Source organism: Argopecten irradians, chromosome 14 (assembly GCF_041381155.1).
Source record: "Argopecten irradians isolate NY chromosome 14, Ai_NY, whole genome shotgun sequence".
Classification (NCBI taxonomy): Eukaryota; Metazoa; Mollusca; class Bivalvia; order Pectinida; family Pectinidae; genus Argopecten; species Argopecten irradians.
In genome coordinates, this window is record NC_091147.1 from 25545149 (window position 1) to 25665466 (window position 120318).

At 35.2% G+C, this 120318-nt stretch overlaps 4 protein-coding genes and 1 pseudogene across 4 annotated transcripts; 4 read left to right on the top strand and 1 right to left on the bottom strand.

The window, feature by feature from the left end:
• Nucleotides 1-19398: 19398 nt before the first annotated feature.
• On the bottom strand, nt 19399-20324 carry LOC138307112 (uncharacterized; annotated as a pseudogene).
• An 18523-nt stretch (nt 20325-38847) lies between these two features.
• Nucleotides 38848-42791, top strand: LOC138307618 (acetylcholine receptor subunit alpha-like). The gene is made up of 2 exons (XM_069248424.1): nt 38848-38920; nt 39896-42791. Exon 2 carries the CDS (start codon nt 39942-39944, stop codon nt 41247-41249), a length of 1308 nt encoding a protein of 435 aa, XP_069104525.1. The 5' UTR covers nt 38848-38920; nt 39896-39941; the 3' UTR covers nt 41250-42791.
• A 5142-nt stretch (nt 42792-47933) lies between these two features.
• On the top strand, nt 47934-52900 carry LOC138307487 (neuronal acetylcholine receptor subunit alpha-10-like). The gene is made up of 2 exons (XM_069248263.1): nt 47934-48012; nt 50481-52900. The coding sequence occupies exon 2, from the start codon at nt 50511-50513 to the stop codon at nt 51732-51734; it is 1224 nt and encodes a 407-aa protein (XP_069104364.1). The 5' UTR covers nt 47934-48012; nt 50481-50510; the 3' UTR covers nt 51735-52900.
• Nucleotides 52901-67127: 14227 nt separating this feature from the next.
• Nucleotides 67128-84070, top strand: LOC138307911 (sodium- and chloride-dependent betaine transporter-like). Its single transcript, XM_069248839.1, has 13 exons — nt 67128-67320; nt 68975-69106; nt 69365-69659; nt 70623-70755; nt 71984-72118; nt 72479-72582; nt 74038-74162; nt 74474-74586; nt 76806-76937; nt 77523-77622; nt 79671-79771; nt 80239-80406; nt 82883-84070. Exons 1-13 carry the CDS (start codon nt 67128-67130, stop codon nt 83024-83026), a joined length of 1875 nt encoding a protein of 624 aa, XP_069104940.1. The 3' UTR covers nt 83027-84070.
• A 3611-nt stretch (nt 84071-87681) lies between these two features.
• Nucleotides 87682-114281, top strand: LOC138307418 (carbohydrate sulfotransferase 13-like). The gene is made up of 3 exons (XM_069248160.1): nt 87682-88295; nt 108925-109001; nt 109908-114281. Exons 1-3 carry the CDS (start codon nt 88196-88198, stop codon nt 111045-111047), a joined length of 1317 nt encoding a protein of 438 aa, XP_069104261.1. The 5' UTR covers nt 87682-88195; the 3' UTR covers nt 111048-114281.
• Nucleotides 114282-120318: the final 6037 nt, after the last annotated feature.

Genomic DNA, 120318 nt, shown 5'->3' on the forward strand with positions numbered 1-120318 from the left:
ATGAATCAAAATACATAAATGACATGACATCAAAATACACACGTAAACAGAAAATGAACTGATCTAGAGGTGGAAAGGGGAGGTGGTGGTTTTTGATGCAGAATTGCTCAAAAGTCTTAGTGACAATTTGTGGTGTGATTTTTTTCTGTTACATAAACAACTGAATGCGCATGCGCTGAACACGCATAATATCTAGACAAATTTTAAATAAGAGTTACTCGCCCTTGTTCATAATAATTAATTACTGAAGTTACTTAGTAAACAGACGCTAAAACCATTTATGTACATAAAATAAATAACATAAACTTTAGCTTCCCTGCTTTAGTAAAGATCATGGATGTGCTATGTGTGTATATGGGAATACACAACACAAAACAAACTCTATATTACTTGAATGTGAATTAAAGTTATTTGTTTTTTATAATATAATGACAGAAAATATAATTAGATAATCTTTACTCATATATAAAGACCTTGTGTAGTTGTTATCATATATGAAACACAAATAAAAAGCAAAATCCCTACTATTCAATGGTTGGGGGATCAATTAATGCCAAAATATAAAAAGCACACGGCCATGTCCCACAAATTCATCCGATATGGATTTTTTGTTTTGATCTTAAGATCAAGTCCAAGATCAATCAGACTTGGAAATGTTACCTTTAAGAGGACAACTCTCCTCCACATACGAGACTTACTCACATGATGACAGGCGCCTGCTGCCGAGTGTCGACAAGAAAACGGCCTGTTACCTGCATGTAAGCCTAGCTGGCTAAAATTAATTCAGTCTGTGTCTTTTCGTCAACCACTCTCCAGATCTAACCTTTGGATAGGGTCTCTTGGCACTTCATAGCCCTTTGTAGTGAGTCCCAGCACGAGTTCTGGTGTTTTCCGAGTCCAATCTAACCTGGATCAACAGCTGTGGGTAGGGCCACCCTGTCACATTCAGGCCCTCTGTAGTGCTCCCAGTACAGATCTTGTGTTGATGGCTAAAATTTGCCGTGCCATTCAACACCTGACTGTGACCATAAATCCTGTTAGGTCGCTGGCTGATGGCAGGGCCGGTGGTACTTGCATATTGTCGAAGCTTCGACTGTAGTAAGAGTTTTCTCTGCTTTGGGACCCTTCCGTCACTTTTTAGCTGGCGCTGAAGACATATCTAATCTAACGACGCTGAACAAATTAATGACATCATTGAAGAAACAATTTGTAAAAAAAAAAGAAATTAATTGCATTGTACATGTGCCATAATATAAATAAAACACAATTTAATTACCTAGAGATAAAAATAAATCCAATACATGATTGCACTAATTTTCTGCATTAAATTGAACCAATAGAACTATCACCAAAAGTAATATATTAAAAATATAAAGATCTTGTAAAACACACCATAGAATAACCACTATATTAGCTATACTGTATAATCTGATAGATGACACTAACACGGATTATAAGCAGAGAGATGATAAGTCTTAATCGACTGGATCACTATATTAATTATGGAGGATCAGGTTATTGTGTTATTTTTAGCTCACCTGGCCCGAAGGGCCAGTGAGCTTATATCATGGCGCGGCGGGCGTCCGTCCGTCCGTCCGGATCCGTCCGTCCGTCCGTCAACATTTCCTTTAAATCGCTACTAGTCATAGAGTTCTGCATGGATTGTAAACCAAATTTGGCCACAAAACATCCTTTTGGGAAGGGGAACAGACAGAACTTGTTTAAATTTTGGCTCTGGTCCCCCGGGGGCAGGAGGGGCGGGGCCCAATAGGGGAAATAGAGGTAAATCCTTTATATCGCTTCTTGTAATAGAGTTCTACATGAATTGTAACCAAATTCGGCCACAAACATCCTTGGGGGAAGGGGAATAGAACTTGTGTAAATTTTGACTCTGGTCCCCCCGGGGGCAGGAGGGGTGGGGCCCAATAGGGGAAATAGAGGTAAATCCTTTAAATCGCTACTACTAGTCATAAGAGTTCTGAATGGAATTTAACCAAATTTGGCCACAAACATCCTTGGGGGGAGGGGGAACAGAACCTTGTATAAATTTTGGCTCTGATCCCCCAGGGGCAGGAGGGGCGGGGTCCCCAATAGGGGAAATAGAGGTAAATCCTTTAAATCGCTACTAGTCATAGAGTTCTGAATGGAATGTAACCAATTTTTGGCCACAAACATCCTTTGGGGAAGGGGAACATAACTTGTATAAATTTTGGCTCTGGTCCCCGGGGGGGCAGGAGGGGCGGGGCCCAATAGGGGGGAAATAGAGGTAAAATCCTATAAATCACTTCTTGTCCTAGAGTTTTGCTTGGATTGTAACCAAATTTGGCCACAAACATCCTAGGGGGGAAGGGGAACAGAACTTGTATAAATTTTGACTCTGTCCCCCCGAGGGCAGGACGGGTGGGGCCCAATAGGGGAAATAGAGGTAAATCCTATAAATCACTTCTTGTCCTAGAGTTTTGCTTGGATTGTGACCAATTTTGGCCACAAACATCCTTTGGGGATGGGGGAACAGAACTTGTATAAATTTTGGCTCTGACCCCCTGGGGGCAGGAGGGGTGGGGCCCAATAGGGGATTTAGAGGTTAATATTAAAATTCCTTCAGAAAAGAAACAATGAACCTGTATTCAGAACATTACTTGGCATTACAAACCAGGTGAGCGATACAGGCCCTCTGGGCCTCTTGTTTAAAATACACACTTTAGGAGAGAAAATATCCTTTATACTATGCACAAAAAATACTTTGGCACAACCTTCAGAGTCTACGTTTGACAAATTTGGGTTACGTGGAGGAGCTGTTTTAGAGTTTTTGTAAGGATTTGCTGGGTTAGTATTTGCACGAACTTTCTCCTTGATGGTAGGACAGAAACCTGTAGAGTGCAGCGTAAGCGTCAAGCTCGTCCCTTCGGTCTGGGAAGGCCCTGCACATCGTGCGCTTGTATTTACCAAAGGGGGTAATGAACTCACCGAGTTTTTGTGATCACACGCGATGGGCACATGGTTTGCAAAAATATTGCAAAACAGGGTATTATCCCGGACCGACCAGTCTATGGGGATGTTGTTGCACCGGAGTTAAGCAGCAGCTCGCAACAAAAATAGTTTATGGTAATCATAAAATCCTGTCACGTAACAAGTGCCCATGTCAACAATGTTTCTTTCATACAGATCTAACTCAACACAACGGGAAGGGTGAGCCAAACACATAATGTGCTTGTAAACACCGAAGGCTAAGATGAACTCACTAAGAGTCAGATTGCGAGAAAGTCTTTGATCTGGTCTGTCAGAAGTCTGGCAGCTAGGGTCACTATTGCCGTTGTAGTAAGGAATCAGCAGAGCTGCCGAATTGACGTCCCTACCGGAAATTATTTGTTGTCTAAGACTGGGAGAAATAGTCTCAACTAAAGGCAAATGCTCCGAGGCATAGCCAAATCTAGTTCTTAAAAGTTGGGCCTCACCTTGACTAGGAGATTGTTCGGGTCGGTTTGCTGTAAGTTGCCGGTAAGCACTGTCCAAGGTGTAATCTCTAGTGTCAGTTGGAACGTCTTGGCTACTGACGGATACCTGTTGTTGACTTCGTAGTTGTTGTTGTTGAATTTGACTCTCGCTACTCGTAGAACACGTTGCAGCGGGTGAGTCGCGTGTCGTAGTACAACTGGGATTGTCTGTTGACACAGAGATCCTTTTTTTTTTCGAACCGTAAGTAACTGTCTTGTAGCGTTGCTACACTCTCCGCAAGACTGGAGACCAGTGCGGCGAGATGGTTCGTGGATTGCCCATGGGGGTTGCCATCTTGATTCCTCTCGTTGTTGTCAGGTGCATCATGGGATCGCGCACTAGTAGACCTTTGCACACGGCGCGTATCTCTCGCTTCCTGCACTTTGTTGACTGGAACCATTCTTCTATTGTTACTACGAAAAGCAATTCCCAATTTATTTAATTCATCTCGAAGAGGGGCGAGTGTCCAATTCTCTGACAGTTCTGGATCGTATGACACAGACCGTGTCAAATTTGTTCTACGTTTAGGTCCCATGATATGGCCTTCACCTCGAATAATAACAAGGTCCCGTTACAGCTGGTTAACACGATTATAAACAAAGTTCATGTTCCTTTAAGTGTAACTCTTCTCCACATACTCACATGATGAGGGGCCTGCTGTCAGTGTTGAAAGAAACGGCTGATCCTGCTGTAGCCTAGCTGGCTAAATTTTCAGTCTGTGTTTCCGACTCGACCCTCCTGATCACCTGGGGTAGGGCACTTTGCACTTCAGCCTTCTGTAGTGCGTCCAGCACAGTCTGTGTGATGGCTGAAATTGCCGCCGTCACAACGGAGTTGACCATAGCTTGCATGTCTGACTGTGGCTGGGCGGAGGTACTTGCAATTGTTGATGCTGATTGTTGAGTTTTTTCCGCTTGGACCCTCCGTCTCTTTTTTAGCCGGCTCTGAAGACATATCTAGTCTAACGACGCTGAACAAATTAATGGCATCTTGAAGAAACAATTGTAAAAAAAAAAAAAAAAAAAAATTAATTGCAGTGTACATGTGCCATAAATAAATAAACACGGCAATTACCTAGAGATAAAAATAAATCCAATACATGATGCTCTAATTTCTGCCTTAAATTGAACCAATTGAACTACACCAAGGTAATATATTAAAAATATAAAGACGTGTAAACACACCATAGAATAACCACTATATTAGCTATACTGTATAATCTGATAGATGACACTACACGGATATAAAAGAGAGATGATAAGTCTTATCGACTGGATCACTATATAATTATGGAGGATCAGGTATTGTGTTATCTTTTAAAATGCACACACTTTAGGAGAGAAAATATCCTTTATACTATGCACAAAAAATACTTTGGCACAACCTTTAGAGTCTACGTTTGACAAATTTGGGTTGCGTGGAGGAGCTGTTTTAGAGTTTTTGTGTAAGGATTTGCTGGGTTAGTATTTGCACGAACTTTCTCCTTGATGGTAGGACAGAAACCTGTAGAGTGCAGCGTAAGCGTCAAGCTCGTCCCTTCGGTCTGGGAAGGCCCTGCACATCATCGTGCGCTTGTATTTACCAAAGGCGGTAATGAACTCACCGATGGTAAGGTTCCTTCTGAGTCTGGATTCATCCTGGCTTTTTTTGAAATCAATATCAAAATAAAGGAATAGCAAAGAGGCTAGGTTAACATCCCTTACCTTCGATAATGTTCGTTTTTTATCTTCGGCGAAATCAGGTCCATGTTTCCTAACTCTTCCGGAGATACGCCAAAACTCTGTCTATGTCTCGTAGTCAGGCTTGTGTTAGTAGCATATGATCGTTGTTATGTCTCTCGGAAGTTCTGTGCACTTGGGGCCAGTGTATGTTTCTTTTGGATTGTAGTTCTTGCTTTGTTGCGATTAAAATCCCATCATGAACTGACTCACTATCCTGTTCATCAATGTTGACAACATGGGCCCGCCATATTTGATAGTTTACTTTCCGCCTTGAGTTGCCTGGGTAGTATTTCATACGCGGTTCTTCACTGGGCCTCTGGGGTCAGTTCACTTTCTCGAAGTAGGTCCCCATAGATTGTGTAAGGATGACTGGTTGTTTAGTATGTCTTGGCTTTGTTTGTACACTGCGGTGGGGGATGGCGTCGCGAGGCTCAAAGTCCGTATTAAGAGGCAGGATTCTCTGTAGCTTCGCTGCTAAAACATTATTACTTGTTAAGAAGATTGCGTAAATACGCACAGATATGAGGTGGTTGATTGCTCTCTAGTTTTGCACGTTGTCCTGGTACAAACGCTCACATAGTACTCCAAGGAGAACGATAGAAAGACGATACACGTTTTTACACCCTCAGTTCGTGCCTAAGTCTAGTAACACTCCTCAATTCAAAATAATTAGGGAGACATGTCTTAATTTCCTATCTCCCGAAGTTCTTTGTCTCTAAGACCGACGTCCCGCCATTACGAAACTCCCGAGTGTGAACTCTATCCAGAAGAACCTAAAGTCACCGCGACACACTGGTCAAAGTAAAATTTGACCAATAAATCCAGATTTAACTCGAGACAAAAAACAATAAATAATCGAAAGCAGATCTATCACACATGATATCCACGGATCAAACATCAGAGCCTTGACATAGGGACGACAATCCAGTAGTTGATATAGAAATTAACCTAAGATAATAGATATTTCTGATATAACCTAAGTTTCTACACCTTTAAGCACGTCTTTGTCAACACCGCAAATGTCGACGTTACCGCTGAGTATCGGTCATCACGTAAATTATTTGGTACAACCGCAGAAATGATCGTTTCTTGTTATGCCGAGACACTTTGTTCACACAACACACGGCACTCTTAGGTATATCCCATAACCACACAGTGTCTACGTAAAATCTAACAATATGATTCCTGATTGCGTTAGATTTATGCCCCAAACGTATCATAACAAGCGTGTAATGTACTGAAACTCTCGAGGCGGGCGGAAGAATTTACGATATGCTATGTTTAACAGGCCCCGACAGCAAACATAAAAACAATTCGAAAATTCCATCATGGGCGGGCCGCTTTTGTGACTCAGACTGGGACAGTGACGAAGAACGAATAATATTGAAAATATCTTCAATGAAAATAGTGACAGTTAAACTGAATTCAAAGGTTTTGGGCCCGAGTATATTGTTAGGAATGGAGCAGTTATTGCTCACATTGATGATGGATGATTTCTCGCCCAGAGGAATGACGACGAAGACAACTCGGACAAAGCGGGGGTGAGGGTTAGGATGAAATCATCCGGGGCCACCTTTTTTGTGTCCCGTTTTTTTACAAGGAATCAAAACTTATTATTAATATGGAAAATCAGGAACCTATAGATTTTTCCACTTATTTTCTAAATGACGATTTTTTTAAATTATTGTTGTCCAAACAGATTTATATGCTCGACCGCCAAAATATCGAAGGTCACGTCTCATAGGAAATCACTCGCGTATCTTCGTAGTGGAAACAGGTGTTCACTCGAGGAGAATGAAACAGTATTTTACTTGGGTCTTGTTTATAGCGATGGGATTGTCCATAAAAACCTATACTTACTGGGCAACCTGAGAACGTTTTTTTACTCCATTTTTTCGGAGGACAAAATGTCTTAAAGATCGTTTCCAAAATATTCTCTCTCAAACCTTACACCTGTGTGACAACGACACCTTATTCATACCTTTGTAAAAATATCGCCAGGGTATTAATTACACTGCTAATGACAAGGGACTCTGATTGAAATACATCTAACCTCCTGAATCAGTCCTTCAGAACAGGTAAACTCACACAAGAAATAGTGTGAAATAGTAATCACAAAGTCAGAATTTACAACATACTTAGTTTTTATTTCATAATATCAACGACAATGTTTTACCTGATCTCAACTGTAGAGCTATGATTTACCTGTTCACACCTGAAATATGAATCACATTAATCACCAACACTAATTAATTCTATTCCTTGCTGAAGAACAGGGAATAAAGAAATGATAGTTAGGTGATTTAACATTATAAATACTCCTACTTTATGGAATTTTGAAGAAAATGTATATTTATTTACCTGTAATTTTTACCTTGTAAATCCTTACCTGACAAATTTTTAGAGACAAATTTACCATCTATGTAAACCTAAACATCTACTGAACAAAATTTGTATATATGTCTATTATTGAAAATGGCATGGAAAAAATATTATTGAACATTAAATAAAGGTATTCATAATTTCTGTATTTCTTCAAATTACTTCATTATAAAATATAATGGAGATAATAGAATTTATATACAGCTCTTTCCTGTCTAGATACATTAATGAATTGTATACTGGACTATATGTTGCCTAGATAAGAAGGTATAATGATATAGCACAATCTCAATGTACTAAAATAGGATCACTTGTGCTTCAAAATTGCAGCACGAATGTTTTTGAAATATTTCTACTGTCCCTTCTCAGAAAAATGCACCCCATCAGCACACAAAGTGTCAAGACTTTCTTTCATTCCCCGAAGCTTCCAATAATCTATCACTTCCATGGATTTCATCTGGTCTTTCAAGAATATGTGACTGAGCGCACCTTGGGTACATACTCAGGAACAGGTACTGTTTTTGTATTGTCGCGAGGCAATAGCTGAAGCACAGTTATGTGTGCAATCTCAAAGGTATTACGACACATTGTTAAAAATGTCAATAGTTTAAGAATGGTTTCCTCTACAGCTGTTGTCGAGTCCAAATCATTTCCCCTTATATGCAATATCAGGTGTCTGGGTCGAAGTGTCTGTACTTCCTGCCAAATGCAAAAAAGGTGTTGTTGTTCGTCAACTCGTCCCCCGCTTATACCTAAAAAAATGTACTGGTGGACAATGCTCTATCTGGAAATGACGTACTCCTTAGGATATTGCCGACCATAATTGACTGAATATCACGGATATTGTCGGCTCGAAGTATACGTATTGTTTACACTGTGTTTGCCAGTTTATGGTCCAATATAGATACACCCATGGTCTAGGTCTCTATCATTATTTCCTCACAAGGATTTTACGATTCTAAAGCTGTATTTTAGTCTATTTAGCTATCGACAATGTCACAATAACATGGGACTTACATTTTGTCGATGATCTAACACACTTGGTCAGCTATAAGATCGCTTTTTGATGAAGAATTCCTCAAAGTTTTGTTATATATACAACTGAATGTGCATGCGCTGAACTCACATAATATCTGGACAAATTTTAAACAAGGAGTTACTCTCCTTGTCACATACATTTACACTAATAATTACTGAATATAAATTGATGACTAAACAGACGCAAAAAACATTTATTTACATAAAGAAGACTTTGTATCAGCCTGACACTAGATCAGACTAAGGTAAAGTGTAGAGCAAGGTAAGATATGCCCCGCCTTTCAGTCGCTGCGATAGCCAATGAGAGGCCCTGTTACTTATGGCGCTGGGTACCTCACAGCATCATCCACCTGCTGTGTGACCTACTGTCATCAGCGACACCCCTGTATTTTGTCAGTAATGTCTCTACTTTCCAGCTTGGGAGGAAATGGCAAGTTTTCTGGGCGTAAAGTCAACAATTTTGACTACCTTGGTTATTTTCAAACCCACCAATTCCGCTCTGTTTCAACGCCGTAATAATGGAACCCCTGATATTTTCTTTACAATTTCTGCTTGCTGATGTCATTCAAATGCACCCCATCAGTGCTGGAAACAAAATAATGTTGCCCCTTCTACGTTCTTTAGGTAATTATCTAATTGTCTATTCAGTTCCCCCTCACGCCTGTGATGAAATGTTCCAGTAAGTCTGGATTGTGCTCTTGTAGCACAGACGAAAAAATGCTAAATATATCAGTCCAGCGATTGATATCTTAAAATTTCCTCTAAGGAGGGGGTAGCTGAATAAAGCCCTCATAGTTTACTTTCAAGGCTTCATCAAGGGAGACCTCATTAATTGTAACGATATGTGAGGCCATATCGACAAATTTCCCTCTCGTATAAGTCTAACTCTTCTCGTCTTCCGGGGAAAGCCTGACACATAATGTGTTTGTATATTCCAAAAGCTTGTATAAAGTTGAGCGACCTATTCAACTGAGGGTCTGGTTTGCTTTCTTGTAATCCCTGAACATTATTACCCGTGAAATATGGTATTAACAACGCTGCAAGGTTCACATCTTTCCCCTCTACGATGTTTTTGCGTAAATTGGGGGAAATAACTTCCACAAATGGAAGAGATTCTGACGCGAAGCCACATTGTGTCCTGACATAGTGTCCTGATCAATTATCATTGTGATTTAAGTTAATTTCAGAACGACACAAACCTGCATTTGCTTCTTGATGCCCTGACATAGGCGATAGTAGATTGAATCTTGGCGAGTCGGTATCGCTAGCCATGGCGCTGTTAGGCGGAACTATCCCAGACTTGCGAGTTGCTTGATTGACACTGCCCGCCGCCGCTGATACCGAAATGGCTGTCGTCTTTCTAAGCTGTCCATTCGCTGCTGGATCGTTGCTATCTCCGTCCTCATAGCGCCCAAAGAATCTGAAGTCTGGAGCGATAATGTGTCAGCTAAGTTGGATATAGCTGCCAGGACGCTATCTTGTTGACTGTTGTTTTCTCGCACGGAGACTGATTCTCTTCTAGAGACGAACTCTCCACTTGTCTGTTAGGCTAACCGTAGTTTCTTTCCACATGGCAATTAATTGAGATTTCTTCACTGTGCCACTTAGTTACACCCAGCTTACTTAGCTCGTCCCATAATTTCTTGTTAGTCCGATTCTCGGGCAAGTTTAGCTCGTAAGGTCTAGCACAACTTGGCTGGCTAACACATTTTTGTTCCATGCTAGCTTTGTAAAAGAATTAGTCCTAAAAATTGCTTTTGTACATAGTAACACAGTTTGTAGAAACCAAAATTAAAATCCAGAGTGTGCGAATAATTAGCACGCTTAGTTGAAGGCTGTTATCAATCCAAAGTTAATAAAACTGGCAAGCATCTACGAAGGCCATGAGGGCTGATGACTGTCAAAGTTTGAAACTTGAAATTTTACCGTATTGCATTCTTCTGTTCAGGTCGGACGTAGTTAAAGTAAAACTTCAAAAGTTTGATGAGTGATTGTAATATTTGGTGAAGTATAAATAGAAACCAATATCGTCAAAAATAAACAGTGTACGTAATTTCAGCCTCCTCATCCCTAGCAAAAACAAATACTGTTCTTGGCGTCACCTACACGCTTGACCATTGGTCACTTAAGTCACATGGTTACTATTAATAGAGCTAATAATTACTGGTCAATGATGTCATCTATCAGTTATAGACTAAGCTTAATTATTATCCTCTTTTGCGGCAAAATTTAAACCACAGTATTTAACTAGAAACACCAAAACATGAAAATACACACATTTCTACTAAACACTAATACAACAATGTACAAAAAACAAACTAAGGTAAGACCCCTTCTTTGAGAAGATGGACGCCATCATGAATCAGACATGAGGATATTCCCATTTTCAAGCCCGTATGTCGGCAGAAAAAAACATTCAATAGAGTCAGCACACAATATCCTTATATTAATTAGCTATATATATAGTATCACCACATCCACAGCACTATTGTACTTGTCACGGGTACATGACAGGCCTATGCATGAATTGCGTTTGCAACTCAATGCCGGCCGCTGATGCTGGGGTATGACTAGAGTTGGTAGACGCTCGCTAGTTAGATTCACTACCGTACTAGTAGGCCTAGAGTTAATGTCATTATTACGGCTATTGACTCTCCTTTCGAGTCTAACATAACTGTCCTGCAGCTTAGTGACGCTGTCAGCTAAGCTGCTCATTTAAACTGAACAAATAACAGTTGACAGAAGTATATAAAAAATGAACTAAGTTTATTAACTACAACAACACAAATATTATAATCTACGAAAAACAATCCAATATAATAATTACAACGTTACATTTGGCGTAAGGGGTACTCAGCTACCATTTACCTATCCAAAAAATATATATCCTTCTCCACATACATATCGTGTCACAATATATTGAGGTAGATAATAATGAAAAATAAATTGGAGAAGGATATAGAATGATAATGTTTCTCACTTCCTCGAGAGAGTAAGCGGACTGCATAGAAGGTGTGTGTGTGCCTGTATCACAGTGCTAGGCTTGACTAGATGAGAAGGAGGATAGTGAAGAAACATAGGTAGGTACTTCACTTAGTCATTGGTTAGTTTTCTTCTTACAAGCGGACGTGCCATGATTGGCATTGTGGCAGATAGTGCACAATTTTCGCGAGAACATTTCCCACTATTGAAGTTATTGCACACACTTTCTGACCGTTAACCTTCATATTCTGACGACCATGACGGTCAACATCCTTCTTTCCTGAACCTGAATGGAGCTTATTTTGACCTTTGAATTTCTGTTGTGGATCTTAAAGTTCTCCAACTCCATATACTGGGCGGCTTTAGTAAGGTCACAGTCTTAGAACCTTTGTTCGTTGCCAGAGGATCAGCACCAGGTGTAAGGAGCAATGATAGATTTACGTCCTTACCTTGAATGATTTTCCTTTTCAGGTTCGGTGACACAATATCTATCTCAGCAATAGGTCATGATCGGCATGGTGGCAAATGGTTTCTTGAGACGAGCCAGACAGCCTCTCGCACGTTTCTGAATATCTAGGCAACGCCGGACGTTTATTAAAGGTTCCTAAACAGGATTTTGCAGTGTTAATGGAGATATAGCTAAGGTTCCTATCAAACATCTGCTGTAGAAATTCTAATGCAATATTTATAGATGGACAAAGCGGATCACTTTCCCGTTCACCACAAAATGACAACCATCTGCGGAGATGGATCCCATACTGTTTTCTGGAAGATTATCTCGGCAGTTGACTCTGGAATTCCTCTCTCTTTGACGTTATCCCGGACAATCTGCAGGCTGTCAGTCGAAGAGTCCTGATGGGATGCCTCTTGGTCGGGTTGTTGGCCAGATGTAAAATCGGATGTCGGTTGGGTAATAGTACTGGCATGTCCACCAATAGATGTAGCAATGTTTGGAACTATGGTTGTGTTGTCCTTAGCGGCGCCACCACAATCAGTTCTGTCTGTTCTGTTGTTGATGGCAGTGAGCAGCAAACTGTATGAAAAGTTGTTGCGATACAAAGGGGGCATGAGGCTCCATTTAATATTGAGTAAACTTTAAGTTAATCTTGCCGAAACTTGTTAGAATAATGGCAGAATAGTTAATTTTTTAACAAGTTTCGTCAGAATTAGCATATGTGCTTTTTTATTCAGTGTTAACCCTTAAAATTAGGACTTTTCCACAGAATTTCCGATTCGATCAGAAAAATTAAGTATTTCTGCCGTAAAATTAACTATTTTTCTGTCCGCTGTCGGCGCCGTGACGGCCAACTAACAAACCATCAGAGGCTATCAGTTACAAGTACCCACATTTGTTTACGTGCACGGCTATCTATTGCTACATATTCGGGGTCAAACTTTTCCGATGCGACGGTGAAATTAAGAGATTCGGCAATAGAATTTACTATTTCGTCGGTTATATTTATACTTTCTTCGCGAAGATTAACAGATTTCTCGCTGACGTTGGTAATATACCAGTGTATATAATTATATGTGAATGACAAAAACGATAATGAATACATGAATAATATTATATTTTTAATATTTATCATTTAGGATGGGGTGTGTTGCTTGGTGTCTTCGGCGGCATGCTTCAGTGATATAGCACTATAAAAAGGGCAACAGTTCCACTATACAAGAAGACACAACCCAAATATACCGCAGTCTCCCAAAACACGCACCTCGCACAACATACAAGCAACACACCGCATACATGGGAGGTCGTCCTTACATGACCATAGCTGTTAATAGGACATTAATTAATCAAAAAAACAAACAAAGCTCTTCAACAAACAAAATGTGAAATCTGTGATTTTGCATCTAATAAAAACTGAGTATACATTATGACTGACTGACCCGTTCAGCCATACCATAAATATCATTAGACATGTGTGTAATATAACACTATTGTATCGTACACGAGAGGAGGCAGATGACACTGCTGGTTTTGCATATCACGTTCTGTCTGATGTTATATGCTTTGTTCTTGATTGCTCATTTGCAATGTGTCTATGGATGCTGTGTATGGACACATCATCCACCGTTAATTGTTGCAGGTCTTGAATAAACCTGTTTGTATAGCAGGAGCAAGAGGAGGAAGTGTGATTTTGCATCTAATAAAAACTGAGTATACATTATCAATAACTGACCCGTTCAGCCATATCATAAATATCATTAGACATGTGTGTAATAACACTATTGTTTCGTACACGAGAGGAGGTAGATGACACTGCTGGATTTGCATATCACGTTCTGTCTGATGTTATATGCTTTGCTGTTGATTGCTCATTTCCAATGTGTCTATGGATGCTGTGTATGGACACATCATCCACCGTTAATTGTTGCAGGTCTTGAATAAACCTGTTTGTATAGCAGGAGCAAGAGGAGGAAGTGTTATTTTGCATCTAATAAAAACTGAGTATACATTATCACTAACTGACCCGTTCAGCCATATCATAAATATCATTAGACATGTGTGTACTATCACTATTGTTTCGTACACAAGAGGAGGTAGATGACACTGCTGGATTTGCATATCACGTTCTGTCTGATGTTATATGCTTTGCTGTTGATTGCTCATTCCAATGTGTCTATGGATGCTGTGTATGGACACATCATCCACCGTTAATTGTTGCAGGTCTTGAATAAACCTGTTTGTATAGCAGGAGCAAGAGGAGGAAGTGTTATTTTGCATCTAATAAAAACTGAGTATACATTATCACTAACTGACCCGTTCAGCCATATCATAAATATCATTAGACATGTGTGTAATATCACTATTGTTTCGTACACAAGAGGAGGTAGATGACACTGCTGGATTTGCATAACCCGTTCTGTCTGATGTTATATACTTTGCTGTTGATTGCTCATTCCAATGTGTCTATGGATGCTGTGTATGGACACATCATCCACCGTTAATTGTTGCAGGTCTTAAATAAACCTGTTTGTATAGCAGGAGCAAGAGGAGGAAGTGTGATTTTCCATGTAATAAAAACTGAGTATACATTATCACTAACTGACCCGTTCAGCCATATCATAAATATCATTAGACTTGTGTGTAATAATACTATTGTTTCGTACACGAGAGGAGGTAGATGACACTGCTGGATTTGCATAACCCGTTCTGTCTGATGTTATATGCTTTGCTGTTGATTGCTCATTCCAATGTGTCTATGGATGCTGTGTATGGACACATCATCCACCGTTAACTCTTTCACCACTATATAACTTTACATAGCAACTACCATTCAACACTAAGTAACTTTCAGTTAATTACTCATAATCAGTTAGTAATTATGTCATCATCATTACTTCATCATTTATTATCTGATTTTCACATGTTATACGCCAAAATTTAAATCATAATCTCAGATGATGTCAATAATGATGTCAACTTGGATGGTTACCTGTACTAAAATGCCCTACAGGTGTGATAAAGGTAAGTTACAGGTGATTTTTATACCTTTTTACTTATACAAGTTATAAATATATATTTATTAGCTTTTTCAACTTCAATTCATGTTTAAAATAAAACAAGACTATTTTCTTAGTTCAACTAATCGTTTTACCTTGTATTTTTTTCACAGGTATGAGGTAAATCTCGTTAACACAGACATACAAGGTCAGCTCAGGTGTGCATGAAAAACTCGTTAACATACCTGTGTATGAAATCACTGCCAAAAGTACTCTTTAGTGTGATAATTGTTGTAGCATATGCTATGAGCATTACAGCACGGGGGGACATCACATTTCTCACAAGCCATTGTTGTTTTGGATCGCTTGTATCGGTTGTCCTTTACTGTGCAACCAGGATGACTGAGCATGAAGTTTTGGTGTTTGCGGTTGCACACCACGCAAAGGCGATCTTTTCCTCCTGCGGCAGTTGGCAAGTGCCCATTACCATTGAGTCTTGCATCATTGTTCACAGATCTTGGCCTCTTTAAGCACTTTCTTGATGTATTTCTGAATTCTCCTATTAGACTATTTGCCAGCTCAAGTTTGAAGGACATAAAATCCCGTTTCCTGTGATTTGCAGGTTTCTGATTGATGATGTTGCCTTCAATAACATACACAGCACATTCCCTCAGTTTCACCTCAACTTTGCGGTACCAACGCATACATTTCTTTGATTTGTTGACACGAGTCATTTGATCGAGTCGGTCGACACCTCCCATGTATTTAGCATAAGCTGACTGGACAGGTGTGGACTTCAGCTGTGCTTCGGTACCGTCCTTGTTCTTTCTTCTTGTGACAAGCTCATCATCCTGTGGCTCATGGAATGTGGACAAATAATAAACAACTCTGTTATCTTTCCACCATGTAGCCAATAGTTCACCATTCATCAGCCAATCAGAGTCTCCCCTTTCAAATTTTTTTTCACAAGTTTTTTCGGATATCCTTTCCGGTTGATTCGGATTGTACCACACAGGTAAGTGTTCCTGTAACATGTAGCGATGTAATCTACTACAGTGAGTCGATACACTAGTACTGTAACACAATCGTGCAATCTTATGATAGAACGGCAGTAAGGGAGCTTTTTTGGCATATAGTCGACGATGTCTTTCACTGTATGTTGAAGACTTATCGTAGTCTGTTGCATGTTTTGCATTACGGAAATCAATGATTGAATGTTTATGTTTGTACTCTCAATGGGGCAGCCATGTTTGCGGCTGACGTCATCATTGTCTGTGGTCGCGTATTGATACTACTGGTAGTGTGAAATGCAGTACCGCTCTGGGTCATATCTACAGATGAATCCGCATTGGATTCATTCCAGTTCATTCCTGTCCTAATATAAAGGGCACACAGAATTGGAATGACCCCCTTTGCATGTTAGACAAAGATGGGAATAATGGCATGTAGGCAGACTGCACCCAAAGTGGCTGTTGAAATTGTTACATAATTCGTGACCTTCATGAAACACTTTAGGACAACCGTGTCCATCTACAGTAGGGTTATTGTTCACGCTCTTCTTAGCATTATTCTTTACTTTTCCACTCTGATGTTGCATTTCAAAAACATTGTTAGGACAGAACCCTGTGGTATGTTGCTGACTGTCACATAATTCACATGTACGTGGCCGTTGATTTGCAAATATATTGCAGAACAACACATTGTCTCTGATGAACCAGTCAATGGGCTTGTTGTTGTAACGGAGATGAGCCGCTCTAGGCGAAAATTGTCGGTGATATTCATTGAAACCAGCTAAAATATCTAGTGCCCATGGGTACGTAGAGCACATGACCTGCTTATAAACTCCAAAGGCCAAAATTAACTCGTTTAGCGTCAGATTTCTAGAAAGTCTAACATAAGGCTTATCATTGGTTTGGCCATGCGAATCGCTGTTTTCAACGAAATAGGGGATTAAAAGTGTGGCCAGGTTTACATCTCTGCCGGTTATAATTTGTTGTCTTAAAGCCGACGAAATAGTCTCAACTAAAGGAAGCGACTCGGACGCGTAACCAAACCGAGTACTTTTATGGATAGCGTTCTCACCTTGATTATTGTCGGTGGCTTCCAATCCCCTATACGCCGAATCTAATGTAAATTCTTGAGATGACACAGGTTGGGGAGGGGCACGGTTATTGTAGCAGTACTCGGCACATGTGTACTTGTTGGGCCACGCTTTGTTTGGTGTTTGCTACCAGCTGGTGCTGCATGACATTGGCTCTGCCGCTTAACCCGATTCTCAAGACGTAAGTAGCTGTCTTGTAAAGACACCACACTTTCCGATAGAGAAGTGACCATTGTGATGAGTGTTTCAACGCTGTTAGGTTGTTGTTGTTGTTGCTGTCACGGCACTTCCGCGCCACCATCTTGTCCCATTGCATTCTGGGATGCCGCAACTCTCCTGTGAGGCTCAAAGGGAGGAACGGACCCTGTTTCCGACTGTCTCGCTTCGTGTAACTTCCTTGCTAAAGCCATGCGTTTGTCTTGGAAAGTGATGTTTTTAGATCGCAACTCCTCTCGTAGACAGCTGATAGTCCAGTTTTCCAGGAGTTCAGGATCGTAAGGCACAGTAATTAAACAAAACAATTGCACAAAATATTAATAAAATAATTTGAAGCAGAAATTCATGTTGTATATAAACTATAATTTAATATAAATATCAAATTATCATGACATTAAAGCATTGATAAAACATTTAGCTGATTTTGTTGGTAGAGATTCTCAGTGTGCCACTGGATTTCTGGAATTACCCTGGTCTCTTATCTGTAGATGTAGGCCAGAATTAGTTTAAATAGAAAAATAACAAGAAAGAGGAATGGCACGCACCTTCATTAAAATTATTACACACTTGATTTTGATTTTGGGAAGGCAAAATCTGTCGGTTTCCATATCACCTCTCTTTGTCTCTTTACCTAGTGTAGATGTTTGCGACGAATAAAACTTGGTATAGCGTTGGCTGTTCTGTTTCTTTGCGTTGTTGTGGAAAGAAAAGTGATGAGTGAGATGTGAGACCACACAACTGGCATGTGTTCACTTTTGCGTTCTGACACACATACTTAAAAGACCTTGGTCCATTAGTTCCCATCTAAATTTTTGGTCGTTGTTGCGGAGGGCTGCGGCTGCTTTCATCGCAAACTGACAGTGGTAGTCATAAAATTTCGACAATACACATTACTGATTTGAACACTGTTCGCCTCGTATATGTCGAGCTCGTGTCGAAGCTCGAGGAATTTCTCACACATTATACATTTGAATTTCCCAAATGATGTGATAAAGTTCGAGATAGTTAGAGATTTGTTTAACCTCGGATCATCGGACTCTTTGTATAAGTTAATATTAAAATTCCGATGGGTGTTGTCCTGCTTGTCGGTGCCGTACTTGGGAATAAGTACCGCAGCTAAATTTACATATTTTCCTTCAAGAATTTTCTTTCTATTAGCGTCCAATACAACATCTATGTGAGGTATGCTTGCCGATGCTATTCGCTGGATTGATTGAGTACCCACCTGCGTTTGGGGAATTTGTTGATTCTTGTCGTCTTAGTGAGGCGTACGCTATCGACAGAGTATATTCAGGAGCAGGGTTGTTCCATCCTTCCTTGTTGTTTACCAAATTCAGCACTGTCTGCTGCAGCGATATCATGGTTTGCTATATCATGGTTTGCTGCATAGTATTCATAGTTGACAACATGCCTTTTACTACACATGGCGCCGCCATGTTTGATGTCGGTTGTTGGGTCACTTCCGCTGTTGGCGCGTTAGTTTCACATCTAGAACTGCTGGCTAATGCAGATGCAGTGCGTAATAATTCGGTGTAATTCTAATCTTCTTGTCTCTCTGGGTTATCACGATTTCCATGTGAATTATGAGATATATTATTCTCATTTGTTTGTTCATTAAAAAATAAAATTAATGTATATACTTCCCAAGAAAACACAGGCTGCTTCTGAAGCTGCTGGAACTGGACAAGTGACGCTATCAAGTTATTCTTGACCAATCAGATGACTGCCCCTATCACGTGACCGGTCACTCTATACACTGACCCAGGACCCCTCAAGGCCCTACCTATGTATATCTCATCTAAGGTTTCTTCTATATCATGCCTTAGCCTAATAAATTGACTATATATAGCTCTAAATCCCTCAACCGGATTACAGATAATATGTGAACTACACAAAATATAACGCCAAGATCTATTCACAGAATAAATTCCTAATATGTGTAAAATGAAGTATACAGTAGTTAAGATAATATTTTTCTATCTAAACCTGGCTTATCTACATAAGCCTCAATTTTTATGTCTTTTTCCATTCTGTATCTGAACTCAGGTGACCGTTAAGGCCCATGGGCCTCTTGTTTGAATTCCTGCACTGATGCATTCCATGTGAGGATGATTTACATGCTGTACATACATGTTTATTTCGTCAAATCTCAATTCCCTCATTGAAAACATTTTTTCTTTCTCCTTTGACTTAGAAAGTTTTTGATGGGCTGTGGCGTTATTAATCTTCTCACATTGTTGTGTCGAATGGGTGATGGAGTGACATAGGTCACACACTTTAGTCTTACATCCCGCTGTCACTGTAGATAGCACTGTCTGTTAGGCCCCAATTCAACTTAGTGTTGTTTACCCTGAGGGCTTCAGTTGCCTTAGCCGAGAACAACTTGTGATAATCATTGAATGCTTGTTCTCCGTAACAAGTATTGATGCAGATGATTAGACTCTCATACATATCTAATTCTTTTTGTCTTTATTTAAACACATCCGTGATTATCCTTCCATATTTGCCGAAAGCCAAGATGAATTCCGCAATGGTAAGTCTGTCTGATAAACTTGTCAACATTCCTGTGTTGATGGCATGCGCTATGGGTAGATGACGTTATTTTATACCCAGGAATAAGTAGTATTGATAGGTTGTTATCCCTCCCGCTAAATGTGTTTTCTTAGTGATGGCGCAACAATATCAAGATGGGCCATGAGATCTTGAGGTATGCCATTTGGGCCCATATGTTGATTAATAAAAGCATGTGACTCACCGGCAGATGTTGTTGCCCTGTTACTGTGTGTCACTCTCTCTATATGTTCGTAGGCACTTCATAAACTCCCATTATTTAGTTCTGATGTCGGGAGCACTTGATTGTTCTGCTGCAGGGCCATGGATTGTTGTATGAGTAACATTTGTTGTTGCATTCCCTGCATGATGTTTATCATGTCCGCCATGGAGTTGGTTGTTACTTAAAGTTATGGAAGCACTTCCTGTAGTTGCGCAGAATGACACAGAGTTGTTGCTCTGCGGAGAGAAAGTTTGAAATGGTCACTTCCTGAACATGAGCTAGGAGGTGGAGAATGAGAATTGGCGCTTTCATTCAATAATCCCTTCGTAGTAGTAGTAGGCATATCCGTCTGTACACTAGACAGTTCAGTCTGAATACTATTGTCATGATGACGCGACTAAGAGAGTTTATTTTTCCCGGAATTAATCACTTCAGATGCAGATGGTTCATTCTAAATAGTTTTGTTCACGTTTTCATGATAAATTAGGCGTAACACAGTTTTTGACTTGGAATTGCTGGTATTAATCCCTCTCTTGTGAAGTTCATCACGAAACTAGGCTATGGTTCAATTCTTGTCGTCATTTGCACCACTCTGATTATTCCACTGGAATTCCAGTGGAGTTACCAGTGGAATTTCCAGCGGAACAGTGGTTAAATTCGCTGGAATTCCACTGGAGTGGTGAATTCACTGGAATAGTGGTAAAATTCTCGAAATTTTCATTGGAATTTCCAATGGGATTTCCAGTGAAACAGTATTAAAATTCGCAGGAATCTGCATGGTCACTGGAAAAATAACCATTAATTTAAGTTTCATTGGAATTACTGGATTATTCTTGGGACAACGTTATTGACATCACTAGTAGAAATTCCATTTCTTCAACCAAATAGTACCACTCTGATTATTCTCTTGCAAGTCTGTGTTAAAAAAGAACACAAAGATATAATTAAATTTCTTCATTTTTTATATATCAACACTTCACACTTTAACTCTTATATACGCCCTTCTTTAATTTTCTGATCTTGTCGTTGATTTTTTTTAACAATGGTATGCCATTCCTCTTCAGCGTTACCAGTAGGTGGAAAATATGCAAAGATATGGGCTGAAAAATACAATATGAGGAAAACTAAACTGTTTTGAAACACTAACTGATGAAGAATTTTAATTTCACTTCTTTTTATCTCAAAGGACGGACAGTTCGCTGGTCTCGAGTAAGTTTTGACGAGTTTGTTTCGTTTCTCTTTCGGAACTTTGGCCCTGAAATTGACGGCTCTAGCAAGCGCGTCACTAATGTTTTCCCAACACTTGTCTTCTTTGGTGAAAAAGTCCAAGAGTTCATTAAATAGATCCGCGTTAACGCTGTCCTCGATGTTAGGAGAAGAATCATCCCCGGTAGATAGCGAACCATCGCTTATGAAATTGTCCAAAGCATCACCTTTCGTAATATCCAACTGTACCGATCTCAAATCAATCGAATTCTGTTCGTTTGTTATATTCTGGGCTTGTAGACCTAGTGCAAGACCGAGAGCATTGTACGTTGATAAGAAAGATTGTATGTCCACATCAGGCGGAAGTAAACCCGCATTGTTTGGAAACAGGCCCGCACTCGGCGCCTGCGTACTGGGTACGGAAGGCTGTGACGTCAGAGGCAGCGGTGAAGATGCCGAAAGTACAGGCTTAACATGGCAAATTCCTGCATCCTCCACTGTGGCAACGACGCACAAAACGTCTTGTCCATTGTTTTTATTGGGAGAAACTTCACCGGAGTCGTCGCAATCCCGAGAAAAGAAAGCCGCATTGGCGATGAAATTAGTCCGCACCCTAGATTTGGACGTTCTAGTCGACATTTCCCTTGGAAAGTATAAGTAGGCTCTGTCCATTGGACAGACTCTGACGCCATATTGTTCTCGCCCACTGGTGGCGGAAAGTAAACAAAAACACATGTGGCACAGGAAGCATCTAAAAAAAAGTCGCTAAATGTTGACCTGTTAGTCCTTGTCTAATCAGGTAAGGGTTTTGCCCTTGGCAAACCACAAATTAATAGAAAATAATGACGAAAACCTTAGAGTTACAAAAGAGTTGTCACTGAATCAAAGTGATGCGTATGTACTGAATCTTATGCGCATGCGCATGTCATCTCATGGGATCTATCAGCGTGGTTGATGTGAGAAAATTAGCATACGATCACGTGAAGGGTAAATGTTGCTATGTATTAACACACATGCACTTACGTTACTGTTGACTGTATGCACACAGTAGGGAAAACCCCTACTATATCTAAATATCTATACAAACTATTAAAAGTTAAAACAAAAGAGCACAAAAGAAAAACAATTAACACTAAAAGTACAAATTCATATTATGATACTTAGTTCTACCAAAACCATAATATATAAAGATGACGTATAAGTAATGCCCAACAATCTGGTTGTTTCTAAACAAAGTTTATTACAAATGTTAAACAACAATTATTACAAATTTCCCGTGCTTCATTATATTCTTTCTTTCTTCCTTTGGAATCAAGCTAGTGTAGCCGAACTTTTGTTGGTAGAGATTCTCAATGTGCCACTAGATTTCTGGAATTACCCTGGTCTCTGATCTGTAGGTCACAGAATACACAGGTTAATGGTCTTTGATTTGCAAAAATGTTACAGAAGAGGGTATTATCCCTAATGGATCAGTCTATTGGGGTGTTATTGAAGCGTAAATGGGCAACGACATTTACAGAAAATTGCTTATGATGTTCGTAATATTAAGAGAAATAATGGGTATCCATATCAACTATATCACGTTCGTAAAGATATAAATCGATATGTCGAGATGAGCAGTACAAATTAAATGCTTGTACACCCTGAACGCCAAAATATATTCACTGAGAGTGAGTGTTCTATTTAGTCTGACGTCTGGTTTCTTGGACCTGTGTGCACTAGGATCACTCTGGTAGCAGAAATAGGGTATTAGCAGCACTGCTAAATTTACATCTTAAACAAAAAAAACAACAATGTGTTGATGCAAAGACAGGGATACAGTTTCAACTAAAGGCATCAATTCTGCCGCAAATCCAAAACCAGTTCTTTTCAAAAATTGCTCACCTTCGGATTGACCGGTGTTTGAAGAGTGATTAAAATTTCAGTAGGCTGTTTCTAACGTGTACTCTGTCGGTGGCACAGGAAACGTTGGTTCTGTTAAAGGTTCTCTAACATTGTCTCTTGATATTTGTAACTTACTGTTGACCGCTACTGCTGGAGCACTGCTGCTGGTGCACTGCTCGCTTTGTTGGTAGACGTAGTCAGAGTACGCTCAGGTCGGGTTGTAAGATTCACTACTGTAGTAGTGTCGTCTTCATTCATCCAGTTAATGACTCGCCTTTTTAAGTCTTATGTAGCTGTCCTACAGTTTAGTAACACTGTCAGCTAGGCTGCTTACTAAATCTACTAAAGTTTTAGTGTGATTGTTGTCGGAGCCAGAAGTTTGCTGCATCAAAAAAATCATTAAGTCTGAGATAATATCTGATTCCAGAGACGTAGGCTCTACATCAGTAGACACAGCTTCATCCACATTGGACCTAAAATTGGCAGAATTGTTTCTGCTACTGCTTAGCGCTCAGCATACAGGGAGTGGGATGACTGGTTCGTCCGTTGACAGTATAATTTGACCTGATGGGGTTTGTTGTTTGGTGTCTTCGGCGGCATGCTTCAGTGATATAGCACTATCAAAAGGGCAACAGTCCCACTATACAAGAAGACACAACATGAATATACCGCAGTCTCCCAAAACATGCACCTCGCACAACATACACGCAACGCACCGCTTACATGGGAGGCCGTCCTTACATGACCATAGCTGTTAATAGGACGTTAATTAATCAATCAAACAAACCAAACAATCCTCACAGGGGCGAACGCTCAACTCAAGGCCAAAAGTGAGGCGGTGCCAAGGGAGGCATTAAGAAAGATATAGTCAGTTAGGAAGAAAAGAAAAGATAAGATCCTAAATTTATTCGCTTTTTAAGGTAATGCAATAGGGGCAGCAGGTACAATTCTAACACCCTACCTGCAGGTTATATTTTTTTCTTTTAAAATGTATTTTTATATTGCAATACGCATTGCTTTTTGGTATTTTTTTCACTACATAATTTGTTTGCTTTTTTTAGCTGTCCGTAAACGATCGGCGATTCCTTTTCCTATATCCTCCACGCACGTGGGCATATTCCTTTAAGAGGTCCCTCCCCTTTGTTGTTGATTGTAACCTAATCATTATGTCAGATTTGGTAATTTTCTTTTCTCCGGAAACACAATCCTGGAACTTCTTGAGAAAGTAGTCTGCATGTTCTGGTAAAAATAACCACCTTCCATGCTGGATCTGTAAAGGTGACGTCAACTTAATATCGCTGTCATATTTTGTGGATGTTTCCTCTAATCTAATGTGGGAAAAAAAATGGAAATGAAAGATTTATATTAGTACTTTTTGGATTATTGACTTTCTTGATTTGCCAAATTTTACCTTTTACCTATTTATTTGTATGGAAAAATAGCACAGTAAGCAACATCTTTAATACACATACCCAAATGTTAAGTTCTTTCTAATAAGCAATGACTATTTAGTTGTAGGGAAAATGAACACCGTAAAATAATGTTTCATATTTCAATTCACCATCTAGAGGTGCTGTGTTTTTTCCTGTTTACTTAATTTCTGTACTTGTTGATGGTTTCTTCCACAGTGCTGTTTTCGGTCTCTGAATGCTTTCGTCTACAGGTGTTGTTTTCTCTATAGGTAACTATTCACTGAACCCCTCTTGGTGTAGACGGTGTATTTGGATGAGGTAGATTCCTAATTAATAGGTCTAGTTCACTTTGCTTCTTTTCCAATTGCCGCTGTGTGTCTACAAATGAAATTTTATGCTTGCATAAAGTCTGTCGAATTCACAACTATTTTCTTCTACTATGGACTTTATACAGACACGGATACGATCTCTACTAAAGGCAACGAGTCTTACACAAACCCAAAATGTGTTCTTTTTAAAAAATGCTTGCCTTGGGCTTTACTGATGTTTGATTAGTTGAAACTACAATAAGCCGTTTCTAAAGTAAACTCCGACGGGAGCACAGGGAACACAGGTGTAATTGCCGGCGTAAGGCTGATATGTTCCCAACAGTGGTTTCTGTCTGATGATGTGTTCTATAGGTCATAGGTTATCATTGAGTATTTCTGCTAATCAATCAAATAATTATACACTTTAGACTAGTAATGAATAGCTTCTCATTCATCCGATACTTGTACTGGTATTGTTAACAATGTCAGTGTTCTTTGCCTGGCATCGGTGTTAACATCGTATATCTACGCCTTTTCCTAGTTTGTTGGTCAGGCATTACAATCGAATGTTATAGATTGTTTCAGGAAAACACTTCCACTAGCAATGTACGACGTAAAAAGTCACCAAACATCATGTAAAAATGAGCTATGAAGTATAGCAAAGTTCGTGCGTAACATGGTGATGAATCAATAAGGTATTAGTTGAGTAAAAATATGTTGAAATCATGGATGGACTCGGCTAGCTTCATCAACAAAAGTCAGCCTAAGAAAGGAAACAAGGCTAAGTAAACAAAGAATTAGGGAGTAAAGGGAGATAACTCTAACCTAACATAGACTCGGAGAAACTTTGAGTTTAAAAAACAATTTTGTAATCTTAAATTGTGCATATATATATGTACAATACACAAAACATAAATTTTAACGATGCACAATAATTTCAAAAGATGATTATCATAACGAATACCATAATTATAGAATCCTTAGAAAACTCAGCAACAATCATATGTAAATGCCAATAACAAATTCTTAAGCTTTTTCTTTAGACAGCCTGATCGGTCCAAAAAGAGGCATTGAATATAAATGGCAGAGTTTACTAAATTCCACACTAATAGTAACACCATTGTCACATGACTTACATTTAGGTTTACACGAGAGAGAGAAAGGAGTAAAAGATGAGTTTCATCAGATTTTTTTTCACTGGAATTCCAGTGAAAATTCATTGGAACTGTTTCTGTCTCTTGTCTCTCTTCAAGTTTGTCTCTTGTCTCTCTTCAAGTGATAATAACATTCCATCCTTTACAGTCTTTCTCGGCAGCTGCACTCTCCTGCTCCAATTCCTTCAATGGGTTTGTTGAAAACAGGCAAGATTGATTATGTCTCCAAAGCTCTTTATTCTTGAAAAATACTAAATTGTATTTGCATGGTAAATCAACATCATAGCTCTTTTGTGTTTCTTTCAATGGTCTTCTGGAGACTGATAGTACACCTTTACTTGTTTGGATAACCTCAGTATTGAGCTTGAAGACCCCTTTCTTCTCCATGCACTATTTGCAGATGTCTAGATATTTTTTTAAGTCATCATGTTTTGTCCTTCATCATGCGCCGTCTGCCGTGTGCTGTGCGTAAACTTTTTAGGTCACCTGAGACGAAGTCTTAAGTGACCTATTCTAATCGCCTTTTCTCCGTCGTATGTCCGTAAACAATTTACATTTTCGACTTCTTCTCCAAAACTGCTTAAGCAATTTCAATGAAATTTTGCACAAACCTTCTAAGGCATAAGGCCAATCAAAATTGAATTATGTGGTCCCCATCCTCCAGGGGGCTGTGGGAGGGGCCAAAAGGGGTAAAATTAGTAAAATTTCAAAAATCTCCTGGGGAGGGGTTAAGTTTACTATAGTTTATATTGGGAAAACACATTTTTGCGCATTATTTGGTCATTTGTTATAGGAAATGAGTCAAATGTTGTCAGAATTGTCAGTATGAGATGGCCATTTAATCCTTTTAACAAATTTTCTATGACTGACCCCCAGGGGCCTTCGGGCGGGGTCAAAAGGGGTCAAATAGGCTAAAACTTCAAAAATCTTCTTCTGAAATTCTGGAAAGGTAGAATCAAATACTTTTCATAAATAGAAAGGTCTTAAGGTCCTATACAAAAATTGTGAATTATATGACCCTGGGGTCTCACGTTTCCCCCTGGGGAGGGGGTCAAGTTTACTATAGTTTATATAGGGAAAACACATTTATGAGCATATTTTGCTCAATTTTTATTGGAAATGAGTCAAATTTGGTTAGAATTATTAGCCCAAGATAGCATTTTAATATCATATCCACATTGGTCCTGGCCGACCCCCTGGGGGCAGAGGGGCGGGGCCAAAAAAGGTCAAATAGGCTAAAACTTCAAAAATATTCTTTTAAAATTCTGGAAATGGTGTAATCAAATACACTTTATAGATGAAAAGGTCTTAAAGTTTGTTTATAGAAATTGTAAATTATATGGCCCTGGGGTCTCCTGTTTCCGCTTGGGGAGGGGGTCAAGTTTACTATAGTTTATATAGGAAAAAGACATTAATGAGCATTTTTTGCTCAATTTTCGTGGGAAATGAGTCAAACTTGGTTAGAATTATTAGCCTGAGATAGCATTTTAATATCATATCCACATTAGTCCTGGCCGACCCCCTGGGGGCAGAGGGGCGGGGTTAAAAAAGGGTCAAATAGGCTAAAACTTCAAAAATCTTCTAAAATTCTGGATATAGTAGAATCAAATAACTATAGATGGAAAGGTCTTAAGGTGTTTTATAAAAATTGTGAATTATATGACCTTGGGGTCTCACATTACCCCCTGGGGAGGGGTCGAGTTTCCTTTAGTTTATATAGGAAAAACATATTTGTGAACATTATTTGCCCAATTTTCGTAGGAAATTAGTCAAACTTGATTAGAATTATTAGCCGAAGATATAGCATTTTAACATCCATATCCGTCCTCGATGACTCCCTGGGGGACCAGAGGAGCAGGATCAAACAGGGTCAAAATGATTAAAATTTCAAAAAATACCTCTAAGTTCACAGGTCTGATGGAAGCAAATACTCTTCATAGTCTAAAGAGTCAAATTTATAAATCACTGACCAACTTCAAGGCCCAGCATATAGTGTATATATGTCTTTAATTTGTATCATTATTTGTTTCATTATATATTCTAACTCAGGTGACCGTTAAGGTTCATGGGCCTCTTGTTAAATTTGAACTTCTTCTCAAGTTCTACCAGTACGATTTGTCTGAAACTTGCATGAAATAATCCTGATATAATCCTTACAAAGTGCTGTTTTTGGGGTTGATCCAAAATATAAGATGGCCGTCATAGCCTCCATCTTGAAAACACCTTTAGAACTTCTCTTCTCAAGTTCTACCGGTGCGATTTGGCTGAAACTTGCTTGAAATGATCCTGACATGGCATGACAAAGTGTTGTTACATCTCTGGTTGATCCCAAATCGCAGATGGCTACCATGACACTATATCTAATTAATTTCCTATATGATTATAATTATTGCCAAGGTAATCAGATGCCTTGGACCTCTTGTTGTTCAATATGGCTAGCTAAAATAGCAGAACTTGGTATAAATCTTTTTTCTTTAGTTTTATGGTTGACATCCTTTCCTCTACCACATTACACCTTTTGTAATGGTATCTTTACCCTCTTAGGGACACCCATTCTCAGCACTTGGGACACGGTCCAAACGGAGTAAGGTCAAACATATCATTATTTGGACATCTTGAATGTATGATTTCTCCCATCGCTTTTTCCATACAACGTCTGTTGTGAAAGTCATCTCCCATTTTTCTCAATTTGCTGAAGTCTGTATCTCCCGCAAAACTTTTTGTAACTGCATCTTGGTTTCTGTGAGTGGTTAAATGTAAATTAATATGTAAAACGACTTTCACACAGAAATAAAATATAAAGGTATACCATTTTGATTCTTCAAAGTTTCCAACTGCTCCTCAAGACACTTAATCCTTGCTGCCATCATGGAACAGCTAAGATGCTTAATGGAAAAAAAAACATAATTCTTAGTTGCAAAGACATCTTTCAATGATTATTTTAAATATATTTCGTGTTGCAAATGTCATTATGTTTGACAGACAATTTATAACACATTGTTAACTTAATTTAATTGACTGTGCTTAGTTTAAAGATGCTAAGCCTGGTTAGTGATGCAATCTGGCAGAGAAAAAAGCAAAATTGTGTAAGTTAAGTTCTAGTTGAAAACCCACGGTACTACTCAAGGGTACTATCTTTACCTAGAAGAATGAGTTTTTTGTCAAAACGTGTGATGGAAAATTCACAACAAAAAATAGAATAACTCATGATTGCATGATTTCTTGATTAATTGAAAAAGTCTTCCATAGTCTGTGCACTTGGTGGTGCCTGAGGTAGAATGGCTGGAGCTAGGGATGACTGCAATGGTGTGATGACGTACCCTCCCCCTAGGTTGCTTCAGAACAACACTGGGATGCCCTTTGCTGTTTACCTGTAATTTAAATAACATGAAACTTTTATTCTCAGATGCAGCTTAATACCATTTAAGGTAAAGATTTTGTTAGGGTATGTCAAATAGTGTTCAGAGGAAATATCAATTATGATATATCTGATAAATGTTCTCCCCTTGGATGGAAAAAATGAATACAAAAAGTGCCAAGATATATATATAGATGTCTACAAAGAATTTGATTGTCAAATTTCAAGCCATATACCAGATAAGTGTTTGCATTTCCAATCAATCTCAATATCAAAAACACCTACTTCTTACAAATTGAAGTCATCAAAATCTTACCACAATTGACTTGTATCTTTTGCCTGTCTTCAAGACGAGGTCTTGCAGGCCTACCCTGGGAGGCTGTCCCTTAATTTCACCTCGCTGCCATTTTCATCTCGGTCTGCAGAGATCTCATCACCTCTCATCGTTGAGAGAAAATTGTCCTCACAGGTCATTACAGTTTTTCAAGTTCTCAATATGTTTTAATTATTCATCATTATCCTTATAAATGAAACCTAATGGGAGACTTCAACAAAACAAAAACATTAAATGAGTAAATAAAGTAAATAGTTGAATAAGTAAAAATAAATAAATAAATAAATAAATAAATAAATAAATAAATAAATAATTGCCATAGTTACTTAAGATATAAATATTTATTAATCCTATGTGGATTGACCATGGATTCATTCACAACACCTGTTTGTCTTTAGGTAACATATTTCTTGCTCTATACTTATACCCTGACAGTGTTCCAAATGATTTTTGGAGGGGTGGGTAATTGTATTCTCACTTTTGAAAAGGGGAGAGGTACAACTCTGACTTTAGTTCAAACTTTTTCCCTGACACATCTATGTTAACCTTTATATGGTTACACTATAAAGTAATCTATGACAAGCTACCAATAGTGCAATTATCTCTCTGTAACAAGAACACCGTAAATGCAGACTCTTGAGCATGACTACCTCTGTGAAAATTTCAAGAACAGTTCAAGGAACATTCCTGAACTGCTCTTGGATTTATTTTCAAGAGGAGTTCCTGAACTGTGCTTAATCAGTTCAAGAACTATTCAAGGAACATTCATGAACTGTACTTAATCAGTTCCAAGAACAATTCAAGAATAGTTCTTGAATATTAGTGAACTGAGTTTAATTAAACTATGATGAGGAATTTACTTTGAAAAAGCTAGTAGTCATAAACACATCATAAAATTTTGGCGCAATTTTATCAAACAACCTTTAAGGGAAAGATAACAGATTTTGTATAGTGACTCTGCCGAACACCAATGTTTGGGTTTCTATTTCACCAAATATATGTTTTCCCTCCCTCGTGTTATAATTTGTTAAAATGATTTTCAGATGACCGTTAAGGCCCATGGGCCTCTTGTTAGGATTATGGGCTCTATTAGATATCACTTTGTAAACATTAAGTTAACCTTTTTTGAGCTCTTCTGAATCATTTTGTTACAATGTGAATAATATTAAATTTCTTTGTTTCAGTGTGAGCTCTATATCTCTTGAATTACTAAATTTTTTACAATGTTCTTTTGAATGCCTTTGTTTAAGTGAGAGCTCTTGTGAATGTTACAATATAAGTTCCTTTGAATGTCTTTTTTACAGGTCTTAAATATGGTCTTTTGAATCACTCAATTAATTACAATGCAAGCTCTTTTGAATGACTGTTGATATAAGCTCTTTAGAATCACAAAATTTGTTACAATGTAAGCTCTTTTGAATGACTGTTGTAATGTAAACTATTTTAAATCACTAGATTTGTTACAATGTAAGCTCTTTTGAATGGCTGTTTCATTGAGAGCTCCTTTGAACAGCAGGTCTTTATAATCATTAATTTATTACCATGAAAGCTGTTTTGAATGACTGTTTCAATGAAAACTTTTGAGACAATTGTTGCATCATGTCGGCTGTTAGATTTGAAGGAACATTAACTCTGATAAGTTAAGTTAAGTCTCCATATAACACTAACATTTGATAAGAGAATATTTCTAACTATGTTAGCTCTGGCGCATCCTCAGTACTCCAGGGATAGCTATCAATGATTTTATATCCACAGCTGGAATATTATAGCAAAACTGAAGGCTCTGTGTGTGACAACCAGATCAGCAGGTAGTTTGGTCATTTGATGTACATCAAAAAAAATTGAATAATGGTACACTATGGCTTTGCAGTTGAGCATCAATCTTCTGTAAATCTTCAAAGAATGTCATTATAGGACTTATTGGTTAGTACTTTTCTCCTGAACTGTTTTCAGTTTTGCTTTATTAACTTAAACAATATTTATTCATATATTATATATTTACATAAAAAAAACAGGATATTTGGGAATGGGAAAACAAGCTTAAGCTTGTATAAATTTCGTATAAACAGTGATAGTAACCCCTAGAGTATTTAGAATGTCTCTGGTGAGTCCCTTAATTTGTTAATATGTAAACTCTGCTGAATCAATTTGTTAAAATTAGCATATTGCAGAGTTATCTCCCTTCCATGATGGTATTCTTTGTGACATCTTTATTTGTGAGTGAAAATCGTGTCATTTCTCTGAAAAATAGGATGTTTTGCTCACAACCACATGATGTCCCATTCAATACCTACTTGAAATGGCAGAAAACTCTGTAGTATGCAAACACAGAATAAGTGAAACCAGTACACCAACATTGTTAAGTTACTTTGTTCTGTTGAATAATTTGTAACAATGTTGTAGGTAAATTAATTCCATTATTTATGATTAATAGTTTCCAATGAGTTTTAAAATGCAGTGATCTACATGTATATGTGCAACTATGTAAGTTGAATTCTGTCATTTTGTTTGATTTCATGAATCATGTGTGATATATATTATTTATTGTTTGACACAAAGTCAAGTTTAATTTATTTGAAATGATAATTTATTTTTTGAATAAAATTTCAAAGATGAAGATATTTGAGTTTATTGTATGTAAATTGACATTTTAAAATAATGGAGAAGACAGCTGTAACAAGAGGGTCCAGAGGAATTATTGTTCCCACTACTGAATTATCTATGTACAGAAGGAATACCGTTATTACGAATCTCATGTACCTAACAAATTACTACTTAGGCCAAAAAAATATATGTCTTGTTTAGGGTTACCCGACCGACACTAAAAAAATTTCTCCATTTTTCTACGAAAAAAAAGTAGTCGGGATTTTGATCTCTGACTCCAGTTCCAGCCATTATTTCAGAGTGAAAGACACTTATTTAAAAAAAAAAAAAAAAAATCCCGACCTTCCAACTCTATTTTTTTGCCAATGTAACCCTAAACAGACATATATATTTCTTTTGGCCTTATAAGCATAGTTCATTATACACATTACAAACATCTTATGGGAACATAGACAAGGAATGAAAGTAGCTACATTATAATTATGAAATTGTTGTAGGCATGACTAGCGTGATCATCATAACTGTTCTGTACATGTAGGTCAAAGGAAGTAAAAATCTTTTCTCTGCCCTTGAAGCATCAGTTCACACTTGAAAACTACGCAAAAGTCCATTTAGTGACAAAAAAATCCAAAATGAACAATTGATGATCATGTTGTTTTCAAAACAGTCCCAAATTGTGGCAGGCATTACTACAGAATAGGTGAACCTACATCTGAACATACAACTGAACCTTACTTTAAACAAGTTTTCAGTGTATTATAAGAAATAGTGATGTGAAGTTTGAGAAAATTCCTTTAGTACTTCCTGAGAGACTTCAATTTTCAAAATCCTTAATGGCTGCCTGTCAGCCATATTATTGTTGTTGGATCAGTCTTAAAGTGCAATAAAGTGCAATTACTTAACTGGGCACAAAGAGGAACCAACAAATGAAATTCGAAAAAGATTCCTTTAGTGATTTCAGAGAAATAGTGATTACAAACTTCAATTGTCAAAATCCAAGATGACTGCCTTTCGGCCATCCTGCTGTCTGATCAATTCCAAATTTTGATATGACCAGCTAGGGTCCTTGGGAAATCTATTTAAGAAATTTTAGACTATCCTTTCAGTACATTATGAGAAACAGCGATAACAATCTTCAATTGTCAAAGTCCATGTCCGCCATCTTGTTGTAAAATCAATTCCAAAATGCAATATGCACACCTCGGCACCACGTGGAACCTACATATGAAATTTGAGACATGTCCCTTCAGTACATTGTGAGAAATAGCGATAATAAACTTCAATTATCAAAACCCCAAGTTGTTCAATCAGTTCAAAAGTGCAATGAAATGTTGGAGATATCCTTTCAGTACTTTCTGATCTGAGAAATAGCGACAATAATCTTCAATTGTCAAACTCAAAGATGTCTGCATGTCGGCCATCTTGTTCAATCCGTTCATAGTGCAATGTGCACAAGTCGATACGAAATGAGATTTACATATGAAATTTGCACAACCACATGTAGGCACCTAGTGGAATCTATATGCAATTTGAGAAGGGTATCTCTAGTACTTTCTGAGAAATGGCGATAACAAGAAATGGAAGGACGAACAGATATGAAATGAATATGATGATGGTGGGCAAAAATGCACTGACACCGCTTGCTGTTACAAGGGATGAGGAAGGGTTTCAGAAAGACAGGTAAGTTATCAAAGTCAGATCTGATCTATGATAGGGCATAAATGTATGCTTATGATTGGACGTTTTGTGTAGTGAAATCAAACTGAACTACTTTTTGTTCTTACCCTTGATACTTTTACCGGTGTGACATATCTCACCTTAGAATAAAGAGAAGCTACATAAAATAGTGCACGCTTTCATTTATTTGCATGACGTTGCGACTAACAGAATCTAGGAGAATCTCAACTTTAGTTGTGAAAAAGGCTTTTCCGAGTGTTTGACAACATAATAATCTTAAAAGTTTGTGTCTAATAATGATATGTCAGCAATGCATACAAGGATGATGCGACCTGAATGAATATTATCGTACCGTTGTTTTGATGTCATTACATTGTTGTCGTGATGTCGTGATGCTGTTTTCTGCGACGTCGTAGATCTTGTGTAGTACATTCAATTTGAGAGAAATAGCGACAATAAACTTCAATTATCAAAACCTCATGTTGTTCAATCGGTTCCAAAGTGCAATGAATGTTTTTGGAGATATCACTGCAGTACTTTCTGATGACTATGCAAGGCATACAAAGACTGCATGCAAGATCTGCAATCTATTTGTCATATTAATGCTAATAGCATTGTTTAAAATTGAACAAAATGGGGAAAGGATCAGGAAAAACTAAACGAAGTATAAATTTGAAATATTTTCGATGTCGTGGATGATAATGTTCGTGAAGATTTTTGACACACATGTACATGAACAACCAAAAAGGATATTTCGGTCAATGAAGGCATGCAATCAAAACTTTTGTTGTGTGGATGATATAATTAATTCTTATTTGTTTTCATAATAAATCCAACTCTCTGATTGGCAGATTCTTTTTCTTCATATACTATGAAGAAAAAATCCGAGAAGGGCGCGAAAATATGACGTATTCATGACGGAATATAGACGTCGATGTGCGTATTGGTTTAGAAAAATAATCCATTTGAAAATCAATAGAATCGTACACTAAACTTATTTTATGTTATCAAGTTGTGTGAAAAATTAATTATAAGCATTGATGTAACCCTTTTTAACTTCATAGAGGTATGAAATAAATTTTGTTTGCAAACTTTTGTTAGAATCTGCTACACGGACTACACAGTTTGCAAACAAAATTTCTTTATAAGGAGTAATTTGATTCTGCTGAAACGCATTGCCATCATAATGACGTCAACACTTTTAAGTTATTGGTACGTGAGGAGGACTTTACACAGGAACTATAAAAGGTTCCATACTTTGTAAAAGACGGTGGTTTGGGTCATCTAATGCCCAAGTTCTCAACAAATCAAATATTTTCTGTGTGAGTTTATCAACATTACAGAAGGTAATCACCAACACCAGATAATGTTGTCCAATTTCTCAATTATACATTAGAAATCTTCAATACAAGTGTTCAAAGGTTCTCAAAGTGCCCACATTTTGCAAAAATGTGAAAATCGTTACCAAAAATACCTAGATTTTTTCGATAATCAGTTTTTAATCAAAATATAAAAACTATATGTGTGCAGGCTATTCGAAGATGAAATCATGATGTTTTACGTTCCCCATTAAATAAGAAATAAAACATGGAAAGTGTAATATAATTTATTGGACACCCTTATTGTACGATATCAGTTTATTCTAATACGAATCTATATATTCTAACAACATACAATATTGTTTGTTCACTCTACATTTTGCATGTAATTGATGTTTAGTTGTTCATTTATATCATCATGTGTCCTTACTTTTAATTATATAAAAGTTTCACAGAATAATATAATGTGTTTTGATTGGTAAGTCCCCCATAAACGATAAACAATAGTTTAAGTTACATGGGTACACATTTTCTAAGCTGCTTACCACAATGTAATGGGGTAATTTCCAAATTATGCAAGAAATTAAATCACACATGACCCATGTGTATTTGTTACGTGTAGAGTTTAAAAGTCAATATATTTATCCCTGTATATCACAATGACCTTTTAAGGTATTGGGATAATTATAGCACGTGCATATGGGGGTGAATGAGAGATTAAAAAAGTGAAAAATAAGAACCATGAAATTAAATAACACATCACATGTAAGATAAAGGGATGAAGAGATTATGTGGTGGTGAAAAAATAGAACGCATGTGATTATCAGTTTGTTTTATCCAAAGCTTTAAAATGAATTCAAGGGAATTCTATGGATTAAGAGGCAGTGACAAACTAGAACGCATGATCGAGGTTATCAAATCTTTATTTGAAGCTTAAAAGTAAAATGAGAAAATTGCAGGAAATTCTCTTTTTATCTGAGTATCGTCTTCTTAATATTAATAATTACACTCTTATGCAATTACGTGTAGTTTCAGAATGTTGAAGTAATGTCAATGTAATTCATCAGTCCATTGGAGCAATGTGTATTGAACATATTGGCGTAACATTGAATCCACACAAAAACGAAATAGATATTGAACATATTGGCGCAATAATGAATCCACACAAACACGAAATAGATATTGAACATTTTGGCACAATATTGAATTCACACAAACACTAAATAGATATTGAACATATTGGTGCAATAATGAATCCACACAAACACGAAATAGATATTGAACATATTGGTGCAATATTGAATCCACACCAACATGAAATAGATATTTAACATATTGGTGCAATATTGAATCCACACAAACACGAAATAGGTGTTGAACATATTGGCGCAATATTGAATCCACAAAAACACGAAATAGACAATGAACATATTGGCGCGATATTGAATCCACAAAAATACCAAATAGATATTGAACATATTGGCGCAATATTGAATCCACACAAACACGAAATAGATATTGAATATATTGGCGCAATATTGAATCCACACAAACAAGATATTGATATTGAACATATTGACGCAATATTGCATCCACACACACATTAGATAGATATTGAACATATGGCGCAATATTGAATCCACACAAACATGAAATAGCAATTGAACATATTGGCGCAATATTTAATCCACACAAACACTAAATAGATATTGAACATATTGGCGCAATATTGCATCCACACACACATTAGATAGATATTGGGGCCGCGGTGGCCGAGTGGTTAAGATGTCCCGACATATTACCACAAGCCCTCCACCTCTGGGATGCGGGTTCGAATCCTATGTGGGGCAGTTGCCAGGTACTGACCGCTGGCCGGTGGTTTTTCTCCGGGTACTCCGGCTTTCCTCAACCAACAAACCTGGCACGTCCTTACATGACCCTGGCTGTTAATAGGACGTAAAACTAAACAAACCAAACCAAAAAAAATAGCAATTGAACATATTGGCGCAATATTGAATCCACACAAACACTAAATAGATATTGAACATATTGGCGCAATATTGAATCCACACAAACATGAAATAGATATTGAACATATTGGCGCAATATTGAATCCACACAAACATGAAATAGATATTGAACATATTGGCGCAATATTGAATCCACACAAACACGGAATAGAGATTGAACATATTGGCGTAATATTGAATCCACATAAATACGAAATAGATATTAAACATTTTGGCGCAGTATTGAATCCAAACAAACACGAAATAGATATTGAACATATCGCCGCCAAAATGGCATTGAGCATAAAAACGCGAAAATAGAATCGCCAATGATGTAATACATGTATCAATTAACCATTTCAAAGTTTTATCTGCAACTGTTTAGTTAAAGCTACAACGATTTGTTTAGACAGTTTGGAGCGATTTCGAATGGCTCTGTGGGCAAGAAAATCCATTGCCAAGTCATGGGGAAAACAAATGATGCCAGAAAATGGTGTAACGTTAGGATTCAAATACGTCGAGACAATATGGCTATCTCTGCTGATTTTTTGCAGCATATGTTGAAGGTGAAATTATCGAGAATATAAGTTGTTATAATTATATAATAAAAAGTTTTTAAAATAAGCGAGCCTTAAAATCTTCCTGGATTCGTTTCGTAAAATTGTATATGAAATGAACACTCGGACTGACACAAAAAGAGAAATATGATCAATCCTTTTAAAAAAATCTTTATTTGTCTCTTCATACCTTTAAAGTAAAAACCTAGCAATCTCGCATTCATTCTGTATTCATTTGGCAATAATTTGAGTATGAATGCCAATTGCGCTAGCCCCATGCTTAATTTGTTTAATTTGATGTGTTTCATTTTGCATTCAAACTATCTTAATTGAAAACGAAATGCAGTTCATTGCGTATATTCTCATTTGATGACAATTTCATAAAATACATCTCGAGAGAGTTTGCATCCATGATATGAATAGACAATTCTTTATCGTCAAGGATTGAGCAGTCTGTTCAACAACCTTCTACAATTACCACTGAAAACGACAAAAATGACTTCGCAATAATAATGTCGTCACAGTTCATGCGCTTAACAACGTCAACTGCATTTGGTAAGATTACATTATAGGATTGCAGTGAAAATGAAACTATACAAAAATGATATTAGTAATATATCATATTAACTTTCATATGTCTTTACACACTAGATTTCTTTTTGTGAATGAGTCCTTAAGTTAATTGCAAATTGCCATGACCTTCGTTCTACATTATCACCTCATAGAGTGGTCACTTTGGTCAATTGTATCGGTCTTAGCGTTATAAAACATGATTAATCCACAGGTAAGTGGACATTAAGGTTATGGTATAACTACGGATTAGCGAGTGTATAATGGACTAATGGACATTACAACGGATTAGCGAGTGTATAATGGACTAATGGACATTACAACTGGTAGGTTGCAAACCTGTCCGACCTTTTAAATGCCATTGGAAAAGGTAAGAAGACATTTTATTTTAATATTATGTATTTGATGAAAATAATAGATTTTTTTTAAAATATTTCAAACTATCGTAAGAGGTATTCGCTGTGTGTTACATAGTAATAATAATACTAAACCTATTTACCGAGGATGAGCATGTTTAGCCAGCGGCTAGCCTACCGCATGGTCCCTCTAGTTACTAAAACATATAATAAGGGGATAGTAAAAAGTACATGCATATCGAATAAAATAAACATAAAAAATGACAGTTATATCACAGTAGCTGTAGTTAAAAAATATTGCAGGATGCATAAATTTCATGCACAAATACTGATCAATTAAATGGCATTTGGCTAATATACATACATGCTAATATTAATAGCAAAAACAGAACAATTGACATAGTTATATGCTAACATAGCATGATCTAAAATTGCTATCACTACAATTTAGTAACATAATGTAATAAGTATTGAAGAATATTTGATTTTACTATATCATTTGAGTTTAAATATCAGAGGATTAAGACACATAGGAAATAGTTCGGTGAAGTTATTCAACAGTGATTGCTCTAGTACATGTACCCATGGTGTAACTCCTTATATCCATCGGGATCTTGTGCAATCTCTCAGACTTATATGACCTATGGCCCGTCTCGTCCTATCATACGGAGAGTTGTCTAGTGATGTCGTACAAACATTACTAATCGATGTATCGTTTCCGTATGTTTAATTCCTGATGAAAAATTCATGATTCCGAATGTTATCCATCCTGTAGACATATCTTATAAACATGTCTTATGTTGTAAAAATATCTCTTTTAGAAAAAACCATCAGACCAGGTCCTTGATGCTCGTATTCTAGACTTATATAAGTTGCAATAACTTTGATTTTGCCTGGTCCTTTTATCTTTTGCATTGACAATAAAATATGTTTAAACTAAATTCATATTCATGATAGGAGCGCATATTTAACATTATTTGTGTTCACAGGTACAACACAAGTGTTACATCATTGCCGAAATAAAGACAAAGAATAATGGAAACCTACCTGACATTCACGATCCTACTCGCCATTATTGGCGCGATGGTGTCACAGAAAACAGTTGAAGGTGCCACATGGGATGATGTAGTTAAACTACAAACGGACCTTTTCGCCAATTATTCGGCAAAGCACAGACCAGTCTCCAACCACTCAGATGTACTGAACGTAACTGCAAGTACATACCTTCTTAATATACTCAAACTTGATGATGTGGCGGGAGTTATTGATATCAGTTTTGTCCTTGACCTGCAGTGGATGGACACCAGTCTCACATGGACACCGAGTTCATACGGAGGTCTGACGTCACATGTAGTACGGCCCGTTAATGTGTGGTTTCTAAAGGCTTACATACTGAACACAGCAGAGGAACTTGAGCCTTTCACTGGTTCGGATTTCCCCGTATTTGTGAATTCAACCGGGAAGGTGTCGTGGCTGACTGGAAAGTTGGTGAAGTCTTCTTGCGATGTTGATATCACCCACTATCCTACGGACACACAGACTTGTTCCTTTATTATCTGTCCATGGGGATATCCTACCTCAGAGGTGTACCTGTCCGTTATTGCTAATACTATTGACCTAAAATATGCAAAGCCAAATGGCGAATGGGCTATCATTTCCACATCAATGCAACAACATACCGAGTATGAGCCGATCGTATCAGCAATTAAAATCGATTTAACAATACAGAGAAAGTCGACATATTTCGTGGTGTCATTGCTACTTCCAATAGTTATTCTTATTCTTCTCACCTCCACGGTGTTTCTTATTCCGATCTCCTCGGGTGAAAGGATGGGCTATGCCATTTCCATGCTGTTAGCCTTGGCGCTATATCTTAGCCTGATCACCGATAGTATTCCAAAGGTGTCGAAGCCTATGGCAGGAATCACCTACTTTGTCACGCTTTCACTTCTAGAAAGTTCCGGAGTTTTACTTATAACATTATATACACTACATATAGACCTGTATGAATCCATTGAAGCATTCCCGTCCTGGCTTATTGGCTTGCATAGATGCTATAAAACCTTCACATGCAAAAGGAAGTCGGACCATCAAACTACCAAGGTGGAAGAATATAAAACACAACGTGACTTAACAGTCGAAGAAACAGATATTGAGAAGAATTTTGATGATGCGAAAAATCTAGATACAAAACGCGATGACGATTCAAATGATAGTGATAATGAAGAAGAGATTACGCCATTGGAAGTGAAAACATTTTTCGATATGTTCTTGTTTATCGTTACAACTCTCGTAGGTTTCATATGTATTATCTTTTACTTCGGGGGCTACATCAAGTTATAAATACAGACACATGTTAGAAGTCAATTTTGTGTCCTACATCTAGGCTTAATTATAACCGGAACAAGGGCGTCAAGCCCCATCAGTCAACCAGTCAAGTCATATTTTCTACTCTTGACCTACGAAATAGAAACGTTGAATCATGACTGAGAAAAAAGAGTCACCGATGGATGCAATAGGTATATCGATATTTTATACCAGTCTGCAGTTTCATCACCGTTCTTTAACTTTAAAGATGTTCCACCACTGACAGCATAAATGATACTGACTATTTAAACAAAAATTGTGTTTAATCATATAAATGTATGTCTAATTAACATAAAAAATAATATAAAACAACTTCTTTTGTTCTTGATGGATGCAAAATCAGTACTTCATTCCATCTTATCGGGTAGTGGTAATGGTGTAAAATAAGTAAATTTTGTAACTAAAATTATTAATTTGTCTGCTCCTGTTTTTGAAAGAGAAAAAATACCATTCGTCAGTGGTGCAGCATCTTTCAAGATGTTCCACTGCCGACTAATGATCCTTACCTTAAAGGGGGCGGGGGTCGTAATGAAGTTAATGCTTTTTAAAAGAATTCCTTAAAGTTAAGGAACTTTGATGAAACCTGAGTCCAGGGCAAATTAGACGCAGGAAGCTGACTATTTATTCGAGCAAGGACAAGCGAATCAGGAAAATACAACTATTAATAGTGTTTTCTTAGATAAAGGTTATAATACGGAGTAAATCTCAAGATACAAAAGCAAAGGATAAACAGCAGTCTTTCTCCGCTTAAAGTGGTGGTTACTGATTCCAATCATTATTTTCTAGTGATAAATCTTGGTGATATATTGAGAAATCATGATAGAAATATTAAGGTTACATGTCGAACCTGTCACTAAATATGAATAAATGTACTTAAAATTCCAATCATGTTATAAAAAGTACCTAGGGCTAATATATCATATAATCGCAACCAATTTGTGATAATTATATTTTATATGCGTCTCGTACTAAGGACAACGTACATTACTTTGAAATGCTTCATAAATCATCCAAAATCGCTGACGACTTTTCATTGTTGTGATAAATCTATGGTATGTACAAGTGACCTTGTTTTGTTAAAACATTTTACCCCTGCACGGAGAAATTGTTACTTTAAATATTTCACTAATATAATCATATATAGTTACATTTCTATACCGTAGCATTTGATATGATCACTTCTGTACTTATAATTGTATGTCGGACTTAAAATGTATTTGTGAACTGCATGCATTTTGTTTTATTTCAATAAAATACTTTATTAATTTTGTGATTATGCGATACACTATGATAAACAATCATACAGTCGGTTATTTCGCGGGTTATAATTGGGTTGTGTGATATTTCGTTAACAGATTGACATATTTCAAATGACATCCAGCAGTGTAGCTATCACTACATTAAAAGATCGAAACACATCGAACCAAGAAAATCAGTTTCCGATGAAAATTGAATGTTGTTTTGTTTATTTCACATGTTACTTGATGGTATGAATAAATCAAACCCCAATATTCAAGAATACAAACTTTGAATTTGTACATTTACATATCCCACCATGAACGGCGTGTACTGTTGGGACTCTATGATTGCTGCCATCCTGGGATGGTAGCTTTTATAATCGGTCGCTTTGCCTGCCATGTTGTTGAGGTTTCATATGGTTATAAATAGTCTGTTAAATTTGATTGTCTGGCGAAAACGATTTACGTGTGTTGATTGGTTACTTGTTGTTGAAGATTTCATGTGTGTAAGGGGTACCAGTGGGGAAATTATTGCAAACAAATTATCATTTGATAAACCAAGAGAAGTCCGAATGTTTTTTCTGGTTGTCGGACATTATTCTCAGAAATCACACAAGGAGGCGCTACACGTACTGAATAGAAGTTCTCAATCGGATCCCCTCGGAGAAATTGACGGAAATTACTCCGAGATGTCGCAATTGTATTGATGTCGCGTGGAGCATCTATGTATAGCCTAACTAGTACTGATGGCTTGATGATCATGACCTTCTTGTAAAAACTGTCCGTACATGGGAGATGCTGAAACAAAGTTAGGCTTTACTTAGGGGATATTTCAATTTGTGCAATTGTATGCGCTTAAGTAAAGTACAGTTTTAACCGAAATGTTATGCTTGTCCTATGCGTATATGTAATACACCAACTTGTCCAAGTACATGTACATGTATATCAGTACAGTGTATATTAGACGGAAAATTTGTTGCTTTCACGTGAGGAAAAGGCCCACTGCACCTTCTGAACAACTTTATTAAAATAAACAAAACGTTCGTTTTCATAACGCAGGTCGTATTATGGTTCCCGACGTCGTCATAATTACAACGCTTTAGTTGACTATTTCTGCGCCAGACGGCAAAACTTCAACTTGTCTAGTGTTGTAACCTCATCTTTGGCCATATTCTGTTATAGATTAAAAAAATTGTTTCGGAAAGGTAGCCTAGTGGCCCTTTCATGAAGTTGATTATCTTTTACATTGAATTCGAAAGCATTTAAATTACCCATCTTCAAAAATGAATTGTCATAATAACTATGGCAAATAACTGTGAACAGAACAATGCGTCAAGCTTTCCTAGTATTGCTTTCTAATAAATAATGCTGTATGGTAGCCTTCTTAGCTTTTTGGGAAGCTAATACTTGTTTTTGTATTACTCCGAGATATGTGTATTTTCCCTGTCTTCCTCCGCGACAGACTTGCGGTCGATTTAGGATTGTGTATGTCTATTTTACGTATTTCATGCTACTGATCGATTATCGTTATCAAATGTTAATAAGGTTATTGCAAAGAAAAAATCTTGTAACTTCTATAAAGTTTTTTTTTTGTTGCATTGACGAACTAAATCTCATGATATTTTTGCGCAGTAAAAGTTATTAGGTTCGAGTACGAGGTTCCTCCATTGTTCTGTCACTGGGATTTGTGTCTTTTGTTTACTATGAAAATTCGGAACCCTTGGAGTATCGAAGATGCACTACAAAGTCAAAGAAGAGAACGATTTAATATAACATACCACTATTATACCACCCAACTTGTCGGAAAACACACACAAAGAAATAAACACAAAATATTCCTCGACTAGAGAATTAAAACTTTTGAGCCGTCATCTTTGTGAAGAATCATTTTTTACAACAAAGGGAAGAGTCACTCTTTAAACACATTTCTTTTCATGTTGTACACCATGCTATGCCTTTTATTCCTCAGTTCCTTAAAAAATACCAGAACGCGAAAACAAAAACAAAACAGAGGTATGACCTTGGTGTAAACCATATTGTTTTCGTGGATGATTAATTTCGTGCTTTGATATCTACGCCGATTTTTTTCTCGATTTAATAGGTTGATGTGGTTCTATTGTTTAGGCCTGTCTGTATATTAAAAAAACCCGGTGGCGATTGATTTTCCAGATTTCTAATCTTCGGCGAAAGACGCGAACATTAGAATATCGGTAGGTAGGGTAATTTTTTTTTCTTTTTATCTTTTTATTATTTTTTGTCAAGTTTACATGCAATAGCGAGCTGTTTACTAAACAGATATATGGCTCCTATTTACCAATAAAATGATTAAACATTAGTGTCTTTCACTCTTGACTCTTTATTTAACAATGAATAAATGGATATTTGACTAAGAAAGAAGTTATCAACAGCTCAGATTGGCCTAGAGTAAAACTTCATGTATTAATAAGAATATCTTTTCAGGTACAGAAAAAATTAGCGTCGGGGGTAAAAAAATTAGGGTCGGTCGGGTAACCTTAAACAGACATATTTTTGGCCTTATATACACGTTTGAGAGCATTATCCTATAACAATGTTGAAAATGGAAATCGCATTAACATAGAAAATAAGAGACATACATTTTTTCATAAACTTTGATATATGGCTTGTATTTTACTATGCTTAACCTTTCTGTGTTATTATTATAAGAAATATGGCATTTGAAAATAAAAATGTGTTGATAACATGCATGGACACAAAATAACCAAAAAATCCTTCCTTAGTAATTCACATATTAGTTAAAATGAAAATCACAGTTTAAAAATAATATCCCATATACATACTTACACTTGATATTGACCTATTGGACTTTATTGCTTTGGTTTAAACAATATTTTATTCAATTCAATAACGATACAGTACAATATATACATGTCATAAAAAGTTTGGATACAGAAACAAATACAATTTACTTATACTAATCCGTCTCCATATAATATTTATATAACTTATAAGCAATAGGATAGTCCTTATTATTTCTAAGAGTTATCAGTGCTTATTATAAAGTGCTTTGGTAGGAAAAGGGAAGGGTGCAGTGATTGCGTAAAGAAAAATGGTGTATACTTTTCAACCATACAAAACCAGAGATTTGTTTGGAAATCGGTCATAGTTTGATCATATGTAAAACTAGGACGGGTCATGAGTGTATAACCAATATACGAAAAAAGATTAAGATTGGTTTTCAGATAGACAGTAAAGTAGTAGTGATGGATACATGTGTATTTATTTCTACTTTAAATGGTTTGAGCGACTTATAACATTTTGAACCGTATCAAAAATATTTACATTGTACTGATCGGGCATATTAGGGTTACCATAAAGTAAAGTGTTAACATCATAGTCATGGGGTAGGTTTCTAAGCATAACATTCTTGTTTGTTCGTAATTTAGACAATGGAGAAGGAAATGTTCAGAAGTTTCGTCAGATTGGTTACACGAGCAGCGAGAACTAACTACAAGATTACGATGATATAGATGAGAGTTTATAGAACTGCAATGCATTCTAAGACGGGAGTGGTGAATCTGGGCATGCCTTGTTTTACAATAATAAAAGTAGAGAGGGACAGTTAGGGTATCAGTATTAAGGAAGCATTCAGACAGGTAATAGATGGATTGAATTTTATTATGTCCGGAAGCGAGTTCCATAGGTCCACAGAAGAAGGTAGTAAGGAGTCTTTGTAAAGGTTAGTGCGGCATGGAGGGTGATAGAAAGAATCGGCTCCCCTTGTGCTGTATGAGTAAATATTACGATGACGAGCTGGAAGCATGTTAGTTAGGTAAGGAGGGCACTGACCATGAACAATCTGATGAAATTAAATGATTTTGTGTTTTCGTCTTAAATTCATAAGTGTATCTAATCCAGATTATGTATATAAACGACCATGACTAGTGAGTTTGGTGGCACCGGTAATGATCCTAGCTGCTTCAAGTTGAATGTTTTCTCAAAAGATTACTTTGTCCCAACGTTATGTTATCCCAGACAATATCTCCATATTCTAGCAATGGTCTAATAAAAGAACAATATAAAATATGAAGAGATTTTCTATCAATCCTGAATTTGAGATTTCGGAGTAAATTTATTTTTTAGAAGTTTTACTAACAATATGTTGTAGATGGTCAGACCAAGTTCCGTAAGCTGAAAGGGTGATACCAAGATGTTTGTGATAAGTGACTTCTGTTAGTGTGATATTATTCAAAAATAGGGAGGGGTGAATCGGTTTGTTAATTGTTTATTACGGTCAATGTTACAGTTTTAGAAGGATTAAATTTTACAAGCCATGTATTAGACCAATCGTGAATTTTTCTAAGGTTATTATTTAGTGAATTTGCACTCGGATCAGGGGATTCCACTATAACAGACAATGATGTATCGTCCGCAAACACTCGTTCATGAAAATTAGGAATAGCAATGACCTAGAATGGATCCTTGAGAAACACCCGCTGTAATATAAGCTAAATGAGATTGGCTATCGTTAATTACTACACACTGACAATGATTAAGAAGATAATCAGAGAACCAAGATGCTCCACCGCTGACAAATGGTATTCTTTCACTATCAAAAACAGGAGCAGACGATTAAGTATTTTTCTTCAGTTACAAAAGTTTCTTACTTTACACCATTACAACCGTTGAAAAGCTTCTAATTTTACTTCAAGTTAAAAATATAAAAAATAATTACTTGCATTCCGAAAAACTTCCGTGGCACTTTATCCTTTATGGAATGAAGCACTGGTTGCGCATGCAACAAAAGCCAAATAAATTATTTGGTATTATTTTTCGTGTCAATCAGACTTACATATACACGATTAAACACCAATTATGCTCTGTCGGCTTCGGAGCATCTTTAACATTCTATTATTTTCAACCATCTTACTTTTAGATTACGAGGTTTGTATTTATTAAATGCACTATTTTACCAATCATAAAGTATAAATTTATATTTTCATTCGGGTACAAATTATTCACAAAATAACATTGTGTCTCCGAAACTATTATGTGATCAATTAGTTTTGAGGAAAACAATCTTGAGAACTGGTTCAATGACGCATTTTGAAGAGGGTATAGGGAATAAAATTATTCACTGTGTTTAATTATCGGCATGAATGGTATCAACATTTTTATTAATCTTTTTCCGTCTTCTTACACATGTAATTAGAAATTTCTCGAATCATTCACCGTACCATATTTTCAACCTCGTTATCCACGTGTGTGCCATGTGGAATAAAAATAATACCCTACCACGATAATGGGTTAAAAATCACGACCTAACAATCAATTAATGCCGTATTTGGTGACCTTAAGTTTAATCCCGTTTCATAACTCTCCCGTCAAGGCCAATGTGAAAGGGTATTATTTTACATAGTATTTAAATCTGCAGTCCTTTTATGTAAGAGGTTAGGTGTCGGTCGCCAAAGCTGGCTGTGATCAGTGTGTGGTAGCCATTTTGTTGTTTGAGGACAAACCAGGTAATAGATTTTTTTTTCATTTATTTCTTTATATTATAAATAATACAACCGCTGATTTTGCAGAATTTATTCAAGGAAAAATAACTTTCCCGATTTTTGCAGTATTTTAATATTTGTTGTGTATTTATATATGATTGTTTTATTACTGTACATCTGTGACAAATTTTTTTTTTAATTAAATGCATAAGAATTGCCAAGAACATATAACAGAATCCAAAATTAAGTTAAAAATAGTGAATTCCCGGTTTGAATGGAATTTGGGAAATGAACCCCCCTCCCGTGTAAGGGCATATTTGTGAATGTCCAGTTTGTTTGATTGAATAGTTAATCTTTTGAACATGAAAACATATGCACAACTGAAATTAATTGTATTAAGTAATGGTTAACCGTGTGTAGTAATGTGTATATTTTGGCCTTGATTATTTACAATGTTTATATATGGTGCCAATGTCGTTATTAAGATTAAGACGAACAATTTGAATATGAACATTTTATATCTCAACCACAAAAATATTCTTACACTTCAAAATTAATTTGTAAAACTTCTAAAAGCTGACTACTACAGGATTATAAAATAGTATGTTTATATCTGCTCATGCAATACCTAACTGGAAATTTCATGATAACAGGTATTGCATACATAGAAAAATACACCTATAAAGTCTACCAAAGCTATAAAGGAAAGTGATCATGTTAACCATTTGTTCTATGCTGTCATTACAAACTTTAATGCTCTTGTCCCCAACGAAACGCGTTTGCGGGGTATATTGTTTTGGAATCCGTCCGTCCGTCCGTCCGTTCGTACGTGATTCTTTTCCGGACTTCAACTTGAAAATCGTTTAACGCAGCTCCATGAAACTTTCTGAATATATTATCAGACAAGTCCTAGTTTTGCCTTTTGCTATGCGGACCTTCCTTTTTGGGAATGTTTTCCGTTACCATTGGAACTTAATCAAAATTACCAAATTACTGTTTCCTTTTGTTTCCGGACAATAACTCTAAACCCGTTTAACGCAGCTACACGAAACTTTGTGAATACATCAGACAAGTGACCTAGTTGTGCCTTTTGCTATGCAGACCTGAGAAGGTTTTCCGTTTCCATAAAAAAATTAGTCAAAAATAGAAAATTACTGTTTACTTTTGTTTCTGGGCTATAACTCCAAACCCATTTAACTCAATTCAATGAAACTTTCTGAATATATCAGACAAGTGCCCTAGTTGTGCCTGTTGCTATTGCGAACCTTCCATTTTGGGTTACCTTGGAAATCTAGTAGTCAAAAATAGCAAATTTCTGTTTCCTTTTGTTACCTGCTGTTATTGTTTCCAGTTTTACAATGCTCGCGTACATTTAAAGTTATACTTGAATAATTGTTACTTTGACCTTGATGTATCTGGGTTTTTATATCAACTTCGGGGTGCGGGAGATAATGCCATGCTTTGTGGCTCCTTGTTTTACAATGAGTTTATAGCTTGACATTGATGTGTAGTAATTCATGTGGATCGTGACGTAGTTAAGGCGTTTACGTCTGAAGGTCACATAGGCTGGGTGATGGGGATACATTATCTCTTATTTTCAACGGATTGCATCGTCTGTCAACTGAACGTTTTATGTTTTTCCATGTTTAAAGTAGATTCTTAAGCTAAGTTTGATTTACGATAGAACCTCAAGCAACACCTGCACAGAAAGCACGATTTTAGAATTGTGTCTGCTACCTTATTCCAAGAACTTTTTTCAATTGTTCGTTTAATTATGTTTGTACCCTTCTATTCGGCCTTTTCTATGAAAAACATAATGCATTGAATAGCTTAAAAATGCTCCACCGCTGACAACTGATATTTTTCTCTGTTAAATGCACGAGCAGAGGAATATATATTTTTCTTATTTGATTAACAAAAAAAAAAAACAAAAAAAAAAAAAAAAAATTGAAAAGTTTGGGCTTCTAACTTTACTTAAAGATACAAATATTAAAAATAATTAATTGAATCCCGAAAAAATTCCATGCCACTATGTCCTATATGTAAAGAAGTACTGATTGTGCTTGCACCCAAAGCAAAATAATTATCTTTTCTTATCATTTGTGTTAATTAGACATATATATATACTTGTACACGATTACACGTATTATTATTTAAATGATGAGATTATGCTCTGTCAGTGGTGGAGCAGCTTGAAATAAGTAGATTTATATAATAATATATTTATAATAAATATTTTTTCCGAAATCTTTCATACCGTATATGTAACATAAAATGTGAAGAAGCTTCCGGTTTTTTTGTGTGTTTTTTTTTTCTGTTGTACTATTTACATAAAAACAAAGACAATTGGTTTTATATAGTTTGTTTAGTCACTATGGTTCCGTCGGCGAACCACGGATATTCCAATACCAAAGCTCAAAACAGCCAAAGGCAGTTCGAATATTTTGTGCTGTACCGTAAGTCATTTTGTCATTCTTTCATTATATTTGCAGATTGCTGTGAAGAGCTTGGGAAGACTCAGCATGAAGATCCGCATACTATTTTTGGTCCTACCTTCGGTACTCCTTGTAGTTTGCCCATATCTTACTATTGGCGCTACGTTGGATGATATCAAGAACCTAGAGGCCCAACTATTTGCTAATTATTCCACAGTACCAAGACCTATTTATAACCAGAGTGAAACAATAAATGTCGGGTTGGAGGTTTTCTTGATGTCACTCATTCAGCTTGATGCTGTTTTAGGTTCTATAGATATAAGCATAGGAGCCACTATCAAATGGACTGATTTAAGACTTACGTGGGATCCCAGTTCGTATGGTGGTCTCTCAACCATGACTGTAGATCCGTCCACCATATGGACCCCCGGTGTCTTCATCCTATCCACTGCCGACGAGCTCGATACTATAACAGATTCAAAGTTTCACGCATACATTTCATCAGATGGCAATGTGACTTGGACGGTGGGTAAACTAGTTCTCTCGTCCTGTGAGGTAGATATGGCAAAGTTCCCAGTGGACACGCAGATCTGCACTATAGAACTAATGCCCTGGGGGTATTCAGCCCAAGAAGTTTCATTTTACGCTTTGTCTAGTACTATCAACTTGGCATATAGTAATCCAAACGGAGAATGGGATATCGATTCGACATCGGTGGCTGCTTTAGACACATACCAACCACACAACGCGGCGATGGCGGTCCAGTTGACTCTCAGTAGAAAATCAACCTATTTTATAATGTCGTTGATTTTGCCTATGAATATTCTGGGATTTCTGACTCCGTTTGTTTTCCTCTTGCCAATATCTGCCGGAAGGATATCTTATGCGCTAACGATGTTCCTGTCTTTGGCAGTATATATGACTATTATTTCAGATGACGTTCCTCCTGTGTCGGAACCAATGGCAGGGATAACCTATTATACTTTCATTGCTATGATTTGCAGCTCAGCTGCTGTACTGCTGACTATAGTAACCTTACGATCCGAAGCTAAAGAAGACTTGAACGATTTTCCTAAATTGTTGGTTAGAGTCGTTAAATGGCTAGCCACCAGATTCAACAGGAAAGGGCGAGGGGCACAGATTGAGGACGGAAGTGAAGGAAGCAAAAGTAAAAAACCTGATAAAAATGAGACAGACTTAAAAATTACCAGAGACACTGTCTTAAAGTACACAGACATTTTTCTTTTCATCTTTTCCTTGTTCATATTTTTCCTCGTTAACATTATTTTCATAGCAGTATATTTTAATTGATTGAGCACCGTCACTGAAATGGTTGTCAGATTATCATCATAGTCCTTAGATGATTAATCTACATCATCCTTTTGCTTATCACAGAATTATTTCCCTTAGGTAGGTATTGTTTATTATGTCGTTGGTTTGCGAGAGTAGCGTCATGTGTTTAAGAGAACTAAACGTAATTGTGCCTAACAAATTGATAACGTTACATCTGCATGGGAATATAACTTTGTAATATGTAAATGGTGTAAAAGGTAATACAGTACACCCTCGATAATCCGAAAACCGTCGATCCCAGTCTAAACCGTTCGGATTATGAAAATCCGAACCACCGATTTTTAATTTGTTCTTAGGTATGTAACGTTACGGTTATCCGTTCCCTGACATTTCCTCTGAGAGTTTTCCGGATTATCGCTGTCCGAATTATCGGGGTACCTACGTATCATGAAACTGTCAAAAATCAAAAGAAGTTATTTCTATTTATTATTATTTTTATTGAAATTTTATTGACCACCAAGACATGACGATACAGTAGTAGTTCCTGGATTTCTCATCCTTCTGTTATACATTGTATGTAATTCCTTTTACCTATTTCACTTGCTTATGAACAAGAAATATCCACAATTAATATTTTATTGTGAATAAATTAGGTGTTGAATGGCTTATATTCATGTTCAGTGCTACAATTTAAAAAATGTTTTTCATCAGATATTACATTGAAGATCATGTTCCTATTTCTGGAAACAAAACCGAAATTAAGACAAATACTAAGCCATGTCATTATATAATGTTAGTATTAGAGCACATGTTCTACTTATTTTGAGATATTGGGGTCAGGATGTAAATGGCACTAATTCACGTACCACGTGACACCCGATAACGTTTGTTCGGGACTCATATCTCTGGTGGTGATGAAAAGTAACTGTTTGTAATCTTCCCGCTGAAATGACTTTAGCGCGGGATATCGCCTTTTGACGTCATTCCATCACCAGCAAAAAAATAGTTCGGCACAACCGTTGTCGGTTATATCGTGGTACAGAAATTATTCCCATCGATTCGATAACTATCTTGCATATTAGATATAAGACTTATATAATATCTCTTTGTTTCGTTTTTATCCGTCAAATGGTTATCATGTTTTTGTTTGCATTCTTTCATAAAGGGAGATACGAATAGACGTATCATGTTTTGATGTGTGTTTTTAGCCCGCCATCTGATGATAGTAGGCTTTTCAAATCGCTTTTCGTCAATCCTTCCGTCCGTTAACATTTCTTGTTAGCGCTATTTCTTAAAAATGACCTGAAGGAATCTTTCTCAAGTTTCATATGTAGGTTTCCATAGGGCCTTAGTTGTACCACAGGTTTACGACGCGCAAAAAAAAAAAAAAAATACTAAAAATACTGAAAGGTTGTTTACTTAGCCCTGTATCCCATTTCCAGAAAATGGGGTAATTAATTTTAAAATGCTCTGAACACCACAAAAATCATCCGATCTGAATATTTTTTAGCTTACATTGAAGACACTTCCTTACTGGTCACTATGGTATATGATATGATGGGATTATGGGAATTTTATTTCATAAAGTCTGTCGACAAACTCTCTGATTGACTCCTAGGAGCGAGTGGACCAATCAGAGAGCTTGCACCGACCAGCGGCCAGTACCTGACAACTGCTCCACATGGGATTCGAACTAACATCCCAGAGGTGAAGGGCTTGTGGTAATATTCTGGGACAACTTAACCACTCGGCTATTGCGTCCACCATTTGTTATAAAGCTTCCCACATTTCAACAAATCACATTTATCAATTTATAGAACAAATCTCTTCACGTATATTAATAGGTTTACTTGAAATTACACGTATGTGTCTTAGCAAAACATCTTAAATCACGTATGTTCTGATGATCATTTACGTGCTCTATCTTTTATCTAACTATTCCAGTTTCGCATCAAATAAGACATTCGGAAAATCTATGAAAAGCATTTTTCATTCTATGCCCAAATATTAAAATTGCATCATTTGCATATTCATGAATATGAATGATTTCAGATGAATATTCATTCAGCTATTGAATTTATTGGCGCATTTGATATATATAGCATATAAATATTAGGCCGGGATCTAGGGGGGGTCTACGTGCACCCCCCCCCCCCCCCCCACAACTTAACGAACCAATGTTTTTCTGAAGCCTTATGACCCACTGATAACGAAATCGAGAGGTAATATTGTATAAACTGGGATGAACTTCCGGTTATGACGTCATCAAGATGGCCGCCATCTCGAATTTCACTAAAGATTGAAAAATAATCATAACATTGACATTTTTCAACCGAAGAAGACAGACAAATGAGGCATCAATATGACCACGATAGAACAACAAATACATATCAGGACCATAAAATCCAATATATGTAGTTATTTCTACGCAGGAAATGAAAAAATATGAAAAATTTGCTAAAAAATTACCATTTTTGAGCTTAAAATCCTATTTTTTCATTTCCTGCGTAGAAATAACTTCATATATTGGATAATATGGTCCTGATATGTATTTGTTGTTCTATTGTGGTCATTTTGATGCCTCATTTGTCTTCTTCGGTTGAAAAATGTCAATGTTATGACTATTTTTCAATCTTTAGTGAAATTCGAGATGGCGGCCATCTTGATGACGTCATAACCGGAAGTTCATCCCAGCTTATACAATGTTACCTCTCGATTTCGTTATCAGTGGGTCATAAGGCTTCAGAAAAACATTGGTTCGTTAAGTTGTGGGGGGGGGGGTGCACGTAGACCCCCCCCCCCCCCCCCCCCCCCCCCCCCCCCCCCCCCCCCCCCCCCCCCCCCTAGATCCCGGCCTATATATATATATCGAAGACTAGATGAAGATAGTATTTAAGGGGGCATCCTGAATACTTCAGGGATCACTATTACCGACATTATATCCACCCCTGGACTATCTCACTGTAAAACTTGAGACAGTTCTGAAGAAAACAACTGACCAATCACAGGCCTTCCTTTGAAGAGTACAGAGGCAGTAATGCAACACAGCCAATCACAGTGTAATGTCATACAAATCCTTTGATGTACATCAAATGACTAAATGACATGTCTTTTACTATGAGATAGTCAAGGGGTGGATATAATGTCAGTGATAGTAACCCCCGGAGTATTGAGGATGGGGCATGAGATATAGTGCATGGAACTTTTTACTCAACAAATGCTTCATCATGGTACGTTTGTTCGAAAACGTGTCGTATACGCTATGGACACCAGTAAACATAGTGGTTTTGCCATTTGGTGACAGAACTACGTACCAAACCCTGTGGAGTTACTAAACTGAAATGTATATTCTGTTGCATATTTGGCTAAATTGACAAACAACACAACAATCTACGATTCCACAGTAATACTTCAGGTTCGACCCGATGCATAGACACTTTTTATCAACTAAGTTATGTTCAAATAAAGAATATAATTTAAATGATTATACAGGCATACAAACTATCAGTATTTCAATCAACGTCTAAAACCTTAGAATCGTTCGAATGAAACATGAATAATTATCACATTAATTTAGTTTGATATATTCACATACATACAATGTACTAGTAATATTCCGCTGTTTTATGTACAAATAATGTTGTTCAGTCATCCTTGATAGTCATATCACCACCGTTTCCTTTCATTACACGCTTGAGTGATTTAGGGGTATTTGTAACCGATGTGTGAACGTGGCATGTTTAACAAAGCGTCTCTATCCAGGCTATCGTATAACGATTCTGAATCTGACAGATAGTACATCAGAACTTTCCGAAGGGAGGATAATTTCCTACATCTTATCAGATTTAACGTCCGCTTGTGCTTACTACGCCTACAAGATATTTGTAATTGACTTCAAAGGACACCAGCATGTAAGTATGACAAATGATCACGTTCTTTTTATTTCGGATGCAATCTCATACATAATATTTTGTGTTACATTCACTGTGACATTAAAGCTAGAATATATCAACAGTGAGAATGAGACGGTTTTTTAATATGGGACAAGGAAGTAATTCCAACCGTGTGGACAAAACAAAATTGTCAAATTTGCGATCTGCCCCTTTATCAAGACAAACAAAACAAACACGACTACATAATAGGATACGAACAGTAATGCGGGACAAAGTAGACAAATATTAAACTATACAACACAATGGAGCGCAATTTTCCCTTCGGCAGTGGCAGCCGAAGGCGGGATCTACAAAAATGTATCATATGAGCGATGGCTGGAAAGCGTGCCACGTGTGACGTCAAATGTGTGGCAAAATTTATATATATATAGTGCTCATTGGTATAGGATGCAAATTTAGTCGCCTATCTTCTCAGTGTGTTGACAAAGAAGCAAAGTCCCAAATTTAGTCGCCTCATGCTGGGTATCATATGTAAAGGATCAAAAACGCGTAGAACAGAACGGGAAAATGCTGGAAGTAGGGATAATTAATTGAAACGCAAGTGATCAATTGATGTCGATAAGTATATTTAACGTTCGTTAATGCTTTTGGGATAGCGGGTCTGTAGATAGGTAATTCAGAATCTCTCTCTTGATCGACGCTTGGTTTGTGTCCAGTAGGAACAGTGCTCAATTGCAATCACCTGCATGTCTTTCCAACTGTGGATGGGTAAGTTGAAATGTCTGGCAACCGTGTCCGTTGTCCGTCCGTCCGTCGTCCGTCCGTCCTTTAAATCGCTACTAGTCAAAGAGTTCTGCATGGAATGTGACCAAATTTGGCCAAAAACTTCCTTGGATGAAGGGGTACAGACTTCATATAAATTTTGGATCTGACCCCCCGAGAGCAGGAGAGGCGGGGCCCAATAGGGGAAATAAAGGTAAATCCTTTAAATCGCTACTTGTCACAGAGTTTTGCATGGAATGTAACCAGATAATGCTAGAAACATCTTTGGGGGAAGGGGAACAAAGTTTGTATAAATTTTGGCTCTGAATTCCCGCGGGCAGGAGGGGCGGGCCAAAAAGGGGAAATAAAAGAAATCATTTAAATCGCTATTTGTCATAGAGTTTTGTATTGAATGTAACCAAATTTGGCCAGAAACATCCTTGGGGGAAGGGGAACATAGTTTGTATAAATTTTGGCTCTTTCCCACGGGGGCAGGAAGGGCGGGGTCCAAATAGGGGAAATAGAGGTAAAATCTTTAAATCGCTACTGGTCATAAAGTTCTGCATGGAATGTAACCAAATTTGGCCAGAAAAAAAAAACTTGGGAAAAGTGGAACATAGTTTGTATAAGTTTTGGCTGTGACTCCCGGGGGCAGAAGGGCGGGGCCCAATAGGGGAAATAGGGTAAATCTTTTATAACTAGTTATAGAGTTTTGCATGGAATGTAACCAAGTTTGTCCAGAAATATCCTTTGGGGAAGGGCAACAAAGTTGGTATAAATTTTGGCTCTGACCCCCCGGGGGAAATAGGGCAAAAATCTTTAAATCACTGCTAGTCATAGAGTTCTGCATGGATTGTTAACAAACTGTGACCCCCCCGGGGCAGGAGGGGCGGGGCCCAACAGGGTAAATCTTTTATATCGCAACTAGTCATAGAGTTTTGCATGGAATGTAACGAAATTTTACCAGAAACTTCCTGTGGAAAAAAAATAACAAAAAGAATGGAGCCCAATAGGGATATTAGAGGGACAATTCCTTGAGAAAAAAAACCCAACTATTTAATGAATCTGTATATAGAACATTACTTAGCATTACAAACCAGATGAGCGATACAGGCCCTCTGGGCCTATTGTTGGGGTCTAGATTCATTTATATACATGTTTTAATTAGGTTCCTGCATAAGAAGTCTTTCCAAACATTCATAGGCTCATGATAACGATAGCAATAGAAACATTCCTCTTAGTATTTTTCTCAAGTTGGAAAGTATGATTTGTATAATAATATTGTTACACAAATAGTGAACATTTATGTGTGACGTTTTGATGACTAGTACGATGTGTACACATATTTTGCTGACTAGGACGATGTGTACAGAGGTTTTGATGACTAGTACGATGTGAACAGAAGTCTTGATGACTAGTACGATGTGTACACATATTTTGATGCCTAGTACGATGGGTACACAGGTGTTGATGACTAGTACGATGAGTACACAGGTTTTGATGACTATAGTACGATGTGTACACAAGTTTTGATGACTAGTACGATGTGTACACAGGTTTTGATGACTAGTACGATGTGCACACAGGTGTTGATGACAAGTGCGATGTGTATACAGATTTTGATGACTAGTACTATGTGTACACAGGTTTTGATGACTAGTTCGATTTGTACAGAGGTGTTGATGACTAGTACGAAGTGTACACAGGTGTTGATGACTAGTACGAAGTGTACACAGGTGTTGATGACTAGTTCGATGTGTACACAGGTTTTGATGACTAGTACGATGTGTACACAGGTTTTGATGACTATAGTACGATGTGTACACAAGTTTTGATGACTAGTACAATGTGTACACAGGTTTTGATGACTAGTACGATGTGCACACAGGTGTTGATGACAAGTGCGATGTGTATACAGATTTTGATGACTAGTACTATGTGTACACAGGTTTTGGTGACTAGTACGATGTGTACAATATCAAGTTTATCAGACCCCATGCACCCATCCACAACCAACAAAATAATTAAAAAAGAAATAGAAAGCAAGAAAGAATATCAAGGGTAATCATGGCACTCGATACTTGTGTTAAATACAAAATTCGATGGTTTACTTTCAGTCTGGGGTCTTAGGGAAATCCGTGTGCATTTTCTGAAGAAAGTTAGCGACTATGTGTAATCTATTACACATGTGTCAGTATTGCAGAAAATGTATGCCCTGTCTCCAAACCCCGCGGCGGTGGATTTTTATGACGTCATCAACATTTAACAGCTGAATCTGATACAACATTTTGCATTTAATAAACTCCTAAAAATGATAAATATGATGTTTAATGACAACATATTTATGTATTGAATAATTTGTGACATAAGAACCCTAAATATTAAATTTAGTGACGCTGAAAAGAACATTTAGGGACAAATTAGCATAAACAAGTCATTTCCGCACTTCAGAATTGATTTTTGTTTTTTGCAACCATTTCTTTTTTGAATGTCAGTTATGCTACTATATATGCTACTATATATGTATATATGTCATATATGTTATTACCTGTAAATATTTCATGCTGATAGAACTACATGTATTTTGAAGGTTCCTGGGCTTACTGGAGTGCATTTCCTACAATAGTATAAACAATGATGAACATGTGTGATGTCTATTGTTTACATAACCGTTTATTTTGCCTAACGACATATAAGCGTATTATACATAGCTTAAAGAATACGATAAATAATAGGAACGTTTTACATGCTAATGAAACATGGCCTTGCCTAATATGTACACATTAGATCTAAGGCAACAGTTCGGTAGTGCATACGTAGGAAACAGGGATAGGGGTAGGGTGTGTGCATGTAGGAATATACCAGTGTATGAATCGTGAACAAAGGAAATATAACATGATGTTGTAAAACATGACTTGATGTCTTCCTTGAATTAAAATCACGTTTATGAAGACAGCAGTTGGACATATTTCTATAAGATAACTTTATCGCTAACTTTTTCTGTTATTTTAGTTTTGCTTACAATAATGACATAGAATTATTATTTTCGTTTTTCGGAAACGTCTTATTGCCACATGCGGCGGCCCATCGCAAAGATTACTAAAAATAATGTCACTTGGTGGAAAAACCAACGAAAGCAAGCTTTTAACTAACGTTTTTGAATTTGGAATAGCATTTTCATTGGCAATCAAATTAAGTTAGAATAGGTGACGTCATGTCCATAATAGAGAGCGCAGCGAACGGGCCGAAGGCCCGTTCGCGAAGCGAACTCTTGTGATAGAGGTGTCTCACTAACGTTATTCTATGTAAATCATCCAATATATGTAGAGTTGGAAAACTTTCTCACAAACCGGAAACAGGAAGTCAACACAAGATCCAGCATCGCGCAAGACAGTATCCAAAGTCACACTCTCGCGTGATTACAAAATCACACTCTCGTGTGATTACAAACAAGTAACGCTTCGAAAAATTCAAAATGAAAACATTAGTGAAATATAAACCTTCCAATTTATTCTTACCTGTATCTAACAATTACATTTTTTTCTGAGTCTTAACTTAAAAGCCGTTTTACGTGAGCAGTTGCTTCGGAATTTTCTCGCCTGGCAACGGAGAATGACGTTGAGATATAATTTGTAGCCGCAGTCACGTATTTTTGCAGAAAGTGAAAGTAGAAGTAATCTTTGTTCAATATTGTTTTTCTAGTTATAAACTCAATGCCAGTAATTCAGCAAAGCTATTATTCCAATAATTAATAATTCTATAAATAGTTTCTAGCAGTACAGTTATTCAGCGCACCCAATAAGCTATAAAAACAAAACACATGTCAACATCGATAAGACTGATGGGTCAGGGGAGAGTACTCTTTCGCCGTTGGAAATCCTTTATTTAGATCTACCTGGCAAAAACGAAAGAATGGACTAACTGCTGCGCTCTCAGATAGGCTTTGCCTAAAATTATATTATATATTTAAGCATATGAACCTACACTTCTATACTATATAAAAAACTTTTTTCAAATGTAAATGCTATTATTGAGAGAGCATCAAACGTGATTTTCCAGTAGGTAACAGGCTTGTGACGGCGAGCCTCTTAGTTATATTCCTGTATTCTGAACGCCTTGTCAGAAATGGAATTTCGTATTCTACTCATGATTGTTTCTTGCTTATACATTGTTGTAACAGTAGAACAAGATATCTACTAATAGAAACTATCAAAACCACATAAAATTGTCATATTTGTATAAATGTAGACCACTAACAACTTGAGCGGAAGTCTAAGATGGCACGAAAATGACTTAAAGGAAATGGCCGCCGGATCCGGAAACAATAAAGCTCGATAATATCTACTTCAAACAAAAAATATTTTAAAATCGGTTTTATGTCCAACATATATTTTTATGATTTTGATATGTTTGGATGTTATCAATGGTCTGTATGATAAATTAAAAACATCAAAAAGTGGTTTATCTTTTGAAAATAGTGGAAATATATTACCTTCCCCTCAATTTTAGCAAGGAGTCGGGCGTTATTATTCTAAAAATGCAATAAATGTCGGGATATTTTTTAAAACTGTATACATACGAGTAACACTCATACATTTATTGACTATATAAAACAAGTTTAAGTTTTATTTAAGATAATGGTTACCAGAAGAAAAAAAAGTTTTATTTTTGGTCTTCTGTGATATGGATATTGGGGTCATCGGCCATCTTTATGACGTCATACTGACCACTGGTCGCGACTCCAAGGCATTGATTTTCTGATGCCCACGGTTGTTCTTAACAAAATGGCATATGCTTTGTTATTTCTTCACGAAATGCACACGGAAGCCTTTTTTACGCCCTAATGTACCGGACTATTTTACTTATTGCTTAGATGGATTTAATGCATTGGGTTTGTTGAGCGTTTGACATATTAAGAGTTTCAATGTAATTTGGGCTTTCTTGGCTTCATCGTTAATGTTGAAACCAATCTGATAAAAATTCAAATTCTAATTAGTTTTTGTTTACATTAGTTTTCATTAATTGACAAACTCATTATTCCGTACATAACCATTTCGCCCAAACCACAATCTACATGTACAAGCATACTGTAACAGAAATGTGATTTTTCGGTTTATGAAGCTAGGTCGAGAGAAACGCATTTGAACCGAAGTACGTGGGTAAAAAGACCGTATCAGAACGTAACCTCTAAGGAATGTTGCCAGACCCTCTCTGAAACATTATTTAAAAGCATGTATTGTAAACAGATAATGCTGAAATGTATACTGGGTTTAATGTGTACTGTAGACATACTGGGTTTAATGTATACTTTTTTCTCTTATTTTGTTGACGATACTGTAAACCACCATTTTTTTCGCGTGCGATTTACTTTCGCGAATTTTGCGATCACTATAAAATCGCGATAATGTTTATCTCCGCGAATTTTTATCTCCACGTATGCTTCTCTCCGCGAATGCATATGAACCACACTTATATTGACATTCATTTGCATTTAATTTTCCAATTCCCGTAGTTAATTTTCGCGCACTTGTTTTAAAATTGAAATCGTGAAATTCCGTAGCCGCAAAAGAAAATAGGTTTACAGCATCAAAATACAGATACACTTTTATTTTATAATTTTAAAATTAATTTTTATAAATATCGCAAATTTGAACGCTTTGGTTGATTAGACATCATATAGCACCTTAGATCGTTTAAGGACAGCACGCCATGTATGTAATCTGCTATGTGTGCAGGTTTGTATGTTTTGGGAGGCTGAGGTATATATCCTTGTTGTGTTTCTTTGAAATTCTGGGGATTTTTGCCGCCTTTTATGGTGCTATCTCACTGAAGCATGTCGTCAAAGGCACTGAACAGCACACCTCACTCTGTCACATAATACTGACAAATGACAAATTAGTCGTTCCTTTTCGTTTGTGCTGAACGCTTAACAGGAGCAGAAACTACCACTTTTATGGTGTGCCTCAACAAGGGGATAGATGCATATGTATTAAGTAAATGATGGCCCTTACAAATAATTCTGTTGTTTATATTTTACTCTTAATGTCGCGTTATCATTTATTATCATTTACATTTATGAACTCGTAAATACTGCACGGTATCTATGCTTTAAACATTTTGTGACATTTATATTTTGCGATTCTTATTGCCGCGGAATCCTTGTCTTGAATTACACACATTAAGGTGTCTCACAGCATCTTGAACAATATTCGTTGAAGGTTAATATCGGAAATATAAGAATGAATGCCAGTTTTGGTCGACAATGTGCGCCTTACGTGACAGGAATCCCGCATCCTATATTAGTATATTAATGCTGAGGTAGAAGGTAGGAGTTGTGCACTATAGATACTAAAAAATACAATGCTGTTCTTTCTGTAGAAATTATCAAAAAATTAAAAAATTTATCCATTTGATAAACCTGTTTTAATGATATAAATTTCATATCGTTTTTATTTTTTTATTTGTTTTTTAAATTGTGTACTTTATACATTATACTTGAAATGTGAACTTCAAAATTATTTTTAAAAGAAGGACATGTTGAAGATATATGGAATGTTAACATGTATGTAAACATGTAACTGGTTTTCAAATACATTTCTTTGTCTTTTTGTTCTCAACGTTCAACCAAACATGGAATTTTGGTTTTAATTTTGGGTTGATAACTAGCGAACTACATGTTTTTACACACGGGGTCATTTAAGGACGTGCCAGGGTTAAAGGTGGGGAAAATCGGAGTACTCGGAGGAAAAACTACCGACCGGAGGCCATTTTCTGGCAAATTCCGCACATGGTATTCAAACTCATGATTCGGAAGCTGAGGGCCTGTGGTAATATGCTGATCCAACTTAACCATGGCGCGATGTTTCGGTTTAAAACGCGATGTTGGCTATTTATGTGTCATTCAAAAACTTAGATAATGCGCGTGATAAACATATAAGCTAAGTAGTCTAGTAAAAATTATGTTGAATTTTAAAATATTCCAAAATCTAAAAGACTTCATTGTAAATGAAGGTCTTGCATCTTTATGTGTAAAATATTTCAAAAGCAATAAGGCTTTATCGTAAAAGAAGACTTTGAATCTTTTTTGCAAAACATTTCAAAAAGAAGAAGATTTTATTATAATGGAAGGTCTTTATTTTTAATGTGTTATTTTTCAACAGACCATATCATATGGTAACGACTTTATATCCTTGATATCACTACGAGCAGTTGCGGCTGTTGTGGAAAACTATGAAAGGGAATAAAGTTTCCTTCACTTCATGTCTTCTCAGTGACAAAGCTCGATGTTATATGGGTCCCCATTGACACCTGTAATATAACGCCCCATATAGTACAATAGACATGGTATAGGGGTATGAATGGGTGTCTATGTACTCCAGGGTTTTACAAATGAGGACATTTCTTTTACATAAATAAAGATAGGATTGTATTATCGCCATTCCTTACAGATTGATATCAGCAGTTACTATAGAAAGCTTGCATTTGGCTAGATATTATCTTCGTGAAAACTCGCCAGAAATGAAATTGCTTGTTGTTGATGCCGTTGTGGTTGTCCATTTTAAAGAGAGGTTAAAATACTGAAAATGTAAATACTATTTCAATGCCCATTTAGATTAATGATTTCTAGACATAGTTAGGAATTGGACGAAAATAATTAATTTCTCTAGCCATGAATATAATATTCTATTTTAACATAAATCTTAGTAATGAAAATGTAGATTACAAAACTCTCAATTTCGTTTCTATATAAGAGTTTCCGTCTACCAAGACATTCGTGCCACGTCATGTTTTGATCATGACGTCATTTACGATTCTATATTGATAATGAATAACACGAAGTGAATTCTGATTTTTTGTGGTGTGAAGTTGTTTCTTTATTAATGTGGGTTTTTTAGGCGTTGAGCTTATGTCATGGCGCGGCGTCCGCCGTCCGTCCGTCTGTCGTCCGTCCGTCAATATTTCCTTTAAATCGCTACTTGTCATAGAGTTCTGCATGGATTCTAACCAAATTTGGCAAGAAACATCCTTGCAGGAAGGAGGACAGATTTTGTATAAATTTTGGCTCTGACTCCCAGGGGATAGGAGTGGCGGGGCCCAATAGGAGAAATAGAGGCAAATCCTTAAAATCGCTACTTGTCATACAGTTTTGCATGGATCCTAACCAAATGTGGCCAGAAACATCCTTGGAGGAAGCGGAACAATGTTGGTATAAGTTTTTTTTTCTACCCCCTTGGGGCAGAAGAGGCGGGGCCCAACAGGGAATTTAGAGGTAAATCTGTATTCAGAACATTACTTGGCATTCCAAACCAAGTGAGCGATACAGGCCCTCTTGGACTCTTGTTGTTGTTGTTTTTCAAACATAATACTAGTTATTATTTTTCTGACAGTGCTCGTCATGCAAGAGATTCAAGAGGATGTGCTATTTGATGTGCGGTACAGGCCCTCTTGGACTCTTGTTGTTGTTGTTTTTCAAACATAATACTAGTTATTTTTATTTTATTTTCTGACAGTGCTCGTCATGCAAGAGATTCAAGAGGATGTGCAATTTGATATGAATAGATTTCTTAAAATAAATAATATGAACTCGTAAATACTGCATGGTATCTATGCTTTAAACATTTTGTGACATTTATATTTTGCGATTCATTTCGTGACATTTATATTTTGCGATTCTTATTGCCGCGGAATCCTTGTCTTGAATTACACACATTAAGGTGGTTCACAGCATCTTGAACAACAATCGTTGAAGATTAATAACGGATATAAGAATGAATACCAGTTTTGGTCGACAATGTGCGCCTTACGAGACAGGAATCCCGCATCCTATATTTGTATATTATTGACATCATCCTTGAAATGTGAACTTCAAAAATATTTTAAGGAAAGGACGTGTTGAATATATATGGAATATTTACATGTATGTAAACATGTAACCGGTTTGCAGATACATTTCTGTCTTTTTATTCTCAACGTTCAACCAAAATGGAATTTCGGTTGTAATTTTGGGTCGATAACTAGCGAACTACATGTTTTTACACACGGGGTCATTTAAGGACGTGCCAGGGTTAAAGGTGGGGAAATTCGGAGTACTCGGAGGAAAAACTACCGACCGGAGGCCATTTCCTGGCAAATCCCGCATATGGGATTCAAACTCATGATCCGGAAGTTGAGGGCCTGTGGTAATATGTTGATCCAACTTAACCATGGCGCGATGTTTCGGTTTAAAACGCAATGTTGGCTATTTAAATTTGTCATTCAAAAATCAGATAGTGCGCGTGATAAAACTAAAAGCTGAGTAGTCTAGTAAAAATTATGTTGAATTTCAAAATATTCCAAAATCTAAAAGACTTCATTGTAAAGGAAGGTCTTGCATCTTTATGTGTAAAATATATCAAAAGCAAGAAGACTTTATCGTAAAAGAAGGCTTTGAATCTTTTTTGCAAAACATTTCAAAAAGAAGAAGATTTTATTATAATGGAAGGTCTTTATTTTTAATGTGTTATTTTTCAACAGACCATATCATATGGTAACGACTTTATATCCTTGATATCACTACGAGCAGTTGCGGCTGTTGTGGAAAACTATGAAAGGGAATAAAGTTTCCTTCACTTCATGTCTTCTCAGTGACAAAGCTCGATGTTATATGGGTCCCCATTGACACCTGTAATAAAACGCCCCATATAGTACAATAGACATGGTATAGGGGTATGAATGGGTGTCTGTGTACTCTAGGGTTTTACAAATGAGGGCATTTCTTTTACATAAATAAAGATAGGATTGTATTATCGCCATTCCTTACAGATTGATATCAGCAGTTACTATAGAAAGCTTACATTTGGCTAAATATTGTCTTCGTGAAAATTCGCAAGAAATGAAATTGCTTGTTGTTGATGCCGTTGTGGTTGTTCATTTTAAAGAGAGGTTAAAATACTGAAAATGTAAATACTATTTCAATGCCCATTTAGATTAACAATTTCTAGACATAGTTAGGAAATGGACGAAAATAATTAATTTCTCTAGCCATGAGTATAATATTCTATTTTAACATAAATCTTAGTAATGAAAATGTAGATTACAAAACTCTCAATTTCGTTTCTATATAAGAGTTTCCGTCTACCAAGACATTCGTGCCACGTCATGTTTTGATCATGACGTCATTTACGATTCTATATTGATAATGAATAACACGAAGTGAATTCTGATTTTTTGTGGTGTGAAGTTGTTTCTTTATTAATGTGGGTTTTTTAGGCGTTGAGCTTATGTCATGGCGCGGCGTCCGCCGTCCGTCCGTCTGTCGTCCGTCCGTCAATATTTCCTTTAAATCGCTACTTGTCATAGAGTTCTGCATGGATTCTAACCAAATTTGGCAAGAAACATCTTTGCAGGAAGGAGGACAGATTTTGTATAATTTTTGGCTCTGACTCCCAGGGGATAGGAGTGGCGGGGCCCAATAGGAGAAATAGAGGCAAATCCTTAAAATCGCTACTTGTCATACAGTTTTGCATGGGTCCTAACCAAATGTGGCCAGAAACATCCTTGGAGGAAGCGGAACAATGTTTGTATAAATTTTTGTTTCTACCCCATTGGGGCAGAAGGGGCGGGGCCAAACAGGGAATTTAGAGGTAAATCTGTATTCAGAACATTACTTGGCATTCCAAACCAAGTGAGCGATACAGGCCCTCTTGGACTCTTGTTGTTGTTGTTTTTCAAACATAATACTAGTAAAAATTTTTTTAAATTTCTGACAGTGCTCGTCATGCAAGAGATTCAAGAGGATGTGCAATTTGATTTATTGAATGGCGAAAAGAAGAAATATTCAAGTACCGAGACGGTACCACAACGTGATGTCTGGTCCAGAAAGATCGAGTATCTGTTTTCGCTGATCGGGTACACAGTAGGATTAGGAAGCGTTTGGAGGTTTCCTTATTTATGTATGAAAAATGGTGGAGGTATGTTTTTGTTCTTTTTAGCCCAGCATTATCAGATGGAGAGCTATTCAAAACGCCTTTCGTCCGTGGTCACGGTCCGTCCGTTCGTCCGTTAACATGTGTTACTATCTGTACTTATTACACTGCATCGTAGGTGAATTCTGGCAGTACTTCCAAATTCATTTTAAGACTTTGTTTGGCTTTCTAACATTAAAACCTAATCATTGTAAGTAATGTAATTTTCAAATGTTGGTAACTTTTGATTGTAAATAATATATTAAAAGCACTGCTTGATTGGTGAGTGTGAGAATTACGGTACATATCCATTGTAACTTTAAAGACCCCCGAATCCGTGCTGTGGAGTTTGTGACTCAGAGGTAGACGGTAAACGGTTGAATATAGTTTGCTTTATGTATCCTATGTTTCATTTTGCCAAAAGTTAAACATAAACATAAGGCCATAAAAAGATACAAATCAACCAAATATTTTCTTTTATAGTGATGCTACACTATCGTGAAACCTTTCGCAATATTTGCTCAACCGAATGATTTCTCACAAATCTTAAATGTTTACATTGGCTACTGTCCAGCGTAAATGAATCTGGTCTACTAGCGGTCATTCTGAAGAATTTACACCTATCAGTTTATCATACTACCTTGCTGAAAGGTTGATTTCTAGGTTAATGTAAAAAGTCCCATAGAAACTGTCCACAGCCCAATATTCTTTGCATATCGAACGCAATACTATATGTCAATCTTTAGTAGCACTTCTTTATTGTTTGTGATTTCAGAGGCTAAATAGCCTGGAAACTTCGTTTTCATTTTCATCAACACTACAAGCACAAACATAACAAAATGGGACATACTTTGCTAAATATTCTACATTTAAAAAAAAATCTTTATTCATTTTGGATACACATTGTTTATATCCGAGCCATTTCTTGCAGGTTTATAACGGAGGCCAAGGATTTGACAGAAATTCAGATAATGTCAGATTTAAATAATGGTCCCAGGGTTTAGCAAGTGATAATGCAATGCACACCTGGGACCCATCTGCTGTTCCTAACTGATATACTCTGTACATGTTTATTATATGCAAATTGATTCAACACTATATTGGTTATCAGTAGTTTCATGTATCTTATTGACATCGTCATGTCTTTCCTCGTTAGCTAAATTAGGTTTAATGTTCTCTTTACAAAATAAACATTATTTCGTTTACTAAGGTTTTTTTTAAATATGAATATTACCTGTTCAGTTCTTCAGGTACATTTCATGAATATATATAATATATGTGTTTTATTCTGCAATATACAGTAATACCTTTGTGCTAAATAATCGTCAAACCGTTGTAACCAATACAGTGCGATATACAAACATTTTAACATTTCATAACTATATAGCGAAAAGTCAATGCAAACCTTTACTTCAAATACATATATAATAAGAAAACGCCTTATTACTTTACTTGTATATTCTATATACCATGAATTTACATATTACAGAGTTATCTGCCCTTGCATTGAATACATTGTGAAGTCATAATTTTATGAGGTTACGCTCGCAAATATATGACGTCAAAATTAATACCAACCTTTAAGGGCACATAACTCTGTATTACCCAAACACAGAATTGGTGACACTGATTGTCATTGATGGTTTTTTTCCAACAACAGGAGCGTTCCTGATTCCGTTCACGTTCTTTATGGTGACCTGTGGATTCCCCCTATATTATCTCGAGCTGTTACTAGGACAATTCTCAGGGAAGAGCCCTATGGTGGTATGGAATATATGTCCTCTGCTTAAAGGTACGTTTTTTCGACTTAGAGGTCATAGGTCTGTCTGCATATCTATTACTACTTACGGATATATATTGGTTGTGACGTCATGCATCTTTCAACATTTGTCAGCATTAAATTGTATTTGCCATTTCTGCGACCAGTCGTCCACTTTGTTGAGGTATCTTAGTATTTTTTCCGAATCGTGGATGTTGTTAGCTGTCCCATACACTTTGGAATCATACGCGAAAATAAAATTTTTCCGAACGTTGTTGTATATATTTGCAGGACTAGGCTACATGATGGTGTTTGTCTCTGTGATAGTCCCGTGGTACCTTGGAGTGGTTCTAGCCTGGATCCTATATTACCTCGGATACTCATTCTCCGCAAGTCTTCCTTGGGCTACGTGTGATAATGAATGGAACACAGATAGATGCGTGGTGCTCAGAACAGCCGCTCAAGTACCAACTAACACCACCAATATCACATACCTCCACAATACAAACATCACCGGTGTGACTAGCAATATAACTGTTGCTGACGAGACGGGGAACTTCCAAACATCAGCATTAGAGTTCTGGAGGTATGTTTAAGTATACGATATGCATTTTCTATATAACTACAAAGGTATACATAAAGATTTTTATGAACATAATAGTCGTTGATTATAATATTTTTTTCCCTTTTTAAAGCCATCGAAATAGACAATGAAATATCTGTACTTAAAAAAAACAAGAATAAATATAAAATTAAAAATAAAATCGCAAAGTGACATATTTCTTACTATATTGATATGTAACAACATATATCAGGCACTTTTTTAATTACGTTTTTTATTACGAAAAGATTACGAAAAGATGAATTCACGGTTTAAAAGCACATGTATGCATTAAGATGTACTCCAGTACACTTTGTCTTCCCTTCCAAAGTCTATGTATCTGATTTATGTCCTTACGTCAGTGAACCAATAGATGGTTTTGTGATTCATTTTGTCCCTCTATCTGATTTAAATGTGTGGGTTTTTTTTTAATTTGCTTTTGTAATATACCCCCAATATAAGTGTCATGTATTGTTTTACCTAAATCGGGAAAATCGCATTTTAAATTTTCGCGTATGAACTTAAGGGTAGATATCATTCAACTATTTTCATTATTTCACGGATCAAATTTTCGTAATCCTAGCAATGTACCGCGAATCGCGAAAATATCATCCCCGCGAAAATAACCGGCAACACGGTATTTCCTTCGACAGCCGTCGACTGGCAAGCTACATCTGTATGGTTGTAAATTTTCGCTTGAGTTATATATCGCATTCTACTTTTTAAAACTTATTCGCAGATATCTATTTTATTGTAGCATTTGAAAACGTTATTCACATGATGTGATTAGTAATACCATAATTATGCGTGGTACTAAATCTCGCATTTTTTTATTGTGAATTCTCGAAATTAGCGAAATTAAAACCCTGCAAATATACATAGATAAATTACAGCATAAAATTATCTTAAATATTGTAAGTTTGTAAATTTTGAATCAAATTATTTCAGATACAAAGTTCTGAATATATCCAGCGGAATTGATAGCTGGGGGAGTGTACAGTGGCCAACAGTTCTCATGTTACTTCTAGCATATGCATTGTCATTCGCCTGCATTGTGAAAGGTGTCAAATCTGTCGGCAAGGTAATTTTTTATGCATATTTGAAATAAGACACCACGATTACGCCATTGTATGTATTTGCTGCTCTTAATATCGCGTCGTATGTTTTGTCCCAGTTTTTTTTAATCTTTTATATAGAATATATCATTTTTATTCACACAAATACCCGACAGATTTAACGGCTTTTAGTCCGTGAAACTTGCGCTTCAAAACGTAATTTCCATTCCTTAATGCCGGACAAAAACAATCATGTTTCAGCGATAATTTACCTGTATGATAAACTCCACGGGCAGTAATAGTAGTCAATTTGCTCTTCGTTTGAATTAATTGCGTCATTACACCATTGTGTTATCGGTGAGAGCATTTAATGGCCGACATTACATACCATGTATTTTAAGACCTTCCATGTTTGTAATTTTGTTTATAGAATAAATACACGTACCCGGCCTATTATATTATTTTTAAAAGACATCCTTATCTGTCTAGAAGTCTTTAGAGCTTCGCTTCTAAGTTGAATATCAATGTTTTTTAATGACTTCATAAACACAAAAGAAATGAGAATACTGCTTAAAAGTCGTGCTTCGATGATGAAGGCTATAACAGAGACGCTACCTCTTCCTTAACATCTGATTCTGTTATGCTTACTGTTTGGCTAATTCTTTTCATGGTTATTTTATCAACTTCAAACTAGAAAATCCGCTTATATAATCCTTATTTAACTCGCGAAGTGCTAATATAATTTCATGTTATTTCTCGAATCAGATTTCTTGAATTCTAGCATGTTTGTGTCTGGCAAAATCGTGAAAATTTACCACAAGCCGTCCTACATCTAATTGCTGCTCGGTGATTTTTTTCCCGTTTCTCCGGCTCTCCTCCAACATATAAACAGCACGTCCTTAAATGAACCTGGCTATTTATAGGACGTTAAATTATCAAACTGAACCAAACTTGAGCATTTTTTTGCTGCAGTATAATTTTGTCATCTGTCCGTAAAATGAGAACAATGTCGGTGGTCCGGCCGCTCTTAAAAAATTCTTGTTTCCACTACTTCTCAGAAAGTGCAAAGGGGTCTATCTCATATAAATGTTCTGAATATTCTTTTAAGTTTATATGTGTAATGTCTCCAAGTAAAGAAGAGAAAAACAGAGAAAAAGTTTATTTGTTATTTACTGATACAGATCTATTATTGGTGGTCGTCAAGGTCCTCATATTCTAAATACAATCATATCAGTTAAAGTTCTTTAATTACAGGTAGTTTACGTCACGGCCACACTGCCTTATGTCCTCCTGACAGTCATACTTATCCGAAGTTTGACGCTAGATGGCGCTGTTGACGGTATTGTTTACTACATCAAACCGGATTTTAGCAGGCTGTTGCATTTCCAGGTAAACTGTTTATAAAAAAACCCTTGGCTCCTTCAAGTTAAAGCCATGCCGCTGTATAGCAACACCGATTAGACTAATAGATCATGTTCAGAAGGCAATTAATACTCGTTTATTTTGATGTGGAATTTCGATTTCTGATTGGTTAATATTTTTTTTTTGTACAAAATGCGATGAAACGAAAAGAAGTTTGGTAATGAATGCTATAAACCCCATGTGTGTGTATATCAATTTATATACCACTATATCATTTTATCAAGATAAGTTATCACATGTCAACGAACTTTTGCAACAGAGGATACTATTCTTCCATATATATTTGAAAATTTTCCTGTTTTCGACAAAACTCTTGTTTATGTACAGGTATGGTTTGAGGCCGCATTACAGGTTTTCTATTCTCTGGGTCCTGCGTGGGGCGGAGTAATCACCATGGCCAGCTTCAACAAATTCCATAACAAGTGTATGGGGTAAGGTCAGCATGTCCACATTAACTTCAGCATGGAAACTAAGAAATTACATGTTCCATTACGAATATTAAACTTTAAGATAAAGATGTTCAACCGCTGACAAATGATAATTTTTCTCAATCAAAAACCGGAGCAGACGATTACGTATTTTTCTGAAGTAACCAAAATACTTGCTATACTACATTACCACCATTGAAAAATTTGAGCTTCTAATTTTTAATTACTTCAAGTTAAAAATAACAAAAATGATTAATTGTATCCCGAAAAAATCTGTGGCACTGTAACCTGTATGGAATGAAGTACTGATTGCGCATGAACCGAAAGGAAAATGAATCATTTTAGATTACATTTTGTGTGAATGAGACACATATATACAGGATTAATTACCAATTATTGCTCAAATGATGGGTATAATTTATGCTCTGTCGGCAATGGAGCATCTTTAAGCATCCACATCACTGATTGTCTTTTGATCTACCTGGTGGGTATGCTATATAAACGGTTATCAACACGGGGCAAAAATCACGGATATAAAGTCCATCGGTTTTGAATTTTCGCGATCTGACTATCCAGGATTATATGATTCAACCTTTCATCAATGTTTAGCGGATCTTTTTTCGCGATCATAAAAGTGTTTTGCAAAATCACGAAAATATCTTCTCCACGAAAATGAACGGTTATACAGTATGCGGTACAGAATGGACTAATATATGCTTTTATTTCTAAACTAGTTTGAACAACTTGTGCACACTATTAGTAATAACATTATACTGTGATTATGCGATAATGAATTTCGTTTTTCCTTTTAATAAGTTTTTTTTATCAGCAATGCGTATTTCAGGTTATCTACCTTTTCAGGAAGGAATTAAATGTTAAGTCATGCGATTATGTGCGTAACATCATGTTTCTGGAGAAAATAACGCTCACAAAATAATGACGTCATAATTGCTACCTACTCGCAAGGACAGCTAACTTTGTGCAAAGACTAAATATATCAAAGACATTTGTTCTGGTCTACTGTGCTCTTCGTGACGTCCCTCCATGTCGGGATGATCTTGACATTATTTCTCTTATATCGTCTTAACGTGTGTGATTGTGCTTCGAGCGATACTATTTCATGTACTGTACATTTCTAAAATAAGTTTTATATATTTTATATTTTAGCGCTCTGAGAAGGTATTGACTTAAGTGAAATCTTTTTAATTTCGCGTAACCACTACATCTCACTATATACATGTATAAGCAATATATTTAAGCGCTATTCTAAAATTGGCTTAATATCACGAGTACGAAAAAGCCCTAAAATTAGAATGTATGGTCCATGTGACGTCATGTTGTGTACTTTTATGTTTATTGTAACGCCTTGTAGTATGTTTTTATGTTTCCAGTGACGCCATATTGTGTGTTTTTATGTTTCCAGTGACGCCATGTTGTGTGTTTTTTTTATGTTTCCAGTGACGCCATATTGTGTGTTTTCATGGACCTATTCACGGCATTTTATTGTGGATTTGTTGTTTTCTCCATCGTTGGTTTCCTTGCCCATGAATCGGGAATGAAGGTTGACGAAGTGGTTGAAGCAGGTATATCTACTGACTGCATATAATGTTAACCTCACTTAGTCTAGCTAAAATAAAAAGATGTTACAAAATATTTGTATAGTTTTTTATAACACGCTTTATACATACAGTTGTATCTAAAATGAAATGGCGGATACGTAAGCACTAAAAATCATTTTTCCTATAACCACCTTAATTAGATATTGTATTCACTGATATACTAGATACATCATGATTTAGTTCCTCCTTTGTTTCACGTGGTAAGTAAAAATAATTGACAATGAGAAGACAATTATATTATTTTGTTATAAAAGTACTGATTGTTTTATTCCCAGGTCCAGGTTTAATTTTCCTTACTTACCCAGAAGCCCTGGTTCGACTTCCGCTTCCGCAGCTTTGGTGTGTTCTTTTCTTTGTAATGCTGGTGTTCGTTGGAATCGACAGCCAGGTAAAATGAAGACTGTTTATTATAATATACCCTCTTTATTTCGCTGGTATGATATTTTCGTGATTTCACAGGACATTGAATATAAAATGTAAAATTTAAAATCGTTATATATAAATTTTTGAATTATAAGCGCGAAATGTTTAACCGCATAAATAACTGGTCATACGAATCATGAAGGTTATTCTTTTTATATCTAATTCTTTTTATATCTAATCACACGCACACAATATATCATACTTAAGTTCTAAGAAGAAAAACTGTCAATGAATGTGGTCACTACTGAAAATATTGTTATTTGAGAGTGTCTAATAACTAAAATATTGTGGTATACTGATCACGGTGTATATGTCCCAACATATTACCACAAGCCCTCCACCTATGGGTTGCGAGTTCAAATCCCATGTGGAGCAGTTGCCATGTGTTGACCGTTGGTAGGGATTTTTTTCTCCGAGTACACCGACGTTCCTCCACCAACAAACCTGACACGTCCTTAAATGATCATGGCTGTTAATAAACATTTCCATCAACTAAGCGAATGTGAGAATGAGCTGTGAATGTGAACTTTCGTGGGTGTCATTACAAAATTACTTAACATAATAAGCAGGTGAGTGATACAGGCGCACTTTTTTCACAAATCCTCAATTGTACCTACATAAATGACCATTTATTCATTTATTTGTTTCTTTTTTTTTAAATAATATACACAAGGCAACATTTACAAGAGATACATGAAAGACAAATATAATAAATATTACGTTTGAAGAATTATTCTAAGTCAAATATTTAATTGTACTTACAAGTATCTTATTAAACATAACATAGTACACACATTTTGTCAACCAATTTTATTGAATCAATTAAAAGGATCGGGCAACAGGCTATGCCTATATAAGCCCTTTCCTAGCCACACAAATATTGACTACACACATTAAAGATCTATCAAGAGTTATTTTCTTTCCTACAAATGAAAAATGACCATTTTATAGTTCGTTTGTCGATACAGAATAATGTATGATCAAATCGATAGCAGCCTAGAGATTATATAAATGATACATGTATAATGCTAATAAAACGAATTACATGGAAATATACACGTCAAAAAACAAAAACCCACAAATCAACAACACTTCAAACAGAAATTTAAATAAAATACCTGCATGTCACACTCTTCAATTAAAATACATTTTCTCTGCCTAGATACATCTACCGAAAATGATATTTCGTCACAGCATGTATATTCATGTAGGTATATTGTGGGCGAACTGACTACAAACAAGGAAATAACTATGACAGCTTCTGCAAATTGTTTCGTCGTCGTTAAGAAAATTGGGGTTAGTAATTTTATTGGTCAGTTTGAAAAAGCCATGAGAACGTGATCCCATATCAAATGTTGTTTGAAAGATTTATGTATAAATCTAGTTTGTTTGATCAATTAACGTCCTATCAAAAACCTGGGTCAAGTAAGAATTTGGAGGTGGGCATCTTAAAACGTTCAACATATCTAAACTTTGGCTCATAAATTGAAGACAATGATCGAGGAATTTTCCGTCGATTTTGCTACTTACTTGGTCTAGACAGTGCACATATTTGTTGATTTTCCCCACATACAAGTTTTCAAGTTTTTAAAAACTTTTTCCTTATTTTAAATTAAATTTTTAATGCAACTGTCGCCATAAAAGCAATTGCATGGATCAGTGCCTATAGTGTGCATTGAACGAATCGATGCAAAAGTTGGAATATGGCGATTTATTAAATGTACAATCAAATATATTTTGAAAAGTTATATAGTATATCTATACTTAAAATCATTTTGTTTAATTGATATCACTGTTTACAAGATCATAAAGACTTATTTGGTGAAGAAGAAAAGTATTCTGTATTCATGTAACACGATGGCAGTAAGGTACACCATTTTAGATGTACAAAACAATTTACACAGCTATTCGATATATCAAATATAGTGCAAGTGGAGGTAGAATAACCTTGATTAATGAGATGTCACCTCTAGAGTTCACATTCACAGCTCACTCTTACATTCACTTGGTTGATGGAAATATCTATTTCGTCTACATTGCTAATAGGACGTTAAACTAATCAAAGCCAAACCAATTAAAAGCCACGCCCATTTAAGAATGTGCTATGTTAATATGTTTGAAGCCGGAGTACCAGAAAAAAACCCACCGACCAGCTAAACAAATAAAAACAATATATACTTACAGTTCGGGATGCTGGAGACTGTTGTTAGTGGCTTGGTTGATATGTACCCTAAGACACTTGGTAGACACAAACTTATACTGCTGACTGGGCTGTTCATTGTTTACGTGTTAAGCGGTCTGATCTTCGCGTCGCAGGTAAGTTACACTGTCATCGTCATCCTCCTGCTCATCATCGTGTTTATATCATCAATATCACCATAGTTTTCATTACCATCATCATCATTATCATCAATATCACCATCATTTTCATCACCATCTTCATCATCATCATCATCATTTTCATCACCATCTTCATCATCATCATCATCATCATCATCATCATCATTATTATCATCATCAATATCACCATCATTTTCATCACCATCATCATCATCATCATCATCATCATCATCATTTTGAAATTTCATCATCATCAGCAGCATCATCTTCGCCTTCATGATCACCGTGATCATCATGGTCATGATCATCATCATCATCACATCATCATCATCATAATTGTTTACTTTAATTTTCTAAATGTGAGAGAAAAAAACCCAGAAATATTGAAATGTAAGTATATGACACATCTTGTTTCTCTTGCATGAAAGTCAAACTTTTTTTTCACATTTTCAACATTCTAGAGAAGACATAAGATTAATGGTTCGTTTTATTTATATCTAAATTGGATATTGTAGAAATTAACAAAACTGAACTTTTATCAATTAATGTATTTTTTCACAGGGTGGAGTATATGTATTCCAGATGATAGATTGGTATATAGCCGCCTACTGTATCTTCGTCGGTACACTGCTCGAGTGTGTTGTTATCGGATGGCTGTATGGTAGGTATTTATGAATGTATCATTCTGTTTAGCACTACTACATAATTTTCTGTCAATTTTGAAGCTGACTTTAGCACTCACTATACAATTTCCTGTCAATTTTGAAGCTGACTTTAGACAAGCAACGTCAAACTATTGCTTTTGGCAGTAAGGTACTCCATTCTAGAAGTACAAAAAATGTACACAGCTATTCGATATATCAAATGTAGTGCAAGGGGAGGTAGAATAACCTTGATTAATTTAAAGTAAGTGAAGTGTTTTATGGATGGCGACATTTCTATTTTTTTTTTTCTTTAAAAAAAATCATGTTAGTTTCGTTGACTCTTCAGAAAAACGAGGCAGACAAAGAAAATAAATTCATTTAATTTCTTTTACAAGTGTCTTGGAAAGAAACGATTGCAATTATATTTTTTGCAATAAAACATGAAAGGGAAAGTACGCTTCATGTCTGGAACAAACAAAGAGAAATTAATGAAAGATAAGTTAATATAACTGAACTTGTGTCGTAAATCATGTAAGGAGTAATGATTAATGGTTTTAATTTTGAAATAGGTTTACATCTGAAAAAACAAGACATTCATGAAAGCAAACTTAACCTTAAAGGTTATTACAAAGGCTGTCAAACCCAAATATGTAAATAATTTGCTTTGGTTAAAGCACTCAATGTTATGATTATCTGTCCATGAACAGTACTATTGGCATCGTAGAACTTTTTATTACTATTTTCTCATTTTTCATTTTAATTCATTCAAATTTTTTAATTTTGTTCATCGTTTCCAAGTGGTATATATTAATTTTGATTTTTAGTACTTGGTTATGAGGAACGGGAATTATTTTATTGTTTTTCTGTTTAATTCACGAACATTTTAATTACAGTAGACATATTATTTCATAGTTTTTGGTATTTAACTTTAGAATAATTTTGCATCTTATTGTTTACATAATTTAATTATGATTCTGACGTGACATTTACCCATTTCACTTTAAATTTTTTTTAAAAATTAAATTCAAGTTTATATATCTTATTAACATAATTGCCATTACTATGCAATAATTCATATTTAGCAGGCCAACATAAAATAATGAAAAATAAACAATACTAAAAAACGGCAAAAAGTGTCAGTTAACGTGTTGACTGGTGTTATAATTAAAAATGCATTTATTTCATAAGATAACTTAATGATTCGTTGTAATATCAATTAACCATGATAATCAGGATTGAACCAGAATAAATATACATTTTCGTATTTCAGAAAATAAAACATTGAAACATTGTTGTGATTGCTCTATAATTATTAGTATTGTTATTAAACTATTATTATGACTGTATTTTGAGAAGCTCTATTTGTTTTGAGTCCAATACCTGTTTTGGTCGTGTATGGAAAGGCTCTGTGCGAGACTACAGATAAGCTGGCCCCGATTTCTCGAAACAAAAATGCAGTTTTTCTTCTCGAAACAAAAATGCAGTTTTTCTCCTTATGTAACTTATATGAAAATTTATGACTTAAGTCAATTTTTGACTTAAGTTTGTTTCGAGAAATTGAGGCCAGGTGTGGTTATTCGGCATAGTTCAAAAGAATTGAATAACGGTACATTGTGGTTGCTTTGAAGTTGGGTGTTACGGTTTCTCTTATCGTCAATAAAAGTCTCTGCTGTTCTATGTTTGGTCAGTATTTTCCTATATTGCCTACAGTTGTGTACCATAACATAGTCCAGGGGTGGATATAACGACAGTGATAGTAACCCCTGAAGTATTGAGGATGAGGGTTATGGAGGAGTGGTAAATGAATGGCATACAGGACCACTGCTACAGCTCAAACTGTCCAGTACAAAAACTACAATAGGTGAAGGCATCAATATGAACCTATACTTTTAATTCTTAAGTGAACCAAGGCATACTACGAGTAATCCAGGTGTTTCGTAGGCTAAAGCATCCTTTGTTGGTATCCCCCTTTACGTTCATTTACATTTAAGCTTATTGTTTTTATTGAACTAATTAAATATAACTTGTTTGCGCTTATCAACTAATGAAGTGTATTTTTTGACAGGAGCTGAAAGATTTAGTCGGGATGTTGAGCTGATGACCGGACGACCAGTTCACCTTCTTGTTCGATGGTCCTGGTTACTTGTTGTGCCATTAGCAATGTGTGTACGTACTCACGGTTTTGGTTATGTCCTTATTTTCCCGCAATATAATTCATAATTATAGAGCCTTCAAATAATTTGTCAGATCATCAGTTCTAAAACATTAAAAGTCAATACTAGTATTTATTGGCAAAATCGGCATAACATTTGTATTAATTACAATCTCTGCAATTTTATGGATCTGTTGGTTTTAAACCAATATCGGGTATCATAACCGATAAAGTATATGATTAAAATACCGGTCGTATAGAAAAAAAATGCGATCTCTAAAATACGTACAATAAAATTTAATGATTATATACTTTCACTACGGTCATATCGTGACAATCTGTTTCGTTAAAATTTAATTTTCTAATTTCTTTTTAAAATTCGTGAAATATCTGCCCCGCAAAATAATGTTATATGGTATTAAGATATAAGCTGGAATGCACATACAAACTTAATGCAAAAATCTCTTTGTTTATTGAACAGGTTTCTCTTATCTTAGTCATCACAAATATGACAAGTCCATCATCAAAGGAGTACACTTACCCAGACTACATAGGGATTGTGGGTAATTTTATTGGCATCCTGCCAGTTCTGCCAATACCACTATTCATGCTGACTCAAATTTTAACCACGCCAGGGACATTTATTCAGGTATTTATTGCTTACGGTTAAAGACCCACTACCTTTGCGAAACGGCCATTGATTTTTAAAATGGGAATATAAAACGAAATTGATAATTACGAAATTGTAGAGTTAATATGACTGAAGTCAATTGCCTTAAAGATGCTCCACCGCTGACAAATGTCATTTTTTCACTATCAATAAGAAGCAGACGATTTTATTTTTTTTCTTTAGTTACAAAAGTTACTTATTTAACACTATTACTACCATTGAAAAGTTTGAGCTTCTGATTTTACTTCGAAAAATAATTAATTGCATCCCGAAAAAATTCCGTGGCACTATATCCTATATGGAATGATTACGCATGCACTAAATGCAAATCAAATCATTTTATATTATTTTTTGTGTTAACTAGACATATATATGCACGATTAAACACCAATTATTGTTCAAATGATGAATACCATTTATACTCTGTCGGCGGTGGAACATCTTTAAAGGGCGCACCCAGATGTTTCAGTAACCATCAATTATGCAGTGTTAAAAAGTGTTATTTATGGAAATAATGGAGCCGAATTTTATTTTTATTTCTATTTTTATTCATATATTCACTCTCTATCCTTATCCCAAAACCCCCATCTGAGAAGGAACTCCCCATTGGAGAAGGAAGAAATTTTATTTCCGTAACAGATATTCCGTTTTTGGTCAGCTTATTATATTGGAAGGTGGTCTAAATCACTTGTAACGCTTGCAAATAAAGACCGATAACACAGAACGTCTGCCGGATGAAGATTACGTTTGTCAGATCATATGAACGTTTGAACCTCTCGATTATATCATGAGCTTCAAAGCATCATATCCATGGTGATTAGCCATGATTCTTTTCCCCATATGTATAAAAAATGCCGGCCGCAAACTAAAGCTATCAGTATGTAGCATTGGATTTTGAAGATTGTTTTTTTCTTATATTTCCATGTTTGTGTTACCTCAGAAGTGCTTCGCACTTCGTGCCCTTCGCTTTGCGCCCTTATTAGCTTAATGTTAATACTACAACTATCATCACATGACTAAAATTAATCGAATGCTAATTTTCATAACGCGGGTCGTCTTATGTTCCCGCCGTCATCCTTATGACCACACGTTAGTTAACTATCACTATTCAAGACGGAAAGCATCGAAATGAATATTCATTGTTTAAATAGATTACACAAGAAATCATGTATTATTTGACATTGTAACCTCATCTTAGGTCATCAATATGTATTTTCTTATGTTATTGTTTGTAAGAAACTTTTGATTTTTATTTCGGAATAGGTAGTGGGCCTGTAACGAGGAAATTTTCGAGCGAGGATATTCTAGCTTAGTCACCTTTCAAACTCATCGCGTTGTGCATCTATTATGGAATTATTCACATGTAAAATTTCCACTTCTAAATGAGTGAAAATTTTCTTACCTCGAATATTTTTACTTTTACAGTATCGAGTTTGTAATATTTATGGTGTTGTCTTTTATTATATATTTTACCCTTTTTATGATTTTATTTTTGCGAGACAAATAAGGATGTTTGATATTTGATTTCTATGTCAAAATCGAATATCATTACGATAAAATGTTATAAGATAATGTAATTGAAATTCAGTTGTTGCGGAACAGAGTTTGAAATCTTACACAACGAACACGAAATCGACTTTGTGTCTTTAAAGATGCTACATCGTCAACGAATGGTCATTTTTGAATCGTTTTTTCTTCTGTATTAAAAGTTACATGCTTTACGCTAATGCCATCTTTGACTAGTTCAGAATATTTTTTTAATATAATAAATTACGTCCCGAAAAAAATTCATGGTAGTATGCCCAATATAGAATGAAAGCAAACGAATTTTGCATTTTTGTGTTAATTAGACATATGTATGCGATTAAACATCAATTATTGTCCGAATAATTAATATAATTGTTTATGCTTTGTCGGCGGTGAATTATCTTTAACTGACATTTGCTGGCCTTTTGGCGTCATGGTATATATACAAGTCAGTATATTGAACATTCAACTTATCAACCATGTTGTGCTATGTCTTACCAATTAAGATGGATTAATTCAAAAATACATAAATGTAGTAACCTATCTTATATTTTTGGCAAATACTGGTCCAAAATTTTGCTTTCACTTATGTCTCACATATCTACATCTACAGCGCCAACATTTTTATCGTAAAAAATAAATAGAAACTCACCAAAAGAGTTACGATACACATTCTGCTACTTTTAAATATCCCAATAGATATTGATAACCCTTCATGTTCGACGACCAGGCTCCGGGATCATGAAACAGTCTTAGACTGAAGTTTTGACTTAGCCAATCAAAAATGACGTAACTTTTTGTAACGTCATCTGTGATTGGCATAGTATAAACTTAAGACTGTCTTTGACATGATATGGAGACAGAACGGCGCATTAAGAACAGAAATAAGGAATAAATGTGTTAATGATTTTGAACTATTTCTTTTCAGAGAATTAAGTCCCTTGTGCGGCCGTCGTCTGACTGGGGCCCGAACGACACGGAGACACAACGGCAATACAAGTCGTATGAATACAATGGCGGTTGGTGGCAAAATATCATTGTAGATTTCCTAGGGCAACGTTCAGACAGATAAAAACCTTATTTTCATGGAATAACAGGATTCACGTCGTCTGCTTATTTAGACTTAGTTTCATATAATTGACAAACACAGCTACATATTATTATGTAATATGCATTCTATATGGATGTGTATGTTTTTTTTTTGTTTATACTTAGTTGGCCATTATGTATATGTTCCTGTGGCATTGGAACGTGTTTTATGGGGGCGCTTTACGTCTTCCATATGTAAATTACCTGCGTGGCGTGTCGTCACAATTAATCTTGAATTCAGTTTTACTTCCTTTCATACATAAGTTGCATTCTCTTTCAATTTATACACTTTTGTAAAAAGAGTTGACGATTGAAATACATAAAATGATTCCGAGTGTAATTCCTGACACATGTAATACAAATGACAAAATCAGTTGATTTCGTTCAAATTGATGTTTTAAAAAACCGTCAAATATCTACCTTTACATCTGTAACAAAATTAGGAAAAATGCAAGCTGAATTCAAAAAGTTTGGAAAGTTTAAGTTTCAATATACTTATAGCGCTTGATGCACTTAGCATTGAATCGATCATTCATTGCCATGGTATAATTCTAAAATATTACTTTCTCTCGCGGCTACTAAATTTCTCACTCGCCGTTCAAAGCATTAGTAACACAAAGATTAATTTTCGCGGATTTTAATTTTTTGACTGGAGCATCAGTGAATTTAATTGTGCAAGAATTGAGGAAGATATAAATTCGGGGAGAATTGTGGAAGATATATATTCGGGGAGATATCTTTTCGCGAAAATACCTTAACCGCCAAATTAGTAAAAACATATCCAATAAATTTGGTTTACATATTTCTGAATCATTAGATTATCTGCTAAAGTAAGGAAAATGGCTTTGAAAAGCGATGTGAAATATATCTTAATGTTGAAAATCTATAATGAAACTTCCACTTAATATATTACAAATTGGATAGATTATACAATTGGTTGGTTGTTCACATTTCTCTGTCTGCATACATTATTTAAAGTGTTGCTTGATTGAATGTAATAAAATTGTATGTTTCTCATTTTATTGAACCCCAGTATTTCTTGATTAATTTTTATATAAGCAACTGAACACTTCAAACTCACTTGACAAAAACTGTTACTGAAATGAAATAAAAAGAAATAAAATATTTTAGTAGAACAAAAACGTTTAAAGTACGAGAACATGTCATACCATGAAGAAAAGTTGTGGTCTACAATTTTTCATTTCACATTTCTATAGTATTATTGGTAATTGTAAAGTAATTTCTGCAGAAATATTTTCATCTTAGCAATCATTTACATAAGGCATAACAAACAAGAATTTTACACTGCATAAAGTCAGTCTTAAAACTAATGTTTATGGCCCCATATATATTTGTATGTCCATTTGAATGATTTTTAATATATTTCCGAAGAATGAATTACATGTCAAAAATTTCGCCCTGTTAGGGCTCATGTAACTTTTCACATAAAACGAAATTAGATATGTTATCTATATATATAATATTTACGTTTTGCCAAAGCGACTCCAATTACTCTAATGATAATCGTGATCTGCATTATGAGCCAATAAATGCAGTCTAGACTTCTTTAAAATGTCTGGATAATTGAAAGTAAACTGAATGTAGCTATTGAAAAACATTGAAATGTTGTTATCTTTAAATTTTTTATAGGGACTATTTTTTATCACATTGAACTTGGCTGTTGAGGTTAAATGACTGAAGCGGGAAATTGAAATATTCACTTGAATTTAAATTATGATTTACTTTGAACTAGAAAATAAAATGTAAATATGTAAATCAAAGGATTGCTAGACCTAACGGGCGCTATTTTATTTATCTGCCACCCAGATTGCATTTATATCTCCAATAAATGCAATCTAACAATCCTTTTATTATTGAATATGTTTGTTATAGTTAAGTTACATGTATTGCTATATGTATTATAAGCGTTGTTATTCTAAGTTATGGAACTATTTAGGACAAACAGGTGCTTAAATATGAAATTTAATAATTTTCAATATGCATATTAGGTAATTAATTTCGATGGAATTTGTTAATTAATATATTTTAAAACGACAGGATCGCGACATCACCATGCTAAGATAATTTATCAGGAAGACTTATATGGTAGTGTTGCCACGTTGTGTGGAGTCCTTACTGTACAGAGTATGATTGACAATAAACCGTCGAATATATAATTTGTAAATGTAAATACTCAAACGCAGATAGTGTTTTCTGATGTAATGAATTCTTTTTAGAATTTCGAATAGTAAAACTTATTTTGTGAATGAAAACAGTAAAATGCAGATAACAAATTGTTGTCTGTTGTAAATTTGCAGTAAAACAGTTTATTGATTGGCGCAAATTTTCTTGGAATTCTCATCAACTACAACTTCCTGAAATACCATGAAAAATAAGGAAACAACTTAAGGATATAAACAAGGTGAAATAAATGTTAATATAATAATTATTGTTATTGAGGAAACCTGTGGTTACAATATTTTTTGGTTTTAATTATTCGTGTACACAGTCAGAATTTTGAAAACAAATTATTCGCAGCCCTTACAAAATATTATGAAAACATGATAGTATGAATACACTAAAGACATTTTGGTTATATTGTATGTTTTTTGGGAATGTACATTCTTAAGTGTATGATTAAGTGTTCCGACAAATTAGACATATTATGCGGTTAGAATGATCATTGGTGTTGAATGTTCCTGCCTTGTACTGTGTAACGTATCAAGTACACTCAACCCGCCTTAGCGATCACCTGTGTATAAAGACCACCTGTGTATAAAGGCCACCTGTGTATAAAGACCACCTGTGGTATAAAGCTATTAAGGTCGTTTTTTTGTTTCAATAAGTGGTCGTGAAGATAGGTCTAACTTGTACTGAGAAAACCAATTTTTGCTGTTTACCACTTTCCAGGAAACACAAAAATATTTTTCCTGTGATCACGATGATCATGACGTCACAATCAATACCTATCCACAAGGGCAGATAACCCTGTAATATACAAATACAAAATTAAATATAATTAAAAAATAAGGTGGTGGTCTTTTTCATCATCCAGTCTTTTTTAAAATGAGAAACTGCGTGTATAAGAACAATGGAATATAGGGAAACATGCCGAATAATTTCTTCTGTCCCTCGCATTGTGTGATAAGTCTCTAAATATGTAATTATTAATTCATTATTGCTAAAAATATGTACGTATTATGGTGTAACAAATGATATATGGTAAGTATCAAGATATTATGTGTTCTATCATACAATTATGTTGGAGGGGAAAAATCCAATTATGTTGGATATTATATATTATACATTACAGGGATAAGAACATATTAAATGTCGCCATTGGAGATAGAATTGCTCCCCTTGCTACGTAAATACACACTGACAGGTAAAGAACAGCAACTTACATCTATTGATACCTTTTTGGTGCTGGTAAGGGAAAATGAAATTCCGTTAAAATCAACTTCTGTCCAAAATCAATTTTGCTGAATGAGAAAAATGAGCTTGTGTAATAGGGGAAAACCCTGAAGTTGACGGACTTTGATATTTTGCAGATGTTTCAGAATTAATGGGAATTCGATAGAACATTGAAAATACTATAAAAAGGGCACAATGTTTACGATGATAATGTTACAAATGTAGGTATTAAAAGAACGCATGGAATGTTTCAATATCCGTTCTATAAGTCGTCATATATGGCAGCAGATAAGTACTCGCAGTCGGAAAACTTTTGTACTATGACACTCAAAACATAAAATACTTAATTTTTAATGCACAGTCTAAAAATCTGAAATATTCTTAATAGGAAAAAAAGAATAGGTCTGAAAATCAAAATCAGAATGTATTGAATATTTTATCTATGTCACAACTTATCCCTAATATCCTTATAAAGATAAGATTAAAAGATCACAAAAGTAGAAATCACAAGCCCACACACAACTCTTCATGCATTTGAATATAGAATACCATATGTTAATGCAAATTCAATGAATCAATCATATATCAAAATGTAACGTTTACGCACTAATATATGCAGACATTCGTAATTCATGAATCTGGCTTATTTAATCAATCAGAATTTCACTTCTTGATGTAAACATCACTGGTGTTAGAGGTTCTCGTAGAATCATGTTTTACAACATGCAGGCTTTAATCAATCAATGGATATATACGTGTGTGATCCGAGTAAAGGTCTTATCGAGAAACGGTCTTGATAATGCATTCATACTATTATGGAATACAGAGGTCATCTTATAAAGCTAAACATGGATGTATACATGGATTTATTCTTGCATAATTATATGCTGATATGATATGTAAATTTAACATACAATCAAAACAGCCATTCGGATGTAGGAAATATTCGCTTCAATTGACTTAATCAACGTATGGATGATGAAACATTCTTTCGTATTGTGGACTGCAGGCATGTGTCCAGATTATTATTAATTTGGTATCAAAATTATTGTAAATAAAATCACCATCAAGAGGTGAACAGATTGAAAATATCCTCATATCATCTCGAGGATTCTCTCTGGGACCGTTATCAGATTTGGATGTATATCTGTGTAGATCTGTGTTGTGTAGAAGTTATTAGAAATTCTCTGTTGTGGACTCTTTACCAATTTCATAATGCTAGGATATACCATTCTTAGATCTTCTTATTGCAGCTGAGGTTCTCCAGAAAAATGTACTATTTATGATATGATCTTTGTCCGTATTTTTATGTTTTGTACTACTATGTCATGGGTCTTCCATGCATTGTCCGAAGTTTTCTAAATATGAGACACCCCACTGTGGGCCTCATTAGTGTTGATCCTAATTTTTCTAATGTTGTATCTTCCTACCGTTGGCCTCTTCAGTGTGGACCCCGTACTGTATTACCCTCTCGTGGGCCTCCTGAGAGTTGTCCGGATTTTGCTGTATTTTGACACCCCGCCGTGGGCCTCCCTTAGGCCGTGATGAATGGTACCTGTCTCTTTCTATTGTCGTGTCCAGGAGAGAGACCGTTCGGATCAGTGCTATACTGCTGCACACCTTCGGTCCACAGGGATATGTTTCATGTGTGTTGTAAGGGCTAGTACTTTGTATCCATGTAGTGTCCGTACGTCCGCTCTCACCGGACTGTCCGAGATAAGTCCGGCACACTAGGAGCATGAGGACACGTTGTCTTCCCCGCCGCCTTCTCACTAAACCACGCTGGTGGATTGTTTTAATTTGTTTATGTGTGCTTCTTTTTGTGTTCTTCGCTCTAGGTAAGTACATATATTTACATACATGTGTTTTATACAACCTAAAGTATGCCTAAAGCAAATCAGGACAAACGAGTAACGTTTGTGTAATTGATATCAATGGCTTATAAAAAACATGTCAATGACATTTTAAGTTTTAAAGAATATTAAGGCTTAGAAGAATAATTTATATATCTATGCAAACAATGCTTTGTCATTTTTAACATCAAACAGTCACTACAAAAGAATGTCATGGACGTATTCCATGTAAAAATACCAAGTCATCGTACCGCATTCTGAATCAATATTAGGACGTTTGAATAAGAACATTTCTGTAGATTAATTCTGTAACAATAAACTGATTTTATGAAATGTTTCATAACCACGAATCAACTATTGAACCATTTATCTCAATAAACGTTTGTAAAGCATGAATGATAAAATGTTTTTTTCTAAACTATTTCTTTTTACATATTTTTTTCTAGAAATAAGACTGTATTTTTGCAATATATTTTAATTGTCATATTGGTATCTATCATTACTTTAGTATTTTCATTTTATTTTCTGAGTCAATAATAAGTGCGATTCCATATACCGGTATACCGTCATAATTGAAGACCGGAATAAATATGTATATAAACATATTAAGTATTTATGAAAATGCATATATGCACGAGTTTTTGTGTGAGGTTGTCATGAGGAACAGCGCTTACCTCTCAAGCCTAATTTGACATGCAATATACGTTGCATATATATTTGTTACCGTCTCCAGAAATCGTAAATGTCGACACGAATTCCTTTATTATCCCTGCATATTGGTCTGTGTTTACTGCATATGACTTGCATTTCGTGAGGACCTTATTTCCCAAATATCATCAAACATATCTGTGAACGCAAACAGCATAGTCAGTTATTTTCGCAGATCACAGTATAGGCGATTTTATATTAGAACGACACAATTTGATTTCCACGCATTCAAATCGAATGATGTTAGTAAGCCTACAAAAAATACGTGTTTAATTAAATTTCATTTTTTCACAAATTATTTTGCGACATTCATTGATCGATGAACTAGCGAAAATATCACAACCACCTACACCGCCCCCGGAAAGAATCCACTTAGAAATTATTTCTGTCGACGATGAACATAAAACACGAGTCATTATCTTTTCTTAAAACACTCAGTTTATACATACTTATGCACTATAGATGAATACCCCAAAGTCATATGTATAGTAATAACATGCGGGAAGTCACAAATTGCTGATTTTGCCTTTAACTTGTCATTTTTATCATATTTATTACATCAACTCTTCAACGGTGTTAAGTGTTTTGCTCGTTTTAGAAGTTGATTGCAATTCTTCTCTGTAAATTCAAAGCCTTTTTACCAGTTTCTAATGTGATAAGGATATTGCTACACTTATTGAAACCTTTTTTACTTTCAACTACAAAAGTAGTTGATTTATTTGATTGGTATATCTGTTGTAAACGTTTTGCCTAGAAGACTTATCGGTTAGTGACTCTTTTTGATCTCTTAAAAACGTTTTCGCTGCTACGCTGAAACATAGAATAAATCTAAAATTTTCATATATCAAAAGTCAGATGCAAACGTTATTGACACCACCAATACATAACATGCTGGCATTTATCAAAATACATACATGACAAAGTATTATAAGGTAGTCATGATACATACATACGCATACACTCTTCATTGTATGTAGTTTATCATACGAATATTTTTCAGTACAAAATAGCAGTTCTAATGGGTTTTTTTTTCCAGATTTCTTATTATAGGTCTAGTTTTTTCCATTGTTACCTATCGTAAAAATATCAAATACATCAAATAGTTCTCCATGCTTTCTGGATTTTTTTATGAAGGATTTTATAAGTTGCCTTTCGGCTTCAGTATGACACCGTAGTAGTCCACAACATAGGTTTTATGTGATTGATGAGCTATTTCCTGTACTTGTCGAGAATAGTATTGCTCATGTCCCCAGGGTCAAGGTTGTGTGGTTAAGTAAACATCATATATTTAACTGTCAATAAGTTGTTATGAATTGGTAGTGTGTTATTAGAATACATCTTACTCTAATCAGTATATGATGGTGTTGTTAGAATATCTCTAACTCTAATCAGTATATGATGGTGTTGTTAGAATACATCTAACTCTAATCAGTATATGATGGTGTTGTTAGAATATCTCTAACTCTAATCAGTATATGATGGTGTTGTTAGAATATCTCTAACTCTAATCAGTATATGATGGTGTTGTTAGAATATCTCTAACTCTAATCAGTATATGATGGTGTTGTTAGAATATCTCTAACTCTAATCAGTATATGATGTGTTGTTAGAATACATCTACTCTAATCAGTATATGATGGTGTTGTTAGAATACATCTAACTCTAATCAGTATATGATGGTGTTGTTAGAATATCTCTAACTCTAATCAGTATATGATGGTGTTGTTAGAATACATCTTAATTAATCAGTATATATGATGGTGTTGTTAGAATATCTCTAACTCTAATCAGTATATGATGGTGTTGTTAGAATATCTCTAACTCTAATCAGTATATGATGGTGTTGTTAGAATACATCTAACTCTAATCAGTATATGATGTGTTGTTAGAATATCTCTAACTCTAATCAGTATATGATGGTGTTGTTAGAATATCTCTAACTCTAATCAGTATATGATGGTGTTGTTAGAATATCTCTAACTCTAATCAGTATATGATGGTGTTGTTAGAATATCTCTAACTCTAATCAGTATATGATGGTGTTGTTAGAATATCTCTAACTCTAATCAGTATATGATGGTGTTGTTAGAATTTTTACTCTTAAAAAGACTTTCTCTATCAGTAGAGTATGTTGTTCAATTGTAAAAAAGTGCCTTTCTATCAGTAGATGTAGGATAGTTGCCCAACTGTCACATATGATAATGCCACAAGGGATGACTTGCATGTCTTGAATCTGTATATGATAGTGATATGGAACTGTCAATAACTATATATCTTATATGATCATTCGTGAATGTTTTTCATAACTGACTCTGATAGTGTTATGAAACTGACAGTAAGTTCATCTCAATGAACTTGATACATTTTTTAGAAAACTTTAGACAAGATTTGATAGTATTATGTAGCCGCCAATACGTTTATTTCACACATGATAATGTCATGTCATGTAACTAGCAATAAGTCTATTTCACACACAAAAAACACATTGTCGTGAGTCGTGACAGATTTCAATTCTTAAAGAAATAGTATATGTTGTATGCATCACAGTATCTAAGAATAACGTATAGAGCGTACCGTACAAAATACACGTAGTTTCCAAACAAAAAGCTTATAATGAGATAGTGTTAAAGAAGTTCTGGTTTTAAGAACTTATATGTTACCCTAGGCCCTTTGAGCCTTTTTTTTCCTTGTGATAAAATCAGCACTATTGTACCTCTTTAACATCAGTATCTTCAATCTTCAAATGTAACAGTAAAAAAATACACATTATCTTTACTATGAAGATGACTCCTTCACAAATTACCAAACACACCATACAAAGTTTATCTAATGGCGAGTATAATACTATATTACCTGATCATAAAAAGGTCAATAGCACGCGCACAGTGGTCTCTTTGTTACGTCAGTGACACCTTATGATAGCTATGATTTTATTACTTCAAGCCACATAATACTATTTCCTACATCCGTAGGTTTTATGATATAGGAAATAGTAAAGTTAAACTTTTGTCATAATGTAGAATATGTAACAATTATTTCTTAAGTCTGGTTTTAGAGTAAGTTGTTCGACAATTCGGGGCCAGATCTAACAAATAACTCGCTCTCGGTGAACTTTATTTTCAAATATCCTATTTATTCAAAGTACAGTAAACTAACATTTTAGATATTGTCTGTAGATATGATTTAAGTATTTCCAATTTATCACTATCTACTGAATTAATCTCCACGTGATTACAAACGAGTCGTGAGTTAGACATCACAGGTAACATCGGTGCAAAGAGATAGACAGCTTATCAATACATTTATATGAAAATGTCCTTATCTAGAGACGTGAATTGATGTATGATTGACAGGTAGGTAGGTAGGATACGTTTTTGCACATGTTCATGTCCTAGTTATTGATACAACAAACATTACATTGTTTAACGCAACACATCAACATCAATGCTATATACATTTATTGCCCTGGCGTGAGGGAGACATGAGGATTTGTTTCCCCGGGATAAATCGTGTTTTCCGATGGAGTAAATTAATGTATTATGTTTAAACAGAAAGTGATATAATGATTTGTCCTTGAGAACAATGTATGGTGTTGGTATTTTTGTTGCTAAATAAATGTCGGGAATGTCACAGATAATTATAAAATGTGTTAATACTTAAAGAATAGCCGGTACAAATTGCCACGTGCTGGACATTCTACCACAAACCATTTTTCTTTGTATCATGAGAAATCGTGGTAAAGCATTTGTCACTTTGGAACTAGTTCCTTCTGACTTTGGATAGAGGCAGATGAGAGCTTAAAGTGTTTGACATTGCTAGCCAATACTTCTGGGTAGCAGTATCTGAGTAGCGTAAAGTTATCCAATATTCTACTATTAGCCTCAGCTTAATGGTCACAATTCAAGTATCGTCTTATGGTAGTTTGTAAGACACCGAACAAAAGACAATGTTTAATTTTCAATAACTTTGGTTTTCTTTTAACACCAAATTTGTTTGCATATATATTGCGGTTGCAATGACGTGTTGAAAATCAACTGATTTTCAATAATTGACGATGTGATCGACGATTTGATTTCGCTATATAGACTAAGTCTACTTAATATGTACTCGAAATAATAGCGACACGCGAAAATAAGCCTATTTACAGTAATTAAACATGAAACTAAAATAGTAGGAATGTGGAAAACAACAATAATTTATAAAAATAAAATATTAGGAATGTGAAAAACAACAATACATTATAAAACTAAAATAACATTCTAATTACTACTGTCCTCCCTAAATAATAGTGACCACTTGACGTTTTGCATTCACACCTTGGTGTTAATCCTTCTTCCTATCTCTCGACAACATATCTCTATAATAATTAATAACAGGTAAGCGACGTGACCAGAATCCTAATGTTTTTGAGAGAAACAACCTAAAATTAATTACAACGAAAACCTGTTTGCTAAGGCGTATAGCCCATCCTTCTAACTGAGAGTTAAGAAAATACGAATGATAGGACTCTAAAACGGAGACATGCTAGGTCTTCTGTTGTTAAACTAGTCTGAACTTTTATACTGAAATTAATATTTATTAATATGTATATTTTAAACTCATTCACACCTGAAATTGCATCATAGACTGGTCTAGTCTTTGATTTAGAAGAGACTAAATGTGTCGTCAGGGGTGACGGAGTTAATTTAGAGGAATTTTTGCTAAAAGCAAAACTTTCAGTGAGACATCTGATATGATATTCCTGTGTTATGATATTTAGCTATCTATACCGTCCGTTTATGTTGCATTTTATCAGTTTTATTGATACTGTAGGGTTCTAGTCTTTAGTGTCGATTGTTATAATTGTGTTTTTTTCTGAACTTGAAATGGACAGGCAGTGTCTGAAATATCACTAGTATCACTCTACAACTCGATTACTGCTCAAAGTCTACACAGAACTGCTGTTATATGATAACCGTAGGGCATTGTTCCTGCTAGAAATCAAGTTCTCATCCCCAAAAATATGCAAATGTGAATAATCAAAGTGTACTTTAGGCACGAAAGGAAATCTCTAGTTAATTTTGGGCTGGATGTGACTCTATATAAACGGCTTTCTGAACAATGTAGTCTGTAACGCCAAGGTAACCACGTACGATTTCATTAGTTTATATGGCCAGTGATCATGTGACAGATGTACGTGTGAGACACGTGACATGATTTGACAGAAAGTATCACCCAAGGTCAGGTCGGCAATGAAATTGTCGCTTCCGAAATATGTCATGGTGATTCGGCTCATGAGGTTAATACGTGTCGTCGAAGGGTCATCATTGTGTATTAGTCGTTGTCATGGCGACGCATAACGTCATAACTTGCCTCGACAACGCATTATATCAGACTTTGGCTATAAGGCTGTCTTACGTCACATGAAGTCCTCTTATAGACTCGACCAGCACGTATTCTCTATCAGCTAATTCGTTAGTATTGATTTTCTCGCTGGACCAATTTCTTTGTAATTGTAAAAGTGTAAGAGTAAGGTGACATATGCAGGGGAGTATATGGTAAGGGTTCTAATGTTTTCTGCTTTATCATGCAGGTGCGTAGCCATGACCTCGTCCGCTTAGTATAATTGTTTTGACAGGTTTCATTTATATTCTATAGAGGATATTTTCTTTTCTTTATTACACAATTCTAACATAATGTGTAAACATTAAGGATATATTTTGTTTACTAAATTTTCTTACGTATGGATTGGAAGGAAAAATGTTCCAATAGAAAATCAATAGGCCAATTGTTGGCTTCTATTAGATCATATATATATCATGAAAACAAACCACAAAGAAAAATTCATAATTTATGTTTATTGGAACTTTTCCTTGTTCTTACGATGCATATTTTTGCGCACCATTTGCCTACTTAAAAGTGAGTATATATACATTATTATACTAGAATAAAGTATATGCTTCATTCTTTTATCAGTTAAGATTAGAGCTTGAATGGCAATTTATAATACTTTTCATTCTTTCAGGCAGGCTAAAAAAATCAATAAATAATTAAAAAATCAATGAAAAAAAATCATTGGTCATGTATATATCCAAGAGTATAGAACGGCTTCTCTTGGTCACTATTTTGTAATTTGACCAGCCTCAATCTTCAAAATGTAAAACTATAATTTCACCATTTAATCATTGCATTAGCATGTCTTTCGCAGGCATAAAGTGGTGTATGGAACAATGTTTTTGCATTATACAAGTCAATCTATGCCCTGAAGTAGACAGGGCTAACCACCCTACGGATCGATCGTCACACATTTTTTATATACAATATCTTTCAGCCTGTGGCATTATCGTATAATCTTAAGCTGTCAGAAATGTACAACGTAATCCTCGCATGACATGTTCATTTCAAACAGATGAGATATCCTGTAATTAATTTCAGTCAAATTTCATCGTTTGGGTTAATAATCCCTTGGTATGTTCATTTCAAACAGAGGAATTAATTTCAGTCAAATTTTAGCATTGGGATTAATACTGACATGGCATGTTTATTTCAAACAGAGGAATCAATTTCAGTCAAATTTCATCATTAGGATTGATATCTGTCGACATTGCAACTATTTGAGATTTTCTCATACATTTTTTCTTATAAAATGCTAATACCGAAAAGGAAAAATGCATTACTAATAATATGTTTGATTTAGTAGCTCATGCCTATACAATTCTATAATAATATTATAGATTAAATTATGCATTTGGTTAAGTAATTCACCAACAGAATTCATCGTAATTGTCCCTCTCTGACTTCAATTAGTAAAGATTTTTAAAATATTAAGATATAAACACGCTTGTAAATTAAGCCTCTATCTTGTCTAAAGCTACGCTACGAAAAGCAATATGCATTTAGATAATTAAAGAACAAAGAAAACATTAACGTAGAACACACAAAGAGAAATATGCAAATCAGGTGAAGATTGAAAATATTTTATTTCTATTTAATTAAATCATACGTTACCCATTTCTTAATATCAAATTTAAGAAGATATACTGTTGATAATTTCTGGATGACTGTCATGGATTTTCTGGCAGAACATTTGTCACTCGTATTAGTTTGGGCGCGGTTTTTATCTATGAATATTTATTTAAATAAACAAAGTCCAGTTTTATCTTTTAATGTTGCCAATTTAACTATGACACATATTCTTCATTCACAATATTTTCACACTAATATGGATATTATTCTTATTTTATTTCCTTACCTGCATTAAATATTGAATTACGCACCATTATCTTCTCATTTCTGGTTTAGTTTAGTTCAACAAGGGTAATTTAGGGTTATGTCTGGTTTAGGATGTTGAAGAAATAGTCATAGAGGACGGATAAAACCATCGACATGCCAGAGGTGGAATCGTAACCACTCTGTCATCGCAACGCCATCTCACTTCACTAAAGTCAAGAGAGTGAAACAAATACGATACGAAACGATTTCATTTAAAAAAAATCAATTTATACCTAGGTCACATATAACGTATTTTAGGAATAGAAAATGCATTTAAGACTTTGATATCAGTGTTTGGTTACATTGGTTGGGTGGAAGATGAAGTTGGTTCTCAAATTGTAAATAAAAAATAAAAAAGGATTAATTAAACATATCTCGTTTTCAAATAATTTTGCATCGAAATTGTATCTTCTCATTATATATTTATGTGTGTAAAACCGGAATCATAAGACCCATTGTGCAAGAAAGATTGCACTCTGCGCACGTAATGTCTGAACCAAACCCAGGTGGCACATGTCAAAATGCACCTATATACATATTAATGCTTTGTGGTGATATAAGTGTGGACATAGTCATAAAAGTTACACCTTAAAGTGTATTGTTATGTTTCTTTGAAACTGTAGGCAGGGGAAAAAACAAACGACATAAAACACACTGTTGTATTACAACTTAACGCTGTAAACTCGAGATATTCGTAAGGTTTTATTCCGCACAAATTCCACTGAGATAAATAATGACTAAATCGAGGAAGATAGAGAGGATTGGTTACAAACTCGCGTTGATCAAATTCATTCTTTACGTCAAATGTAGCAAGTTGTGTCATGTAACGATGGTCATTAAAAACCATTGTACTTTTTGTAGCTAGCTATCAAGTTGCATTGCAATAAACTATAAAACAAAGTCTTATCGATGATATTTCTTTTAAAGCTATATATTCAATTATAAATGGTAGGATCTTTGAATAAAGCTTACTTTGATGTAATTTTTATTGTAGCTTTAAAGACTTCTAGACAATCAATGATACAATCTTTCGAAAAGTATAGGTCTAGTAGGTCGGATACGCAAAGTCGTTCTAGTTTGAATTGTGCTTTTAACAATCCGTTATATTGGCAAAGTAATTTGATCATTGGCTAATGTAACAGTCAATACATTTACTTAGTTGCCATACAGCGTTGTAATTTCGAGAAAAAGTCACTCCCCGAATAAAACTGAGATTTTGTATCACAGATAACATCATTTTTAAGTGAGTTGAAAAACATAATAATGTTATCATTCTCGTAACAGTTGTTTACGTTGGCATAGCAACATGATCAGCCAACCCTATTTGTTACGTCTCTTTTGATAGGTTGATACAAGGATGTGGTAATTTCCATGGGAAATAGTCTCTAAAGAACATGGCTTCCATGTGGAGCGATTAATCTGATTGCATGATTTAAGTTTGATTTGAGAGAGAAAAAAATATAAAACAATTGAGAGAGAAAAAAATATAAAAGTATATTCTCAGTAAGCTTTTAAGGTATGGATCACCTCATTTGAATTATTTCAGGATTAATTTGGATATATTTTCATTTTATGGAGATTTAACACAAAAATCTCGACAAGCTACGGGTTGAATTGTTAAAGTATTTAATTCGGGTTGAGATATCCCTGTCCACTTGATAGATTTTTGTAAAATTTTATTTAACTGTACTATCAGGTCACAGAATACTAAGGCTGAAGGCTGGAAGGAATACATTCAATTACAGCTCTATTAGTATTATGATGTAGGTTCACAGATGTAAATATTGCATTTAATATGCATACATTTACATGATAATTAATTACCGTGTAATTGCGGTATAAATCGCGCCATAATTAAATATATTATGGTAATGAGACACTTTTGATGGATAGGCCGGGGGAAGAAGAATTTTACTACATATACACTAAATATTATTGTGTATTCAAGTTTCTGGTTATTTATGAATTAACGCTAAGATATAGCGTACCGTAAATGACGAAGTAACCATCCCGCAGTTTTTATATTTTAGAGACATTTTCATGAAATTTTTTTGTGAATTCACATTTCCGTAAATTAAATCATTCACAAATTGAAATTTCCTTATTATGAAAAAGAAAATAGTAATAATATTACAAACCGTGATTAGAATTGTATTCAAAGCCTTCTTTTTTTAAAATAAGGAACGTTACTTAAAGCTTACAATGCAAGTTAAAAAGCATCCATTTTAGATTTAAAAAAAACATGAAAAAACGTAGGATAGTAATTTGCGGTTTCAACATTTTAACGATCGCTGGTGTTAAAACCTATTAGAACTTTAAAATACATCAAATTTGGAAGATAAAAACTGAACAAATTACAAGAATAATAAATTAAGATATTTAAGGGCACTGAAATAGATTTAGGTATGCAAACATTGTGTTCTCCTAAAATAAATTAAATAGGATATAATCACATCACGTGAATCTGTTTTTTAATGTTATTTTCTGAAATATAGTAATTACTCTTTGATAAATCCATACATAGTACCTATATTTTTACATGAAATATACAAACGTTTCACTTCGTATTTCAAAAGGATATCAATATCATCGAATTTATTAAATATACCATGCAGATGCTGAATAACCAACATTGTCCAAGAATAACATTATGGTAAGCATAGAAAATCTAAAACAAACTACTGCAAACCAACTATCTTTCGCGGCTACTAATTATATAAATTTCACTATTTCCATTTCAAAACATTTTCGCGGAGATTAAGTTTCGCGGATTTAAACTTGAATTGAGATACCTTTGAATTCAATTGTGCAAGAATTGCGGAAGATATCATTTCTCGGAGATAAACTTTCGCGAATTTTCTTTGATCGCAAAATTCGTGAAAATACATCGCACGCGAAAGACAGTTGGTTTACAGTATGTTTCTGGATGTAGTGTCCGAACATTGCGGCCATCGAGTGCTATTAGATGTCTGGTGATGTATGTGTGAGAAGTTTCACACCCTGCGTGTACTATAAATAAACGCATCAGTCGGTAAAACACCTAAATAGATGGAGAGAGTATGTCGACTCTATTCAAGGTATGACTATACTATCCAACTATTTGGCTCAAATATACTATATGACTCGGAGACATATTTCTCTATATATATATATTGTAAGGACATGACCTATTTTGCCTTTGCCCTGGAGCTCATGTCGACAACTAACTGTCAGTAAAGTAGACAAATACATATTGTAAATATATCATCTCTTGGTGTCATTTGTAAGCTTTGTACTGACCATAAATGACCACCATGACGTCAGCTATCTCAACTGACCATGTTGTAAATAATACATGGTAGAAGTCAATCCAATTACAATGTAGATATATATCTCAAAAATCTTTCGCAATCAAAATCGAATCAAAAACAATGTACAGTGAAGCAGAAATATGTATGAAAAATTGGGCTTACGTGACCCTTTTATACATTATTTATGTCACCGTAGCCTTAAGTTGTCATAATAGGTATTCTTTAATGTTACTGTCAAGTACTAGAAGGTGAGGAAAAATGGATGTTAGACATACTTTCTTGAAGGGCGTATACTTTATCGTGGAGCTCTTTTTTATGCGGGTCAAAACTTTCGCGATTAAACAAACAAATGAAGTTAAAGCGGTTCGAACTTTTCGCGATCTGACTTTTAATATTTTGCGGATTAAATTTTCGCGACCACAGCGATGTTTCGCGAAATCGCAAAAATATCAACCCCGCGAATACAAGGCCAAAACAAGTGTCTGTTTTGGGTTACTTGGCAAAAATAGCGTCGTTAGGCCGGGATTTTATTTTCAGTGTCTCTCACTCTAAAGTAATAGCTGGAACCGGAGTCTTAGATCGAAATCCAGACTTTTTATTTTTTGTTGTTGTAAAGTGGAAATTAAATTAGGATCGGGGTTAAAAATTACGGTCGGTCGGGTAACCCTTCACAGATATATACATTGTACATATATTTTTTTGCCTAACATATATTCCATCTTGCTTATTTATCTTACGATTATGGATATTATAAATAATCCTTATATTTCATAATGGCATTTTGGCGAGCTTCGTTCCGATTCAAACCAGAACTTTTTGTTTTTGAATGACCTGCATCGACCCTAACGTTTCGATATCGTTGACCTGGTGTGTGAGGGGTATGACATGGTACTGTAGTAATTCCCATCAACAGCCAGGGTCATGTAAGGCCGTAAGGACGTGTCAGGTTTAGGTGGAGGAAGAAAACTGGAGTACTCGGTTACAACCACAGACCTATACTCAGAACCAGTCAGTAAACGGATTCGGACTCGCAACCAAGTGGTGGAGAGTTTGTGTAAATGTGTCAGAAATCTTAATCACTCGGTCACCGCGATCCCTACAACAACACTGATGCATAGATAAGGAATTGTTATATCCAAAGCTTAGACAATGATGTATATCAGTATATCGGATAGACATATTTTACAATGTGTCAGAGATTCACACTATTTCCTCAACCTTATACCACTGGAAATGCATTTAGACAGCGAACAGACACATACAAGACCTTCGTGTGCGAAATTCGTCACTGTGATCCAGTACATTTGTCGCCTGATAGGCCAAAACTGACTAAAAACCATTAAAAGTCGCCAGGCCAGTTTGGCATGACAAACACACATATACACAGGTACATGAATTATTAAGCTAATATTCACTCTTACTGGCCGAGCGAACATAAGTAACGGAGAGCCTCGAGCCAGGTCATGTGATCTCGCGTTATGGCACAGCAGACGTAAGAAATTATCACGTCGTTCGGTTTTTGTGTTAGAAACAGGTGAAAATAAGGTGGAGATGTCCGCAGGTTACGAATTATTTGCATGATCTATGTATGATGTTCCGACTAGTCAGCAAGACGTTTGTGTTCTATGATGGTGTCATTAATGTGTCTCTCTAATATAGAATCGTGATTTCTCCACAGATATTATAAGTTCTGACATGATAGCAACTTATCTTAAAACATCTATAGACTAGGGTGATAATACAAAGAATATATGTGGCAAAAAAGATTACTTGAAATGTCCGTCGAAACGAGAACCAGCCATTTCTGAACAGAAAGATTCCATTTTTTTTTATCACAACCGTAATACAAATCTAGGTCAACTTACAAGGACTGACAGGAAAGAATGTTACAAGATTACCTGGGATGTCAATTTTATTGCCGAGTACATTTTACCAGTTTTGATCTAAAAAAAAAACCAACCAACTGTTGTGTATAAAATATCTATAAATCATTTATCATCATGCACAGTGAAACACATACTCTAAGGCAGAAAACTAGTTAACCGTTGGTGGTAAAGGATGCAAGTAAAACAGCCTCTAGAAACAAATAACAATGTTATTCATGGGAAAAGATAATTTTAAAATGAAAACCATACATAAGCTAAAGCAGAACGAATGAGCATAGAGTCTCCGAAGCCAAGTCGGTAGGATACAGGTTTTTTTAAATCAAGAATCAACAATTCTTCCCCTCGGAGGGAATGTTTCCACAAACATGTTGGCGTAAAGCTGTAAAATTTGACAGTTTCACCCGTCTTCCTACCACAGAATCACCAGGATCCCAATTAAAAGACACAAACAACACTTATCGTTTAATACATCTGACAATGACATTGACATTAAACTGTATATTTTTGCTATATTTATGGCCAACGTGATTCCTCCAATTGTTAGAGTCTTCCATCTTTGCATAATTGCTTCTTTGAGTTGTCTGCCCTTGCGGGTAAATATGATTGTGACGCCATGTGTAACGTCATACTTTCAGAAAAAACAACGTGAAGTTCGCTCACAAAACAATGACGTCACAATGGATACCTTCCCGAAAGGGAGGTAGCTCTGTAATGCGTAAAGACGAACTTTTTATGACCAAATGTTCCTTGACGGTTATTGTGTTATCGCACAAGTATCAGTGATTGATGAGTAATTATTTTTTGGTGTAAAGACAAGCGAACGGTAGCGGTCATTATCGTTTATGACACAAAGATAATGGTGATGAAGTATCCCTACATCAATAACTTACGCGTAAACACGTGACGTGACTGTTGTTACTATATATGGAACTTATATATCGTTCACTAGGGCTATAAGTATGATAAGCATGAAGATTCCGGTAAACAATCAGTTTTTTCGTGATGTCCGCAGTGACAAACTGGTTTAAACGCCCACAGATCTAACATTGGCCTCCCAGTAGACATTTCCACCAACTGAGTGAATGTGAGAATGAGCTGTGAATGTGAACTCTGACGGAGGTCGCCTTAAAAGTTAATACATGTATTTAGAAAATAGTAAACGTAAATTAATATGTAAAAGTGTAATAGTATTATAACAAATATTACTCTATATAACTATATATGTGGCAGTGTACGGCCACGTCAGTTAATTAGTTTGTTTACAAACATAATTCATGAATCAATCTACGGCAGTCAGTAGATGCAATACAAATTTAGTTTTAAAAAAGGAAAAGGAAAAAAATAACAAAAAACATACACACATATTTACACGGGTACGTGACTAACGTAACAAATTCAAAATCAATCGTACCTCAACTTTTATTTTATTTGTGTGTCTATAAATTCTAGAGAATTTGTCTCCCGACAGTAAGAGCTGTACATATCTCAACGGTGGTGGATATCTGTCAGCACGTATGTTGCCTAAGAGTCCCTACCGCTTGGTAAATCTTTGTTGGCTCGTGGAAAAAGCTGTAAAGCAAAGGAAAATTCATGTTTTTCTACTAAGTATGTGAGAAAATAATCAAACATGGATCTGTGAAGTGATATCTCAACCCGAGTGAAATATTTTGGCCGTCAACCCTCTGCGATTCTCGGGTTGATTAGCCAAAATCTTTCACTCGGGCTGAAATATCCCTGTTCACTTGACATGTTTCATGTGTGCTACGCGGCTTGAGGCGTAGCAATTAGTTCATAAGCAATTCACGCCATCTTGCAAGATAGTCATGTAGCAAGAACGCTTGAATCAGACGTCTGATCGTTGCCTGTTGGAGTAACATAAAAAACGAATTGTGCAATATATATATTTAAAAAAATCTTTCATCTCCACATGACGTGGGTCGAACTAGAGACCCTCGTGTCACGGAACGACATTTTTTTTATCGTAAAAATATTATTTTAATCTCCCAGACATAGGGCTGCAAGGGTTGCGGAACGACAGTCTGACCGTCTGAGCTAAGCGCGCTCACAAATTAAAATAGCATTACATAATATAGTTTTAAACGCATAAGAATAACAAATAACGTTTTGAGAAGACCCAACAACTCGGCCCTGTTTGCACGTCAATGGCTTATGGGAGTATGTGATATGGGGGGAACACCCTATGATTAGACTAATATGCTCCATTAGAGATGATGACACAGTTTGTATTCGTTGGACATGCTTAATTAAGATCACAGCTGTGTCTGGTTTTGTTTTGTCCGATGAATGAAACATGACTTGATGATTCATCAAAAGTGTGAACGAATGATTAGCTATGTGGTTTAGTGTTGAATTGCTCTCCTGTATATCGTGTATAGAAATGCGACACAAGATTCAAATATCTGTCATCAAAGGAGAAAATTGTCGTTTCTTGTCTACCAGGCAATTGTACGGAAACATTTTGATAAACATTTGACATGTTAACCCTCTTGATGATTACTTCTTTGTAGTTCTGTGAAAATTAAGTGTCACTGTCCATATTCGTAGGATGATTTTTGTGTTTAACGAGGGGGTTACTGGACACACATCTTCAACGATTTGATGTCATGGTTTGTGTGTGACTGACACAGTTGATAAAATATGTTTAAGATGATATATACTCTACTGACTTGGTGATGGGAATGGATTGTATACATCAATGAAGATTTTAAACAACTTCACTTTTCAAATTTCTTTTTTTTTCGGAAACCGGAAATGAACTACTAAATACGAAAAAAAACACAGAGGCGGAATATATTAATACACAAACAGCAAATTCCGGATGTTCTATTGACGGTGTTAAGTAATACACACACATATATATAGCATAAAAAACCCCTTTACGTCCTCAAATATAATTTGGTATTCTTAAAAAGGTAAATTTTTCCTTGGTTGTACCCACATACATCAGACAAGAGTAATTTTGTGGATCTAACTAGGTATAATTTAAACGAAACAAAATGCTCAGTAAGGAGTATTACCATATTCGTATGAATTATACTGTACCGTAGCATGTCAGCGAAACCTTTTTTTTGGGTAATGTTATGGTAGATGTATATTCATTAAGATTATGATATATATTAACAGTATATTTAAGGAATATATGACATTTATTTGTCGTTTATGGAGATGTTAACAAATGAACCGAGCAGTTTTTATCTGTTTAAGATAAAATTCATATAGTCTTTCTATAATTTGTATATTCATACACCTTCCTGACCACGTCATAATTTTGTGTATTGTATATTAAGTCAGAATTGGACCCACGCCCAAATACCCAAATAGTGACGCAAGTATGTATCACTTAATAATAATTAATTAATTTTTTACCGCTTTTAATTATAACAAACATAATTAGTTAGGTCCAGCTAATAGATGTATAATTAGTTGAACTGAATTGGAAAGTAATATTTATTATGCTAAATGAATAATGTTGTTATTATGAAATGAGACGTTTTCTATATTTTACAGGAAATATTTTCTATATGTATTGCGTTCTGTTATAAATGTGATATTTTTACTTTCCATTGGCGATGGTCTTGTGAAAGATGACTTAATTATAAAAAGGAATCCCGCTCTTAGAGGATTCAATATTAATGCAAGCTATTCCTAGGGAGCATTTTCATAAAAATACTCAAATACTTCTTTATGTAACATTTTTTTCCTAATTAGGTCAAGCGTCTTTCATTGAAATGCTACATTCTAATATACATCTAAGTCTATAAAATAATTGCCACCTTAATCTAGTGAAAGATTATGTGATGGAATGAAATGGTAAAATTAAAGCGAAAATTGGAAAAAGAGACATTTAAGAAAGAATATTCATTAGAACATTGTTTAAGTTTATGTAGGAATTTGTATAGGATATGATTGATGACAGGATGTTCAATTGGTGATGGTGAAAAGACTATTTTCAAATATTTACATTTCCACTGCACAGTATCTAAATGTTGCTACTACGTCTAATGTATGATGTTTTCCAGTGTTAACATTGGCAGTTAGGCTCTGGCGTACTAATACCACAATCAGAGTTCAAAAAGCCAAAAAAGGACTGGGTTTTACGTCAGTGAAGAAAATTGCTGAAAAATGCTGAAAATTAATCAATATGAAAATATATTCTTACAATAATATTTGAAATTGTTGTACTTATCGTTGTATATTCCGTTTTATCGAGGGGATAATTTCATCTACTGTTATTGTTAAGCCAGTTGTCCATGGCAACATGCACCATTGGCTATGCTAGAACACTCAAAGTATGTTGCATACCAATGCATGCCTAAAATATGACAACCAATGCTTAAATGTTTGTGCTACATGAAATTGTTTAAAGGAGTTTTGGTGTGTATGTTTTGGGAGGCTTGATAGAGTAATAAGCAGATCTTTATGTATATTTTGGTTTACCTGTTCATAAACATACTTGTGGCTTATTCGTCAGTCTTTGTGACGTTTATTGGAAACGGGATTGATTTGTTTACAGTTACAGATAAATAAACAATGGTAAAAACCAGGTGCTTTTGAGCTATGGTTTTTATGAGTAAACTGAGGTCTCTAGTGTAGATGAGATATTTTCTTACAATCATTGACCTAGGAAAAGTTCAACGACCCAAGCCAATCTTTCAAAACATATTTTCTGAATATTGCTATGCTTTGGCGATAATGTTAAATTTATGCAATAGAAATTACAAAATCTATTTTATGGCGACAAAATCTTACCTTCAAAAATCGATTAAATGATATTTTTTCATAATTCGTGAACTGATCCCTGAGAAAAGTGACATAACCATACGTTCCTGAATTCAAGCGTTCGTAGCGCCATCACTGACACGAATATAAGTCATACAATCTGACAACCGGCAGATCACATCTGGTACAGTATATCGTATGATAAAAAGTGAGAATTATCCTTCCCTCTCTTGATTAAGTATATGTATTTCCACGAGGTTATGACGTCGATCAGTAAACATCTTTTATATAATCTTTTGTAACTTGTATAATCTATGTAGGGTTCCAAGATGACAAACCCCAATAATCCCAATATCTCGAAACAACTTGTCAAAACTTAAGTGTTTTATTATTTTTTTTTCATTTTATAAGTTAAGTAAAATAATTGACTGAAGTCCATTTTTGACTGAAATTTGGTTCTCGGAATCAGAGTGTGATTTTATATCGGTAAACATATTTACAAATGTAGTTCCTTCTTCCTTCCTTATGTTATGTATGATAGACGTTCCTTAACAAGTAAGTGTATTTAACATGTTAATTAAATGTTAATTACCCTGTGTCATAATATAATTCCGCCATAAAATAAAGTGCCTAAATAGAGAGCCAATATTCTGTCGTTTAATACTTTTAGTAAACAACTATCTGCAATATGACAAATGCAATGCAATTGAAAAGAAAATGAAAGCCAATCGGAGTCAAGAGAGGTAGTAGATATTGACCAATGAGCTCTGTAGGTGTTTCCTCACTGGGATGTAAACAAAGACGATACTTAACTCAACTGAAAAAGAGTTTCACATGATTTTCTCATTGTGAAATATGAAATAAATATAGCTAACAAATAAAGTCGATCGGAGTCAAGAGAGGTAGTAGCAAGTGACCATTGAGAGTTGCTGTAGGTGTCTCCTTACTGGGGAGTGTAAACAGACGATCATCAACTGCTATAGTATTTATCACATGGGTTACCATTATGAAACATGAGAAAACGAATAAATCATTTTATACATGTACGTGTATAAGCGTTCCAAGCAATGAAGATGTGTCACTATTTCCTACATAGTCTCACGTTACCAGAGACACATTCTCAAACGCCCGACATTCTCACACGTTCTATGCTAACGGTTTAACGCTAAAGAAATGACCATTATTTGTCAATTGCATTACCTAATGTTAATAGCCGGCGCAATTAGCTTTTTCACGTTTTTACGGAAAATCTATCAAAACAGTCTCATATAAGTGAACTTCATAGTACAGCTGTTTTGTTATTATGTTTTGTTATCGATACCATTAAGAAACATTAACTTTGATTTAATAGTTTTGAAATTAAAATTTGAAATACTTTATACCTCCTTGTTTATGATATCTGGATTATTGGTGTATTCAAGCATATTTGTATTCCATTTTGATTCTTGATAAATTAAAGTCATTATAATACGGAAACCTAGCTGTTATTGGTCATACATCCTGGGCCCGGAGACATCCGGTTTAGTTTAAACAAGTTACACCGTACTTGTGATTCATAAATTATAAATGAAAAAGGAAAAAGACACCGTACTTGTGATTCATAAATTATAAATGAAAAAGGAAAAAGAAATCAAAAATACATATATTTACACTGCATTTTATCCAGGTGATATTTTATTTAAAACAATTAATGATATAGTGAAATTTATTGAAGCCATTCTCTTATATTTTGTATCATGATTTCATCAAACATAAGGTGAAAGTTTGAACTATTCTATGAATCAAATACGTTTACCTAATCCATGTATACAATTCACAACAGGTAAATTTAGGATGATTACGTTCTATTTGAGTAACGATTTTGATTTATCTCATGATTAGCATTGATGACATTATAATGAGCACATTATACGATGTATGACAGGTCCCTAGATATCAAGCGGACATCTATAGCCTCCCGGTAGGGAACCGCTAATTAATTGATCAAGTTTAAAGCTGTCATCGTGATTCGATGTGGTAATAATATAAAATAATCACATGTTAACGTGAGCTGAAGTAATTCAGTTAATGTCCTACTTAGAGCTTGGAGAAAGTTTACATCGCGGGTTTAAAATAAAATAGAAAAAAAAATCAAAATAAGTGGGCGTTTATTCGCAAAGGTAAACTTTTACGAATTGACTTTGATCGAGATTTTGGGGAAGTTACATATGGAGCTAACGACGATCTCCATCTAAAAATTAGTTGACATCGAACAATTAAGCAAACATTCCTCAAACAACGTTAGAGGTATACCACGACGATACTATTTTGAAACAGTACGTCGTTTCTAACAAATAGCGTCAGAAATGAAAACGGTTGACCAGTCGACTCTCATGTTATGGGAGTAAGCGAACATATGACTGTCTTTACAATTGTAACTTGATACCCCCCTCCAAAAAACAACAATAAAATAAAAAATAAAAATACGAATTAATCAAAAAATGAAATAAAAAAAGAGTTATGACAGCAAACATCCAAATAGGCGTTATTTTTTCATGAATTTTTGTTTTATGTATGAACTTAATTAAACCTGCAAACCATTCAAAGCCGTTTAAATACACATCAACCTGTTAACCTATCCTTCTCTTGAGTTTCCTTACAGGCTTACTACATTTCCGAAACGGATGTTAATCTTTAAAATGTAAATGTAATTTTTGAATTGAAATGTTAATAATATTCTATTGTCTTTGTTTGTTACAGATTTTAATATCACCACGTACAACGGTGTGTCTGTAGATCCTATATCTCGTATCAACCGACTATCACAGTCATCTCAGGTAAATATTAATATGTATTATTGTCATCCAGAGGCGAGTAATTACGCGATTGTTTGTTCATTGTAGATAAATCACATAAAAACAATAACCAAACCTCCCTCCCCCAATAATAAAAACAAACATTAACAATTACAAAAAAAAAAAAAATAAAAAAATAAAAAAAAAACCAAAAAAACAAAAACCCTCCGAGCTGCTAATGCAAAATTGTTTTTCTCAATGATTAGTTATGCTCTTCCGAAGGTAGAACTGTCTACTTTTATGTTGTATTTTGTGGTATACCATTTGAATGTCATGCAAAGGCATATTTGTATGTCCAAATGATGAGTCAGCAAACTCAAACTTGAACTTGCACTCTATAGTACTCTTTAATGATGATAAGAATAATTAATTCATTAATCTAATTAATACCTGAACTTTCTCCATGTTAAATAGCTTTATATAGGTCAAATGCCGACAGATCACAAAACATTTTCGCAAAGTAAATACTTTTGGACAATAACGGATAATTTATCGTGTATATATTTGTCTTTTTATTAGTAATTAACACAAAAATACATAAAACTATATAAAATAATTTTATAATATACAAATAATTTTGTTTCACTTCTGTTTTCTGCGCATTCACACCATATAGGACATAGTACCATGAAATTTATCAGGATGAAATTAATAATTTTTGAAACTTTTACTATAAAGTAAAATAAAGAGGCAGCTCTAACTTTGAAATGATTGTGTAAACTAAATAACTCTAAGTATCGAAGAAACACGCTTATTCGTCTGCTTCTGTTTTTACCTTTCATCGGCTGTATGGTACCATTAAATTCTTTTTTTTTTTTAAATTGTGTCCTTGCTTGGATTTTCATTTTTAGATTCATCAATTTGATATGTCTAAATTTCATGTTGTAGGAATCATCGTATGATCGAATAGCGAAAAGGTTCGAGGAGAGAAACTCAGTGTTACATGATGGCTGTCAAACCCTGAAACAGTATTATGCCGTCCAGGATTCGGAGGCAGCTGTTAAAGAACATCTGGTAGTGGATAGCAAAAACAGAATCACCTACTGTGCTATCGAAAAGATAGGCTGCACGTTCTGGAAAAGAGTCTTCCAGATCCTCAGCGGTTGGCAGAATGTATCTGACCCTTTTAGAATAAAAGGGATCCATGCGTATGAAGGATACCAGACGGCTAAGCGGTTGCCTTTTGATAAGATTTACAATATTCTTGTGCATTCCACGAAATTTATGTTCGTGCGAGAGCCATTTGAAAGGCTTCTCTCAGGATACGTGGATAAATTGTATTCTCCAAATGCAGCCTACTGGAATTTCATTGGTCGATATATTGTTACGAGATTCCGCGAAAATCCAAACAACCATAGCGCCGAATGCGGCCATGACATAACATTCCAGGAATTTGTAGAGTATTTTATCTATTCTCAAAGTACCAACGAACATCGAGATGCGCACTTCGTGCCAAGCTTCGAACACTGTCGCCCGTGTGAAATTGAGTACGATTACGTTGGGAAGATGGAAACCTTTAAAGAAGACACATTTCATATATTAAAGTCGCTAAACTTAGAAAAAATTGTAAAGTTTCATAATTTTCAGAATGAAACAGAAACTGATGCTATCATCGATACTGTTGACTACGTTTACTCAATGCGTCGCCCTATAACAAAATGTATGACGTTAGTCCAAGCCCTCTTCCGGGCATGGCGCAAATTACAAATCAGAGGAATTATTAGTAAACATATTAAATTTCCCTATCCTTTGGACTATTCTGAAAATATTCATCCAAATGAATTCAAAAGACTTTTACTAGATGCGCATGCGATGTCAGGGGATCGAGAGCTGCGCAAGAAGAACCGCCAGGAGGCGCTTCTGGAAGCATACAGTACTTTGACTCCTGTTACTATGGACAGACTTAAGGAGGCTTTATATGTGGACGCCGTTCTATTCGGATATGATGAGTATCCAGAAAAACTCAGAAATCTTGGAAAGAAAAAGTCGAGAAATGACGGGTTTACGTATTTCAAATTATATCCATAATCAATTATGCAAAATACGATCTTAATAGGTTCATTTGACATGTTTAAAATACAGTATTATACACGTACATGTTTAAGCAATTGTCTTATTAGAGCGAGTGTTGCTCTATAATGCTAAAATACGTTTAATGAGATTTCTTAATGCCCTTAATATGCGATTGTACGGATAACATTATTAATTATCGCGCATGCTCGATCAATAGCATTTTGGACCTCATTTTTATGGCGGCAAAACATTTAATGAAGATACCAGCCAGTCAAACATTACCAAATAAATGTGCCCTCAAACCTCATGAAACTATTAATGTTAATGACTAAACATTCCATCTTGCTTTTAACGAGCATTTTCATTGGCTGAAAATATCATCGTATAACGCTAAACATAACGCCATCTCTGATTCGCTGTATATTTAGAGTAGAATCCAGTTTTTGTGTTAAATCACCACATCTATTTCGGTTTTCCTTATAATAAAATGACAATAAAACACTCCAATGTTAGGTGCTTTCTATATTTATTTTTTGATACATATGTTTGCTATTATTATGCATAGAAAAGGACAATATAAGTAAAATTAAGAACCTTGAAAACAATCGCATAGATGTATGGATGGAATACATTATTGAAAGGAATAATTAACAGAATTAATGTAACTTATACAGGGTGTGAGATACGATGTTAATGAATGAATATTTTATGTGCAATGTGCTTGAAGGAAACACAATGTTCGTAGTATGGTTTTGAAGTAACAGAAAAAACTTACTACATGTATATACTAGAAAGAGTTAATAAGGCTATTGATGTTCTGGCTTTATTGGAATAGTGTGATCGGACCTCCCAGTATGTTTTATGAATGATTGATCACATGACCTGCTGAATATTCATATGATAATGCATTGAGAAATATATGATAATAGGTTTGTCCTTTGCGTTGAATATTTATGTAATGATGCATTCTGTTTTACTGCTGAATATTCAAAGGACAATGTATTAATTAATATATGATAATACGTTCGTCATTTGCATTGGCTATTTATGTAATGATGCATTCTTCCTGATTGGTATAATATTCATATGTTATTATGTTCACTGTAACTAATGAATATTCATTATAAACAACTGGAATTTAAGTTCAAACACGTAAAAGTTCATACTGCTGAATATCGATATGGTATTATGTCCACTGTCACTATACTGAATTTTCATCACCCTCAACTGGAATGTAAGTTCAATCACGTGATATTTCTTTTACTGCTGAATTATTCATATGATATTATGTTCACTGTTTCAATTGAATATTCATCATCCACAACTGGAATGTAAGTTCAAGGACGCGATTAAGGTTGCTATGTCTCATCCAGGTTAATGTGTGTGTATACTACTTATTGACTTTGTGAAAGAATACTCTATCATATGTTGTAGATTCAGTTAATCACCGTAAATTCTGCATTTTTCCGCTAATTTCCCAAATGTTCACCCCGAACATTTCCAGCGCCCGTTTTTATTTTATTTGAAGTTTTGTGAATATAAAAACTATATTACCGAAAACCCGAAATAACACTGATGGGAAATGTGTACTCTTGCATATCGCGAAATTAAGAACTTGCGAACAAACTACGTTTACAGAATGCGATTTAGCACTAACTGTAGAGGGCTTTAAATAAAAATGTTTCATGATAAGTAATTGTCTCTCGGTTACAATGATACTACAAGTTATGTTCAAACTATCAATTGTAATGGTGAACAGATAAACACATCAGGAGTTGTGGGTGCAGATTGCACCTAAATTTCTCTAGTGTTTTATTAGAACATCGACTTCATTTAGAGTACACACTAACTGAATTTGATTCAACAGTTTTAATAGTACCTCTCAAACCTTTAAAAACATACAGTTGGTTGTTCTACTTTCCATCTTTCCATGTTTCAGAATTACCTTCCTTGTGGATACGTATCCATTGTGACGTCATTATTTTGTGTGCGAGATCCACGTCATTCTCTAAGAAAAGTATGGCGTTTCGCGCGGAAACACCCGCAATGGTAGATAATTCTGTATTATGGAATTGACAGACTAAGAGAGTGAATTAACTTGTATTCCATTCCCATGCTTTGAAGTGTACTTGGTTAAAATAAGTGTACAGTACCAGGTAAGAGTAGCGAATACATGATACTTACTTGTGCAATATACACTGTAGCTATCGATGTCATCAAAACATTTCCAGGTACAATTGTATGACCAATGACGTGTTATGATTGTGTCATCTTCTGTTTTTAATAAAAGAATAACTTGGTTAATTACTACACCCTGTTCCATTTTATTGAGCAATAAATCGAGAGTTGTTAAATTTATTAATTGAAACTGTTTTAATTCACATCAACATATTATATGCTTATACAGATAATAAAAGTTCCACTTTATTAAACAATGAATGGAGAGATGATGCATTAATTAATCTAAACTGTTTTTAATTCATATCAAAACATCATTATATGCATACATAAAAGTTCCACCTTATTTAGCAAACATTTGAGAGTTGATATAAACACATTATAGAATTACATGGGTACATAAAAGTCCGGTTTTATTTAGCAATGAATGGAGAGATTAAACATTTATTTATAATTAAAACCTTCTTTAATTCATATCATCATAATATATGATTATATGGATACTAAAAGTATGACTTTATTCAGCAATGAATTGAAAGATGATGCATTTATTAATCTTAACTGTTTTTTATTCATACAAACACATTATATGGATACATAAAAATTCAACCTTATCTAGAAATGATTCTACAGTTGATATATTTATTAATTAAATATGTTTTAAATTCATATAAACACATTATAGAATTATATGGATTCATAAATGTCCGGCTTTATTTAGTTGATAATTGATTAATTTAAATTGTTTTTTTTTATTTCATATCATCATAATATATGATATGGATACGTAACTGCGTTATTAAGCAATGAATGGAGAGATGAAACATTTATTATGTCAACATATTATATAATTATATGGATACTAAAAGTACGGAAGTGGTTTATATTTATTGTTGACTTGATCTACGTGTGCATGATGTTTAATATGTATATGGCGCCTGGTAATTAAGGATAAGCGTTTTACTGGTGGTTTATCACTAGTCATTTAGTACTTAATGTTAGAGTTTTATTGTTGTTTGTATAGCTATATGCAAATGTTATCATGGACCTTAATGAATTTTATGAAGTGAACGTCTTTGTTGAATTATATGTGAAGAAGCTTACGAAAACAACAGGAAGCGAAACTCAATCAATATTCGCTTGCTTTTCCTTGGTTCTAACGAAAGACCCGTTTGTAACGCTTTTGTAACATCAAGTGACACTGTTGCTGGTACATATACACCTTGTATGTATACTAGCGTAAGAAAGCGAAGCAAGTGCTTACATGTACATTATACGAATTTGTACCTTATTGTACACATTAGTTCAACGGGATTTTCGCAGCACAGTAATATCACCTACTTAAATTACCTCCATTTGATTTTAAAAAGCATAGGGCTTTGTTGAGTCCCCGGTAGGTGTCACACAAGGACCTCCAAATTGCGATCCTACTATGGAAAATTTGTTGTGGTAAAATATTGAAAACGTTGACGCAATATTTGACTGCATCAGCCACCGAAAGGTAACCTATCAAATCTCTAACTATCTGATGAAAGTGCTTATGACCTCATTTGAGAAACCTGTTTAAATTTGTGATAAGAGACAGCGAAGACAATACGATTAGACAGGTACGTACTAGAGTAAGTGATAGATGTAAGAACAGCTACGACCTAAGAAGACTAATGTCATTTGTCTCTTCTCTTGTCCTATACGCGTCATGTTAAATGGTATTAAACGCTCTTCTTGACTAAAACCGCAGTATATAATGTCAGGTCCTAACGTAACAGGGCAAAACTATTTATCAAACATCATGATGTTAACTGTTATTAGTTAATTAAATATATAAGGTGAACTCCCCGTCTCGTGGATATTGTTGTCTGGCATGCATTGCATAATATTTTTGAATTATTGTTAAATAAATTTCTTTTCAGTAATTTGCATATTCTGACATTGACTGAATACAATTTTATCTTTAAACCGACCCTTTCTTTCACTCACATGCCAAATTTAACTTTTGGTCCAATTCTGACATCATAAATGATTGTATTTAAAAGGAAATGTGCATATAAATTTTAAATTATTAGCTAATTTCCCTAAACACATTTTAGAGAAATATTTGTTCATAATACATAACTTTTAACTCTTAAATCCTTGTGTTGTCATCGTTTCATTATTTCTTTAAAGAAATGTCAAATTACAGTGAACCTATTATAACTACATGGAAGTCAATCGAAATATAATCAGGGCGACTAATTCAACTAGAAAATGCGTTACAGACATCTTTTTTGTAAAAATAATAGTAAGGGTTTTCCTTGCGAAGATTTGCGAAAAGGGATACAAAACAAAAATATGATTTACAAAGTTTGGTTTGGTTTGAATAGCTTAACATCGTATTAACAGCCGGGATCATTTAAGAACATACCAGGTCTAAAGGAAAGCCGGAGTACCCGGTAAAACACCACCGATCAGCGTTCTTACCCACTCGGCCACCTTAGTAGAGCTAAATGCTCTGCAGATTAAGCTGCAACAATTATTTATTCTTCTGTGTTTCTTCTTCAGATGAACCAAAAAGCCACCAAATATATGCGCAGGAGATTATCAAAATAAAAACCATAGAAAATATACAATTTTTTTTTATTAAATATGCCACCATGGGATTTCACTAAACATAATTCCATGTGAATACAACAAGTCATTGATTAAATACAAACATAAATGAAAATGACATGATAATTCAAGCGACCTTTTTTACTTATTTGAGCCCAGCCATTTTATTGTCAAGGCTGTTCAATAAAATAAGCATCATATACAACCATGGTATAACATGATGTAAATACGTCTGATAGGTACTCTCGATCCACAAGATTAAACACTTAATAAAATAATTAAATAAATAAGTTTCAGAAATAAATGTACTTTCTATACACCTTAAACGTTAGCCATATATAGACTTTTAGGTTTTGATATGCAGAAAACACCATTACTGTATATCAATATGCATGTAAACATCATGTAAATCTATTTATCCCCTCTAGTTGAACGGTAACTGTTTTCTAAAAATCGAATTATTATTTCTTTTTAATTGATTCTGTATCGTACAGTGAAGGTTGTTTCTTGCCTTATAAGCTAACAGTCAAAACTATTTCCCGATGTGTTGGTACCAACTATGTGTACTGTTTTTCCGAAGTGTTAACCGACAACGTGAATTGTTTTCCAAATGCCGTGGGCCAAGGTAAACAGTTGACATGATTGAAACTAACACAGATGGAACACTATTTTGACTGTTAGCTGGCCAGGCATGACAAAACTGTTTTGTTATCAATCATGATGTTCAGTGCTATGGTTAGTCGCAAAATAAACCAACACAAACTTAGTTTGCTTATCAAAAATGCCCATTCGCATCGTGACATAGCGTAGGCTGCAAGTTTCCTTTATTGATTTAACGGAAAAGAAAAAAAATACATCGATTGACTAAATAAGTTTCCATATGAAGAGTCAGATAACAAAACAAAATTAGAGTTATTTAATAATATGCGAATATGTCTCTATTTCCAAAGCCATGTCTATATTTATTTAAATAAACTACGAAAATAGCAAAACTGAATAAATATATTTGCAAATTATATATTGTATGAGAAAGGGAAGTCAAACAAGACATAATAATGCATGTTTTGATGGCATCACCCAATCAAACTAAATTTATCAAATAACTGGCCCGTCAAGCCATGTCATAAATATCGTCAGACATAGGTGTAACAACACTCGTATGACGTCATACGTAGTTTTGACGTCATAATCTATATATGACGTCGCATGATTGTCTCAGTAGACGGAAACGCCACATCCAAGCCAGATTTCTACTTTCTTATATAGACACGAAAATTTAAAGTTTTACTTAATTTCTATTGCATTATAAGTGCTCTTCCATCTTAGTTGCAGAGAAGAAGTCGTTTATATGGAAATAGCTAAATTGACCCCTTTTGACCCCACCCTTCAGGCCCCCGGTGTCAAGCCCCATCATTTGCAAAATTTTTAATAATCCCGCCCCTCAGGCCCGCCCCGGGGGTCACATTGTACAATAAAAATTATGTGATAAATAGAATCTTATACTCGTAATGAATCATAAAATTATGTGATAAATAGAACTATACTCGTAATAATGTTATATGGAATTTATCAAACTCGATAAATAATTTAATATGCCACTCAAAAGGCTCTTGGCATATCAAATAAAATTTGATAAATTTCATATCACATAGCCACTCATGTAAGATCCTTTATGCATCATATTTTCCGTAAAGGATAAGTATTTGTTCGTTAGAATTATCCATTGTTTTCTTGGTTGTTAATAAAGCACGGCTGCAAATAACGAAATTTCTTTGATACATTATTGAAAGAGACAGTTATATTAGTTAACCACGGATATCCCCACGAAATGATTTGAAAGATCCAAATCACGAAAAAAACATCCACGGATATTTCATATTGAACAGTAAGATGGGTAATAGACATTATTGGTATTTTACGGTCTGTTGATTTCTGAACGATATATCGGTAAAAAGAATAGTGTTCGTGAAATTTTTTTAAGAGTTATGGTTGAGGACGAAGTACAAAAGACTAGTATGGATCAACAATGGTAGATCTAGCACTACAGTACAAGTAGAATTAAAAAGTTATGCATAATAAATATAAATACAGTGAGAAACGGTTCTTCATAATGGAATAGTAGCGCTTTTTACATGCTTCATTTAAAACTTGGTTTCGTTTCATTAGTATAATGTCATATAAACAGCCAGGGTCATTTACCTACGTACCCGGTTTAGATGGTGAAGGAAAGCCGGCGTACCCGAAGAAACTACCAGTGGTCAGTACCTGGCAGCTGCCTCACATGGGATTCGAACACGCGACCTGGAGGTGGAAGACTTTTGGTAATATGTCTGGACATCTTAACCACTCATTCAAAGCGGCCCCTGTTTTATTTTAAAAAGTATCACAGTAAGGACCATAATAGTTTCTTGCTAATCACACACGTTGTAGGAGAGTCGATAGAAACCGATGAAAGTGTTTGAAAATAAATTATATCATTTATTCTTTTGGTAAATCCTACGTTTGTTGGTAAATCAGATACACTGTTTTGAAAACTACTAAACAGCCACAACTTTCATAAAGTCGCAATGTATCAAAGGAATTATTAATCTATAGCTCGTAGGGTTAAAGCCGGTCAACAGAGTTATATTGATAAAGGCATAAAGGAGGAGTGAATATAAATCTGGTAAGAGTAAAGGTAAGAATTGAAAAAAAGTTATTTGATCTAACATCGATATGATATTGCAACTTGCCACCACTAAACTATTATAACACAATCAATTTATCACAGAATGCATTAATATCCAAATTAATTCTGACACTATTGTTGAGAAAATCACGATTTCCTCTTTGTTACTTAGCGCAGAGGAAAAGTCCGCACATTTCTGAATTTCAAACAGTGATATAAGCTTAACCAAGTATTTAATACTTTCCTTATATCTATCTATAAGAACCTAATTTTTATGACCTTCATACTATTGGTAATGACTTATCAAAAGATAGTATTTGATTGCAAACAATAACAACCAAAACATATTTTTAAGTATATTGACAGATAAGCGGGATACTTAATCTTTATATTCTTTGTAACCCCGCCCGAAAATGCTAAAGGTAAGTAACAGTTAAAGGGACAATTCAGGCTAAATGACAATATGTACATGCAACATATTTTCTCTAGGCAAGAATGATTAATAATGCAAATAAATATAGCACTAATCATAGCAATAATTTAAGTATATCACGCCTTTTTAAAAAATACTATATTAAGATTCGGACTTTAAACCAATGTTTTAATGGAATATGGAAAGAAAATAAGCATTGCCATAATACGGAATACATGTATTTACTTCAACTAAGGAAAGAAAAAATGTACCCGACCTAGTAAACTTTTCGGCCAGCAAAGACGACACCATTATCCGTATAGAGGTATTTTAATTATCTTTAACAATAAATTATTAAAGACTTCTTTTTGTTGAAAATAGGGCACGAAACGTAATACATGATAACAAAAATATTGTTTCATTGCAGCTGTGTATAATTCCACTGAACAATTTGTACATTTTCATTCGGTAACCGATTGTTACCGACATAAACACTGTATGAACATAAAAAATGTATGACAATGTATAAACATAAATACTGTATGAACGTAAACAATGTATGGCAATGTATGAACATAAATACTGTATGAACATAAACAATGTATGACAATGTATAAACATAAATACTGTATGAACGTAAACAATGTATGGCAATGTATGAACATAAATACTGTATGAACATAAACAATGTATGACAATGTATGAACATAAGCACTGTATGAACATAAACAATGTATGGACATAAACATTGTATGACAATGTATCAACATAAACACTGTATGACAATGTATGGACATAAACAATGTATGAACATAGCAATGAATGAACATAAACACTGTATGACAATGTATGGACATAAACAATGTATGAACATAGCAATGAATGAACATAAATAATATATGAACACTAATGTATCAAGATATAAACTGAACATAACCAATGTTTGAACTATAAAATATAGGGTAAATCAATCTTGCAAATACAAATTTCTAAAAGTTGTGTCAAATACGAACAGAAAGATCACAAAAGTAAATAGATGCATTGCATTGCAAAAGTCAGGAAACACGCAGTTTCCCTCATGTAAACCAGTATATAGGAAATAAAATGGCTCAAATTCTGTTTCCCTAATATAGAAATTCTCGCGTAACTGAGAGAGAGAATGAACGCGGAATCAAATGCTTAAAAGTTTTTGTACAAATGTACATATGTTAAGATTTTGGTTTTATCATTTTAACGTCCTATTAACAGCCAAGGTCATGTAAGAACGTGCCAGGTTTGTTGGTGGAGGAAAGCCGGAGTACCTGGAGAAAACCACCGATCAGCGGTCAGTACTTGGCAACTGCCCTACAAAGGATTCGAACCCCGCATCCCAGAGGTGGAGGGCTTGTGGTAATATGTCAAGACATCTTAACCACTCGGCCACCGCGGCCCCCAATGTACAT

Bases quoted from the DNA above. Each gene is read 5' to 3' on its own strand.
- LOC138307618 (XM_069248424.1), top strand. From the start codon at position 39,942: ATGGAAACCTACCTGACATTCACGATCCTACTCGCCATTATTGGCGCG.
- LOC138307487 (XM_069248263.1), top strand. From the start codon at position 50,511: ATGAAGATCCGCATACTATTTTTGGTCCTACCTTCGGTACTCCTTGTA.
- LOC138307911 (XM_069248839.1), top strand. From the start codon at position 67,128: ATGCAAGAGATTCAAGAGGATGTGCAATTTGATTTATTGAATGGCGAA. The intron at 67,321-68,974 runs GTATGTTTTTGT...TTCCAACAACAG, and splicing joins ATGTATGAAAAATGGTGGAG to GAGCGTTCCTGATTCCGTTC. The intron at 80,407-82,882 runs GTATTTATTGCT...ATTTCTTTTCAG, and splicing joins CGCCAGGGACATTTATTCAG to AGAATTAAGTCCCTTGTGCG.
- LOC138307418 (XM_069248160.1), top strand. From the start codon at position 88,196: ATGAGGACACGTTGTCTTCCCCGCCGCCTTCTCACTAAACCACGCTGG. The intron at 88,296-108,924 runs GTAAGTACATAT...TGTTTGTTACAG, and splicing joins TTTTGTGTTCTTCGCTCTAG to ATTTTAATATCACCACGTAC. The intron at 109,002-109,907 runs GTAAATATTAAT...TTCATGTTGTAG, and splicing joins GACTATCACAGTCATCTCAG to GAATCATCGTATGATCGAAT.